Source organism: Lepus europaeus, chromosome 11, assembly GCF_033115175.1.
Source record: "Lepus europaeus isolate LE1 chromosome 11, mLepTim1.pri, whole genome shotgun sequence".
NCBI lineage: Eukaryota > Metazoa > Chordata > Mammalia > Lagomorpha > Leporidae > Lepus > Lepus europaeus.
In genome coordinates, this window is record NC_084837.1 from 104443571 (window position 1) to 104577216 (window position 133646).

Here is a 133646-nt window from a genome sequence, read left to right on the forward strand (position 1 = left end):
TCTGTCAGCCCTCTTGGGGCACTGGGTTCCTGTCTCTTGGGGAGCACAGTAGGGCTGGGGCTCAAACGCAGGCCTCGTTGTCCCGCTGTACCGCTGCAGACCAGGGCTATGCAGCCAGGGTGGCAGCAGGGCCGTCGGCCATCCCTGAAGCCCAGGGCAGGACCTTCAGCGAGCGGCTCTCCCCGGTCTGGTGGCCCAGGCTGCCCTGGCTCTGTGCTCACACGGCCTCACAGGCCGCTTGTCCTTGGATCCCAGACTCACCCAGATACTCCAAGATGACCTCATCCCCAGACCCATAGTCATGCCTGCGACCCTTACTCCCAACAGGCCTGGAAGGAGCCAGATCTGCATGGAGGCTGCCATTCAGCCCCTCACCCCCAGCAGGCCCCGCCCCCGCCGTCCCCCACCAAGCTGGGCCCAGCCCCAGCTCAGAGCACCTGAAGCTCGCCCCGCCCCTCCCCCACGGCCCCTCCCCTGCTCCCCGCATCTGAGATCATGGGCAACCTTCCCTCCCGCCCAGTCCCCAGGCGCCACCCTCCTGGTCCCGGACACCTGCTCCATCTTGTCTCCCCTGAGGCAGAGAGCTTTCCAGAACTCCCTCCTCCATCCACCCACTCTGACCCGAGCCACCGTGGGAGGTTCACCGGCCTCGCAGCCACTTCCATGACTCCACCCTCTGCTCACCTGTTGCTCTGCTGTGAGTCCAACCTGGCCAGGGCGCAGTCTCACCCCCGGTTTCTGGACACCACCCCCTACCCCCACACATGCCCTGGGCACCTGCACCTGGCGCCCTGGGCTGGGTGGGGTCAGGCCCATCACCTCCCTGCTTCCCAGTCAACCCCCTCTGTCCACTTTGGTGTCCCCGCCTCAGGGCCACTGCAGCCCCCCTGTGGTCCCCACCGCCTCACAGCCCAGCCGGATTCGTCCATTACGCGTGACCCTGTCCTAGCCTGAAGGATTTCTTCAGGCTTGGGTGGGCATTGAGTATAGCAGCGAAGACACCACTAGGGACCCCGCCTCCACGTCAGACCTGGAGCTCCCGGGGTGGCAGTGCATGGGCGGGGCACGCAGGTGTGGTTTGGGGCTCTCACCTGAGGGTTCCCTCAACAGAGCCCCCCCCCCCCCCCACCTGCTGCACGGCCCCTGGAAGAGCCAGGCCACTCCAGGCTTCTGAGGGGCCTGGGGTCCACACATGGCTGGAGGTTTCAGGAAGGGTGGGGCCAGACCCCGGCACTTTTGCAGGTGGGGTGCAGGTGGACAGTGGTGGTTAAGGTCAGGCTTTGCTTGCTGAGTGGCCCTGGGCAAGGACGTTTGTGGAGCCCACAGTTTCCTCTGAGTGAATGCTCAGTGTGTGCGCGCATAAAAGCTTGCTGGGTGCACCTGCTACATCGTCATGAGGACTGGGGCCTCCCAGCCCAGGCTCCCATTGCTCCTCTCTCTGAGCCTCCTGCTCCGATGCCCATGCAGGTGGCCCGAGACCCGAGGGCTCAGTGATAGCAAAAATGAATGCCCCTGGCGTCAGTCATCTCACAATGACAGCTGGAGGACCTCAAGCTACCAGAGGTGGAGCGGGGAGGCCAGGGCCCGGCAGCCACGGCAGTCTGAGGAGGCCAGGGCCCCGGGTAGCCACAGCGGAGTGGGGAGGCAAGAACCCTGGGCAGCCACGGCAGCCCCCCGACAGGGGGCTGGAACCTGTGCCCCAAGGAGCACATGGTAAGTGCTGCAGGTGGCTCCCCTCCCCCACTGTGTCCAGGTGCTGCCCCTCTCCCTGAAGACTTGGGGGGCAGTGCCTGCCCATCTCCTCCAGGCCCCCAGTGGCTCCGGCAATGCCAGGCTTCCAGAGGAACTCTTACTCCTGGCCCTTGCAGCTGACACGCCAATTCCATTCCTAGGCAGAAGCAAAGGGCTGTTTTTTTGTTTTTGTTTTTTTTGTAAGATTTATGTATTTATTTGAAAGGCAGACTTACAGAGAAGGAGAGAGGGAGCGACAGAGATCATCTAGCCATTGGTTCACCCCATAATGGCTGAAGCCAGGAGCCAGCAGCTTCCCCTGGGTCTCCCACATGGATGGCAGGGACCCAAGCCCTGGGGCCATCTTCTACTGCTTTCCCAGGTGCACTGGCAGGGAGCGGGATTGGAAGTGGGGCAGCTGGAACTCGAACTGGCATCCGTATTGCATGCCAGCATCAAAGGCAGTGGCTTTACCTGCTGTGCCACAGCGCCAGCTCCCACAGGCAGGAACATCTCAAAGGTTCCTTGTGTGTCACTGCTGTGTCCATGTCCACCTGTCAGAAGGCAGCGTCCCAGACAAGGGCTGCTGCTCCCGCCGGGGGTTGGAAGGGAGCTGACGGTGCTGCTGCTGCTAGCCGGGGCGGCACGCGGTGGGAGCAAGCTACACACCTGGTGGTAGCCCCCGAGGCCAGCGCTTGGACGCTGCTCTCTCTGCCTTTCACATGAATAAATGAATAAATACATATTTTAAAGATGTTTAATAAAAAGCGCACAGCTCTACCGGAACAGCACGGGCTGGGCTCCCATCCCGAATGACAGAGGCTCCTCAGGATTCAGTTAGTTGCTGAAGGTCACCTGGCGATTAAAGGGTGAAGCTCAGGCCCCTGCCACCCATTGTGGGAGACCCGGATGAAGCTCCAGGCTCCCGGCTTCGGCCTCGCTCATTGTGGCCATTGGGAAGTAAACCAGCAGATGGGAGATCTCTCTCTGTTTCTGCTTCTCTCTCTCTGTCTTTCAAACAAGTAAATACATCTTTAAAAATGAAAATGTGTGTAATGAAAAAAATGAGACATGGATTTCAAAATACTTTCTTTTTTAAAGATTTATTCATTTGAGGGGCCAGCGCCGTGGTGCAGGTTAATCCTCCACCTGCAGTGCCGGTATCCCATATGGGCGCTGGTTCTAGTCCCGGCTGCTCCTCTTCTGATCCAGCTCTCTGCTGTGGCCTGGGAAAGCAGTAGAAGATGGCAAAGTCCTTGGGCCCCTGCACCCACATGGGAGACCAGGAAGAAGCTCCTGGCTCCTGGCTTTGGATCGGCGCAGCTCCGGCCATTTGGGCCAATTGGGGAGTGAACCAGTGGATGGAAGACCTCTCTCTCTCTCCCCCTCTGTCTGTAACTCCACCTCTCAAATAAATAAATAAATAGATAAATAGATAAATAAAATCTTAAAAAAGATTTGCTCATTTGAAAGGCAGAGTTGCAGAGAAATAGAGAGAGAGAGAGAGAGAGAGAGAGAGAGAGAGAAAATCTTCCATCCGCTGGTTCACTCCCCAAATGTCTGCAGCGGCCAGAGCTGAGCTGATCCAAAGCCAGGAGCTTGGAGATGTTCCAGGTCTCCCACACAGGTCCAGGGAACCAAGGACTTGGGCCCTCTTCCACTGCTTTCCCAGGCCATAGCAGAGAGCTGGATCGAAAGTGGAGCAGCCAGAATTCAAACTAGAGCCCATTATGGGATGCTGGCTCTGCAGGCGGCAGCTTTACCCGCTATGCCATAGCACCGACCCCTCAAAATATTTTTGCACCAAAATAAACTCACCCCTCCATCATGCGTCTATGGGTTTGTTTGAATCCCCATTGTTCTGTGACTCTTGAGATTTCTTTCTAGGGGTCAGTGCTCTGGCGCAGCAGGTTGAAGCTGCGGCCTGCAGCGCCAGCATCCGATATGGGCGCCTGTTTGAGTCCCAGCTGCTCCTCTTCCCATCCAGCTCCCTGCTATGGCCTGGGAAAGCAGTGGAGGATGGCCCAAGTCCTTGGGGCCCTGAACCCATGTGTGGGAGACCCGGAAGACGCTCCTGGCTTCGGATTGGCACAGCTCTGGCCATTGTGGCCATTTGGGGAGTAAAACGGTAGACGGATCTGTGTGTGTGTCTCTCTCTTCTGTGTGTGTCTCTACCTCTCTCTGTAACGCTTTCAAATAAAATAAACCTTAAAGAAAAAAAAGCTTTCTTTCTAGAAGTAGCACAGCTGCTTTTTGCTTTCGTCAGTGGCCAAGGGCAGTCCCTCGGCTGAGCCTGAAGGCAGAGGTGTGAGCGGTGCCACCCCCAGACCCCCACCTCCCACCCCCCGGAAAGGCAAGCGAAACCTTGAACAGGAAGAATGCTGCTGCCACTTTCACCAGCGCCACTGCTGTCACCACTCAGCCCTTCCCTGAGCTGGAGACGGTGCCAGGGCCTCACACCAGGCCGGTCACCCTGGCCAGCCCAGCTTCTCTGTAGCCGAGGCCTCCCAGTGCCTGCTGCCCCCAAAGGCCTCCAAAGTGGACTCCAACGTTGCATCACCCTGTGCGCTGAGGCAGGTGCAAAGTGGGCAGAGAACCAGTGTCCCCTCCAAGCACACGCGCGGGTGGAGGTGCTGGGGGCGGCCACGCTCGCTCGGCTCTGTGGGGGCCCCTGCTCCGCCAGGTGCTTCCCCATCTCCGCCAGGGCTGAGGCCTGCCTCCCACCCACACCGCCTCCCCCGGCTGCATTCCTGGGTGAGTCAACTGAGATTTTCTCTGGGGCATCTTTCCCAGGCCCCCTCCCCCCGTGCTGCCCCATGAGGATGGTGGAGAGGAGATGCCCGGACATCTGTGACGTCACGGTGACTGCATGGACAGCAGTGACGTCACGGCGACCTCGGAGCGTTTGCTCAGCGCACTCAGTGAGCCATAGCAAGTGCTTCCATGGACAGCACCCTTTCCCCCCTAGGCCTGTATGATTTCACTTTAAATAAGTAACCATGAATGTATTTAATTCGAGAGACACGTGCTCCATCGCTGCGGGCACCGTGTGAGTTCCCAGGTGCGACTGCACACGCTGCCAACACTGGGTCTGTGCCTTTTGCTGCTCACGGGCGCTCCCTGGGCCGCTGAGTCACCGGCAGAGCGGGTGTTAACTCCAGCAGGCTCCACCAGCTGTGCATGCGAGTTCTGGACTGACTCCCAATCCTCACCACAACCCCCTTCCACCTGTGATGTGCAGGGCGCTGTCCCGTGCCCTCACTGGGTGACCCTGGAGCCACCCCCCAACTTCTTAGGCTATGAGGCTCTGCCGGTGACCCGAGGGTCCCAAAGCCCACTAGGAGTTTGTCTCTCCCTGGCGAGGGTCAGCAGGGGCCCATGGCCCTGGGTCCAGCGTGGGCAGTGCCAGAGGTCTGTCCCAGACGACTCTCACCTTGGCCTGGCCAGCTCGGCTCCACCTCCCTGCCTGCCTCCCGTCTGTGGGAGCCTCCCATAGCCCTCCAGGGGATGCCGCTTCTGGGCTGGTTCTGTTCGCAACCAAGAATGCGCCTGATGCAAGGAAACTGCTGTGCTTACATTTTTCAGATGAGGAAATGGTGCACAGAGAGGTCAGGCGTGGTGCCCAAGGTCACACAGCAGCACTCAGCCCAAGTTCACGTCTCATGTGGGGCTTTGCATCTGTCTGTCTGGTGAATGCTGTCTCGGCGTTCCTAACGACTAGAAGCCGGAGTGACTCGTGCAGGGTCGCCCTGGGCATCAGGCCCCAGGACCCCTCCAGCCTGGGCCAGTGAGGCGCTCCACGCTCACGGAGAGTGGAACAGGAGCTGCTTCTCTGTTTCTTCCTTCTCTGAGCCGTGTGTTACCACAGCAGCAGGGGACAGAGCTGCTGTCACACGCGCACTCCCAGCAGGTGCCAGCGGCCCGAAGGGGAAGGGGCCGGGGTGGGGGTGTGGCTGGGGAAAGGTGGCCCCGAATGAAATGAGGAGTCAAGAACTGCAGACAGAGGCAGAGTGGACGGCCAGGGGCGAGGCAGAGGCTGGAGCCAGATGGAGACGGAGAGGCAGGTGGGCGCCAGCCAAGCAGGCCCCGTGTTTGGTCCTGAGCTGGAGGGACGCTTTTACACCCACGAGGTGGTCTGATGACAGTGCTGGGAGGTTCCCTGTGGCTGTGGGCAGGGGGCAGAGATCACTGAGGGGCTGTGGGGAGCCAGGCAGGGGCCTGGACAGCTGCTGTCACGCGCTGGGGTGAAGACACAGCCGACGGAGGCTGGGACGCTCGGGCAGCCTCAGCAGAGAACGCCCCCAGGAGCCAGGCCTGTCTGGGCCGCCCACAGCGCCACCACAGAAGTTTCAGGAGAAGCCGGCTGCACAGCTCAAAGCCCAGCTCGTGTCAGGGACAATGAAAGGGCCGCTCCGCAGGGGACAGCTGCTGTGCCTGTGAAACCTGCAGCCCGGGGTCAGGGCGAGAAGCTGGAGAACCCCCAGCCCCAGGCTGCGCAGGGCGAGGGCAGCAGTGCCCTGGGCTTACAGCTCTCTTGGCCATTCTACCCCCAGCCCTGGAAGGTTCAGGGTGGAGAAGGAGCCTGGCCCTGCCGCCACAGCACCGGCATGGGAGGGGGCAGCGGACTCTGACCAGGCCACCCAGAGCGCCTGACCGGCCTCGTCTCTGCCTGACAGCAGCCTCCAGATGTGGAGCCCCTGGGGGCCCCTTGCCTCAGGGAGGCGGGGTCCTGGCAGCAGGGCCAACGTAAACCACCAGTCACGTTCCCCAGCCTGGAACCTCCCCTGCCCGGCAGTGCCGGCCCACACCGGCTGGGGATACTCTGAATGTCACCTCAGCTGGGGGACCAGAGGACGCACCCTTGGATCCCACTGCGGCCGAGCCCTTGCCTCGCGGGCGTGAAAGGGCGCCCTCAGCCACACAGCAGGCGGTCCCCGCTTCTCAGGGGAGGTGTGGAGTCCTTCCAGGGTCTCCCACTCTCAACCAGGCCTGCCTGGCCAGAGACCCCATCCCACCCTGGGTGCTGGACAAATGCCAGGCCCTTCCACTGGGCCTCTGGGGAGGGCAGCTCTGGGCTCCTCTCCCCGCCAGCTCCCATACTGCCCGTCCCACCAATCACACTCGCTCTTCTTCCGAGCCTCCACATCTCAAGGGAAGCTTCACTTCCCACAGACCCCGCCCCCTTATCCAGTGGCAGCTCCGTTTGTGCGTGGGACCTCTCGGTTGGGGCCAGGCCAGCACCTCCGGGCCCTCCTTGGCGTCCACTACCTCACATCCCCACCCCAGCCCCCACCCCCAGCCAGGACTTGAGCACCAGATACTGTGGTCCCCAAGCCAGTCCCTCCCTCTGCAGAAGCCCCTGGATGACCGCTGCCAGTGTGCACTGAACCCCGGGGGAGCGCATCCCATTACCTCGGCTAATCCTCTTCCAGGGGACTGACTGCGACCCACCCTGCCCCACACCCCCTGCAGGCAGGACCCTGGCCCTCCTCAGAGTTCTTCAACTTGGCTGGGTCACTTCCAGGGCTTCGCCAGGTTGGCCACGAGCCTGAGAGGTCGTCTCTTCCTAGTCCCCTCCCCACTCAAGTCTCCCCTGGGCTCCAAGTCACCTCCACTCCCTGGGCTCCGTCCTCAGCCCCCCAACTTCTGGCCATGTCACGTGTGGGACAGACACTCACTTCCTCTCCTGCCCACACAGCCAGCTGCTGGACATCTGCCCCAGGGGTTCTTGGGAGACTCCAACCTGAACGTGTCCACATCACACCCTTTTTTTTCCCCCCAAGTTCATTTATTTGAGAGAAAGAGTTCCCATCCACTGGTTCACACCTCAAATGCCTGCAGTGGCTGGGGCTGGGCCAGGCTGAGAGGGAGCGGGACACTCGATCTGGGGGTGGCTGGAGCCAGACGGTGGCACTGAGCCATCCCTGCTGCCCCCCAGTGCATCAGCAGGCAGCTGGTCAGGGGCTCCTCGATGTGACACCCATGCGTCTCTCCCCTCCCCCGCTGCCAGCACCCGTCAGCTCTGCCTGGTTCCTCTTCTCCCAGTGCTGAGGGCAGGGTCCTGGGAGCACAGGCAGCGAGGCTGGGAGACGAATGACCTGAACGCCGGTCTGCCTCCTGCGTGCCCCCCAGTGCAGGCGCTGTCCACAGCAGCCCGGATGCAGCACTGGGCAGGGGCCCCGCCCCGAGGGCTTGCGTGCTAGCAGGGAAACAGACAGGAAGTTAAACACCAAACACAGCACGCGAGGGCCATGGCAGAAGGCGAGGCCGCGGTCAAATAGAACTTAACACACCTGCAGGCAGATACACACCCGGTTCTGGTGAAGGAACACCAGGGACTTTGTTTATTAACCCCTCAAATCACACGCCTTGCTGCTTCCAGGGGAGCGGGCTCAGAGCTGCTGGGCAGCCTCTGTTTTCTCAACGTCTGAACTACGTGAAGGCATTTCCTTTCCTGGAGGGGAGAACTGAACTAGGAAAGACGTTCAGGTGTCTTTGGGAAGGGCCGCCCCTGCTGGTGCTCGAGGAGCGGTGGGCACAGGCTAACCACGCCACAGTGAGATGGGCACCCGGGGCGGCCGTGCGCCCTCCACCCTGGCTGCTGCCGCACCTGCACCAGGCCCGTTCCTGATCTTTATCTTCACGGGCTGTTCACGCTGCTTCCCGTCGGGAAAGCCACAGACGGTCACACCTGGGAACCCCCTTGGAGGCAAGATGGAGCCGGCAACCTGGCTTTTTCCCTGGCTCCTTTTCTAGGGGCGCTGGCTCTGTGGCAGGAGACGTGGTCGGGAAAGAGGGCTGGCTCCACAGGTGACAAAACTGGGACTCGGGAAGACGGGCCGCTGGGGGCACAGCCCCGCAGGGCAGGGGGTCAGCCGGAGGCGGGAGACGGGTTACTGTCCTTTAGATTTCCCAAGTGTCACCAACGCAGACTTTGTTCTCCATGGAGTCAGGCTGACAGCCAAACTGCCCCCACCCCAACAGTCCGTTCTGCCAACAACCCTCACGGGGCAACCGTCGGAAGCGGAGCCCAGAGCTTAGCCATCGCCAGTTACTTGGAAGGTGCGCGATGGAAGAGTGGGATTTCAGTTAGTGTCAGTGAGCACTGAGAACCCAGCATCTTCCCCGCCTTGGGAATCCTCAGTGCGAGCCGTGCAGGGCCCAGGACTCCCCGAGCACGTTCAAAGCCAGCTCTATTCCCACCAGCGACGTCCGTCAGCAGCAAAACTGAGGCCTGCCTCCAGAGGCCAGGGAGGACCTCCTCTTTTTCAGAAAGGTGCTGGGGCAGGCACTGTGGTGCAGCGGGGCGGCTGCCCCTAGGGATGTGTGCACCCCAGCCTGGAGCACCTGGGGCTGTCTCACCCCTGCCTCTCCTCCAGCTTCCTGCTAATGTGCCCAGGAGGCAGCAGGTGGCGGCGCGAGGACTGGAGTGCCTGCCGCCCACATGGGAAACCTGGCTGGAGGTCCTGGCTTCAGGTTTAGGTTTGGCCCCGCTGCGGCTGTGTGGGCATCTGGGGAGTGAATTTTCTCTCTGCCTCTCCTTGTCTCTGTCACTCTGCCTTTCAAATAGATGAATAAATAAAATCTTAAAAATTGAAAAAAAAAAAAAAAGGCTTAATGGCTTTGCTAGTTGCAGGCAAGTAGCTAATGTTCCAAATTACCAACACAGGCTGGGCTCTATGCCATTTTCAGAGGCAGCGTGAGGGGTGCTGCCCGGTGCTCACTTTTGGAATTTCAGGGCCAGCCCATGGTTTTGGCACCACCAGTTTCTGGCAGGCTGAGAGGCCATCGGAAGTTAGGCTCTCCCAGGAAACCCGGCTCCTGTGCCGGCCTGCGCAAGGCACTGGAGCCCATCACCACTCTACTGGAAAGCAATGACACGGGTCCAGCTTAGCGACCTGCCTCAGTCAGGCCTTCCGCTTCCCCAGCAGGTGCGAGGAGGGACTGAGGGCCGTGGCAGCCGCCTCAGCACTTACACCATGTGACACGGTCACTGGCTGCCTTGGAACACAAAACGTGTTGTTCCCAAGTTCATGAGAAGTTACCTGGCGAGCTCTGAGGCTGTCTCCTTCCTATAAAAACGATGAGAATGTTGGGAGGAGTCACTTTAGGCACGGGGAACAGCCTGGGGCCCAGGTCAGCAGGTTCAAGAGTGCCCCCGGCGGGAAAGTTTACAGGGCAGCTCAACACCACACCTGAGAGCCGGCTGTGACAGCGCAGGAGGAGCAAGCTTAGCTCTAAATTGGCCACTGGAAGAAGGGTCTACCACATGTCACCCGAGCCCTGGGAGGGCATCACCCGGGGGGGGGGGCCCACCACAGAGCTGGTGCCTGCTCTCAGCCGGGTGTTTCCCCTGTCCAGATCCTGACTGTGACCCCCCAACTCTGGCTCCACGCTCGACCCCGGCACAGATGCCCGTGGGTTTCCCACGGATGCAACTCAGCACTCAGGACACAGCAACTGGGCTTTCTGCTCCTGTGAGGAGAGTGTATTTCAAACTTGGAGAGCGTCCCAGTTCTGGGATGTTCCACAGGTTGTCAGCTGTAGCCTTCTGCAGACTCGGGGCCCTCCTCATGACCCAGGGACCTCTCTGGCACATGAATGGGGTGCTCTCCCTACCCACAGAAGCGAGGTGGGCCTCTGATCTGGACTGTGTCCTGCCCCTCCACACCTGTGACAAGTGGGACGGTGAAGGTGGGGAGCACGCTCTGCAGGAGGGCTTCAGGTGTGACGCACCTGCAGAGACAGTGGAGGGGCGGCTCTCATAAGACCCTGCCCTTACCTGCCACCCCGACACCCCCAAATCTGAAGGGCCAGCCCTCTTCGTCCCGAGGCGCCTCACCCCCAGGAAATGCTAAGGACCTCACACCTGGAGCTCAGCTTCAGCTAAGGCTGAAGACTCCAGCCAGGGACCGCGCTTGGTCCTGGTGGTGGGGCTCAGAGAAGCAAGTGGCCTGCCGGAGGCAGTTCCTGGAGCGTGGTAGGGGAGGCGAAGGTGCGAGTGGCTTGGGCCAACGCCCACCGAGGAAGGCAAGGCCCTCCCATCCGCAGAGGCCACGTGTACCAGAGATGGGCACGGCCACAGGTCAGAGCAGAGCCCAGCTGTGGAAGTGTGAACCCCCTTCCAATTGCACGCCACACAGAAAGGCTCAGGTCCCAACCTCTGACTTCTAAGGCTCAAAACGGTTCTGGTTCTGGACTGATTTGGCTTTGCTCACTCCAGGGGCTCCAGTTCGCCCGCTCCTCCACCCTCAGACAAACTGGGACAGGTTGGGGACTTTGATGTTGAGATCGCCGATGTTGATGTTCCGCGGGATCTCGGGCAGGTTGATGTTCTTCACGGCAGACACGGCCCGCGCAGGGGCTGCTGAGAGGCCACCCTGGGGACAAGCAGACAGCTCTCAGGGCCTTCCGCTCCCCGCCTCAACAACCAAGCAGAGCCAGGGGAGGAGGCCTGGGGACGTCCCAGCCGAGCACACCCAAGTGTCACTCTCCTCCGTGTCCTCCGAAGGCAGCCACCACCACCATCTGGGAGGTTTGATGGGGTCTGGACTTAGGGGCACGAAGCCCGGGCCTGAACTAAACCACAGGTTCCCTGGAGGCGGGACTGCGTCTTGGGCAGTTTCATGGGCCGGCCGCCAACAGAGCCTGGTGCGCAGTGGGTGCTGACTTCCCGCGTGTGAAAACTCCCCGACAGGTTTATCCCAGACAGATGAAGCACTGCGCGCCCTCCTGGTTCTGAGGCGAACAAAACCCTCTCCTAAGGAGGCTGGAGACCCCTCCAGACAAGGGCAAAGTCACAGGGAAAAGGAACAACCATCACGGCCCTTGGACAACCGCTCGCCAGCCGCCAGCCGACAGTGTGGGGTGGCAAATGGCTGACCAGGAGCTGGGAGCACGGGAAGCGGTGTAGAGGGCGTGGAGGGGCTGGTGACTGGCAGGCACCGGCGCTTTGTGAGGAGAGTGCGCGGTCGGCGGCGCCAACCTCCAGGCTCCCTCCCAGTGCGGGGAGAAGGGGAGGCGCTGCTGGAGACTCAAGGCCACTTTCCCATCGGCTGCTTTCAGGGAGCCAGCTGCAGCTGCCCCAGCCAGAGGCCCCCGTGTCTCCCAGCCCCCAGTCCCCTTGCTGCGGACTCGCTCACTCCTCCCGGAAACTTCCCAGCCTGCGTTTCTGAAGAGACGCAGCGCCGCGGGAGCCGGGGTGGAAAAGCTTCCTCCGTGGGACCGCCGTCCCCAGGCAAGAGCTCGCCCTCGCGGTTTCCTAAGATGCCCAGGCTCTCTCCAGACACTCAGAGCATGTGGAGGTGGGGACAGGGGCGCGTGTGACCTCCGCTCCCAGCAAGGCTGGAGTGGGGGGCAGCTTCACTGTGAGCACCGCGTCGGGGTGCAAGCCCAGACCAAACTCAACTGTTAAGGCTAACTGGGAAAAAGGGCACTGCAACGCAGAGGTCTGGCAGACACACGAGAAAGGGCTGCTGGGAGATCAGGTTCACAAGGCACACAAACTAGGACAACGCTGGAATTGGAGAAGGGGATTCTGGGTCCCTCTGGGTGCCTTTCTCTGCCGTCTGGTTTTCCCAATCACACTTCTTGCTCCAAAGTCTGAGATTTCAAACCTGCTTATCTGCTGAGCTGCCAATCCATGGGTTTCGTGAACTCCAGGAAGAGGGGGCATTCCCTAACACCCCACAGCACCACCGGCACGCGCCCCTCCCCTCTCCACCCTGCCGGGCTGAGCGCAGCTGCCGACTCACCTCGGATTTCTCCAGCCTGTTCTGAGCTTCGATCTGGGCCACGATCTCATTCATGTTGGTCTCCAGCACCATGCCCCCCATCACCACCTCCTGGAGGATGTAGTGCACCTGGGGAGAGCAGAGACGAGCAGGGTCAGAGCTCTGTGGGGCTCAGCGTGCTGCCCAGGCGGGGCGGGTGTCCTGCTGTTGCAGCCCAGCAGTCAGACACAAGGCCAGGTCCTCAGTCACAACTCAGATGCCTCCGCTCTTGGCGCCGCCCCCTCTCCAGTGAGACCAGGAGGGGCTTCTCCCACGTCAGCGCACACAGCAGCACCAACCTCTTCTAGCAGCCACAGAGGTGCTGGCTGGGGGCACAGGCTGTGCAGTCGGACAGGTGGTGTCTAAATTCTGGCGTCTTTTCAGCCGGTCGGCTTCCTTGCAGGGGTGTGGAGAAAGCTGGATGAGGGACTGTGTGGAGCACCCTGCCTACCCGATGCATCACACACACTGGGTTCTGCTTAAGGAGCGATGGTTTCCATGACTAATATTACCATCCACACTGACTGGCATTAAGTATGTCAGCTACACCCGAACAATACCAGCTCTCTACCCATTAGATGCCAGGAGCACCCTCCAGGTGTGATGACCAAACATGGCCCCAGACACTGCCCATTGTCGAGTCTAGAGCCAAGCGCCAGTCTCCTTGTGAGAACAAAGATGCATCAGCACATCTTTGTATTTTTTAAAAAAAGATTTATTATTTATTTATTTATTTATTCATTCATTCAAGAGGCAGAGTGACATGGAGGGTGGGGGCAGAGGAAGAGGACTGGGCCATGCTGAAACCAGCAGCCAAGAGCTCCATCTGGGTTCCCCACGTGCACTGGCAGGGAGCCGGATCAGAAGCGCAGACCAATGAGTGACTTAACCTGCTGCACCGTGACGCCCACTCCTCATGTTCAGACAATCTACACAGTGTTGCACCAGACTGTCTGAAAATTCCTCCCTAGGGACTCCACAGTTTATACTCCGTCCAGAAACAGACCTCTGACGACACTAGGGCAGTTCCTCAGAACACTGAAGAAATGATTACCATATTATGTGGCAAGTCCATTGAACTTTCAATGCTAAAGAATTGAAAACAGGGACTCAAGGAGATACTTGTATGAAGGTACTTCACAAAGTTCATGGAAAATGGGATTAACGTTTAATTTTGGTGCAATTTTTTTTTTATATTCTTGCAACAAAGGGTCCTCAAGAAATTCATGAAAGGGGTTGTCAGGGGGCCGGCGCACTATGGTTTAGGGGTAAAGCCACTGCCTGAAATGCCGGCATCCTGTATAGGCATTGGTTCAAGTACCGGCTGCTCCACTTCTGACCTAACTCTCTGCTATGGTCTGGGAAAGCAGTGCAAGATGGGCCCCTGCACCCACATGGGAGACCTGGAAGAAGCTTGAGGCTCCTGGCTTCAGATCGGCCCAGCCCCAGCAGTTCAGGCCATTTGCGGAGTGAACCAGTAGATGAAAAGACCCCTCTCCCTCTCTCTGTCTCTCTTTCTCTGTCTCCACCTCTCTGTAACTCTGCCTTTCAAACAAATCTTTTAAAAGGGGGGAGTGGCATTGTGGTATAGTGGGTAAAGCCAACACCTGCAATGCCAGCATCCCATATGGGCACTGGTTTGTGTCCCAGCTACTCCACTTCTAATCCAGCTCCTGGCTAATGGCCTGGGAAAAGCAGTGGAAGATGGCCCAAATGTTTCGGCCTCTGCACCCACGTGGAAGACCCAGATGAAGCTCCTGGCTCCGGCCTGACCCAGTACTGGCTGTTGAAGACATCTGGAGGGTGAACCAGTGGCTGGAAGATCTCTCCCTGGGTCTCTCCCTTTCTCTGTAACTCTTTCAAAATAAATAAGTAAATCTTTTAGGGGCCGGCACTGTGACGCAGTGGGTTAATGCCCTGGCCTGAAGCGCTGGCATCCTATATGGGCGCTGGTTTGAGACCCGGCTGCTCCACTTCCCATCCAGCTCTCTGCTATGGCCTGGGAAAGCAGTAGAAGAAGGCCCAAGTCCTTGGGCCCCTGCACCTGTGTGGGAGACCCAGAAGAAGCTCCTGGCTTCGGATTGGCGAAGCTCCAGCTGTTGCAGCCAACTGGGAAGTGAACCTTCGGGTGGAAGACCCCCCCCCCCCCCCCGCCTCTCCTCTCTCCGTGTAACTCTTTCAAATAAATGAATAAATCTTTTAAAAATAAGAATATTTTTAAAATAAGAAAAAATAAGTAAATCTTTTAAAAGCTCATGGAGATGCATATTATGAAAAAACTGGGCATGAATTTCAATTTATTTGCACTAAAATAGACTTTTTTTTATTTTTAAATTTATTTGAAAGGCCGAGAGTAGTGAGTGAGACAACGCAAGCTCCCAGCTGCCAGTGACTCACCAGACACCCGTGACAGCAGGGCTGGGCCAGGCCAAAACCAGGAACCAGGAACTCAAACTGGGCCTCCTACATGGGTGGGAGGGACCCGGACGCTTGAGCCAGCACCTGCTGCCTCCCAGGGTGCGCATTAGCAGGAAGCTGGAGTTGGGAACAGAGCTGGGACTCAAATCCAGACACTCTGATCTGGGAAGTGTGTGTCTCAAGCAGGACCTGCCTAAACCATGTGCCAAATGCCTCTCATCGCCTCTTTCAATTCCAGTTTCCCACAAACTTTATGCAGTGTCCTTGTCTTGCACTTCTATGTTCAAAGCGAAGATAATCTCAACAGATGAGAGGTGGCAGCAACCCAAGGGTTCATCAACAGATGAGCGGAAAAACAAAAGGTGGTCTTGACATACAGAAGAATATTATACAGCCTTAAAAAGGAAGGAGAGGCCGGCACCATGGCTCACTAGGCTAATTCTCTGCCTGTGGCGCCGGCACCCCAGGTTCTAGTCCCGGTCAGGGCGCCAGATTCTGTCCCGGTTGCCCCTCTTCCAGGCCAGTTCTCTGCTGTGGCCCGGGAGTGCAGTGCACTGTCCATTCTGCCTGTCAAAAAAAAAAAAAAAAAGGAAAGAGAGATCCAGGGAGAGATCTTCCAGCCACTGGTTCACCCTCCAGATGGCTTCAACAGCCAGTACTGGGTCAGGCCGGAGCCAGGCGCTTCATCCGGGTCTCCCACGTGGGTGCACGAACCAATGCTGTAACAGGAGTGCACCCTGAGGAGATTATGCTAAGTGAAGTAAACCGGACACAAAGGATGGGGTCGGGAAGTACTGGAGTGGTCACATTTCCAGGACAGAAAGAAGAATGGCAGGGAAGAGACGAAGCCATCTGCTGTGCACACCGCTTCAGTCTGCAGGATGCACAGCTCTGGAGGCGGGCGGTGGTCATGGACGCGCGACCACGTGAACGTACTTAAACTACCGCACCGCAAGCTTCAAAGTGGCAAGGATGCCAAACTTGATGTATGTGCACCTTACTAAATTTCCTAAGAAAGGAAAGAAACGAAGAAAGAACTAGGCCTCGCCAGCGCCGTGGCTCAACAGGCTAATTCTCCACCTTGCGGCGCCGGCACACCGGGTTCTAGTCCCGGTTGGGGCGCCGGATTCTGTCCCAGTTGCCCCTCTTCCAGGCCAGCTCTCTGCTGTGGCCAGGGAGGGCAGTGGAGGATGGCCCAAGTGCTTGGGCCCTGCACCCCATGGGAGACCAGGAGAAGCACTTGGCTCCTGCCTTCAGATCAGCGCGGTGCGCTGGCCGCTGCGCGCCAGCCGCAGCGGCCATTGGGGGGTGAACCAACGGCAAAAGGAAGACCTTTCTCTCTGTCTCTCTCTCTCTCTCACTATCCACTCTGCCTGTAAAAAACAAAAAGAACTAGGCCTCGATATCAGTACTTCTGTTCATTTTGCTAACCAAGCATTCTTGTGTGCGAAGTAGCCTGGGCACAGTCGTAGCCCCGCCCCCGCTCCAGCATCCTGCAAATAGCCAGTCCCTAAAAAACGCATCTATTTAGGGACAAGCATGAAAGATAGATCTGCACAGCGTCTATATAAAGGTACAACAAGAAAAAAATCATGAAAGAAACAAGAAAACAAAACGGCAGACTAAGACCACACCCTGGAAAATGCTGCCAGAGAGCAGTTAAAGCCACGATAAAGTATTCTGCAAAAGTGACAAAGAGAAAGCCTAGTGAATGAAATGGCCATCCGTAGGAAGCTCAAAGCAGAAACGCAAGGGCTTACGGCAGAGGTAGGGACACAAGACGAGAAGGTAGATCCAACAGAGCTCAGTGAAGTGGAAGGAAAAAACTGGCCCAGACATGAAGGTAAGACTGAAGGTGCAGCAAGAAGAGACAGCAGGGGACAGTGACAGATGGGAAAACATAAATGCAATGACAGAGCTGGGTTGTGCCTCCGTGGTTACACCCGGTTGCGACACTGGCATCACATACAAGTCTTGGCTCCTCTGCTTCCCATCCAGCTCCCTGCTAATGCACCTGGGAAGGCTGCAGAAGATGGGCCAAATGTTTGGGTCCTTGGCACCCACGTGGGAGACCTGGAGCGAGTTCCTGGCTCCTGGCTTTGGCCCCGTCCAGACTTGGCTGTTGCAGCCATTTGGAGAGTGAACCAGCGGATGGGTGATCTCTGCCTCTCCCGCTCTCTGTCGCTCTGCCTCTCAAATAAATACATAAAGATTTTTAAAAAGAAAAAAAGTAAATTAAAAACAGCTAAAAGGCACAGAAAGGAAATAGAAAAGACAGCAAAGGAGACAAATGGAAAAAATACCTAAAATTTCTTCCTAAAGATGACATGAAGACCGAACTCAAGATGTGTCTGAGCTCCCAGAGGGCTGGGATCTACACACTCGAGAGCACGGTGTATCCCAGGGAAAACAGACCCCCGCCAGTGCCCTGAAACACGGTTTTCTTTTTAAAAGGATTTATTTATTTATTTGAAAGGCAAAACTGGCAGGGGTGGGGTGGGGAGACTTCCATCTGTCGGTTCACTCCTCAAATAGCTGCAATGGCCAGGGCTGGGTCAAGCTGAAGCCAGGAGTTCTAACTCCATCGAGGTCTCCCACGTGGGTGGCAGAGGCCCAAATACTTGGGCTATCTTTTGCAGATTTCTCAGACACATTATCAGGGAGCCACAGTGGAAGTGGAGCAGCTGGGACTTGAACCGGCACTCGTATGGGATGCTGGTGCGACAGGCCACAGCTTAGGCCACTGTACTGTGGCTCCAGGACACACCTCTTAGGTATCAATTCTGGATATCTGCACCCAGGTACAAAGATCAAATCACAGAAAGGGGAACAAAACTGAAAAAATTTTCCACATTACTATTTAATACTAGCAAAAAGAAGAAGCAATCTTCCTAACATTTTCAAGGGGACGAGGTGACTCAGAGATGTGATCCTGCGTCATCCGTCGAGAGGAACAGCCTGGACAGGTTGTTCCCCTGAGTGCTGAGGGGTCTACCAAAGGAAACACTGGGCTCAGGGGGAGGGGTGACTGGAAAACTGGCGGAAAGAGAAGACTGAATCTATCTGAGGGCAGGAGTAAGACTAAAATGGGATGAGGATGACAACACTAACCTGACACGCATGCCTCTCAGCTAGCACAAATTAGGACAAGAAAAGGGAAAAAGGGAGGGAGACAAATAGCACGGATTTCTTGGCCCTCAACAACTGACAGCCCTCAGATAGCATCTGAAATAGACAATGAAAGTAATAACGACAGTTACTATGACTTTCTTAAAAAGATTTATTTATTTGTTTGAAATACAGAGTTAGAGAGAGAGAGAGAGAGAAAGTCTTCTGTATGCTGGTTCACTCCCTAAGTGGCTGAAACGGCTGGAGCTGGGCCAATCCGAAGCCAGGAAGCCAAGAGCTTCTTCTGGGTCTCCCACATGGGTGCAGGGCCCAGGCACTTGGGGCATCTTCCACTGCTTTCCCAGGCGCATTAGCAGAGAGGTGAATCGGAAGTGGAGCAGCCGGGACGCCAACAGGTGCCCATATGGGATGCCGGCCCTACAAGTGGAGGCTTTACCTGCTACACCACAGCGCCAGCCCCAGTTACTATGACTTTTACAAAAAGATTTATTTATTTATTTGAAAGGTGGAGTGATAGAGATCTATCTGCTGGTTCACTTATCAAATGGCTACAACAGCTGTGACTGGGCCAGTCCAAAGCCAGGACTCCCATATGGGTGGCAGGAACTTAAGTACTTGGGTCATCTTCTGCTGCCCCCCAGGCGCATTAGCAGGAAGCTGGATCACAAGCAGAGCACCTGGGACCTGAATGAGCACTTTGATATGGGATTTGGATACCACATTCATCCCTTCTTATAACTTTTATTGTGACTTTCTCATTCTAATGTTCAAGTCTATCATCATTTGCTATGAACAAACTTGTGATTAGGGGACAAGATCTTTTCTGCTGATTAATGCTCCATGCCACTATTCTATAAAACTTACCCACAGTTGTTTTGCTTCTCTAAAGAGGGAGAACTCAGACTCCCAGGGAACAGTAAGTACAGAATCCTTCTAGAGTTCCAGAATCCCTCTGCCTCCAGCTTTCTTGCCTGAATCTTTTTTTAAAAAAAGATTTATTTATTTGAAAGTCAGAGTTACTCAGAGAGAGAGGGAGAGGGAGAGAGAGAGAGGTTTTCCATCCACTCGTTCACTCTCCAACTGGCTGCAATGGACAGAGCTGCACTGATCTGAAGCCAGGATTCAGGAGTTTCTTCTGGGTCTCCTGAGTGCGTGCAGAGGTCCAAGGACTTGAGCCATCTTCCACTGCTTTCCCAGGCTATAGCAGAGAGCTGGATGGGAAGTGGAGCACCCAGGATTCGAACCGGCGTCTATATGAGATGTTGGCCCTGTAGGCGGCAGCTTTACCCACTACGCCACAGCGCCAGACCTCATCTTGCCTGAATCTAATTAAACTTTGTTTGTTGTTTTAAGGAACTCGCCTTTCCAAAGCATTCACTTTAGTTTGCATAGGACAATTCTCTCTTCTCACTTCTAGTATAGCCATCATTGAATCAAATTACATAATTCTAACATAACCAGTAGACAGACTTAACCACTTCCAGAAATTCAGGCGGTGAGAGTGCAGAGTGGAGCACAGAGCTGCCCATGGAGACAAGGGGACTTCAGAAAGCTGGAGGTTGCCAAGCATGGGTGTTGGCGACGCGTGGCCAAAAATTCATACTGAGCTCACACACCTGCACAGATACAGTCAGAGGACAAAGGAGGGCTCTGTTAAGTGACAGGAGGTGATGGACAGACGAATTGTGAGTCTGCCAGCAGAAAACTAGGCATACTTGAGACAACACTGAGAGGCGAGGCACCAACCAACAAAGGGCGCTTTGGGCGGACAGGAAAGGACTTCTGAGACCTGAGTCAGGAAGATGGCATTCAAGACCACAGGAACAGGAGAGAACAAAGAGGCAAAGGTCTTCGCGAGCCCTAAAACTGCCTGACACGGTGTATCCTGAACAAATATGAACTATCAAGTCATAATACTGCTGCTTCCTGCTAACTCAGCAAGCTCCCAAAATAATGACACCAGCAAAACTCACTCAGAAGTGGTTAACTGAGCTTCAACAAAGTGCTGCTGATTTGTTAGTTCTTGCAGAATTCAGTAGTAATCTGACCTAGAAATAACCACAACCAGGAAGTTCCATCTGAACTTAAAGATAATTCCATAAACCAACAGGATTTCCTGGTATAAGGAGCAGGCAATGGAGAAGATATTTTGGGTGGTGAACGTGAAATCTTAAGAAAAATGTGGAGTAGAAACTCATGTTTTCCAAGATTAACATATACACATTTATGACCACATTTTATTTTCTTTTTTAAAAAAGATGTATTTATTTACTTGAGAGTCAGAGTGAGAGAGAGACAGAGAGAGAGACAGAGGGGGAGAAAGAAAGACCTTCTGTCTGCTGGTTTATTCCCTAGATGGCCACAACAGCCAAGACTGGACCAGGCCCAAGTCAGGAACCAGGAGCTTCCTCCGTGTCTCCCACGTGGGAGGCAGGGGCCCAAGCATTTGAGCCCTCTTCTACTGCTTTTCCCAAGTCATTATTAGGAAACTGAATTGGAAGTGGGAGCAGCCAGGACACAAACCAGTGCCCATATGGGATGCTGGCACTGTAGGAGGCAGTTTTACCTGCTCTGCCACAGTGCCAGCCCCCATGGCCACAATTTAGTGAGTTAGAAGTTGATGGTCGTAGTTATGTCCCATTTGAATTTTTTTTTGAAAGCCCTCAAAGGAGTCCAGAGCAGGAATGATGGGGAGTCAGCACGTTGACCCCTCTGGAGGCAGTCTAACTGTCAGCAACTCCAAGCTTCCTCCCAGCGCGCCTGGGAGCCTAGGTCCCGCTAGCTGCTCTTCCTAGGGAGCTGTTAGCACTCCTGGACGCCTTTGTCCCGCTAGCGGCTCTTTCCTGGGAGCTGTCAGACCACCGTCCCTCTCCTGAAGGCTCCCGCGGGCATCTGCTCTGTCCCCTGTTGTTTCCTCTCAGTGACAGCTTCCCCACAGTCCCTACAGCCAGCAGTGTCCTGGGGGGACAGGGCCTTCGGGGCTCTGTATTCATCAGTTCTTCTGCGCCTCGGTTTGCTAACAGATAAAACAGGAAGCACACACCTGCAGTGCTGAGGGTCCAACGCTGGGACTCCTCACACCAGAGCTGTCTGCCTACAGGCCTGGCCAGCAGCCCCTCAGTGAAAATGCACAGGAGCGGGAAGCAAGACGGACGCCATCAGAAGAGAGTGGAGCGGCTGACCTGCCGGGATTTCCGACGGCCAGCCAGCACTTCTCCACATGAGAGCCAGGGCTCCTCGTGTGCCCTGTCTGTGGTCCGCGCCGTCACTTCCGCCTCTTGTTCTTCCGGCAGCTCCTGACAGGCAGTTCTGCACCAGGTGGGCGTTCCTCCAGGACTTGACGGGCTGAAGAGCCAAGGCGTGGGCCAGATGAACTGGGAAAAGGCCCAGGCCCTCCCCTCAGGGACATTGCTGCACGTGGCAAGGGTGTCTACGAGGCTCTTCAGTCAGTGCAGTCACTCTGCCTCTGCCTCAACCACAATCCCTTGGGGCTGGTTCTACGTCTTAATCTTCCCTGGGTCCCCAGTGCTGAGCACGTACTGAGGAAGAGTTACTTCATAAATGCTGGCTGATCAGCAAGAAGAGGCTGGTCGTGCTCACACGCCCTGGCTGTGGGGGGCTCAGGCATTCTGGGCTGGCACGGGCTGCCATCCCGGCATTATGAAACAAGCGCTACCGTGTGGGACACAGAGCTAACGTCAACAGATAAGAACTGATGGAAGACTGATGGAGTCCAGACAGAAAAATCAAAGTGTCACTTCAAGGACACAGGTGTGTCTCAGGAACCTCGCTCTGACCTGTTGGCGGTAGACACAAGTCAGTTTCAATAACCCTCCCGAGGCTAGGAGCTCTGGGATCTTCAAGATCCCTTAAGCAAGAGTTCCATTCTTGCTTACATTTCTCACTGAAGCCAAAGAACATTTGGATCTAACTCCATTCAACAGAGACCACTGGGGACCGAGCAGTGGCGTAGCAGGTAAAGCCGCCACCTGCAGTGCCGGCATCCCATATGGGCACCAGTTCGAGTCCTGGCTGCTCCACTTCCGACCCAGCTCTCTGCTATGGCCTGGGAAAGCAGTAGAAGATGGTCTAAGTCCTTGGGCCCCTGCACCCATGTGGGAGACCTGAAGGAAGCTCCTGGCTCCTGGCTTTGGATTGGCCCAGCTCCGACCATTGCAGCCATTTGGGGAGTGAACCAGTGGATGGAAGACCTCTCTCTCTCTCTCTCTCTCTGCCTCTCCTCTCTCTGTGTAACTCTGACTTTCAAATAAATAAATTAATTAAAAATAAAAAAAAAGACCACCATAAAACAAGCTGATCTGGAGGCTGAAGATAGTAAACAAGAAGGCAGAGGCAAGGCCTTTAAATTGTTCCTCTCTAGTGAAAACATTTAGTCTCCAAACCTTTAACTGATCACGCCCCACAAGTTTAAGTATTACACGTACAACGCATTTTCCCATTAATACAGTAAGTAAGGTTCCCAGGTTAGCAGCTCACACAGGCAGACTTAATCCATCACGCTACCCAGAGCACCCTGCAGCTACACACAGGGTAACACTGCTCCTGTAATAAAATGCGGCTCTCGACTCCAGCCAGCAGAACTCTCGGCAGAGAAGGTAGGTAAAGCCTGAGACACTAGCGGCGCATGAATGTACTTAGCACTCCAAACCTAATCACAGCCACAGGAATCCCTGGCTCCCATCGGCCCCTCCCCGGTGTACTGTACCAGACAACAAAGGCCTCGTACATCACAAGAGACGGACTCACACTCCACCTGTCTGTCTGTACTCCGACACATTCATCTTTCTTAAAAATAACTGCTACCACACAGAAGACAAACAAACACAAAGCACAAGGTCACAGTGCTTGTACGGGAACACTATGATGCCAATAATGAAATACTCTAGCTTTTGTGGTTTTTCCCAATTTATTTATTTATTTTTTCAATTAATTTATTTTCATTTTATTTGAAAGGCAGAGAGACTGTGAGAGATCTTCTATCTGCTGCTTCATTCATCAAATGCCTACAACAGCCAGGCTTGGGCCAGGTCGAAACCGGGGCCCACTGATGTGCACACCCTGGAAGGGAGCAGGTGGTGCCTTAAGTACTTGGGTCCTCGCCACCCCTACGGGAGACCTGAATTGAGGAAGTGAAGATAAAACATGGACCCTGTTCTCAGAGGGCTTAGAATCAAGGAAGGGAGATAAAACATGAAACATAATTCAGTGTAATAAAAGGAAGACTATGATAAGTACCATGACCCAAGAACAAAATGCTGTTAGTTCAGAGGACAGCAGGTCTGAACTCACTAGGATGTGAGGAGAAGGCAGGCAGGCAGTAGGAATGGCAGATCGCCCAGTAACACATTAATTATCCTCCATGCTCTACTAATTCATCATCATCTTTTTTTAAAATAAGAGGATCACTCATTGGCTTCTTGTTTTATGCTCTTTGAGTACATATAGTTGACTGTGGCAAAGATACCCCATCTACCTGAAAGGCAGAGGAACAAAAAGAGAGAGACATGAGGAGGGGGAGAAGAGACAGAGAGAGAAAGAGCACACTAACTTCCATTCACTGGTTCACTCCCTATATGCCAGCGACAGCCAGGGCTGGGCAGGCAGAAGCCAGGAGCCAGGAGCTCCATCCAGGTCCCCTATGTGGATGGCAGAGATCCAGTTCTTCAGGCATCTTCTCCTGCCTCCCAGGATGCACCAGCAGGAAGCTATATCAGAATTGGAGTAGCCAGGACTCAAACTGGGATCAGAGTATCCCAAGTGTTGGCTTAACCCACTGAACTACAGTGCCTGCTCTGTTCCTTCCCTTTTAAAAACCAATTTTTGGGAGGCCGGTGCTGTGGCGTAGTAGGTAAAGTGCTGCCTGCAGTGCCGGCATCCCATATGGGCACCAGCTCGAGTCCTGGCTGCTCCACTTCCAATCTAGCTCTCTGCTATGGCCTGGGAAAGCAGTACAAGATGGGCTAAGTCTTTGGGCCCCTGGACCCACGTGGGAGACCCAGAGGAAGCCCCTGGCTTCTGGCTTTGGATTGGCGCAGCTCTAGCCATTGTGGCCAATGGAGGAGTGAACCAGTGGATGCAAGACCTCTCTCTCTCTCTCTCTCTGCCTCTCCTTCTCTGTGTAACTCTTTCAAATAAATAAATAAATATTAAAAAAATTTAAAAAACACAATTTTTGGGCCGGCACTGTGGCGTAGTGGGCTAAGCCTCTGTCTGTAGCACTGGAATCCCCTATGAGCACTAGTTCGTGTCCTGTGCCCCTCTTCTGATCCAGCTCTCTGCTATGGCCTGGGAAAGCAGTAGAAGATGGCCCAAGTCCTTGGGCCCCTGTACCCACCTGGGAGACCAAGAAGAAGCACCTGGTTCCTGGCTTCGGATCGGCACAGCTCCGGCCATTGCACCCATCTGGGGAGTGAACCAGTGGATGGAAGACCTTTCTGTAACTCTGCGTCTCATCAAATAAATAAAATCTTTAAAAAAATTTTTTTTATGAGTCAGAATTCTCTTGTGAATCAATTTCCAAATAAATTCCAGCGAGATTTTTCTCTCTGGCCTACTGTTTCATCTTCCTTATCTCCTACCTGTTTGCAGGATGGGTCCCCAATGCCAAGCACTGTGCTGGGCACAGGACCCGAGCCAGACCGTGTCCTCTTGAGTCTGACCTGCTCCCTGGCTGCTTCTCTGTTGACCAACAGGACCCAGGTGCATCTTTTCTCATGTGTAGGATGATGAAAGAGGCACAGCTCTGTGTCGAGTGCAGGCTACCACAGAGGCCAGTGTCTGCATTCCGGCTCTGCACTTCCAAGCTGTGTGAACAAATAAGAACTAGCACACTTGGCTGCCAGGCCTATTCTAAGGCCAAAAAAAAAAAAAAAAAAAAAAAAAAAAAAAAAGAGGCAGGAAATGAGGAAATGAACAGGAGTAAGTAACAGATGGATGGTAACTTGGTAATTAAAATCAAGTCATCTGAACCTCTATCCAGTGCTGGAATTTATCCACTGTCTTGAGACAGTACAGATCCCTCACCACTGTGGAGAGAGTTCTCTGCTGAGCTGCCCAGTCTCCAGCTGAGCAGTAGTAAAAGAAGCACAACTTATCAGATCAAAAAAAAAAAAAAAAAAAAAATTCCAACTGCCATGCCTGAATCCACAAACTTCTAAGATGGTCTCCATCTCCACAGTTCTGGTCCCTTTTTTTTTTTTTTTTTTTTAAGATTTATTTATTATATTTGAAAGTCAGAGTTACACAGAGAGAGGAGAGGCAGGGAGAGAGAGCGAGAGCGAGAGCAAGAGTGAGAGAGAGAGAGAGAGAGAGGTCTTCCATCTGCTGGTTCACTCCCCAATTGGCCTCAACAGCCAGAGCTTGGCTGATCCAAAGCCAGGAGCCAGGAGCTTCTTCTAGGTCTCCCATGCAGGTGCAGGGGCCCAAGTCATCCTCCACTGCCTTCCCAGGCCACAGTAGAGAGCTGGATTGGAAGTGGAGCAGCTGGGATTTGAAAAGGTGCCAATATGGGATGCCGGCACTGCAGGCAGCAGCCTAACCCGCTAAGCCACAGCGCCGGTACCCCAGTTCCTTCTAAGCCACTGCCCATGGACAACTCGTGGCTTTGCTCATTCACTGCCCTTTATATACTAGGTGACAAAGTTACAAAACTCTCACATCCCTGAAGCCAAGTTATCCGAAGAGTTCCGTGTCACCGGAGCGTAAGTTCAAAGCGGGAAAATGGCGAGAGGCGAGCTCTGGGAGAGCTCATAGCAGTCTTCCTACCTGGGGTCAACAGACCTCAGCTTCCTCCTTCTGGTAATGGCTCCAACTTTTTTCTACACTCATGAAAATTCACTTGCATAACACAACCCCTTCAATCACTCAGTGTCACCTAACATTCAGCAGGGTTTCAAGGTAGGGGCTGGGAGAATTGCTGCCACTTAGGGCAGGGAGCCAGGCAAGGCAGTGACTAAATGTGGTAAAACTGGAGGCAGAGAGAGCAGAAGGAAAAAAGTAAAAGACAAATTCACCATTCACTCACGAATTCCAGTCCTCAAAATAACCATGTATGGTGGGTAATAATGTATTTCATCAAATTCAAGACTTCACTGATAGTAAAAAAACCAATTATTTTCTCTAAAGAAAATTGTTGCCAATGAAATTATTACATGTTACTGATTACAAGACAAATCTTGATATCTGAGATGTTAAAATCTTAAGTGTTGGGGCCGGCATGTGGCTTACTAGGTTAATCCTCCACCTGCGGCACTGGCATCCCATATGGGCGCCAGGTTCTAGTCCTGGTTGCTTCTCTTCCAGTTTAGCTCTCTGCTGTGGCCCAGGAAGGCAGTGGAGGATGGCCCAAGTGCCTGGGCTCCTGCACCCGCATGGGAGACCAGGAGGGGGCACCTGGCTCCTGGCTTAAGATCGGCATAGCTCCAGCCATTGCGGCCATTTGGGGAGTGAACCAATGGAGGGAGGGCCTTTCTCTCTGTCTCCCTCTCAATGTCTGTAACTCTACCTGTCAAATAAATAAATAAAAATATTTTTAAAAAATCTTAAGTGTTCCCCCAAAGTGGGTCTAAGAATTGATGGAATAGGACCACCCTGTTTTACAACTGAATAAACCTGGGGTACAGAGGTCTTTCAGGGCACTACGTCACACAGCTGCAAAGTAGGACGGCTCGGGGAGGCCCCTCCACGCAGAACCAGCCCCAGGCCAGGATACCAGGCTCCTCCCAAGTCCACCCAGGTGCTATCTCCAGGCAGCAAAGTCAAGTGAGTGAGTCTGCCCCAGAGACTAGCAAGGATGCACAGGTCACAACTTTCAAAGTCAAGGTCTAGTTAGGAACCAGTTTTTAAAATAGACCTACAGGGGCCGGCACTGTGGCGTCACGGGTAAAGCTGCTACCTGCAGCACCAGCATCCCATATGGGTGCTGGTTCAAGTCCCGGCTGCTCCACTTCCAATCCAGCTCTCTGCTGTGGCCTGGGAAAGCAGTAGAAGATGGCCCAAGTCCTTGGGCCCCTGCACCTGCGTGGGAGTATTATAATTCTCCAGGCAGTTTGTCCTCTTGCTCATAATCTAATGTTTCAATCCCACTTGTTCCCAATGGGTGGTAAACTTTGCAATGGTGTCAGTGTGTGACACTCGGTTGATGAGCACAATAGCCCAGAGTGCTCTTTTTTTTTTTTTTTTTTAAGATTTATTTATTTATTTGAAAGTCAGAGTTACACAGAGAGAGAAGGAGGAGCAGAGAGAGAGAGAGGTCTTCCATCCACTGGTTCACTCCTCAATTGACTGCAACAGCTGGACCTGTACCAATCTGAAGCCAGGAGCCAGGAGCTCACAGAAGGCTTCATCAAGGGTAAAATATGAGTTGGGGGGCTGGTGTTGAGCCACCACCTGCAACACCCATGTTGGAGCACCAGTTAGAGACCTGGCTGCTTTGCTTCCAATGCAGCTCCCTGCTGATGCACCTGGGAAGGCAGTGGAAGGTGACCCAAGTATTGGGTCCCTGCCAGCCATGTGGAAGACCCAGCTGGAACTCCTAATTCCTGGCTCCAGCCTGGACCAGCCCTGGCCACTGCGGTCATCTGGGGAGTGAATCAGGGGACAGAAAATTTCTTTCTCTGTCTTTCAAATAAATAAATCTTAAACAAAAGAAAAGAAAATGTGACCAGGTGTTGGGAGTTTGCAGAGTCTGCTGGAGACGGTGAGGGCATTTAGAGGCAGGGAACTGACATGAGCAACAACAGAGATGGGACCTGGTGAGACGCATATAGGAGGCAGAGGAAGACAAGATGATGTACCTCAGGGCTCTGCGTCCCAGAGCAGAGGAAGCCTGGGGCTCCCTGATGGCCAGAGGGAAGAAGTAGATAGAAGGGGAGGTGGAAGGGATGCTTTCTACAAAAGAGAAAATGGGGAGAAGGAGGTGGGGCAAGACTGGAGATTGTACTGTTGTCACCCAGACCTGACGTTACAGGTGCCTGGATTCAGGTGATGGGAAGAAAATGAAAGGAAGGGAGGACATTCCTGAGTTCATGCCTTGTCGCTGAGAACGAGGAAGGAAGAGCAGAGGATGGGTGCGGGCAGGCGGGGAAGGGGTGCACAGGGAGGGGCTGCCTAGTGGCTTGGTGGATCCTGAGTCTGAGGTGGAGGCAGGTGATCCAGACAGGAAGGTGGAAACACAAGCCTGTAACTCGGGTCAGAAAGGGCACAGGTTTGCTACTCAGCAGTATCAAAGTGGACGAGGACAAAGGCATGGAGAGAGCAGCCAGCAGAGTGCCAGGGCCAGAGCTGGGGGCAATATGCCCACTGCCCCACTCGCTCTGAGGAGCTGGGAAGGGGATGTCCCACTTCTTCTCTGAGGCTCTAAGCAACACAAACATGACACCTGTAGGGTACCTCCAGGTAAATCCAAAAGGGACACACTTATGTAATGACTGGTAAAACCCAGGAAATGTCAGCTCCAGGCTTTGACAGGACCATTTGCTCTTAAACCCAGGGCATGGGGAGTGGAAATGGGCTGGGCATCCCTCCACCACGAGCTGCTTGCTGGTGTGGGCCTGGCTGAGTTCAGTAACAGGTTTGACAACTTGTTCTGTACAGAATGTGAACCTCGATTCCTGGAGTCATAAGCAGATAAGGTCACAAAGATTTAACTTGTAACTGTTTCCACCAGGCATGAAGATTATCTACTCCTAGACCCCAAAATGTGTTGTCCCAGGGCACACCCGGGGCCAATTGCCTTTGTTGTGTAACTCTCCCAGCCGCCCCACCTGCACTCAGGAGTGACGTACAGTACCAAGGCCAAGGTGAAGGGCCAATCTGTAGACAACCTATCAGTCCATCTAGCTCTGGGATGAGACTTTGCCTTACAGTAGCAGAGAGCTATTTAACTGTCTCTGTAGGCAAGAAAGCTCAAGTAGTGCGAGGCCTGCCTGTGCTCCTCGGGCCACGGGCCCCACAGGGACCTGCTTCCTCGCCCCAACAACCTGTCCTCCCCTCTTCTGCTGCACCTTGCTCATCTGCAGATCAGCCCTGCTGGCTCACCTGCTAGCCCTCAAACCTATCAACCATTCTCCTGCCCCAAGCTCTGCACACTTTCTGGTGCATCCGCCTGGCATATTCTTCCTCACAGATCACAGATCTCTTACTTTGCTCAATTTCTGCTCAAATGCTATTTATCAGACACCTTCCCTGACAACTCTATAACAATGCAACCCTTACTGTGCTGTATGGTCTTCCCTACACTTATCACCATCTAACATACATTTTATTTGTCTCCCCTACTTCATGTGGGGCTTACAAACAGGCATGTTTTGTTAACTATTTCCCAGCAGGCAGAACAGTGCAAGGATATATGGATTCAACAGGGACTGAGCAGCTCGTCTGTGCCGCCTGCTGTGAGACAGTGGAGACAGTGATGAACACGACAGGCGGAGCCCAATCTTCACAACGCTGTTGGAAGAGGGGGGAGAGAACGGACGAACAGACCGACGAAATTCTAGGTGTAGGTGCTGCCCTACGTTTAATCCGCACAGCTACCACATAAGCTCCATGCTAACACACGTCAGTTCCCAAGGCAAAAGTCTTACGGTCCCTGAGTGGTGGAGCCAGAACTCAAGCCCAGCCACACAGGCTCTGGAATCCTTGCTTTTAACCATGCAAATAAGCAAAACCACCCATCTGTGGCGACAGACGTAGCCCAGGGTGCTGGGGGAACAAGACAAGTAAACCTCTCTCTGTCTGAGGGTGGGCAGGAGCAGGAAGGCTTTCTGAGGACCGCCCTCCCTGGAGGTGAGGTCAGAACCGCGGGCCCAGGATGCAGGCGGCTAGAGATTCTATTTGGGACACACTGAGTGCAGGTGTGAAGACCCTCTAGCAGCCAGACAGATGAACTCAGGGCCGTGTGAAGAGTCCTTCAGGAGATGCTATCTAAAGCAAAGAGAAGAGGGAGCAGTTAAATGCTAAGAAGTCAAAAGGCCAGAAAGAATGCTCAGAAGGGTAGAAAAATAGCAGGTGAATGCGTCTCATGGAAACTGAGGGCACAGAATGTCTTAAAAATGAGAAGTGTTGGGGGATGGCGCTGTGGCGTAGTAGGCTAAGCCTCCACCTGTGGCACTGGCAGCCCATCTAGGTGCTGGTTCGTGTCCTGGATGCTCCTCTTCCAATCCAGCTCCCTGCTATGGCCTGGGAAAGCAACAGAAGATGGCCTGCATCCGCATGGGAGACCCAGAAGAAGCTTCTCGCTCCTGGCTTCAGATGGACTGACTCAACTCTGGCCATTGTGGCCATTTGGGGAGCCAGCGGATGGAAGACCTTCTCTGTATCTGTGGATTTACCTCTTAAATAAATAAATAAATAAATAAAATCTTTTTTAAAAATGAGGAAGTATCAAAAGTGCTTGGAAAAAGCATCCACTGAACTCAGGAACACAGCAGCCCAGGCTCGTACAACCACGTTGCCTCTACTTCAAATCTCCTCCATTAATCCCACACACATACCCCGAACCTGGCTGGCCCTACAGGCATTTAGTAGGAGGGGCTGGAGACACTAAACACCAGTAATGCCCACAATGCCAACCGTGTCTCCTCTGGGAGACCCTCCGTCTAGCTGGAGTTGATGCACAGTTCCAAGCCCTTGTGGTCTCATCCCCAACATACACGTTCCCCCTGGGGTGGGGTGGGAGCTTTATTCCTACTGTTCTGTCTCTAAGAATTTTGGTTTTTGAAATAGAAATCGACAGATACTCTAAGTGTTTACATATATAATAATATTCATGCTTTAAAATTCTCAAATTCTGTGGCTTAGTGAAATATAGGTTTCAGTTTCAGGTACTTTGGCCCAAGTCTTGGTTTCCTGTTTCCCAGGAATGCCATCACCGACCTGACAAACGACACCCAGCACAATGCCTAGCACTTGGCGGCCGCCCAAACAGCATTAAATTCCCCTCCTGTGACTCCCTCTCCCTCAATGACTTCTGGACTCTGGAATTTATACAGCCCTCATCGCTCCTCTCTCTCGGCACTGATCTTCTCCCTCACCCAGCCCGAGTGTCCCCTACCCATCTGACCAAGGCCAATCATATCTGCGGTGTTCAGCCAGCCTTGCAGATGTCATTACACACCTCACCCAGCTTGTGGCAGCACCCGAGGCTGCCTGCCACGCTCCCCTATCTAGGACCCCAGACCGTCAGCCAAAGCCGCACAAGGATACCTGGCCATCTTCTGCTGAGTCCCATTTGTCTTTCTCTACTTCTGAGTCATACCACTGAATAAAAGAGCTTGTGATTAATACTGTGCTCCTCTATGTACACAACTGACAAGCGTGCCAGCCTAATGAAGTACAGTGTGCAGGTACACTGTATACACATATTTGACTACGGCAGTACTTGGGTGCAAGATGACAGCTCCGCCACACAGCACGAGGCCTGCCGAGAAGCACCTCTCCTGAACAAGTCACTTTTCCCAAACTCATCGGGCTCATCTTTCTGGCTGGACAATGAGCTTCCTGAGAGGGGAGAATCTGTCTAAAAGACAAATTTCATCTTTATCACCTTCGTATCTCCATATTTAGCATGGAGTCCTCACAGTGAATGCTTGTCTGATAATCAGAGAAAAAAAGGCAAAAACACTCTGAACACACTATAGTATTTCACCAAGATCCGAGAGCCAAGGTCAGGGGGCTGGTGCTGTGGTACAGTAGGTTAATCCTCTGCCTGCAGCGCCTGCATCCCATATGGCTTCCAGTTCGAGTCCTGGCTGCTCCACCTCCCATCCAGCTCTCTGCTGTGGCCTGGGAAAGCAGTGGAGGATGGCTCAAGTCCTTGGGCCCTTGCAACCACATGAGAGACCCAGAAGAAGATCCGGGCTCCTGGTTTCAGATCGGCACAGCTCTGGCAGTTGCGGTCATTTTGGGAGTGAACCAGCGGACAGAAGACCTTTCTCTCTGTCTCTCTCTCTCTCACTGTCTATAACTCTACCTTTCAAATAAAATAAATAAAATCTTTAAAAAAAAAAAAAAAAAGAGCCAAGGTCAGGACAGATGACTTGCAGGAAGTCTCTGTGAGTAGGGAGGTGTGAGGCCAGCAGGGTAGGGTGTTAAACCACAGAGCATGCATCCTAAGTCAGAATACCAGTTTCAGTCCCAACCCAGCTGCTCTACTTCTGATTCAACTCCCTGCTAATGTACCTGGGAAAGGAGTGGTGGAAGATGGCCTAAGTGCTTGGGCCCCTGTACCCATGTGGGACACTCAGATGGAATTCTAGCCTGCTAGCTTCAGCCTGGCCGTTGTGGACATTTAGGGAATGAACCAGCAGATGGAAGATCTTAATCTCTCTTACTCTCTCTCCCTATCTCTCTTTGTAACTTACCTTTCAAATAATAATTATATATGAAGGAGGCACTTGCTTCCCAGATACGGAAACAACTTATTCTGTTAGAAGATTTTTTTTTTTTTCCGGACAGAGTTAGACAGTGAGAGAGAGAGACAGAGAGAAAGGTCTTCTATCCGTTAGTTCACCCCCGAAATGGCCGAAGCCAGGAGCCAGATGCTTCCTCCTGGTCTCCCATGCGGGTACAGGGCCCAAGCACTTGGGCCATCCTCCACTGCCTTCCCGGGCCACAGCAGAGAGCTGGACGGGAAGAGGAGCAACTGGGACAGAATCTGGCACCCCAAATGGGAATAGAACCTGGGGTACCGGTGCCGCAGGCGGAGGATTAGCCTTGTGAGCCGCGGCGCCAGCCTAGATTTTTTTTTAAAGACATAGTTTATTTATTTCTTTGAAAGGCAGAGTGACAGAGAGAGAGAGAGAAAGGGGGGGGGGGAGACAAAGAGAAAGAGCTCTCCCATCTGGTGGTTCACTCCTGGAGCTGGATCAAAGCTGGATCGGAGCTGGATCAGAAGCGCAGCGGCTGGGAGTTGAACTGGTGCTCCAGTGTGGGATGCCAGCATCTCAGGTGGCAGCTGAACTTGGCTATGCCACAACATTAGGAGATTTTAAAATTTTAATTTCTTAAGTCACCTTAAATTCATTTGGGAAGTATGTCCAAGGTGGGGTGGGCAAGTGACACAGTGGTTAACTCCTGCTTAGGATGCCCGTATCCCTATTGGAGTGCCTCGTTCGAGTCCTGGGTATTCCACTTCTAATCCAGGTTCCTGTCAATGCGTACCCTGGGAAGCAGCAGATAATGGCTCAGGTACCTGGGCCCCTGCCACCTACATGAGAGACCTGGCTTTGGCTGGCCCGGCTCTTACTGTTGCAGACATTTGGGGACTTAACCTATAGATGGAAGATCTCTCTCCATCAGTCTCTCTCAGCCTTTCAAATAAAATGAACATAAAAAAACAAAAATGAATGTCCAGTGTTCTGTTAGAGAAACTATAAAGCTGCTGCACAGCATGCCTTTTCCTAAACTCGGTTTCTTTCTTAGAAGAGTGTTCCTCTTTTTCTCTAATACTAGAATTCCTAGGTTCCCTCCTATAAAGTGAGACTGGATAAAATATCAGCTCTAAGAGAATATTCTCTAAGAATCTTCTAAGAATATCTAAGAGAATAAATGAAAAAAAAAAAAAAGTGGTAGCCATAGTATTATTCAAAACTATTTCAGGTTCTTTCCCTTGGATACCCTGTAGGACAGTACTTCCCTAGATCCTGGGTGACGTGGACATGTGACTTACTTTGACCAATGAAGTAAGTGTTGGTGGGGTGTGTCACTTTAAGAGTCAACACTGGAGTGCCCAGTAGAAACACAAGCTGAGGAAGATTTCCATCACCTTGGACCCCTAAGCGACTTCAGTGAATAAAGACACCACAATGACCACGTGGCATGAATGAGAAATGGAACTTGTCAGTATGTGACTGGGTTTTGGAGTAACATATTACTGAGCCCACACTGCTTGATACAAACATCAAGGCTGGCAAAGGATTTTTAACTAGGAATATCCAGAAATTTTCCCTCTTACCTCACAGAAGCCTATCCTCTTCCGCAATGTAAGAGTTAACAGCAACAACACTACAGACTTCAATCTCAATGCCAACCTCTGAGGGCAGCTACAAGCCAACAACCAAAGCAATATGCAATTTGTTTATCTGAGACACAGGCAAGTAATGCCACTGGTAATAAGCTCTGCTCTTGATCACAATCTAGATAACCACTAGTTGTTATGGAAATGAATAGATATCAAACAGGTAGTTCTAAAGGTCAAATTTTGCTGTTTTGTGTACATTATGATCCTCCCGCTCTTAACTAGTAACAAACAATGACTAAACAAAAATTGAAGAGGGTCTCTGAATCTCAAGTAGCAAGCAAGCAATGAGACTACATCAAGGCAGTTTAAGTTCAAGTAAGGGGAGCAGGCCTCAGCCTACGCATTAGGGCCGAGCACTCCACATGTGAGTGCCTGGGTTCAACACCCACCGGCGGCTCCTCACTCCAGCCTCCTGCTAAGGCAGACCCTGGGAGGCAGAGCCGATAGCTCACCTAATGGGGTTTCTGCCATCCACACAGGAGACCTGGATTGAGTTTCTGGCTCCCAGCTTTGGTCCCAGCCTAGGGGAGGCCTACAACTGCAGACTTCTGGAGAGTGAACCATTGCATGGAAGCTCTCCCTCTCTTTCTCTGTCCCTCAAGTAAATAATAAGTAAAAATACGTTTAAAGATTTTTCAAACAAAAGTTCATGTAATAAAAGTGGGAGATATTATAGAGATATTACATGTAGTTATGAGAAATCACGAATGTTGGTTTTTAAAGATAAACTACAGAGGTTTTAGACATTTAAAAAACTTACTATTGCTAGTCTCTATCAATCATCCTGAAGGAGTAGGGTGTTGGCCTCTGAAAACTACTCTGCAGCCAATACCAAGGAAAGAAGACAGCAGATGGACAGTACCTGGCGTCTCTGAGGACACTTAAAAAAAAAAAAAGATTTTTTTCTTATTTGAAAGGCAGAGGGGTTGGTGCCGTGGCTCACTTGGTTAATCCTCCACCTGTGGCGCCTGCATCCCATATGGGTGCTGGGTTCTAGTCCCGGCTGCTCCTCTTCCAGTCTAGCTCTCTGCTGTGGCCCAGGAAGGCAGTGGAGGATGGCCCAAGTGCTTGGGCACCTGCACCCATGTGGGAGACCAGGAAGAAACACCTGGCTCCTGGCTTCGGATCAGCGTAGCTCCGGCCATAGTGGCCATTTGGGAGGTGAACCAACGGAAGGAAGACCTTTCTGTCTCTCTCTCTCTCTCTCACTGTCTAACTCTCTGTCAAATAAATAAAAATTATATATATATATATAATATATATTGTGGTCACAATGGCCAGGGTTGGGCCAGGCTGAAGCCAGGAGCCAGAAGCGTCTTCTGGGTCTCCCAAGTGGGTGCAGGGGCCCAAGCACTTGGCCATCTTCAATGCTTTCCCAAGCACATTAGCAGAGAGCAGGATTAGAAGTGGAGCAGCTGGGACTTGAACCGGCTCCCATTTGGGATGCTGGCGTCTTAGGCAGCAACTTACCCACTATGCCACAGCCGGCCCCTGATGACACTACTGAACTGCTGTCTCCATCATCTTCTCACTCCGCCCTGCAGGTGGTCTTTGCATATGTGAGAAAATGAATTTCCTCGCTGCTTAAGCAAAAAATAAAAATCTGGACACAAGATTCCTATCAGGCATCAGCAGAAGACCGGGGACACATGGACACAAGCCAGGCTGGTCTTGGCTCTTTGCTTCTCACTTAGATCCATCCAGACAGAGCCACAGAGGTGGCCAGGGGATGGTCAGAGATGCTAACCAGCACGTTTTACAAGAACACAAACTCAAACAGAATGTCTTCTTCTAGGTCAAAACTGCTCCTCCTTCATCGAGAAAAACACACAACACGAACCCCTCACTCCTCCCTGCGTTTCTGGACACCTGCTTCAAGGTCATCAGGTTGCGGAGGGCATTAGTGAGCTTTGTTATCACAAACTGTTCCCCAGAGGGACACCTGAGAAACATTCCATCGGGGTGCTCATAATTTGAATTCTGAACCTTCAGCATTTCTCCATTTCGGCAGCCTATACTTAGCAGACTGCAAATTCCACACGTCAGTTCTCCAGGTCAGACCTGCCCAGAAGCACAGGTTCCAGCTCTCCTGAGAGCCCAGTGCAGGTTGAAATCTACAGAGAGGCTGCGTAAATTGCTGCAATCGAGTCACCGAATTGACTCTGATGACCAAAAATTTAAAGCCTAACTGAATTTCAAATCCAGCTTTGCTGCTGAGACACTGGTGTGTCAGCAGGTTAGATCACCCACATTGTTGGGAGAGAATTCAATTCACCATAATTAACACCAACACCTAACTCACTCATGATGTTCAGTTAAGTTTGGGAATTTCTGAAAGCAAAGAGGAACCAACTAGCCCTGGCAAGATAAGCTCTACATGGCTGAGACCGTGTCATCAGACCTTGCTCAAGCCTCTAACAGTTAAAATCACGAACTATCTTATCGGGCTGTGTTTGGGAAACTCCTCAGTGACACTCACCTGAAGACCATCCCCCCACTTTGGCACAGTGCTAGTGCTGGGAAGGGACCCAAGGACAAACACAAAGATAGGGAAAACATAAAACTGGGGTTGAGTGCTTGAGGCAGGGGACACCAGCATCCCGTATTAGTGCGCCTCGTGAGCCCTGGCTACTTTACTTCCAAAACAGCTTCCTGCTAATGTGCACCTTGAGAGGCAGCAGACGATGGCGCCAGTAACTGGGTTCCTGCCACACATGTGGGGGTCCCAGGTGGGGTTTTCAGTTCCTGGCTTTGGCATGGCCTATCCCTGGCTGGTGCACACACTTGGGGAGTGAACGAGTGGATGGGAAATCTCTGTCTCTGCCTGCTTCTCTGCTTTTCAAATCAAATGAAAGTAAATTAAAAATGTAAACAAAAAAGAATAATGAGGTGCTATATTCATTACAAAATAGTGCTCTATGGACACTTAGGCCTTTTTTTCTTCTGTAACAAGGAATGTGGCAATAAACCTCCCACAGAGCCTTTAACTACTGGGTTCATTTCCCTTTGGGTTTAGGATAAATCCCTCAAAAGATTTACTGGGTCACAGGGTTTATGCATTTCAATCTGGGGGCAGGTGTGCCTGGGTTTGAGGTCTTGCTCCAATCTTGAAGCCAGTTTTCTGCTAATGCACATACTAGGAAGAGGCAGGTGAAGCTCAACTACTCCAGTCCCTGTCTTTCCCATAGGAGGTCTGGATGAAGCTCTGGGCTCCTGGCTTCAGCCTAGACCAGACTGGGCTATTGTGGACATCTGGGAGAGTGAACCAGTAGGCAGAAGATCTCTCTGTGTCTGTCTGATTCTATCCAATAAAATGAAAATAAAACAATTTTAAAACATCAAAATGGCCCACAGTCACAAAAGACTAGGTGGTAAGGATCAGCCTTGTTTTATTTTTTTGTTTCCTGTTTGTTTTTTAAAGAATAAATTTACACTTTATTTTTTCCATATGATAATTTTTCTTCACCCTTAAAGATTATGCCCTTGGGGCCAGCTTTGTGCCACAGTGGTTAAAGCCACTGCCTGCAGTGGCAGCATCCTGTATAGGTGTTAGTTCAAGTCCTGGCTGTTCCACTTCTGATCCAGCTCCCTACTAATGCACCTGGGAAAGTGGCGGAGGATGACCCAAGTGCTTGGGCCCCTGCACCTACATGGGACACCTGGAAGAAGCTCTTGGCTCCTGGCTTCGGCCTGGCCCAGCCCTGGCTGTGGCAGCCCTTTGAGAAGCAAACCAGTGGATGAAAGATCTCTCTTTTTCTGTAACTCTGCCTTTCAAATAAATACAATAAATTTTTTTTCTTTCTTTTTTTTTTTTAATTTTTTTTTTTTTTTATTTTTGACAGGCAGAGTGGACAGTGAGAGAGAGAGACAGAGAGAAAGGTCTTCCTTTTGCCGTTGGTTCACCCTCCAATGGCCGCCGTGGTAGCGCGCTGCGGCCGGCGCACCGCGCTGTTCCGATGGCAGGAGCCAGGTGCTTCTCCTGGTCTCCCATGGGGTGCAGAGCCCAAACACTTGGGCCATCCTCCACTGCACTCCCTGGCCACAGCAGAGAGCTGGCCTGGAAGAGGGGCAACCGGGACAGGATCGGTGCCCCAACCGGGACTAGAACCCGGTGTGCCGGCGCCGCAAGGCGGAGGATTAGCCTGTTGAGCCACGGCGCCGGCCAATAAATTTTTTTTTCTAAAGAAGATGCTCCTTACATGGGCTTTGTGGAGGTTACCGGGCTGCACCAGCAGGTCTAAATTGGGGTGGTAGGGCCCAGTCTTTGTGGGTTTCCCAAGATGGATTTCTAACCATCTTGCTGTGAATGGCACAACTCACACAATAATGTGCTTCACAGACAGCTGGGGAAGCACACAAGCACCGAAAACACTCGCTTCAGAGAGGGTGAGGCCTCCACTGTGTTGCGAATGATGAACTTCTTAATGGCCTTGTCCTGCAGCGAGCACCGTCAGTGCAGCACACAAGCCGCACGTGGCCGCAGCCCTTTTTAGCACAGCCATTATTTCTTCTTTTTTGGAACCAAAGACCCGAAAGAGCGAGGATCAGCTCTGAATGGCGCGATAGGAACTAAGCCTGATGGACAGGCAGGATTCAGTATGTGAAAAAATCTGAGAAAACCTCTTGGGCAAAGCGCTGAGTGGCTGAGTAGAAGGTACAATGCAGGCCCAGCGCTGTGGCGCAGCAGGTTCACACCCTGGCCTAAAGCAACGACATCCCATATGGGCGCCGGTTCAAGACCCGGCAGCTCCACTTCCAATCCAGCTCTCTGCTGTGGCCTGGGAAAGCAGAAGATGGTCCAAATCCTTGGGCTCCTGCACCTGCATGGGAGACCCAGAAGAAGCTCCTGGCTTAGGATCGGCGCAGTTCTGGCTGTTGCAGCCAACTGGGGAGTGAACCATTGGATGGAAGACCTCTCTCTCTCTCTGCTTCTCCTCTCTCTGTGTAACTCTGACTTGCAAACAAAATAAATCTTTTTTTTTTTTTAAAAAAAGATACAAGGCAAGAAGTGACAGTGACTAAATAAAAAAAATAGCATGGCCTCAGCTACTGCATGCATGTGGAGAGTGAGCCCGTGGATGGTGTCCACGAGCACTAGTTCGTTTTCTCTCATGTGCTCTCTCAAATTAGAGAAAAAGAACAAAGTGTGCCAAGTGTTAACAACTGGTGAATCGAAGAACAAGAAATAGAAGGGCTCTACAGGAAAACACAATAGTTGTAACGACTGACTGCATGTTGTGGGCACAGAAGGAGAGGAAAGGTGAGTATCCGTGACACAGAATGGTAGCAACAGACTGGAAAAAAGGAGATTTGGGGAGAAATTGTTCTTAAGAGACACCTGCTACAGCTGGCCCTGAAGAAATAGCAAGAAATTTAGGTGTTAGAAAGATATTCAAAAGAAATATCTTCAGGCAATGGGAAATAGTGGAATAGGACTCAGGCCATTCTGAAATACCAGAAGAGGCCACTGGGACTAGAATTACCAGTTCAGGAACTACCTACATAGATCATAGGTTTAAATATGATAAATGGATGCTACTTATGACAGAAATATACAATGGAGAAGGAGGGAGACATGAGAGAACACTGACAATTTACTGCCACAGAGTAGGAAGAGGGTAAGAGAAAAATCTGAGTTCTATAAGACAGAAACAAGGGGGGAAAGGGATTAGAGTGATTAAGAGCATCAAGTTCTACAAAAATGTCAAAGGTGATGACCAGGGAATGGACACAAGACTTGGAAATCATCAAAGATTCTGGGTTGGAGAGAAACACAAGTATTAGGGCTCCAGGAAGGGAACAGATTATGTAGAACTGAAAAATTTGGTGTGAATCTCTTAGTCAACAAGTTTACCCTGAATGAATGATGGAAATACAACTGCAGTTGGAAGGGGCAGTAGAAGCACAGGAAGAGGTGCATTCTGGGAGGGACGGGGCAGTCTGGAGATTTTCAGAGGCAGAGGGACACACCAGGCACTTCAGAAACTAGCTGAAGAAGCAAGATTATCGTGTGTGTTAGGGAGAGACAAGAAGACACAGCTCTAGAAACAGAATGGGACAAACCTTCTTGTTAGGAGGAAAAGGAGAGGCGGTAAAGAAGAGACAAGCAGTGATAAAAACAGGGTATTAACAAAAACAATTTAGAATGCTGAAAAAGTAGCTGTGAGGTTAGAAATAATTTGCCAGGGCTGGTGCTGTGGTGCAGTTGGTAAAGCCGCTACCTGCAGTGCCAGCATCCCATATGGGCGCCAGTTCGAGTCCTGGCTGCTCTACTTCCAATCCAGATCTTTGCTTTGGCCTGGGAAAGCACTAAAAGATGATCCAAGTCCTTGGAACCCTGCCACCTTCATGGGAGACCCGGAAGAAGCTCCTGGCTCCTGATCGGCCCAGCTCCAGCTGTTGCGGCCATCTGGGGAGTGAAGCAGTGGATGGAAGACCTCTCTCTTTCTCTCTCTGCCTCTGCCTCTCTGTAACTCTGCCTTTCAAATAAATAAATCTAAAAAAAAGACAAAAGAAAAAGAAACAATTTGCCAAGGCAGGCATTTGGCACAACAAATGTCCCTTGGGACACCTGCATCCCATACTATGGTCCAGGCATGGGTTTAAGTCTCAGCTCCACTTCCAATTCCAGCTTCCTGCTAATGTGCATCCTGAGAGGCACTAGACAATGGCTCCAATACTTGGGTCTTTGTCACCCACACGGGAGACCTGGATTGGGTTCTGGGCTCCTGGTTTTGGCCTGGCTGAGCCTTGGTTGTGGGCATTTTGAAGACTGAACCAGCAGATGGATGATCTCACTCTCTCTTCTCTCTGCCTTTCAAATAAACAATATTTAAAAAGGGGGAGGGGGCCAGGCATTGTGGGATGTCTGCATCCCATATCAGACGGTCAGTTTGAGCCTTGGCTACTCTGTTTGCAATTCTAGCTTCCTGCTAATGCTTCCTGGGAGGTAGCAGATGATGGCTCAAGTGCTTGGTCCCCTGCTCCCAACCTGGGAGATGCGGATGCAGTTCTGAGGTCCTGGCTTTGCCTTGGCCCAGCCCTGGCTGTCACTGGCATCTGGGGAGAACCAGCAGATGGAAGATTGATCTCTCTCTCCCTGATGCCCTGCCTTTCAAGAAGACAAAAATGAATGAATAAACATCAAAAGAAAGAAAGACCTTGCCAGGCAGCAGGAATTCAGTCATATCTGGTCTTCTACTACTAGATGTGCCTACTAGTCCAGGCACATCTGCTCAAGGTGATGGGCAGCTACCCGGGAATGTCCATGGCAGCTCTCAAACGTCCTGTGGGTTTCCTAAACGACAGGTGTTTCCAAGCTCAAGGTGGGGCTATTCTTCCATTTAGGGAGGAAGGGGCTGGGGCTGGTGTGTGGCAGAGGGCTGGGCCACTGCCATGATGCCATTATCCCATGTGGGTGCTGGTGCGGGTGCCAGCTGCTTCACTTCAACCCAGCTCCCTGCTAATACACCTGGGAAAGCAATGGAACAGGGCTCAAGTGTTTGAGCCCCTGCCACCCACATGTGAGACCTGGAGGAAACTCCTGGCTCCCGGATTCAGCCTGGCCCAGCCTGGGCTATTGCAGCCATCTGGGTAGTAAACCAGCAAATGGAAGGTCTTGCTAACTCTGCCTTTCAAATAAAATAAATAAATCTTTTTTTTTTTTTTTTATGGAGTTGAAGGTGACCTTTCTGTTGTCTGCTAACAGGTCTTTTGCCCATCTAAAAAGACCAGTTTTTACTACCAATGGCAGATATACCAGATTTACAACCACTCCATGTGAGGGCAAAGGTGAGCTTCCTTCTGGCTGCCTGCCAGAGGCGTCCTCTGGAAGCCAGCAGGGTGGGCTCCGACTCCTCAGACCACTGCCTCTCACATCCCTCAGAAACGTGAGAAGTCACTCCTGATGCCACGTGGACGGCTGAGACAGTGAGTGACTGGAAAGGGAATGTGCAGGACAGCAGAATACTTTATGGCACTTATTTGAAGATGAATCACACAAGAAAGAGCAATCTGTTTATGGCTCCCTACTTCCCCTGCAAAGCCACGTCTCACGTTGTGGTGGGATTACTTCACTGCCTTCGCAGGTGTTCACAAAAAACATCAGAACCAGGAGGTAAAACTCGAGTACCTCAGGAGATGGAGAAAAAAGCCTCAGATAACTTCTAACATGCTTTCATGGTTAAAAATTCCGAGATACTAGGAAAAGGGAAGAAACCCGTTCAACCTGATAAGAATATTTACAAAAAAAGTATAGCAAATGCTCTCATGTGCTTCACAGAACAGGGTGAAAGATGCCGCTGGGACCAGGAACAAGACAGATACCACTGTTACCTCTACTGAACATGGAACTGGAGGTATGAGTCAGCAGGGTCAGGGGAAACAGATAAGCCAATCACTGACGGGAAAAACAATGGGTACAGTGGCTACAGATAAAATCAGAATTATTAACAGTTTAACACAATCTTTGGTTTCAACGTCAACAAACAGAAATGTAATGACTTCCACAGTGATAGCAGTACTAAACAAAAAGATGAATTTAAAATATCATCAAGGCCGGCGCCGTGGCTTAACAGGCTAATCCTCCACCTTGCGGCGTTGGCACACCAGGTTCCAGTCTCGGTTGGGGCGCTGGATTCTATCCCGGTTGCCCCTCTTCCAGGCCAGCTCTCTGCTGTGGCCCGGGAAGGCAGTGGAGGATGGCCCAAGTGCCTGGGCCCTGCACCCGCAAGGGAGACCAGGAGAAGCACCTGGCTCCTGGCTTCAGATCGGCGAGATGCGCCGTCCGCAGCAGCCATTGGAGGGTGAACCAACGGCAAAAAGGAAGACCTTTCTCTCTGTCTCTCTCTCTCACTATCCACTCTGCCTGTCAAAAAATAAATAAATAAATAAAAAATAATAAAATAAAATATCATCAGTGGGGGGGGGGGGTGTTTGGCACAGGGTAGGACCTGGACTGAATTCCTAACTGCTGGTTTCAGTTCCAACCTAAGCCCCAGCTACTGTAGGCATTTGAGGAGCGAATCAGTAGATGGGAGAAGAAAGTGGCTGGATCTCCTCTTTAACAGTTACACACGACAGGACAGAGAACAGAAACAGGCACACACAGATACAGGCTCTTGAGCTGTGACCCAAGTTACATGGAAGAGCAGCAGGGAAAGGAAGTGGTGCTAGAAGCACTAGAACCCTCGCTGTCTGTGCTGACGGAAAGTGAAAGCAGTCCCTACCAGACAAAAATGACAATCCAGGCGAGGTAGAGACTAAAAACTTTTAGTGGATATAGAGAACACTTCTATCACTTCAGGGAAGGAAAGATCATACACACACACAAACACACACACACATACACACATGAATGACTTGCTTTTTATTTATTTGAAAGGCAGAGTTACAAGAGAGAGGAGGAGAGACAGAGATCTTCCATCCACTGGTTCACTCCCGAAATGGCCGAAATGGCCAAAATGGCTGAAGTGGTTGCAATGGCCAGGGCTGGGCCAGGCCAAAGCCAGGAGCCAGGAGCCAGGAGCTTCTTCTGGGTCTCCCACGTGGGTACGGGTGCCCAAGCACTTGAGCCATCTTCTACTGCTATCCCAGGTGCAGTAGAAGAGAGCTGGATCAGAAGTGGAGCATCTGGGTCTTGAATTGTCGCCCATATGGGATGGGATGCCAGCATTGCAGGCGGAGGCTTAATTGGCTATGCCACAATGCCAGCCCCAGGAAAGATTTTTTGAACAAGACCTGTTTTTGTTTTTTTTGTTTGTTTGTTTGTTTGTTTTGTTTTGTTTTGTTTTTAAGGATTTATTTATTTATTTGAAAGGCAGAGTTGCAGAGAGAGAGAGGTCTTCCATTCCCTGGTTCACTCCCCAAATGGCTGCAATGGCAGGAGCTGGACCGATCCAAAGCCAGCAGCCTGGAGCTTCTTCCAGGTCTCCCACACGGGTGCAGGGGCCCAAGCACTTGGGCCATCTTCTACTGCTATCCCAGGCCATAGCGAAGAGCTGGATGAGAAGTGGAGCAGTTGGGATTCAAACTGGCATCCATGTGGGATGCCAGCAGTACAGGCGGTGGCTTTACACGCTATGCTACAGCTCCGGCCCCAAGAGACTCATTTTTCTGAGTAACCAAAAGAATGACAGCCAGAGCACAGTGAAGTACACTGCACATACTCAGTGCACTCTCGACTGAGATCTAAATTCTGCGTCAGTCAGGACACATCTGGTCAACCTGCAGTAGTCAGTTCAGCATCTCAACAACTTTCCCTCTCATGCTGCACATGTCCACTGTGGGGCCGCTAGGGAGCCTCTGTATCCACACTCCCACAACTGCCACAGCAGAAGAAAAGACAATCTGTGTACTGGCTATTAAACTTCTACTTAAAAGGATCTGTCACTCATACTTTGTTGGCTAAGGCAAGTCACAGGACTATACCTAATTTCAAGAGGAGGTGGAAGTATAATTCTACCATGTGTCCTGAGGAGAAAACACGGGAACTGCTTGGTTAACAGTACTACTAAGCACCACACTGAGCACATGGATTCCTGGGGAAGATATGGAGCAATGGAAACATTCACCCCTACAGTGAGAGTAAAAACTGACACAATCACTCTGGAGACGGCTGTCGATATCTAATACAGTGGCTGGCACGGTGGCCTGGTCAGGACCCACATCAGGCCTGGGGTCTCAGGTCTCTGTGTGCTGGTGCTGTTGGTCACTGGTGCCTGTGTGCTTCCACTTCTGCTTCCCACAGGCCCCATCTATGACCCAACAACTCCTCTATAAAAGTGTTCCAAGGGACAGGGACAATATCCACAATAGCATTTTCAAGAATACCTATGGCAACATGTTTCATAACAGCCCCAAACTCAAAGTGAAGCCAATCCATAGAACTGATACATAAATGGTGGCATATTACGTAATGGAATCATATGCAGCAATACATTTAAATCACCTGGGGTGATGCCCCACCAGGCAAGAGAAGAAGACACCGAGCAGCGTTAAGTGAGGATTCTGCAAGTCAACTTGGAGCACATTCTGGACTGCCCTGACGATGAGCCAGCTTGGCCTGGAAACATTCCCCCTTCTTGCAGTGGGAGGAGCTCACGCACACTCAACTTCCCACGGGACCTACAACTGCCTCCTCCCAGCCATCAGTCCACAGGGTCCCCCTCCCATCCCAGCGTGCAGGATTTAGGCAGCTGGCGTTCCCAGACAACTTCTGTACACTGCTGGCACCCACAAGCACACGGGCTGGTGTCCCAGAACTTTGTGTCTCTCTCAGCCTACCAGAGAGCACTGGGGGAGGAGGCAGGGAGGAGTCACAAGAGCCTTAATACACCCTCCAAGGGGACAATGGGAAGATCTGAGCAATGTGTGCCTCTTCTTCTTTTTTAAAGATTTATTTTTTTATTTGAAAGACACAGTTACAGAGAGAGGTAGAGACAGAGAGAGAGGTCTTCCATCTGCTGTTCACTCCCCAGATGGCCCCAATGGCCGGAGATGTGCCGATCCGAAGCCAGGAGCCAGGAACTTCTTCTAGGTCTCCCACATGGGTACAGGGGCCCAAGGACTTGGGTCATCTTCCACTGCTATCCCAGGCCATAGCAGTGAGCTGGATCGGAAGAGGAGCAGCTGGGACTAGAACCAGTGCCCATATAGGATGCTGGTGCTGCAGGCCAGGGCTTTAACCCACTGTGCCACAGTGCTGGCCCCGCATCTTCTTCTCTTGCTTAAAAATGCCTGCTCTCCCAGTAAAATCCGACCCTTAATCTATGTGCCACGTTGAGAGTTACAGAGGTCCAGTTTGCACACCAGAGGTAACTCCAAAAGTAACAGCTTGTAAATAATAATAATAATAATAATAATAATAATAATAAAAGCCATTTAGCTCTCCCCAAAGCTTTTGACACGCCATCCAGACTGAGGAAGACCCAGAAACTTCACAGCCCTATGAGGCATGGCACAGCCACTTGGGTAAGCACGCGGGGGCCCGGGCTAATGCTGGTAGCCAGCATTGCTACAGGATCAACTTCGGTAAATACCATCCTGGTTACTTTGGGAAAGCTGGTGTGAGATGTTACCACTCAGAGAGGAACCAGAGCTTCTGCCCAGCTGTCAGCCGTGATAAGCTGTAACCCCATGCAGTGAGCAGACACCAAAACCCACGGGAGCTGCTCCCTCATGAGGCAGGGCACGTGGGCTCCTGCAACCTTCTGCAGAAAGGAAAGCTCCCAGAGCAGCCTGTCTTTGTGAAGCCAGCTCCTTCGGCAGGAGGGCTGAGAAGATTAAGGGCATGGCGGGTGGGTGGTGAGAGCCTGTGTCTTTGGAGGGCTGAAGCCTCACGGTTCATTAAATGTTAGAAAATCCTTCCCCCGCCAAAAAAAAAATTTTTTTTTAAAATAACAACCATTCAGACAGCGCTGTGGCCTGGCAGGTTAAGCCACTGCCTGCAGGGACAGCATCCCTTATGGGTGCTGGTTCAAGTCCTGGCTGCTCCATTTCCCATCCAGCTCTCTGCTAATGCACCTGGGAAAGCAATGAAGACGGTCCAAGTGCTTGGGCCCCTGCATCCACGGGGGAGACCTGGATGAAGCTCCTGGCTCTTGGCTTTGGTCTGACCCAACCCTCGCCATTGCAGTCATTTGGAGAGTGAACCAGTGGATGGAAGACTTCTCTTTCTCTCTCTGCCTCTGCCTCTCCCACTCTGTAAATCCACCTTTCAAATAAATAAATACATATTTTTTTAAAATAACAACCATAAGGCCTACGGAAGACACACCTCCACTCCCTTAATATTCTAAGTCTCTTTATATTTACCTGTTTTTCTCACCAGTACAGAGGGAACTACGTTTCAATCATGGCTCTCTTGGACAGAAATCCCAGGAGAAAGGCACCTTTAATAACTGACAAACACAAACTAACTCTCAAGTGCCTGCTAAGAGATTTCAGAAGTTTCCAAGTGAGAGTGACCGCCTCAGAAGCACCCGTGAACCCTGGGAGCCTTGGGAGGCTGTCAGGGAGTCCGAGTGTCTAAAGAAGGCTCGGCCTCTAAGATTCCCCAGGCTGCCAATGCAGTCACACAGCCAAGCCAGAGGTTGAGAGAGAAAACCACCCTCTATTCCTACAGCCAAACTCAAGAACACACTCACTGCATTAGCATGCAACGTGGGATCTGCACCCTTCGACACAGCAACTGAGACTGAGGGTCCCGCTGGAAAACAAGAAAGCCCTCTGGATGGCTGTGCCAGCAACAACAGATCTAAAAGCTCCTGACTCATCACAATGGAGACACAGAGCAGTAAAGGGCCATGGCTTAGCAACTGCAGCAGCTCCCTAAAACTCCCATTTCCCTGCAAGGGCCATGGACCACAGCAACCACAGTCATGTGAGAAAACCAGGACCAAGCGAATCCAAGACGCATTAGTCCTCATCTGTGGCAGCACTGGGGACAGTATGTGTGCCCAGCCAGATAAGATACATGTGGCCATCCTTGGGGACAGTATGTGTGCCCAGCCAGAGAAGACACATGTGGCCATCCTTGGGGACAGTATGTGTGCCCAGCCAGAGAAGACACATGTGGCCATCCTTGGGGACAGTATGTGTGCCCAGCCAGAGAAGACACATGTGGCCATCCTTGGGGACAGTATGTGTGCCCAGCCAGAGAAGACACATGTGGCCATCCTTGGGGACAGTATGTGTGCCCAGCCAGAGAAGACACATGTGGGCATCCTTGGGGACAGTATGTGTGCCCAGCCAGAGAAGACACATGTGGCCATCCTTGGGGACAGTATGTGTGCCCAGCCAGAGAAGACACATGTGGCCATCCTTGGGGACAGTATGTGTGCCCAGCCAGAGAAGACACATGTGGGCATCCTTGGGGACAGTATGTGTGCCCAGCCAGAGAAGACACATGTGGCCATCCTTGGGGACAGTATGTGTGCCCAGCCAGAGAAGACACATGTGGCCATCCTTGGGGACAGTATGTGTGCCCAGCCAGAGAAGACACATGTGGCCATCCTTGGGGACAGTATGTGTGCCCAGCCAGATAAGATACATGTGGCCATCCTTAGCCCCTTGCTGCGTTAATCTCACACGTGGGGACACGGGTCATGCCACAGTTACGCCAGCAAAACAGATCTGAGGACACCAGCTCAGGACCGTTCCAATTCCTCTCTGATGGTCTGCTTTCCTACAGTGCATCGCGTGGCCTCATGCAACCTTACAGATGTCTTAGTACCGCTATTACTCTTTTGCAAGGACACATCTACTAATTAAATCAAAGTCCCCAGGTCATGATTATGCCAAAGCTTCATTATCAATGCCTGTGAAACTCATTCTATAATCAACATAAAACTATTTATATCTCACCTTTGGCCAAGTAGGCACTTACTCTACTGTCATCATTGCCCAATTACAAGAAGTCTGTCTGTGAACAGACCCAGACCCAGGAATAATCTCTATGTTAAAACTATTAATAGATCTGAGCCATCTCTGTCGCAACTATTAAACTTAATGATTAAACAAAATAGATTTGAGGACTGTCTCTCAAAACGCCACAGAAAGAATATGAGGGTGTAGAGGGGGCCAGAGATGCCCTGGACTCTTGGTCTGCAGGAATCTTGGTTTGGAATGACACATACCTTATCCATATGGAAGATCAAATCCAATTCACACACATTTTCAAAACATTTATCCAGGGTCTCCACAAAAACCTATGAAACAGGAAGACATGGATAAAGAAGAGAGAAATGGGAACATATTCATGGCTTCATGTCATATTTGAAAGTGAAGGTCAAAGTCACGACACTAATTACCTTAGGGTAAATCTCAAAAAAGAGAGGGGAGAAAAAACAAAATCAAAACACAAACCCTACCCCAGCATTAGCGGATCACTGTACTTATCCCAACACAGAGGGCGTGATCTAGGACAGAAAGCCTTGGTCTTAGTACAGCAACCCAGTCAGCAGGGATGTGTGGTTTCCTGCCCCCGCTTCATAAGGCACCAATTTACACACAACAACAAATCAAAATACCAACTCCATAAACACTATGACTTTTCCTCAAGCCTCAATGTACACGTCTAAAAACTTTATACTTGAAAATTACATTAGTTTTATCTTGTTAATTTCAGTTAACATATCTTCACACAAATACACTTAATTTACACATTTACAACTTTTTTTAAATTTTTTTTTTTTTTTATTTTTTGACAGGCAGAGAGGATAGTGAGAGAGAGAGAGACAGAGAGAAAGGTCTTCCTTTGCCGTTGGTTCACCCTCCAATGGCCGCCGTGGCTGGCGCGCTGCGGCCGGTGCACCGCGCTGATCCGAAGGCAGGAGCCAGGTGCTTCTCCTGGTCTCCCATGGGGTGCAGGGCCCAAGCACTTGGGCCATCCTCCACTGCACTCCCTGGCCACAGCAGAGAGCTGGCCTGGAAGAGGGGCAACCGGGACAGAATCTGGTGCCCCAACCAGGACTAGAACCCGGTGTGCCGGCGCTGCAAGGCGGAGGATTAGCCTATTGAGCCAAGGCGCCGGCCCTACAACTTTTTTTTTAAAAAAAGATTTATTTATTTATTTGAAAAACACAGTTCTAGACAGAGAGAGGGAAGAGACAGAGAGAGAAATCTTCCATCCGCTGGTTCACTCCCCAAATGGCTGCAACAGCCAGAGCTGAGCCGATCTGAAAAGTCAGGAGCCAGGAGCTTCCTCTGGGTCTCTCACGTGGGTGCAGGGATCCACTTCTGCTGCCTTCTCAGTCACATTAGCAGGGAGCTGGATCAGAAGAGGAGCAGCCAGGAACTGAATTGGTGCTCATATGGGGATGCTGGCACTGCAGGAGGCGCCTTAATCTGCTACGCCACAGCACTGGCCCCAATTTTCATGATTTTTTTTTTTTTTTTTTTTGACAGGCAGAGTGGACAGTGAGAGACAGAGAGAAAGGTCTTCCTTTGCCGTTGGTTCACCCTTCAATGGCTGCTGCAGCTGGCACGCTGTGGCCGGCGCACCACGCTGATCGGAAGCCAGGAGCCAGGTGCTTCTTCTCCTGGTCTCCCATGGGGTGCAGGGCCCAAGCACTTGGGCCATCCTCCACTGCCTTCCCGGGGCACAGCAGAGAGCTGGACAGGAAGAGGAGCAACCAGGATAGAATCCGGTGCCCCAACCGGGACTAGAACCCGGGATGCCGGCACCGCAGGCGGAGATTAGCCTATTGGGCCATGGCGCCGGCTGCACCGGCCCCAATTTTAACTTTTTAATAATGTAACAGAAAAGTGCACAAATGATAAGGGTTCAGTTGGATGACTTTTCAGGCTGAACACATAACTCCCATCCAGGTATCGCCCTGTTTTGTTTTCTCCCTCAGAGAATGGCCTCCTATCCACAATCCTGTCAGGACCAGCATCAGTTGTTCAGGACTGCATGAAAACAGTCTGACCAGAGGCCTGCAAGTGGCCTGGAACGAGGACACCCTCTCCTGCCGTACCAGAGGGGGGAACACAGGTAAGCTGCCCTGCGGCAGCTGCCAGGACACCACTGGCTATGGGCACCATCACACACTACTGGAGCCGGCCCAGCTCTGCCGCATGTAAACAAATGGCTGTTCCACCCAGCGCTGGAGCAGGTGCCTTCCTTGGTGATTCTGGTATTAGAACACAAGGGGCGGAAGGCAGAGTCCTCCGCTGGGACTGACCGTGACAAGCTCAGTGTTCCACTTTGGAACCATTCGGCGTTATGTAGTAATACTCCATGACCTAGCAATTGTGCACCTAGACCCATACACACACACACACACGCCAAAAACTAACCCAAGCATTGCTGACAGTATTATTCCTAATTCTTTCCCTGCAAGACAACAGAGTTAAATACGGGCCTGTCTGCCATCGCTGTGCTGGGTCCGTGGTGAACCCCTATAACGCAGCAGCGGAAGTCCTTCATTTCTGGGAAATTTTACCAAATTATTTTGCTGAGAACTTCCTCCCTTCCACACCCCTAATCAATCTTTCTGGAGCTGCTTCTATCGGGGCACTGAATCGCATTCTACTTTCTGTTTCTCTCCCATTTTTCCACCTCTGCTCACTCGTTCCACTGAACTTGATCTTTCAGTCCTTTAATTGAGGCAAGTGTGTGTTGCCATTTCCTCTCAGGTTTTTCATTTCTGAGACCATTTTGTTCTCTGAGTGTTCTTTGTTTGGTGTCCATTTACTTAATCCTTATTTCTCTGTGGTTTAAGGACTGGTTTTGTTGTTTCTGTTGTTATTGTTGTTTTAACATGTTCTGTTTATCTCTTCTAAGTTGCTTCTTACTGTTTGCCACTTTGTTCCACGTTAGGGATCCTCCTCGGTTACCTGACAACCCTTGTTTTTTCGTTCATTTTCCATACTAATAAAAGGCTGAGCAGAGAGTGCTACAGTCATGGCTACTTGTTAGGGATTCCCCAGATTTCTAAACTTTCTTTCCCCTGGGCTTGGTCAGACCCCCTAGGGAAATCTTAGACTGTCCTGCCTGGAGAGGAAAGGCCTAGCTGCCAGAAATTTGGGAGCTGAGTGGGGGGAAAAGGTGGGAAAGTCAGTATTTGATATCAAATCAGAATGCATACATTCATCAATCCTGACTCACACAATTAGTTGTACTTGTGTTCCCCAAACCAGAGACAGAGTCTTTTATCCTCTACAGAGAATACCTCTGGTCCTGGGGCCAGTGCTGTGGCACCAGCATCCCATATAGGTGCTGGTTCTAGTCCTGGTTGCTCCTTTTCCAATCCAGCTCTCTGCTATGGCCCGGGAAAGAAGAAGAAGATGGCCCAAGTGCTTGGGCCCCTGCTCCCATGTGGGAGACTCAGAAGAAGCTCCTGGCTCCTGGCTTCGGATCAGCTCAGCTCTGGCCGTTGCAGCCATTTGGGGAATGAACTAGCGGATGGAAGATCTTTCTCTCTGTCTCTCCCTTTCACTGTAACTCTACTTCTCAAATAAATAAATAGATAAAATCTTTAAAAAAAATACTTTTAGCCTTGTGTTAGGGGAAGGGCAACTGCCCAAAGAACTGAAACTGGGGAAAGGACTTCTGGATCTAACTGGGTCTCAGACAGCTTTCTCTGCCCACTCCACACCCACACCCCAGTGGGACTCCACACTGCCAGTTCTGTGCATTTTGAGGGTTCTGTGGTGTGGATCAGGTTGACTGTCAGAATTCCCCACTGCTGGCCTGGGATGTGGCTTCCTCAGGCTTGCCAAGTCTACTACCAGGCATTCACATTCTTTGCTGCTTTCAAAACATTTGTGGATATTATCTCCTTTCCTGTTCTGTCCTCTGTGTGTATATGCTTTCTTTTTACTTCATTGTCTATAGTTTTTTTTTTTTTTAAAGATTTATTTTATTTATTTGAAAGAGGTATCTCTCACTGCTGGTTCACTCCCCAGATGGTTACAATGGCAGGGGCTGGGCCAGGCCAAAGCCAGGAGCCAGGAGCGTCATACAGGCCTCCCACATGGGTACAGGCGCCCAAGCACTTGGGCCATCCTCTGCTGCTTTCCCAGATGCATTAACAGGGAGCTGGATGGGAAGCGTAGAGCCAGGCCTTGAACTGACCCCCATATAGGGTGTCAGTGTTGCAGAAAACAGCTTAACCCCTTACATCACAATGCTGGCCCCCATTTTCTATAGTTATAAGGGAAGAAAATGAATTAAGAAGTGTGGAAGTCTCCAATATGATTTTTTAAAAAGATTTATTTATTTCTTTGAAAGGCAGACTTACAGAGAGAGAGGGAGAGACACAGGGAGAAAGAGACCTTCCTTCCACTGGTTAATTCCCCAATGGCCACAATGACAGGCCAGGCAGGGCGGAAGCTGGGAGCCAGAGCTTCTTCCTAGTCTCCTGCCTGGGTGCAGGGCCCCAAGCACTTGGGCCATCTTCTGCTGCTTTCCCAGGCACATTAGCAGTGAGCTGGATGGAAAGTGGAGCAGCTGAGACTTGAACCAGCACTCACATGGGAAGCCGCTATCACAGGCAGTGGGCTTAAGCTACTGCACCACAAAGCTGGATCTTCCAATAAGATTTTTTTAAATGAAACTTGATGAAGTCTGAAGTTATAAGGGTAAGCTTGGGATGCCACATTCCACATGGGAGTGCCTGGTTTGAATTCTGGCTACTCTGCTTCCAATCCAGTCTCCTGCTAATGTGTACCCTGGGAGGCAACAGGTGATGGCTCAAATACTTGGGTCACTGCCACTCACGTTAAGACCGGGATTGAGTTAACTAGCTTTGGCCTGGGTTAATCCTGGCTGTTGTAATCATTTGAGGAGGGAACCAGAAGATGGAAGAGCTCTCTCTATGTGTCTCTTTGTCCTTCAAACAGAATGAAAATAAATGAAAAAAAATTTAAGTTCTTACAGAAGATAAAACATAAGAGCATATTTTTAAAAGATTTATTTATTTGAAAGAGTTATATATAAAGAGGGAGACACAGAGAGATCTTCACCTACTGATTCATTTGTCAAATGCCAAAAACAGCCAGGGCTGGGCCAGGCCAAAGCCAGGAGCAAGGAATTCCATCCAGGTCTCCAAAGTGGGTAGCAGAGGCTCAAGTATTTGTGCCATCTTCTGTTGCTTTTCCAAGCCTATTAGCAGAGAACAGAATGGAAGTGGAGCAGCTGGGACTCAAACCGGTGCTCATATGGGATGCTGGCATTTTAGGGTGGCAGCTTAACCCACTATGCCACAATGCTTGCTCCATGAGAGAATATTATGCAAAGAAAATTTGGGAAAACAGCGATAGTGGTGTGGTGTAGAAGGTTAAGCCTCCACCTGTGATGCCAGCATCCTCCTATATGGGTGCCAGTTTGAGTCCCGGATGCTCCACTTTTGATCCAGCTCCCTGCTAATGCCTGGTAAACAGAAGAAGATGGCCCAAGTGCTTGGGACCCTGCACCCACGTGGAAGACCCAGAAGAAGCTCTTGGCTCCTGGCTTCAGCCTGGCTCAGACCCAGATACTGTGCTTATTTGGGGAGTGAACCAGAGGATGAAAGATTGATATCCCTGTTCCTTTCTCTTTCTCCTTCTTTCTCTGTATCTCTGCCCTTCAAATAAATAAAAATAAATCTTAAAAAAACAGCAATAATACACAAGTTAAAAGGAATTCAATTTTTTATAAAGGTGATATTTTAAGTAATTTGGGAATAGATGCATAGTACTGATTTTCAATAAATATCATCACTATAAACAGTGCTAAGACAGTATTGGACAAACTGCTATCCTTGGTGGGGGGGTGGAATAAAGTTACCTATCTCAATGCAGACATTAAGATATATTATAGATACTAATGAGATAAATGTAGGAAACAAACTGAAACATTGGCAGACTCCCTGCATGCTACTCAGGTCTCCTGAAGGAGCAACTGAGTCAGGGCAATGAAGCTCTGGGGCTGCTGGAACTGTTGAAATTGGGAACCCTGGACCCCGAACTGTGATGCTCAGAGCACAGGGGGAGGCTGTCACACTCTGAAGCAGGGACCAGCATTGTGGTGGAGCAGGTTAAAGCACCGTTTGCAGCACCAGCATCCCACACTGGGGTGCTGGTTCCAGTCTCGGCTACCCCACTTCTCATCTACGTTCCCAAGAATGTCCCTGGGAATGCAGCAAGAGACAGCCCAAATACTTGGGTTCCTGCCACCCACATGGCAGACCAGAATGGAGTTCCTGGGTCCTAGCTTCAGCCTGGCCCAGAGCTGGCTGCTGCAGCCATTTAGGGAGTAAACCAGCAGATGGAAGATCTCTGTCTCTCCTTCTCTATCATTCTTTCAAATAAATAATTAAATCTAAAACAAACAAATAACTCTGCAGTAGCACTGACCCAAGGGGTTATTTCATTAGAGAGAACTAATGAAATGAGGCCTGGCTTCTCAGATAGGCCAGGGATGCAGGACAAGACAGACTAGTCCAAGATAGGTCTGGAAAATGAGCAGCCAGATACAGCAGTTTCTCCTAGAGCCTGAAGACATTTATCATTCAAGGTCATGACCAAAGTCAAGAGAAAGAAAAGGAAAGTCAGATAATGAAGGGATAAAATGCAGGAGGTGGAAAAAGCAGCAAAGAGAATACGAATGGACAAACAGCCTGAGCTGATGACACCGCAGACTCCGATAGGAAAATAACAAGCTTGCGTCGTCCTAAGGCAAGACACGGTTCCAAAAATAAATCCCTTAAGAAACAAATCTGAGGAACATAATTACAAAGAAAATTCCTCCGAAAATGGTGGGAGCAGATACACACGGAGAGTCATCAAGAAGCGGAAGTCACGTACAACACTGTCTTGTGAAAGGCAGCATCAGGGTACGGAGTGGAAGAGGCAGGAGAACCGATCTAGACGGAGCAAAAGAAAACTACAGTCTTATCTCGCTCCTGCTCAGGATCAGGACGTGGGCACCGGGGCAGAAGCAGCAGCTGTGCAAGGCGCAGAGGCTGAGACGGGAAGAAAAGCGTCAAGAACCTGAAAGGTTGTGCAGACACCAAAGCCGATTTCAGCCCAGCTCCCTTCAGAGGCAGACACAGCACTGGATCAGAAGCAGCTTTAAAGAGGAGGTTGGAGAGGGCAAAGAAACAACCAGGACGTGGGAGGAGGGGAAGAAAGCTGAGAAACAAAAACAAGAAACCACTACAGTTACTGGAGATTCTGCTCTCAAGGCTGCCACCCTGTTGGCATCGGGAATGCAGGTCACTCCTGAGACGCCACAGCAGCTCCAGGGTCAGCCCCGCAAGCCACAGCGTTGGCAGAGATGAAGTAGCTGAACCTAGCTATTACGACCCCGCAATTGTGCCTCCAATGTAATTTGCTGAACAAGAGAGAAAAAGGAGAATGCTTTGGCAAGGAAGGAACGATGGGGACTAATCCCAGTCTGCTGAAATATGAAGTAAGATGCACTTTGAACACAAGGACCAGAATGTCACATACAGGAAACTAGTGGGCAGTAAGGGGAAGATGGAGCTGGATGTTACAGGATGCTGAAGTACCAGGACGAGTGGAAAGTCAGAAGCTCAAAAGAATAAATGAATAAATTGAGAGAAATGCTATTTTTAATTCACTGCTCATTCTAAATCCAATAGGAACATCTGCGACCTTTACAAACTACTCAGAAACATATGCAGATGTACACATGGTTATAAATATTAGAGCACATACTGAACAAGAACTGCTCTGCAAGAGAATTGCTGGTCTTACAAGGTATGTAGCTATGTTAAACCAGTAACCAAAATGATGCAAAACAAGTGCAGAAATAAAAATATATCTTTGGGGCTAGTGTTGTGGAGTGGCGAGTAAAGCCACTGCCTACAACACTGGCATTCCATATGGGCAGTGGCTCAAGACCCAGCTGCTCCATTTCTGATCCTGCTCCCCGTTAATGCGCCTGACAAAGCAACGGAGGATGGCCCAAGTGCTTGAGCCCCTGCACCCATGAGGAGACCTGGATGAAGCCCCTGGCTCCTGGCTTCAACCTGGCCCAGCTGGCCATGGCAGCCACTTGGGGAGTGAACCAACAGATGGACCTCTGTCTCTCCTTCTCTCTGTGTAACTCTGACTTTCAAGTGAATACATCAATTTTTCTTATACAAGGAAGAAAATCATAACCCAGTGAAGAAACTGAAGTGTTAAAACAAGACCCTACAATGAGTTAGGTGTTCATTCAGCCAACGGATAATGAGTGATTATTACCCACTGGGCACAGAGCTTTCTGCCAGTTTGTATTCTGGGTGTGAACAAGAAAGCAAGTAAGATCCTTCTTATTGTCCTAGGTGCTCTGAAAGAGGTAAACAGGACTATAGGACAGGGGTTACTACAAAGACAGTGCCCAGCAAGTCTCTAAGAATGAACGAGGCCGGCACTGTGGCACAGCAGGTAAAGCCGCCACCTGCCACACCAGCATCCCATATGGTGCCAGTTCAAGTTCCAGCTGCTCCACTTCTGTGATCCAGCTCCCTGCTAACGTTCTAGGAAAAGCAGTGGAAGATGGGCCAAGTGCTCGAGCCCCTAGACCCACGTGGGACCCAGAAGAAGCTCCTGGCTCCCAGGCTGCTGCGACAACTTGGGTAGTGAACCAGTAGATAGAAGATTTTAAATCTGTCTCTCCCTCTCTCTCTGTAACACTCAAATAAATAAATAATTCTTTTATTTTGTTTGAAAAACAGAATGAACATGGAGCTGGACATCGATGATGAAAAGAAGTCACTCTCAGAGCTGAAGAGTGAAGGAGCCCAGATCAGGGCACTGGGCAGGCAGAACAAGTGCAGAGGCCCGGGGGCAAAGACGCACTTGTGTTTGAAGAACGACAAGGAGGAGGAGCAAGGTGCAGGGAAGAGTGTGTGGTGACACCAGGTGGAGCCAGAGGAGCCAGATCATGTGGGCCTTGTAGGCTACAACTGGGGAGTTTGCATTTCACTCTAAACTTACTAGACACAAAAGTTTCTTCAATGGGGATGGGGGTAGGGGGTAAAAATGGATTATTTACACTTAATAGCTTAAAAAATTAGGTTGGAAAAAATTCATTTTAAAGTAAACTGAAAATACACTGAGAATTACCTTTTCATTGATTTTAAGGTAAATCATTATTTTATATGCGAACCAGGCAGACAATGCCATCAATTACACTCCTAAGAAGACACGCACTGCAACATACATCCTGACTTAAAGTCATGCAAGTGTGATGACATGTGTGTCACAGAGTAGATAAAGCTGGACCCAGTCTACACTGGACAAGTGGCTTGATTATGTTACAGAAGGCTGACATGGCCAAGAACACTGTCAACTCACATGTAAAAAGTAGTCATTATATAAGCAAAAATTCAGACATTTGTGAGGTACCTCTGTCTCTGAGCAGAAATTAAACCTGACACATTTCAGTGCTGGAGCTAAGAGGAAACATACACTTACCTGGTTTAGAGGCATTATAAATTAACACAGCATTTCTGAACGCAGTCACGTACCACATAATGCTGTTTCCGTGAACAATGTACCACACACACATCGGTAATCCCGAAGGATTAGTTCTCAGAAAATATGTATTACGAAGAAAGTACGCTTGTATTTTTTTGGCACCAACATAAACTCAGTGTTTTAACTCCATTTTCCACAAACTTCTGAAGTCCCTCTGTATGCGCCACGTTTATCCTGTTCCTTGACCACATCTACTTCTGTGCTGGATTTGATCTCCTCTTACTTCGCTTGCCACGACCCTAATCAAGTAAAAATGCTTCTCATTCCAACTGAAGAGTATTTCTCAGGAATCTAGACAGTCACCTTTCTCACCATCTGCAGACGCAATTCAGTTTTTTTTTTTTTTTTTAATCATCCCTGCAATAGATTTACATTCCAGGGATAAATACTGCTTAAACACAATGAATATTTTTTCTAGAATGCAGTAATCCTGATAAAGAATTTGGGGCTAGAGAAGATATCTAGTATCTCTATAGATTAAAAAAATCCTAACATAACGAGGAGCTAAAACACAAACCAAACCAGAAAACTGAAGACCAATAAAGCTTTTTAAGAATTATCTTTTAGGGGCCAGCTGTGGCGTAGTAGGTTAAGCCTCCACCTGCAGCACCTGCATCCCATATGGGCGCAGGTTCAAGTCCCAGCTGCTCCACTTCTGATCCAGCTCCCTGCCAATGTGTCTGGGAAAGCAGCAGAGGATGGCTCAAGTCCTTGGGCCCTTACACCCCTGTGGGAGACCCAGAAGCTGGCTCCTGGCTTCGGATCAGCCCAGCTCTGGCCGTTGCAGCCATTGGGGAATGAACCAGCAGATGAAAGACCTCTCTCTCTCTCTGCCTCTGCCTCTCTGTAACTCTGCCTTTCAGATAAACAAATCTTTAAAATGGGAGAATTAAAAAAAAGGCCAGGTCTCCCGACCTCTTGGTTCAATAGACTTCTGGCTAAGATTTTTATTTAGTAATTTTGTACTAATATTAATATGCAATATTTGAGTAACATTTTCCTTTTTAGATTTGGATTGGGGGATAATAATTAATTTACTCTGTAAATATACTTAAGTAGCATGATTTTCTGACCCAAATCTAAAAAACAATGGAATGTAACAGTTACAAAGAGGTTTTATTAAACATTTTTAAAAATCTATTTTGAGCCACTAAGGAATTGGTTCTTTTTTTTCCCCCAACAGTTCCTATTTCATCCAAATACTGAATTATTTTAATGCCTTTGTGTTGACCTCATTTGGGCATTTATTTATTTATTTTAACAGAGAGAGAATAAGTGTGTGTGTGTTTCCTTTTGCTGGCTCATTCCCCAAATGCCTGCATCAGCTAGAGCTGGTTCTGAGGCTGCGCTGGGCCAGGTCTCCCCATAGGTCGCAGGAACCCAGCTACTGTCCCATCACTACTGTTTTCCAGGATCTGCATTAGCTGGAGCAAGGAGCCGAAGCTCAAGTATTCTGATACGGGCACAGGCATCTTAACCAATATCTTAGCCATCTGCCTTGGGCCAAACGCCTGTCCCCTGTTTATACTTTTGCATATGAAAAAGCAAACGTGATAGATGAATCTTTAATCATCTTAAATAATTTTCCAAATGTGAATGGGTATAAATACACACATAAGTTAAAAGTTGCTATGTCCAAGTAAAATATCACTTCCCAAAAGAGTCTAGCTTATCTGAAACAAAAATATACACTCAACATTCCCATTTATTTGTCCCCAAACATATTAAATGTAGCTTCTTTAATTTTAATAAGACAGTAAGTAGTTGTAAGCATTTAAACTTTCCATTTTGTCGGTGTTTTCTTTTCCATAATTGTTAAGCAGGTTTTCAACCTAAGCTTCTACTGAAGTGCTTTCTACCCACAGGGCTTACTGAAGCCGTGTCGAACGAAGCAGCCCACCTGGAATCTCAGGAATAAACGATGCCATTAGACTAAATCAGTGGTTCCTGAGCTAGGGTCCCTACACATCTCAGTGTCCGTGAAGATAATGAAAACAGCCTAGAAGTAACTTGTAATTTTCAAAAAATTTAACAAAAATCATGTTTCCCCATGTCAAGATTACACAGACTAACTAAAGCAACAAGCTTCTTTGGGCAAGAAATATAAGTGAAAATAAAAACTGTAAATTTTTAAATGTCATTTGGTTTTATAGTTGCAAAAAAAAATTCAAAACAAGAAAACCAAGGGTAGTGCAAGGATCGGGTAGAAACCAGTAAAAGCAAAAGTGCTCAGCCTGGGGCTGACACTGTGGCGGAGTGGGTTAACGCCCTGGCCTGAAGTGCTGGCATCCCATATGGGTGCTGGTTCGAGACCCGGCTGCTCCACTTCCGATCCAGCTCTCTGCTATGGCCTGGGAAAGCAGTAGAAGTGACCCCTGCACCCACATGGGAGACCAGAGGAAGCTCCTGGCTTTGGATCGGTGCAGCTCCGGCGGTTGTGGCCAATTGGGGAGTGAACCAGCAGATGGAAGACCTCCCTCTCTGCCTCTCCTACTCTCTCTATGTAATCTGACTTTCAAATAAATAAATCTTTAAAAAAAAAAAAATGCTCAGCCTGAGGGTGGCTCAGGAGCTGTCCCACAGCACCACCTGGTGGACACCTGGCAATGATGCCCAACACCAACAAGAAGATAGCTTGGCTATTCAAACTTTATAAAGAGCGGACTACACATACCTGGATGAGGTCCAAGATCCCAAGTTCACTCTCTGACGAATCCACACAAAATACAAAGTAGAGGGTAGCATAGTGTCGGTAAATCAGTTTGTAGTCAGAGCCACCAATCAAACTGTGGAAGACAGGAGACATTTAAGCACCTGCATTCTAATTAAACACATCAGCCTGTGCCCAGGAGGTAACAGAGGGCCCAGTGGAAAGGTGAAGGAAGGTCAAGCGCTAGAAGCAGGCCACTGCTGCCAGGTTTGGAGGAAGATCCTAAAGCCACTTTACCTCCCCTCACCTCCTGCCTGTCTCCCCAGGGACCAGAAAACAAAATGAGCAATGCTGGAAGCAAAATAATCCAACTGCTTCCCAGGGAGAACTGGGTCTCTTCATGAGCAATTCACGCTAAGACTGGTTCAAGAACACCAGGTACCCCCTGACACCTGAGTAGGGGGAAGCTCACCTCCCACCCTCCAGGAAGTTACAGATGTTGTCATCCCGCTTGAGGACGAGGTGGAAAGTCTCCCGCACAATCTGCTGCTGGATTTCTTCTGGCTGCGGCACAAAACAAGAGCACGTGAGTGGGCAATGCTGAAAACTACATCCTGCGGAGGGGGGTGGCGCCAGGGAGAGGAGTGCTTCCAAGCCGGGAACAATCCGAACCATTCATATTCATTTCCAGGAAAGATGAGAAAATGGGGCCCGGCCACTGTGGTGGAAGCTGCATCCCACCGCTCCACTTCTGATCTAGCTCAATGCTAATGCACCTGGGAAAACAGCAGAGGGCAGTCCAAGTGCTTGGGCCTCTGCCACCCACACGGGAGACCTGGATGGAGCTCCTGGGTCCTGGCTTCCACCTGGCCCAGCCCTGGCTGTTGTGGTCATTTGGGGAGTGAACCAGTGCATGGAAGAGCTCTTGCGTTCTGTTTCAAATAAGTAAACCTCAAAAAAAAAATTTTAAAAAGAATAAATACAGAATGAAAAATGGAAAAATAGACAAGGCTCTGCTATAAAAGAATTAAGATAGGATATATTTACCTAGACATCTCAGTCATAACTGATCTATAGATGGATGAGTTGATATTCAAACAAGGAGTGGAGACTGATAAACTCTAAAAGTTAAAGAATAACTACAAAGCTTGATCCTGAAATATTTTTGTTTTCATCTGAAAAGTATCCATGCCAGCTAAATAACAAATCTCAAAAGGTCTAATAATAAAGAAGGTCAAGACGTAACCACAAACATGTTTCAAAACACTGAATTTGGGGCCGGCATTATGGCAGCATAGTGGGTAAAACCACAACATGTGTGCTGGCATCCTATGTGGGCGGCAATTCAAGTCACGGCTGCTCTACTTCCCATCTAGCTCATTCAGGGAGTGAACCAGAGGACAGAAGACCTCTCTCCTTCTCTCTGGCTCTGCCTTTCAAATAAATAAGTAAATAAATCTTAAAAAAAAAAAAAACCTGAATTTGCTACCTTTACAGATACTATATATAAGACGCTGTGTGGCTCACCAACAAAGTAGTATTAAGAAAGACAAAGTTCCAATTATTGAACACAGTTATAAACAAAATTTCTTTTTTTTTTTTTTTTGACAGGCAGAGTGGACAGTGAGAAAGAGAGACAGAGAAAAAGGTCTTCCTTTGCCATTGGTCCACCCTCCAATGGCCGCCGCGCTGATCTGAAACCAGGAGCCAGGTGCTTCTCCTGGTCTCCCATGGGGTGCAGGGCCCAAGCACTTGGGCCATCCTCCACTGCACTCCCAGGCCATAGCAGTGCACCAGCCGCGAAACAACAGCAAAAGGAAGACCTTTCTCCCTGTCTCTCTCTCACTGTCCACTCTGCCTGTCAAAAAAAGACAAAAGAAAAAGAAAATCTCTCTGACTCTCCCACCCTCTCTGTAACTCCGCCTTTCAAAAAATAATAAATATTAAAAAAATAAATGACCAATGAAAACTATTTTTAGCAATTTTTTAAAAAACATTTATTTATTTGAAAGGCAGAGTTACGGAGAGAGGAAGATACAGAGAGATCTTCCATCTGCTGGTTCATTCTCCAAATGGCTGCAAAGGCTAGGGCTGGGCCAGGTTGAAACCTGGAGCCTGGAACTTCGTCCAGGTCTCTGAACTGGGAGCAGGGGCCCAAGGATTTGGGTTATCATCTGCTTTCCCAGGTATATTAGCAGGGACCTGTATTGGAAATGGAGCAGCCAGGACTCAAACTGGTGTCCACACAGATGCCAGCCTTGCAGGCAGCAGTTTAACTGCTGGGCCACAACATTGGCCCCAAATGAAAACTTAGTATAAACTCAAGTAAATCAATCACTACTTTCCTGGTTGCAATTTAAAGAACACACAAGAGTTCACAGATGCCAGGATATTGTCAATGGTTAACGCTGTGTGCACTGAAACACAAAAAGTGCTGAGATAAGAACCTTTTAAATGTAGGTAAAGCCACTGCCTACAGTGTCAGCATCCCATATGGGCACCGGTTCGAGTCCCGGCTGCTCCACTCCCGATCCAGCTCTCTGCTATGGCTTGGGAAAGCAGTGGAAGATGACCCAAGTCCTTGGACCCCTGCACCCACATGGGAGACCTGGAGGAAGCTCCTCGCTCCTGGTTTAGGATCGGCACAGCTCCAGTCATTGCGGCCAACTGGGGAGTGAACCAGCAGATGAAAGGCCTCTCTCTCTGTCTCTCCTTTTCTCTCTGTGTAACTCTGACTTTCAAATAAATAATAAATAAATCTTTTTTAAAAATTGGCAGGAACATCTTCTGAACTACAAGCCTTTTCTCTAACTCTAAAGGGGAAGTGGTAGCAGGGGCAATAATGTCAAATGGTCAGACTACCTAATTTCTAGTTCAACAAAAAGGTTAACTACCAGTTGCTTACATGTTCCAGTTATTTTATCAACTCCTTTTATCTTTAATCCTCTGCAATTTTCACTCATGAGTTTCTTATAAAAATCCTATGATCGCCAAAGATGTACAAATAGCCAACAAGCACATAGACAAGATATCCATGGAACTAGAAATCAAAACCACAGTAAGACACACTGTACCAGGGCAGCACTGTGGTGTAGTGATGCCAGTATCCCATATGGGCACCAATTCGAGTCCTGGCTGCTCCACTTCCGATCCACCTCCCAAAAGCAGAAGATAGCCCAAGTGCTTGAGCCCCTGCCACCCAAGTGGGAGACCTGGAAGAATCCCTGGCTTTGGCCTGGACCAGCCCTGGCTGTTGCAGTCATCAGGGGAGCAAACCAGCAGATGGAAGATCTCTCTCTGTCTCTCCCTACCTCTTTCAAATAAATAAATACATCTTTTAAAAAAAAAAAAAGATACACTGCACTCACTAAAATGCCTTTACTCAAAAAGATAGACAACAAATGTTTTTTATGAGGTGGAGAAATTGAACGCTTATACAAAGCTGATGGAAATGAAACATCGGTGTAGTCACGTGGAAAACAGTCTGGCAGTTCCTCAAAATGTTCACCATAGAATTAGCATATGGCCCAGCAACGCTACTCCTGGGTACACACCCAGGAGGAATGAGAGAAATTCTGTTCACACAAAAACCTCACTGTCCACAGCAGCATTATCTCCAGAGCCAAAGTAGGAAACACCAACTGATGAATGGACACCAAAACGTGGGGGACCCAGGGCAGGAGTCTGGCCTGGAAGCTAAGCTGCCAGGTCAGACAGCTGAGTCCCAGGTTCAAGGCCCAACTCCGCTCCTGCTCCAGCTTCCTGCAGATGCAGGTCGGGCAGGGGTGGCCGCAGTGGTGGCCCAAGTGACTGGGTCCACTCACGTGGGAGACCTGAAGCTGAGTTCCTGGATCTGGGCTGCTCTGCCAGCCAGGGGCTGTCTGGGGCATCTGGACAGTGAACCAGCTCCTTCTCTGTCTCTGCCTCTTAAATAAAAAAAGAAAGAAAATATTCAAAGTTTCCTTCCAGGGCCAGCACTGTGGCAGAGCAGGTTAAGCCGCCACCTGCGACACCAGCATCCTGTGAGCGCCGGTTCAAATCCCTACTGGCACCTGGGGGAAGCAGAACCAGGTGCTTCAGCCCCTGCCCCCAGGTGGGAGACCAGAGTGGAGCCCCTGGCTTCAGCCCGGCCCGGCTATGGCTGTGGTGATGGTTTGGGGAATACACCAGACGATGGAAGGTCTCTGTCTTTCCCTCTAAGTCTTCCAAATAAATAAATGTTTTTAAAATGTGATATATACATACAAGGGAATATTATTAGGCAACAAAAAGTAATGAAGAACTGATACATGCTATAACATGGAAGAATAAAAGAAGATAGACACAAAAGACCACATATTGTCTGATTCCACTTAAATGGACTGTCCAGGATAGGCAAATTTAGGCAGAAGGGAGCTAAGTGGTTGCCTAGGCCTGCCGTATTCGCTGCTAATGGGCAGGGGTTCTCAACAAAATTGTGGTGAACACTACAAACCACTTGGAGCTACAGTGTATTTTTTTTGTAAAAAGTATTTATTTGAGAGGCAGAGAGACGGAAAGAGATAACTCAACTCTCCAAATGTCCACGGCACCCAGGCTGAAACCAATCCAGCCCCAGGGGGTGGCAGGGACTCGGCAACCTGAGCCATCACCTGCCGCCTCCTCGGTCCGCACCAGCCAGAAGCTGGAAGGAGGCGCAGAGCCCAGACCGGAAGTCTGGCATCCACCACAGGAGGTGGGCAGCCCAGGCAGCACCACGGGTCCCCGCGTGCACATTTCAAATAAGTGAACTGTGCGGTAGGTGAGGGATCTCAGTAACTGTCAGAAAAACACTGGGGTGGCGGGCGGGCGGCGGATCCACAGACACAAACGCAAATACAGGTTTAATAGGCTGAATGCTTTTCATTGTTAGCTCGATGTCGCCTAAAAAAATCTCGCTTTAGAAATCCTACGAAAAGGGTAGGGTTGTTTTCCATCTGTACTTGACAGAGACTGGAATACAGGTCCGGGAGAGGTTTATTAGCTTGCCAAAAGCAGGAAAAGTGAGCTGTGTTTGTGTTTTCCTCGTGAAATGTTCTCTGTTTTGTGGAAAATCCAAATTCACACGATCACTGATTGAGTTGTCCCGCGGCAACAACCGTCATCTCCCGCCAACCTGCCGCGTTAAAGCTGACTTTCTTCAACCCTGCGGTACAGAGAAGCGCCCGGGCGGTCCCAAGCCAACACTGAAGCCAAGATCATTGCAAGAAAAGGACTTCCCCAGTCCTTCCGGCTAAGACAAGAATTCAAAGCAGATCAATGTTTTTCCCTCCTCATGCAACTGCGGTCAACAACCAGAAAGTAGAAACAAAGGGGCTCCAGCACTCCAGCACACTCCCCACCGCGGCTCCAACCCGGGAAGCGCCGGGGTCCCGACAGGGTACAGAGGACTACAGGGCGGTGGGGCGGCGGCCTGCGGGCCGGACATCGGCCCCTGCCCAGGGGACGCAAGGAGCTGAAGAGCGAGAGGGTCATGCGGGGCGCAGGAACCCGAGGTGGTCAGCAAGCGGCGCGCAGAGGGGCCAAAGGGGGAGGGAAGAGGGCGCAGACGCCAGGAAGGGGCGTGGCGAAGCCGGGCCGCACTCACGATACGCTGGTAGAAGCGGACCAGCCGTGGCTTTCCGTGGTTGTTGAAAACCAGAATCGCCTGAATCATCTTTGCGGACCATGCAACCCCCTCAGCACCTGCTGTTCCCACAAAGCACCTCTTCCCGTCATAACACGGGCACTTCCGGTTGGTACGCGGCTAAGAGCCTCGCCCGGAAACCAGGCTCCGGCGCCCCGCAGTCCGAGCACTAAAGGGTCCGGGGCCCCTGAGGCCTGCAGAGGGCGGAGGGCTCGCCGGGGGCGGGGCAGATGTGGACAGCAAGCAGCGAGACCAGACTGGACGCGAACCCGGATCCTGAGCCCCTCGTCCACACGGACCGCCGGGGCGAAAAGCCGAGCACGTCGGAAAAGCAGATCCGGAGGCAGAAACGGCCCCGTCCGCGTCGAACCCGCAGTCCTTTCCCGGGACGTTCCGCTGAGTGTAGACGCCGGCTCGCGTGGCCACTCCTCGGCTAAGGAACGGTTCGTTCGTGCTTCCGTCTCAGTGTCGCGCAATGCTGCTCCGAATTAGGGCCGTCTCCAGGTGCAGGAGGGCTGCCGGCCGGGGTAGCTGGTGAATGGGCGGATGCTGGGGTCTTCAATGCAATTCCAGGGGAAGGTACTGCGGTCCCAAGTTGGGAAAGTTCTTGCTTTTTTTTCTGTTCGTGAGCTGGTGTGTGTGAGGTGCAGCCCGTCCGTACACAGCGAATGGAGCTGCAGATCCGTCTCCAGGGCTGTTAACACCTTTAAAATATGTAAATGAGGCCCGGGGATTCCAGCTCTAGATTTTGTAATAAAATGGCTGAGGGTGTGTGAAAAGGTGCCTCAAGATCCCCCCACCACCACCACCCAGGTCGACGCTGTGGTGTAGCAGGTAAAGCCACTGCCTACAGTGCAGGCATCCCATAAGGGCGCCAGTTCCAGTCCCGGCTGCTCCACTTCTGATCTGGCTCTCTGCTAATGGGCTGGGAAAAGCAGCAGAGGATGGTTCTTGCCACCCCCATGGGAGACCCAGAAGAAGGTCCAGGCTCCTGGTTTTAGCCTAGTCCAGCCCTGGCCGTTGTGGCCATCTGTGGAGTGAACCAGCAGATGGAAGATCTCTGTCTCTCCCTTTCTCTCTGGAACTCTGCCTTTCAAATAAATTAATAAATAAATCTTTTTAAAAAAGTTTTAGGATAACTGGTTAGCACTTTGGAAATAGGCAAATTAGTTACATCATTTCATACCTACCCTTAAGTTATAGGCAGAGTTTAGTATAAAACCAAATAATAATGAAAATGGAAAACAAACATCTGAAAAGAGAATATATTTATTGTAGGAGCAATAAAAAAATCACAAACAGAACATATATATATGTATATATACAATTAGAGAGATTCTAATTTTTGTAAGACAAATTTTTAAATGTAGAAAATAGTTGTGGGGCTGACGCTGTGGTGTAGCAGGTAAAGCCACCACCTGCAGTGTTGGCATCCAATATGAGCATGAGTTCGAGTCCTGGCTGTTCCACTTCCCATCCAGCTCTCTGCTATGGCCTGCGAAAGCAGTAGAAGATGGCCCAAGTCCTTGGGCCCCTGTACCCTTGTGGGAGACCCAGAAGAAGCTCCTGGCTCCTGGCTTCGGATAGGCCCAGCTACTGCCATTGTAGCCATTTGGGGAGTGGATAGAAGACTTCCCTCTCTTTCTCTGACTCTCTTCTCCGATTCTGCCTTTTTTTTTTTTTTAAGATTTTATTTATTTATTTGAGAGGTAGCATTACAGACAGAGAAGGAAAGACAGAGAGAGGTCTTCCATCTGCTGGTTCATTCCAAAAATGACCACAAAGGCCAGAGCTGGGCCAATCTGAAGCCAGGAGCAAGGAGCTTCTTCCGGGTCTCCCACGTGGGTGCAGGGGCCTAAGGACTTGAGCCATCTTCCACTGCTTTCCCAGGCCATAGCAGAGAGCTGGATGGGAAGTGGAACAGCCGGGACTTGAACCAGCATCTATATGGGATGCCAGCACTGCAGGTAGTGGCTTTATCCGCTACGCCACAGCACCGGCCCCTGAAGTGTTATTATTTTTAAAAATTGTTTATTTATTTGAGAAGCAGAGAGAGAGCTCTCGCCATGGCTTGGTTCACTCCCCAAATGCGGGCGCTGGGCTGGGGTCAGAGCTGGCAGTGGGATCTCACATGAGTGGCAGGTCCACTGCCACCCGGGGTCTGCAGCAGCAGGAAGCTGGAGCCGAGAACAAAACCCAGGTGCTGACACGGATGTGGGGGTCCAGACTATGAGGCTAAGCATCCACTCCTAAAGCAGTAATTTTTACCTTAGCAAATACCATTTTAAAAATGTTTTCATACCCAATTCTGGCAAGGGTAGCTTGAAAATGGTTCTCTAACTACACTGCCGGTAATAACCCTTGGGGGAAGCAATCTGCCGAAAGAACAAGTACTTTACAGAAGACTCCAAAGCAATAAGCCAGAAATACAGTGTTTGTGTGGGAGGGGAAAGTTGGGGGAACTATACATTTTGGCATTTTTTGAAACGTTAAGTATATTAGCTAAATAGGGATCAACTTAAATATCCAACATTGAACCGTGCTAGAACTTTTCCATGACAGTCAGTCTTTAAAATGATGGCTATAAAGACTATGTAGCAGTATGGGAAGAGATTATGTAACATTAACTATAAAAGTAGTATCAAGTTTTATGTATAGGCACAGCATTACAATCATGTACAGAAATATTAATCAAAATATTAAAAATTATGAACATAACAGTGAAATTATGGGTTCTTTTCCCCTTTAAATATATTTTTAGGTCTTTTTAAAGGATTTACTTATTTATTTGAAAGAGTTACAGAGAGAGAGGGAGAGACAGAGAGAGCCTCTGTCCACTGGTTCACTCCCCAAAGAGCTGCAGTGGCCAGCGTTGGGCTGATCTGAAGCCAGGAGTCAGGAGCTTCTTCCAGGTCTCCCCCTGGGTGTAGGGGCCCAAGCATTTGAGTCATCTACTGCCTTCCCAGGCCATAGCAGAGAGCTAGATCAGGAGAGGAGCAGCCGGGACCTGAACTGGCGCCCATATGGGATGCCAGGGTTGCACATGGCAGCTTTACCCGCTGTGCCACAACACTGGCCCCCTAAATGTGGTTTCCAAATGCATTATTTATGGAGATGAGTTCAATCCCTCAAATATGTTTGCTGTACAAATGGGAGCTCGAAGGATTACTTGGGTTCCTTAAGAGACCTGAATGATGTGTCCCGTTCCATCATTAGGCTCGGCGGTGGGAACCCTGGAGGAAGAATTCAGATCCAGGTGGAGAGGAACAAAGGGGCCTCCCAACCACAGAGCTCCAGCCACACAGAGGAGGTGGGGATGTGGACGTGGCCTCCCTGGGACCAGGGCAGGCTCTCCAAAACCAGTGTCTCACGGCAGCTGTCCCACGAGATGCTCCTCACAGGGAGTTCTGTGGTCAAATATGGCGCACACGTAGCCATGTCCATCTTGAAGAGTTTTGGTGCAGATTAGGCTATTGAAACTCCCAGGGTACCTGAGTTCCATTCCTGGCTCTGGCTCTTGACTCCAGCTTCCTATTAATGCAGACCTCTAGAGGCATTTGATGGCTCAAATGATTAGGTTCTTGTCACCCCCACAGGAGACCTAGGTAGAGTTCCTGGCCCCTGGCTTTGGCCTGGTTCAGCCTCAGCTGTTACAGGCATTTGGGGAAGTGAGCCAGTGGTTGGGAGCTATGTCTCTATCTGTCTCTCTGTTGATCTGTCTCTGAAATAACCAATTAATTTTTTAAAAGCTCCAAGAAATCCCAAAGAAGTGTTTGAGTTTTAACTTAACATTGTGCCAACAAACTGGATCATAAAAGCACTACCACCACCACCTTTTGTTTCTAGCATTGATTAACCCCCTGCAGAAACTCCTTCTAGCCACTCTGGAATACAGCCCAGAGCTGATAAGGAGGGAGCAGGCAGAGGAAGGAGGGTGTGACTGCGGCAGTGTCACGAGCTCTGTGAGTTGTGAGCAGGAACTTGAACTCTTCATCCAGGGCGTGATGGGGGCCAAGTTGTTTTCAGAAAGCTTCCCTGGGGGGGGGGGCACTGGAAGCAGGGTGCAGCCCCTGCGCTTTCCTCAGCTCCCCACTGTGTCTACAGGTGCTCCGGCCCACTGGCCAGCCCCACCCTAACACCCAGCCATTCCTCGCCAACGCAGAAGCCACAGTACAACCAGGAGTGTGGGCCTCCCATGTGCTGGGGAGTTGGGGACAGCTGTGCTCTCATGGGGACTCCTGTGCGGGGTGCCAGGGTGAGCCCTATGAGCCCAGGCAACCGCTGGGCCACAGCAGCTTCTCATCTCCCCCCTCTCCATCCTACTCAGATGAAACAGGTGCCTCAGTCTCCCTGCCTGCCCAGCCTGGAGCCCTGTTCCTGTCCCCTTCTCCAGGGTGTGGATCTCTGCTCTGTCACTTGTGGGCTACAGCCAGGTCTCTGCTCAGAACCTCCACACACTTGTGACCTGGGCGTCACTCCCAACCCTTCCTCTCTCCTCAGTTCCTTGGGGTCCTGCCCCCCACCCCCCAAAATGCCCCTCAAGCCATTTTCTTCTTTCCATCAGCCCCCTGCAGGCTCACCTGGTCAACGCCAGCGGTCTCCCCAGTGAGCTCTCCGTGGCCACGTGATCAGAGCAGACTGGGTCGCCCTCCCTGGGCTTACTAGCTTCCCAGATGTTAGCGTGAAGTCTCTGAATCCCTGCTCTGCCTGGAGATGGCATAAAACCCGACCTCCAGCCTCGGCTCCCACACGCCTGCCCCACCCCCACCGCCGATCTCCCCCACAGTAGCCTTTGTCTTCCTGAATCCTATCCAAGACCCCCAGCCCTTTCTCTTGCTTCTCTGTTGACACACGGGGCCTCCTTTTCTGGAACAGTGCCCTACATATGGGCCTGCGTCCCCTTTAGCCACAGTGCATTGGGCAGCAGGACCCCCCTCACTGGGGCCTCCATGCCCGGTCAGTAGCCCCAGTCATCCTCCTGCTCACTCACCTCCCTCAACACCCCCATAGCTGAGGCCCTGGCATGAGCTGCCTAGGAGCCAGCCCCATCCAGATGCTGGACCCCAGTGAGGCGGCTCCGCCATCTCTGGCCGCTGTATCAAAGACCCTACTGCAGACGAGGGAAGCAGAGCACCGTGCACGGGGCATAAACTTGGCCTCTGGCTGCTCTGGATTTCCATCCTGGTTCTGCTCCCGTGAGCAAGTTGCTGAGCCTCTTCCCAGCTCCTTTTTCTCCTTTTGTCGTATGCACAAGGAAGCAGACTGCTCCAGAGAGTTAAGAATGTGGGTCTTGAAAGCTGACTGCCTGGGTTTAAATTCCTCTCTCCTGGCCGGCACCTTGGCTCAATAGGTTAATCCTCTACCTGCGGGTCTAGTCCCGGTCAGGGCACCGGATTCTGTCCCGGTTGCTCCTCTTCCAGCCCAGCTCTCTGATGTGGCCCAGGAGTGCAGTGGAGGATGGCCCAAGTGCTTGGGCCCTGCACCCCATGGGAGACCAGGAGAAGCACCTGACTCCTGGCTTCAGATCAGCATGGTGTGCCAGCTGCAGCGCACCGGCCACAGCAGCCATTGGGGGGTGAACCAACGACAAAAGGAAGACCTTTCTCTCTCTCTCTCTCTCTCTCTCACTGTCCACTCTGCCTGTCAAAAAATAAATAAAAATTTTTAAAAATTCCTCTCTCCTCCACAGAGCGCCCAGGGAGCCCAGCTGCAGCCCTATATAAAAAACATGACAAGCGTACAGACTTCAGGGGATGGCTGTGACAAGTAAGACCTCGCGAGTGCTTAGCACCAAGTACCAGCACCGGGAGCACTCAGCAGTCAGTGTGTTTAGTGATTACTGTGACCAGCACAGGAGGGGGCCTCGATAATTCCTAGGTCACCTCCATCTCCCCTTTCCCAAGTCACATGGGATCCACCTGCGTAGACGTCAACCCCAGATCCCTTCCCAGCGTGGGCATGTTCATGACCAATGCTCGGGCCCAGGGGCGTGGCTCAGCTGGGAGGTTTCTGACCCAAGGCCGTGTGCAGAAATTGTTTTCTGAGGATTTACTCATCATATAAAGTTCTCAAGGTACAAAACAACCACAAAAGTGTTCTCCAAATGTGGCCTTGGCAGAGTGAACCTGAGCGAGGCAGACCAGCCAGCCATGCCTGTGAACACCATCGGCCTCCCTGCCAACAGCATCCTCCAGGAACGTAGCCAGGGAGGCCCCGGAGACAGTCGGGGGAGGGAGAAAGAACCAGCACCCAAGGGCGAGGTGATCAGGGCAGCAGAGGCCACGGCACGGAGCACCAGGGAGGGGGAAGGAGTGGAAGGAAAGTAGGAGGCAACAAAGATGGAGCAGGGAACCCCCTGACTTCTCTGAGCCACTCTGCACATGGACATGGGATGCTCCCCAAGTCTGCACCAAGCCCGAGTCCAGCTCCTCCGGGCAGCTCAAGGGGAAGTTGCCCTCCGCCTGCCCCTGAAGCAAGGCTGCCATCCAGGAAGGCTTGTCCTGCACATGGGCAGGGAAGGACCCGCCGCGAGCCACAGCGAGGGCCCCACAGCCAATGTCACGGCCTCGGATTTGGTTTCAGCAGAGCCTGTTCAAGCAATAAGGCAAGGCAGCCGTCGGGAGGAACCAGGTAAGGCTCGGTGGGCTTCAGCTCCAGGTGGCAGTAGTGGATGGAAGACATTCCCACTTGTGTTGTAGAAGGTGCTGGTGGGCTCAGGAGGTGTCCATGTCCCGGTAACTCAGTCATCCTGGGAGAAATCCAAACGGTAAAGAGATGTGAACAGAGCATATGCGAGGACTTCAAATGGTTTGGAGAAAAATGGAATTAAAAGGGAAGTCTAGGCCGGCGCCATGGCTCAACAGGCTAATCCTCCGCCTAGCGGCGCCTGTACACCAAGTTCTAGTCCCAGTCGGGGCACCGGATTCTGTCCCGGTTGCCCCTCTTCCAGGCCAGCTCTCTGCTGTGGCCTGGGAGTGCAGTGGAGGATGGCCCAAGTTCTTGGACCCTGCACCCCATGGGAGACCAGGAGAAGCACCTGGCTCCTGCCATCGGATCAGCGGCGGCGGCCATTGGAGGGTGAACCAATGGCAAAGGAAGACCTTTCTCTCTGTCTCTCTCTCTCTCTCACTGTCCACTCTGCATGTCAAAAATTTAAAAAAAAAAAAAAAAAGGGTAAGTCTAGGGGCGTAGCAGGTAAAGCCACCACCTGCAGTGTCAGCATCCCATATGGGCACCAGTTCAAGTCCCAGCTGCTCCACTTCCGATCCAGCTCTACTATGGCCTGGGAAAGCAGTAGAAGATGGCCCAATTCCCTGGGCCCCTGCAACTGCATGGGAGGCCCAGAAGAAGCTCCTGGCTTTGGATCAGCACATCTCCAGCCATTGAAACTCACACATAGTGTTTCAATAATATGCATTTCCATGAACTTTTTGAAGACCCTCATATACACGGATTTTAAATTGCTGGCACACCAATGAACGTATTTCAATCCCATTTTCCATGGATATTTGAAGCGCCTCATGCAACGGCACCAAGACCAGGCACACGGCTTGCCCTTGACCTACCCACTCCTCGTCCGCAGCTCCATCTCCCTGCTCGCGGACCTGCACCGCGGCCGCTTCCGAGGACTTCCGGGCCATGATGTTGTCTGTCCAGGAGGCACCTGTCTTGCTGTCGCCAGCGAAGTTACACTTGGTCACCGTACCAGCCTCAAGTTTGGCTAATGACTCTGAGAGAAGAACAGACGTTGATGTAGCCTCTCTGCTGATGGCAGACACACAGGGACTGGGGGGGCTAGGCCCAGACTGGTGGAGCCCCTAAAGCCCTGGGTGGGAACCCCCCAAAGGAGCTAGATGGAAGTGGCCACTCACAGGAGCCATGGGATTGGGTGGCATACCCAGGCTGCACGGCCCCAGGGCACTTGCCCAGGGTTTAATCCCAGGGGGCGGGTTGTGCCCCTACAGAGGCCAGACCCAGCCTGCTAGGATGAGCGCTCACGAGCTCTGGGCAGGAGGTGCAGGGGCAGCACAGAGGAGGCTGGAGGCCCTTGGGGGCCACCCAGCAATGTGGGGTCAGCTCACCCAGGAAGGGACCATCTCCCCGAGTCTTCAGCCGTACCCCGGCCCCCAGCTCCAGCTCCATGGCCTCCATCTCTGACTCAGGCATCCAGAACGCCACAGTCCCGTCAGGGGCCAGGCTCTCCGTCAACGCCAGCAGCTGGGGCTTGTTCACCAGTGCCATCAGCTCCTCGGGCGTGAGCCTGTCGCTGTCCCCCTTGGCTTCCACCTCTGCGGGCACACAGGGTTGGCATTGCCGTGTCAGCAGCACCTGTGGGGGCCTGTGCACAGCCAGGGGAGGCTGGGTGATCTGCACGCTCAATCACTCAGCACCCACATTCCGGCTCTCCAAGCTGTCCTCCTCCCTGGAGAATTTCTCAAACCAATCAAATCGCATCGCATCGCTTCCCTACTGACAGCCACTCAAGGAAGGGCTTCCTCGAAGCTTCCATGGGAGCTCAGCTCCTTCAGGCCCCTGCCCCTCACATCACACACATCTGGTGGCCCGGATGGGACACCTGGGCTCACGTCTGGGCACATTGCCCCCCCCCCCCCCCCCAGGGAAACACAGGCTGGCTTCTGCTGATCTAGAAAGATCCGGCATGGGTGTTCCCACTTCTGGGGCTCCCCTGACTGAGCCTCCCACGCGCCAGCCCGGGTCTCCTCCACCAGCCTGGGACACCTCAAGTGCAGGACTGAGTGTCGTTCATCCCCGCCCGTGCCCAGCAAGGCCCAGGGCCCAGCGGCAACTCACTGCGATGTTCCAGGAATCAATGAGCAACCAACGGCATGAATGAATGAATGAATGAATGAAATGCCCGATTCCCCTTCAACCTCAAAGTCTTCTCACACAGCGGCAATCAGCAAAGATGCCCTCCCTTCTATAGGGAAAGCTGGACGAGGCCCCAGATCTTTGGTGAGCTGGAGAGGGTCTGGATGCAGAAATGTTAGATGCTGAAACCCAGTCCCCGACGCAATGGTCTTCCCAAGGGGGACTTCAGGAGCAGGTCACCAAGGCAGAGTCTCAGGGATGGGACTGGCACGCTCATAAAATCAGTGACACAGAGGCCAGTGCTGTGGCATCATGGGTTAAGCTGCCGTCTGCAGCGCCGGCATCCCATATGGGCACCAGTTCGCTGCTCTACTTCCGATCAAGCTCCCTGCTAACGCACCTGGGAAAGCAGTGGAACACGCCCCAAGTTCTTAGGCCTCTGCACACAAGTGGGAGACCCAGAAAAAAACCCTGGCTCCTGGCTTTGGTCTGGCCCAGCCCCGGCTCTTGTGGCCATTTGAGGAGTGAACCAGCAGATGGAAGATCTTTCTCTCCCTGTCTCTCTCTCTCTATCTCTTCCGCTCTCTCTGTAAACTCTGCCTTTCAAATAAAATAAATCTCTTTTTAAAAAAAAATCGGGTAAGGGAGCTGCTTTGCCTTTCAGCCATGGCAAAGAGACAGCAAGAAGGCACCACCTCTGAAGCAGACACTGAATCTGCCAGCACTTTGACCTTGAACTTCTCAGCCTCCACAACTGTGAGAGGCAAACCTGTGCTGTTTATAAATGACCAGCTAGCAGCACCGACAGACTAAGGCAGGGCCCAGGAGCCTAACAAGGACTTTGGTGATGAGACAGCGGCTGCTGGGGGCCTGGGCTGGGCTCTGCATGGAGGCGCTTGGAGCTCACAGCCAAGGTTGCCAACAGTTCTACCAGGCTGCAGGCAACGGCGGGAGTTGGGAGGGCCAGCCTGGATTACGGTGGGGCAGTGGGAGTCTCTCAGTGAATTTGGGGGGCAGCAAGGAGCAGTGGGGGCAGGGGCCCTGTGGCAGACACCAGCTTCGAAGCTGGGACCAAGAGGCACAGGGACAAAGGCAGGTTCCGCTGTGGAGGACTGGGGTAGGGGGGAAAGACACCTACTGTAGGACGACATGAGGAAGCCAGTGGTCACCTTCCTGGTGTCACTGAAGTTGGGCTCGATTTCCTTTCCCTTGGGGTCAAACTTACGGCGATGGATGCGACTGGGCCGGACGTACAGCACGTAGTAGCGCTCCTGCAGCCAGGCAGAGAGAGAGAGGGAGAGAGAGAGAGTGAGGGGCTGCTTCACCCTCTCCCTACCCCAACACATCCTGCAGGCCCTGACCATAGCCCGCACCCACCTCATCCTCTACCCTGGAATCCCACCTTAGCCCCCAAAGACGTGCAGGTTGGGAATATGCTCCCCCCCCCCCCCACTCAACTATTCCTTCATTCACCTGCTCACTGGACCTCAATGTCTCCACATGGCCAAAGACAGGTGTGTACAGTACCCCTGAACCCAGGCACCAAGGATTGCAAACACTGGTGGCATCACATGGGTGCCCCCAAAGTTTCAGATTTTGTACTTTTGGACCAGGGATGCTCAGTCTGTCTCATGAAGTAGGACTGGTTGCTGGGGAAAGGGTAGCCTCTTTGCAACTCGCGACAGGTGCAGCACCTAGGGCAAGTCACTCCTAGCCCCACCCCTACCCGAGTCTCAGTGTCCCCATGGGGATGACACAACCTCTAGGTCAGGAACGGGATTACATGCAAGCACAGTGCAAAGCCTGGACTGTGCCAGTGACGCTGCTCACTGGCTGCTCCAATCCAAGCAGCTGAGACCATTTCCTGGGAGGAGGAGGAAGGCCAGGTCTTGAAGGGTGGGATTCGCCTATGGAGTGGAGGAGGAAGTGCAAAGCCTGGGACAGCACAGGCCAAGGCCACATGCAGGCTTGGGCAGTGCAGTGCGTTTGGAGGCTCCAGGGCAGCTTGGGCTGGGAGAGCTGGTGGGACCGGTTTGAGTGGGGCCTGGTGCTGGCATCTGGAGTTGGGAGTTATCTGGTAGACAAGAGGGGATCCTGGAAGGCTTCTGGGCAGCAGTGGGAGCCTCGGAGATGCCAGCGGGCCAGGGCTAAGCTTTGGGAGCAGCCAGGGGCAGGGGGGCAGGTGTGAGGCTTTGCTGGCAGAGGCTGAAGGTTCACCAGAGGCGAGTGGAGGTGAGAGCAGGGAGGGGAGGGGAAGACAGGGAAGGGGCTTGGCAATGCCCACCCAGGCTGGGAGGAAGAGGGGACAGTGGGGTGGCCGTTGGGTGCCTGGGAGGAACCAGCAACCCAGAGCACGCAAGGTGGGTGAGAGCACAGCCTGTACCAGGGCAGCCCAGGATGGTTGTTGTCCCCCTTGCTGAGCTGCGTGCCAAGGAGGCGAGGGTACAAGCAGCCTCGCCTGGCACGGGGGTCAACAGTGAGCTGGAGCTGAGGCCACTCCCGCCGGCGTGGGAGACCAGCAGGCAGCCCCTGGGGAGGGCCTGCAGGAGAGCCCAGGTTCAGAAAGGGAAACAGACAGCACATCAGAGTGCGGTGTTTGGAAGGGGAGTGGACAGCAGGTCTCACACTCAGAAGAGACAAGGCAAACACGCAGGGGACTTCTACAAGTTCCAGGAAAACACAGAACTCCAGGACAAGTGCGCTGGGTGCAAAGAAGTGCTGAAATCCATACGTGGGTTTTCCATTATCCGCATTTTCCACGGCCGTTTATGAATGGGTTTCAGGGGCTTTTTACACCAAACTAACGTCATTTAATCCCATGTTGCATGCACTTTCCCAAGCCCGTGTACGGACACCTGTCCCATGTCCATCAAAAATAGATAACTAGCAAAAGGCGCGGTCAGGTCCGTGTTAGGAGGCTGAGAAGGCAAAGGGGCAGGCAGGGGCATGGGAGTGATGGCTCAGGGGGTGTCTGCGAAGCAGCCTTCACACACACGTGGGTCAGGGCCTGGTCTGCTGCCTTCCCACCTGGGCCCAGGCCTTTCTGGCTGGAATCTAGGCTCCTGCACCCATCTGCCGCTCAGCCCAGCCCAGCCCTGCGGTTCCCTATCCAGCCGGTGGCCCAGCTTGGGCTTCCGTTCCTACCCACTCTGGGAGTCCACCAGGAAGGAGCAGAGCCCAGCACAAGGAGACGCCCAGGGAGTGAAGACGGAGAAGCCACTGGGGACACAGCCTCACCTTGCTGCCATGGGCATCCAAGATGCAGTGCCGAGACACATCCAGCAGCTCTCCCTCCAAGAGGACGCCGCTGCCCCTGGCAAAGAGAGGAAAGATGGGACGCTGGCTATGGCAGTGCCCAGGAAAGAGCTGCCGCTGAGTCCGCCGGCCCAGGTCAGGGCCTGCACCAGACACGGCAGGCCACGAGGGCCCCGTCCCTCCAAGGGTCTCAAAGGCTGGGGTGGTGCCCAGAGCACAGCAGGAACCTTGCTAGACAGCCCTGAGACCCAGCTCTGGGGCCCCTGCAGGGCCGCTGGGAGTTATAACTACCGCCTCAGTGTTCCTCATCTACAAAATGGGGAGAACACAGCCGCCTCTCTCTGCTCGTCCAGTGAGAAGCTGAGAATGTACATTTAGATGTGCTTACTACACAGAAAGGGTTTTATCTTTATGTTTCACCAGATGTGGGGGAAGACATCTAAGCTGCTGTATGCGCTCTCCCGTTTCCACCTGTGTGAAACCACTTCCTGTCCTTATAGCCACACGGTCACCAGCCCACGGAAGACGAACAGGAGTGGGAAGAGGAAAGGGGGCTCTCTCCTCCCTGCCGCAGCCACCCTGTGAGGGGTGGCTATCAGGCAGGGCGCTGCCTATCCCTGGAGCCCTTTGTTAGTGGATTAATTAAGAACTTAATCCAATTGTGGCCTCTGAAGATGGGGCCCTGGGCAGGTGGTTTCCCAAGGGGGAACCACGCGGCTACAGGGGGAGGGGATGCTGTGTCCCCCTCTGCACCCTTCAACCGTCACACACCAGATTCACGGGGGCCCTGATCTTGGGCTACCTGCAAAACCCAGAGCCCAGATAACCCTTCTCTCTTAAGTAGCTTCTCTCTGTTACAGTAGCAAAAGGCTGCCTGACACACACACACACACACACACACCCCGGAAATTCTATTTTTTTCCCAAGAACATCAGCTGACAAAGCCTGTGTACACTCGAGGTGTGCAATGGTTCAGTGCTGTCTACCACATTGTGTGTGATGACAGTGAAATGCACGATTGGCTCCCTAGAACTTGCTCATCTTGCAGCTGCCCTGGGTACCCTGTAGCTCCCCACTCCCCCCAGCCCCAGTCCCCGGGAACCCCCACTGCGCTCTCTGCTTCTCAGTTCCACTGCTCCAGATGCCCCCCGGAAGCGGGATCATCAGGATTTCGGTCTTTTCTGCGTCTCACTTATTTCACTTAGCACGACTCCTCCCTGCTCCTAACTGCCCAGGGGCGGTCCTTTCCCAGCTTCCCGGCTCCCTGGCTCTCCAGCAGGCCCTGCCCTCGCCCGGCCGCTGTGCAAAGGCCCGGGGGTGCCCAGCAGCCGGCGGGGGACCCGCAGCCAGCGCCGCCCCGGGAGCCCCGCGTGGGGGTCGGGATCCTCTGCCCAGGGCCGCTCAGGCCGGCAGCCGCAGCCCCGAGCTCCCGGCCCGGCTCCCGCCGGCGGGGCCTACCCCTGGTGGGCGCCGGGCTCCCAGGCGCCCGGCAGCCGCGCGCTGCGCACCGCCTTGTTCCGCAGGGCGCTGTCGTGGTAGATGCGGCTCATCGTGCCCTCCGCGAGCCGGCGCTCGGAAGCACCCGGAGGCCGCCGAGACCCGCACCGCCTGGCCGGCCAGCTGGTCCCCGAACGGCGCCGCCCGGCCCCGGGCGTTCCCGGGCGGATTTAAAGGGGCCGAGCCGCATTCCTGCTCGCCAGACCGTGCTCAGCGGGGTGGGCCTAGCGCGGGGGTGGGGAAGACCCGGGCAGGGGATGCCGGGGAGGCGGGGCTGTGAGCTTCTCTTTTCTCTCCCTCCTTCCTGGTGCCAAGAGGGAGACCCCTGCCCCAGCCCATGCACGAGGGAGAAAATGAGCCCCCAAGGGTCGCTCTTGGTGTCAGCTCTGAGTAGTGGACAGGACGGCCCTCAGCGTGGTCAGCACAGAAGCTTCTCGCTCCTTGGGCCCTGTCCGCGACCTCACCATGGCTAAGGGAGGAATCCCCCAGCCGCGGGAGCCTGGGCAGGTCCTGCACCCTCTCTGAACCGCGGCTTGGTCCTCTGTGTAATGGGGTCAGTGTCACAGATTAATGGGCACACACTCTCCTGAACTTGGCCTTGCCTTCGGGCAGGAACCCTCCTGCAACTCTGCTACAGCCCCCCCACCCCCCACCCCCACCGTTGGCCCACCCGTGTCACTTCCTGCAGGTAAGGTTTCCAAGTCTGGGGGCAGGGCTCTTTTGTACCAGGCCTTGGGGCAGGTGGGCTCTCTGGGGTGGAGGTGGGGACGTTCAGAAGGGGAGGTGGCCAGAGATCAGGGAGGCACCTGCCTCAGCACACCTCCACCTGCCTGCGCCCTGGGCACTCCCCCCATTAGTATTTGTTTATGTTTTATTTTTTTAAAGATTAATTTATTTGAAAGTCAGAATTACACAGAGAGAGGAGAGGGAGAGAGAGAAGTCTTCCATCTGATGGTTCACTCCCCAAATGGCTGCAATTGCCAGAGCTGGGCCGATCCAAAGCCAGGAGCCTGGAGCTTCCTCCGGGTCTCCCAAGCAGGTGCAGGGGCCCAAGGACTTGGGCCATCTTCTACTGCTTTCCCAGGCCATAGCAGAGAGCTGGGTCGGAAGTGGAGCAGCCAGGACTCAAACTGGTGCCCATATGGGATGCCGGCACTGCAGGCAGCAGCTTTACCAGCTATGCCACAGTGCCAGCCCCTGTTTATGTTTTATTTGACCACTGCGTTAGCATAAAGGTGCCTGCCTCTACCGATATTATACATTACAGCATTTTTTTTAGCTTACACATTTTTTTTTCTTGCTCATCTTCAAAGACATTAAAACAGTCTCTAAAAGCACCATGGGCCCAGCCATTGTGTTTAAGGGAGTGGCCAGCCCCGGCCCCTGTCTGGCCTCTATGGCTGCTCAGGCTGTGTCTGTACTGGTGCCCTCCATGGTAGGACTAGCCATGTGTGGCTACTTAAATTTTAATTAAGCCCAAATAAGATTTAAAATTCAGTTCCTCCATCTCCTTGGCCACATTTGCAGTGCTCAATAGCGATGGGCAGTTAGTGCAAACACAGAACTTTTTCATCATTACAGAAAGTTCTATTGCTCTAAACTTTTCCTTTCTTAACATCTTTGTTAAGGCACCCAAAGATCTGGCATCCAGGCATCTCAGATTACCACAAACAGCCAGCCCTGCTTGCTCTGATGTCATCATCACTAAACAGCCTTTTAAAACTTTTTAAAATTTATTTTCTAAATTTGAGAGGCTAGCATAGTGACACAGTGGGTTAAGCCACCTCTTCCAACGCCAGCATCCCATATCAGAGTATCGATTCAAGTCCCGGCTGTTCTGCTTCGGGTCCAGGTCCCTGCTGATGCACCTGGGAAAGCAGGGGAGGATGGACCATGTGCTTGGGCTCCTGCACCTACCTGGGGGACCTGGATGGAGTTCCCAGTCCTGCCCAAACTGTTAGGGCATGGTGGTGGTGGGGGGTCAATCAATAAATGAGGATGATGACTTTGCCTTGTCTCTGTCTCTCAAATAAAATGAAAATAAATAAATAAGATTTTGTAAAAAAAGAAGGAACAAGGTATGAAACACAAAGAACAAGAAGCTAGTATGTAGAAAATTCTTCCAGCCATGAGACAGGTAAAACTGTAGGAGAAGGATTTGGTTCTCATTAACACAAGTCAAAATCGAAGTTCTCTTAGGAATGGTCTTGCTGAAGCTGTGCATGTAATTACAAACACACTGACCTTCCCCCCCCCCCTCTTTTGATGGGCATTGGGAAGACACAGATCTCAGGATTTCTGTGCCAGGCACAAATGCATAGCAGCAAGGCAAAAGGGAGCATGCATGTGCGTGCAGAGTTGCAGGTTGCCTGCATCAGCTCACATGTTTGCATAGCTGACATGTCTCGTCCTGACAAAGTCGGGTGGTTTCCCGGAGAAATAGCACCCGACGTTGCCACCAGTGCAGGGAAGTAGCCTCCAGAAAACACGCACACACACCGCACACCGCAGAGCCAAAGACACAAACAAAGGAAGCACTCAGGGGAGAAAGCTGACATCAGATGAGATACCAGAGTGAGGACGGAGCCCATCCATCACATGACATCAATAAATGCAAATGGGGGGAGCTCGCTTAGAAAGAAAATCCATGATCTGTCTTGGGCTTAGACGTCTCTTAATGCCTCATCCGAGCTTCCCAGCTCCATGTACCACACCCCCCCGCCTCTGCCGCCGCCTCAGCCCTGACCGCACCTGGCCCTGCCTTGCTACCGTGGCTGCCCTGGCTTCACACACACCATGCCTCGCACCTCACCCCATAGCCATACACATCGCTTGCCCCTAAGCCAGCGGGTCCCTAGAATGGTCCCAGAAAGGAGCGTCTCAGAGTGGGGTTGTGAAATCCGATCATGACTGTTCTGATGGCAACAGGGACACTGAGTTGGGAGGCTGGCCATGGCCCTCGGCGTGAAGTCCCACCAGAATCACCTGTGCTGAACAGGGTGGGTGCAAGTGGAAGGCGGGATTGGGCAGAAAATGGGGTGTCTGTGACATTTGGCTGGTTTGGGAGTAATGATAATTTTAGGAAATGTAGAATAGGCTAGCTTTTACTGTTACAAAGGGCCTTCAAGGGGCCAGGGCTGTGGCACAGTGGATTAAAGCCCTGGCCTGAAGCTCCGGCATCTCATATGGGTGCTGGTTCGAGTCCTGGCTGCTCCACTTTCAATCCAGTTCTCTGCTATGGCCTGGGATAGCAGTAAAAGATGGCCCAAGTCCTTGGGTCCCTGCACCCACGTGGGAGACCCAGAAGAAGCTCCTGGATCCTGGCTTTGGATTGGCACAGCTCCGGCCGTTGCGTCCATCTGGGGAGTGAATCAGTGGATGGAAGACCTCTCTCTCTGTCTCTACCTCTCTCTATAACTCTGTCTTTCAAATAAATAAAATAAATCTTTTTTAAAAAAAAAAAAAAAGGTCTTCAAAAAGTTTATGGAAATGTATACATGAAAAACTAGGCATTGGTTTCAAAGGGCTTTTTGCATCCAAAAAGACATCTTTAAAAAACAAGAATTTTTTTTTTATTTGAAAAGCAGAGGGACAGGGAAAGGGGACAGATCTTTCATCTGCTGGTTCACACCCCAAATTGTCCTAACAACCAAGGCTGGGCCAGGCCAAAGCCAGGAGCCAGGAACTCCATCCTGGTCTCCCACATGGGTGCAGGGGCCCAGGTACTTGGCCATCCTCTGCTGCCTTCCCAGGTGCAGGGAGCTGGGTCAGACACAGAGCAGCCGGGGCTTGCACCAGCACTCTGATACCGGAAGCAGTTTAATCCCACTTTTAATCCCACTTTCCATGAATGTTTTGAAGTACCCCGATAGCATGGAAATCTTGCAAGAAAGCAAATGCCTGGCTCAGGCAGCTAACAGCCGCCTTAACACAGGTAAAAGCCACAGGAGCTTTCCAACAGGTTGTAAGGCGCTGCTCATCTCCTGCTGCTTCCGGGCCAGCTGCTAAAAATCAGGGTGAGCCTGAGTGCAGGGGTGAGAGAGCTGCCAGTGCAGGCTGAGTGTGTAGCCTTGGTACATTTGTCAAACTCATGGCGCCACGCGGGTGGGGCTTTGGGTGGATGAGCCTGAAAACCTTGAACCTTGAACCTTGAACCTTGAACCTTGGGGTGGAGATTCCAAAACTTCCTTGCCATGGCTAAGAAAGTGCTTACAAGGCTCAGGAAGAGAGCATGAGGATACTCCAAACAGTCCATGGGGTGCAGCATTGTGGCCCATAGGACTAAGCGGATCCTTGGGACAACCACATCCCATAGAGAGTGCCCGGATGGAGCCCCAGCTCTGCTTCCAACCCTGTTAATGTACTTGGGAGGCAGCAGATGATAGTTCAAGTGCTTGGGCCCCTACCGCCCCAGTGGGAGATCCTGATGGAGTTCTTGGCTCCTGGCTGTAGCCTAGTGCAGCCCTGGCTATTACAGACATTTGGGGAGTGAACCAGTGAATGGAAGATCTCTCTGTGTCTCTCTGTCTCTGACTCTGCCACTCTGCCTTTTAAATACAATAATTGATTGATTTATAAGATGTTTTAAAAACCCGTGGAAATGGAAGTAAAAGTTTGGTTTATTTTGGTACAATAACTTTTGCGATCCATGCATAGCTTTTTCATAATACACATTTTTACAATTTACTTTCATTTTTGTGGCCGGTGCTATGGCGTAGTGGGCTAAGCCTCCTCCTGAGGCGCCAGCATCCCATATGGGTGCTGGTTGGTGTCCCAGTTGCTCTTCTTCCAATCCAGCTCTCTGCTATGGCCTGGGAAAGCAGTAGAAGATGGCCCAAGTCCCTAGACCCCTGCACCTACATGGAAGACCTGGAAGGAACTCTTGGCTCCTGGCTTCGGATCAGCCCAGCTCTGGCCATTGCAGCCATTTGGGAAGTGAACCAGCTGATGGAAGACCTCTCTCTATGTCTCCCCCTCTCTCTGTCTGTAACTCTACCTCTCAAATACATAAAATAAATAATAAAATAAATTATTTTCACTTTCTAAAATGCAGTTACAAACACTTTTTTAAAATTTCATTTCTTTTTTATTATTATTATTGTTTGAAAGAAAGCGATAGAGACACTGGTACATTTTCCAAACGCCAGCAATGCCTGGGGCTGGGCCAGGCCGAAGCCAGGTTCCTGGGGCTCAGTCCAAATCTCTCACGTGACAGGGACTCCAGTACTTGAGGCATCACCTGCTGCCTTCTAGGGTGTGCATTAGCAGGAAGCTGGGGCTAGAAATGAAATCGAGGCTCAAACCCAGAGATGGCAGTGTGGTAAGCCAGCATCCCACGTGGCAGCTTAACCACTGCACTGTACGCCTGCCCCTATTTTCATTATATTTGAAAGGCAGACAGAAGCAGAGAGATCTCCCATCCACTGGGTCACTTCCCAAAATGCCTGCAAGAGTTGGGGCTCGGCCAGGCTGAAGCCAGGAACCCAGGACTCCATCTGGGTCTTCCCCTGGGTGGCAGCACCCCAAGCGCTTGGGCAATTGCCACTGCCTCCCAGGGGGCCCAGCTATGGATTTCAAAATTTTTTGCACTGAAATTAACATCCTTTAAAAAAAAAAAAAAGAGAAATTCATTTATTTATTTTAAAGAGACAGAGAACGAGAGAGATTTTTCCATCCACTGTGTTCACTGTCCAAATGGCTGCAATAGCTGGCGCTGGGCCAGGCAGGAGCAGGGAGCCCAAAACTCCACCTGGGTCTCCCACGTGGTTGGCAGAGGCCTGGACATTTGGGCCGTCTTTAGCTGCTTTACCAGGCGGATTAGCAGGAAGCTGGATCAGAAGCAGAGCAGCAGGGACTGGAGCTGATGGCTCCAGTATGGGATACCAGCATCACAAGCAGTGGCTTAAGCTGCTGCATCAGCACTGGCCCCCAAACTTCTCTTTTAATTGCATTTCTCACTAACTTTTTGAAGTACCATAGTAGATACCACGATGGAACTAGACTCACAAGTAAAAGAGGACGATGGGATCTGAACGGCAGGAGCCTGCTGGGCCCACCTACCTGCCAGGCAAGGTAGATCTCATCACTAGAAGGCAGAGCAAGGCCAGACTAGGCAATCTGGGTGCCTTCGCTGTTCTGTCTTGCTAGGTTGGGCCAAGATAGATGGGTAGCGCAAGAGAGTGATGTGTAACTCATATATATATATATATATATATATATATATATATATATATATGACAGGCAGAGTTAGACAGTGAGAGAAAGAGACAGAGAGAAAGGTCTTCCTCCCGTTGGTTCACCCCCCAAATGGCCACTACAGCCGGCATGCTACACTGATCTGAAGCCAGGAGGAGCCAGGTGCTTCCTCCTGGTCTCCCATGCAGGTACAGGGCCCAAGGACTTGGGCCATCCTCCACTGCACTCCCGGGCCACAGCAGAGAGCTGGGTTGGAAGAGGAGCAACCAGGACAGAATTTGGTGCCCCAACCGGGACTAGAACCTGGGGTACCAGCGCTGCAGGTGGAGGATTAGCCTAGTGAGCTGCGGCGCCAGCCATAACTTATATTTAAGAGAAAAATCTTATCTTCTCTTGCACCACTGAGATGTATATTCTTTTAAAAAAGATTTATTTATTTGTTTGAAAGTCAAAGCTACAGAGAAAGGAAGAGACAGAGAAAGAGAGAGCTTCCATCCACTGGTTCGCTCTTCAAATGGCCACAATGGCTGGGGCTGGGCCAGGCCAAAGCCAGGAGCCAGGAGTTGTATCTGGGTCTCCCACATGGGTGGCAGGAGCCCAGGCACTTGGGCCACCTTCTACTGCTTTTCCCAGGCCATTACCATAGAGCTGGAATGGAAGTGAGGCAGCCCAGACTCAAACTGGCACCCATATGAGATGCTGGAGTCGCAGGTAGCAGCTTTACACGCTAAGCCACAACGCGGGCTCCTGCAGAGTTTTGTGAAAATCTTATAGGAGGGCCAGGTGTTTGCCCTAGTTGATTAAGCCACTGGTTTGGCTGCCTGCCCATAGACCACATGTGAGTATCTGGGTTCAAATCCTGGCTCCAGCTCTGGCTGCTGATTCCAGTCTCCTGCTAATGTGGACCCCAGGCGGCAGCAGTGATGGCTCAAGTATTTGGGTTCCTGCCACCCATGTGGGAGACCTAGGTCATATCCCTGATTCCTGGTTGTGATTCCAGTGTTGCAGGCATTTGGGTAGTGAACCAGAGGATGAGATCTCTCTCTCTCTCTCTCTCTCTCTCTCTCTCTCTCTCTGTCTCTGTCTCTGTCTCTCTCTCTCTCTCTGCCTCTCAAATAATTAAATAGAAATAATTAAAAGTAAGTCCTTACAGGGAAGCCCATCCTTCTGAATCCTCAGATACAAGATCCAGGAGAAGGAGGGAATTCCTCCTGACCAGCCAGCAGGTTTTTGCTGTCAATTCGGCTGGATGATGGATGCGCTTTGTCTGACTACAGCATTCAAAAGGGGTTCACTCTGTGTCTTGCGTTGAGACTTCGTGGTGGTGGTAAGGACATGATCTTACGCCACTCCCAAGAAGAGTAGGAGAAGGCCCGGCTGGCTGTCCCGGGGCCTGGAAGTTGCATGAGAATGGCAGAAGTGGTCACCCCCATTGGGAGTGTCCTTTAGCTGAAAGTGGTGCCGGAGCTGTCACGGCCAATCTGTTTGAAGACCTTACTGTGGCAAATGTCTGATGGACTGCTTCAACAAACCTAATAGTGTGTAAGTTACCGAAAGGCTTGACCCACAAAACAAGACAAAAACCTAGAGTCGATGGATGTGTGGCTACACACTCTGTTGAACTATTAAACTTACTGTTAAGTGAAAATCGCAAAGCACAGGACATTGTACAAAGTAGTCATCCCTTCATCAGGAACTGTCCTGGGTGCTGTTCTGGGTGCTGGAGACACACAGGCGAACAAAACAGCAGATCCAAGCAGCCACGAAGCTGACGTCTGGTAGACAAGAGGGACGATGAACAAACAAACAAGCCCGAAAGGAGAGAATCTCAGATAAGATCTCAACTAGTGGTAGATGCTATGACGGCCACTCAACCAAAGCTTGTGACAGTGAGAGTTTGGGTGCGGGGAGCTGCTTTAGAACGAGTGGCTGGGGAGGAGTCTTTGGCCTACCAGTGAAGCTGCTGTGTCCCACGTCAGAGTGCCTGGGTTCAATACCCACCTCTGGCTCCCGACTCCGGCTTCCTGCTAATGCGGACCCGGGGAGGCAACAGATAATGGTTCAAGTAGCTGTGTTCCGCCACCCATGTAGGAGACCGGGATTGGGTTTCTAACTGTGGCCCTGGCTTGGCCCAGTCCCAGGCATGGCAGGCATTTTGGGGAGTGAACTATTGGATGGTATGTGCTCTCCTCCCTCTCTCCCTTACTATGTCTGCCTCTCAAATAAATAAATAATTAGCAACTCAATCTATAGAAGAAAGAACAGGTGGTGAGGGCAGATTCTCAAGGCGGTGCCGTTGGAGTTGAGACAGGAGACACCAGCAGGGCAAAGTCCCAAAGACAGGAAGGCGCTAACAGCTTGGGGGGCACCTGGTGGCCGTTCAGGGACCCAGGGTTGGGGGAGGGAGGGACAGATGGGGTCTGAGTGACAGACAAGGCTCAGAATTCCTATTTGGTTCTAGAAACACGTCTTCAGAGTGTAAAGGGCTGGTCCAAGTGTACGTAGCGCGTCTCTTCTTGTACGTGTGCTTGTTGTTGTATGTAATGGTTCCATCAGGGGAAACAGGACACTGGTGACAGTGGCTGCCTTGGGCAACGGGGGCTCCAGGCCAGGGAGGAGACTTTTGTTGCCCAGTGTGGTGCTTTATGCTCTTTGGCATTTTCACCATGTACATGAATTCTTTTCCAATTAAAAACTAGTTAGTTTTTTAAACTGTGGAAGCATTTTAATATTCAATCTCTGTTGCAATCAGAGAAATGCAAATTAGAACATCAGGGAAATAAGGTTTTTTTTTTTTAATTGGGGATTTAAAAAACTCAAAAAACCCACATTGGTGAGATATAAAACGGACTTCTTTATTGCTTGTGTATTTTGTTTGCTGGAATGTGCACTGGTAAACCTTTTCTGAGGATCATTTGTTTGATATCAAAGACCTTAACCACTCCACATCCATGAGTTTCCCTTTTTTTAATATTTATTTATTTATTTGAAAGGTAGAGTTACAGACAGAAAGGGAGAGAGACATAGAGAGGTCTCCCATCCCCTGGTTCACTCCCCACATGGCTGCAACGGCTAGGGCTGGGCCAGGCTGAAGCCAGGCGCTTCTTCTGGGTCTCCCACGGGGGTGCAGGGGCCCAAGTACTTAGGCCATCTTGCACTGCTTTCCCAGGTGCATTAGCTGGATCAAAAGTGGAGCAGCTGGGACTTTAACCGGAGCCCGTATGGGATGCTGGCATCTTAAACTGCTGTGCCACATCTCAGGCCACCACACATTCGTGAGTTTCCCCCAAGGAGAAAAGCCGGGACAGGGACAAGGATAGAGCTACAAGGATATTTGTCCCGATCTGTTGACAGCAGGGAAATTGAGAGGCAGCAGTGGTGACTCCAGCATTTGGGTCCCCAATACCCCTGTGGGACACCTGGATTGAATTCTTAATTCTTGAATTCAGCCTGGCTCCCTGCTGGCCACAATGAGACATCTCTCTGTCTCTGTCTCTGTCTCTCTCCTTTCAAAACAACAAATAAATGAAGTTTAGGAAATAAACATGGGGCTGGGGTTCTGATGCTGCAGGTTAAGCTGCCGCCTGCAATGCTGGCATCGTATATGAGCTCTGTTTCAAGTCCTGGCTGGTCTGTTTCCAGTCCAGCTCCCTGCTTATGTGCCTGGGATAGCATGAGAAGATGGTGCAAGTACTCGGGCCCCTGCTGCCCATGTGGGAGACCCAGAGGGAGTTCCAGGCTCCTGGCTTTGGCCTGGCCCAGTCTTGGCCAATTTGGGGAGTGAATCAGCAGATGGAAAATATTCCTCTCTGTCTCTGTCTCTCTGTCTCTCTGTCTCTGTCTCTGTCTCTCTCTCTCTCTCTCTCTCTCTGTCACTCTACCTTTCAAATAAATAAACTAAAGAAAAAGAGCAAAAATCTCACATGTGCAAGAATATTGCAAGTTGGAACAAAAAAAGAATAAATAAATTAGTAGGGAAGCTATAGGAAGAATTTAAATGCTAACAATAGTCATTTCATTTACATAAATTCTCAAATATCCACACCATGCAGTTGTATGATTCTATTTTAAAGGTTATTAAAGAATATTTAATGGTGTGCAAAAACATTATCAACTTACTGTTAGATGAAAAAGAAATGTTTCCCTATCCTGGTGTTGGCACGTGCACACACACGCACACACACACACACGCACACTGAAGCCTGCAAAGACATTAACCATAGCTAATAAATCATGGGTGACTTAGCAGTCTGTTTGCTTCCAGCACATTTTTAAAATGATTTTTACTTTTTGGGGCTGCTTATGCACGCAATAAGATAGATTGTCACTCTTGGTTAAGGACAAGCTATCATTTACTCCGTGCCTGGGTGCTCTCATCTCATTGTCTTTCATTTGCTTACGTGTGCATTTGTGTGTGTGTGTGTGTGTTTGTTTATTTCTAACCAACCCTCCTTAACCCACTCCCCAACAAGAGCATTGCCAATCGCTACCCAGGGCTCCTAGCCTCTCTGGGCCCCAGCCTCCCCCAGTGAAAAGTAACCACCGGTCTGAACAGTGTGTTTCTCATTCCTTTGCTTTTCTGTTTTCCATTTTCTCAGTTGAAGCTGGGGTCAGCTTGCCGTCTTAGCCAGCTTCAAACGCACAGCTCCAGGGTACCCAGTACGTACACCTTTGCTGGGTGGTCATCTGACGTCTGACCACAGAACACATTCCAGCTTGCAAAACAGAAACTTTGCCGGATGCGCAACCATCCTCACCCCCTCCCTTCCCCACTGCCGGCCCTGGCAGCCCCTGTCCTACTTTCCGGTTCTATAACTCTGTGGCTATTCTAGGTCCTTCATGGAAGTGGAGTCCTACAGTATCTGTCCATTTGTGACTACCTTGCTTCACTTATCAGAACGTCCTTAGGTGTAGCAGGAGTCCGAATGTCCTTTTTCAGGGCTGACTAATATTCCATTGCGGGTACACCTGTTCACCCTCTCCTGTGTGTCTCTTCATCTACCAGTGGGTATTCGGGTGTCTGCTACCTTTTGGCTATTGGAAATACGGCTTCTAGGGCGCAGGGGTACTAGTACCTCTGTGAACCCCTGCTTTCCATGATTTTAAATGAATACTGACCAGTGTAATTACTGACTCATATGATATTCTATTTTTGCTTTGCTTTTAAAACTTTTGATTTTCATTTTATTTCAAAACCAGAGAGAGAGAGAGAGAACCTTCTATCTGCCGATTCACTCCCCAAACTCCTACAGCAGAAAGGGGTTGGCCAGGCATGTGATAAGCTGCATCCATCCAGGTCTCCCACATGGGTGCAAAAACCCAAGTACTTGCTCCCACCCAGGGTATTGTATACATTAGCAGGAAGCTGGGTCAGAAGCAGAGTAGCCGGGACTTGAACCAGGTGCTCTCGTACAAGATACGGAGTCCCAAGCAGTAATTCAACCGCTGTGCGACATACCAGCCCTGTGGTTTCCGTTTTGAAGAACCCGCATGCTGTTTTCCATGCTGGCTGTGCCGTTTTACCACCCACAGTGCACAGAGTTTCAAGGCCGTCACATCTAGACTTGAGTTCTGACAGCCACAGACCTGTCGCGGGGCACTGGTGTCTCCCAGAGCAGGCTGCAGCTCCAGGTGCGAGGCAGAAGCCTTGCAGGGGTGGCACAGCAGGGCCAGGCAGAGAAAGGATTCCAGGGCCTGTGTCTGTCACCACAGCCCAGCCACTCCTCAGGTACCTGGGGGTAAGTGCAAGGTTTGTGTGCTGAGGATCGTGCCATGAGTTGGCTGTGTCTTCGCGATCCAGAGCTCCTTGTGCTTGTATTCCCCCCAGTTCATCTGTCCACACGAAGGACACCTCTGAAAGGGTGCTATCTTTGTCAGATCCTTGTTTGTTTTTTTTTTCTTAAATTATTTATTTATTTGAAAGTCAGAGTTACAGAGAGGCAGAGGTGAGAGAGAGTCTTCCATCCACTGGTTCACTCCCTAGATGACCACAACAGCCAGAGCTGCACCAATCCTGCACCCACATGGGAGACCTGGAAGAAGTCCCAGGGTCCTGACTTCAGATCGGGCTCAGTTCTGGCCATCGCGGCCATCTGGGGAATGAACCAGCAGATGCAAGACCTCTCTCTCTCTCTCTCTCTCCTCCCTCCCTCACTCTCTCTCTCTCTCTCTCCCTCTGCCTCTGAAATGCTGCCTGACTTCAGGCTGACCCAGCCTTGCCTGTCGTGGACACATGGGGAGAGAACCAATGGATGGAAGATCTCTGTCTCTGTCTCTCTCTGTCTCCCTGCCTTTCAAATAAATAAAAATAAATGTTTTAAAAAGAGTCACAAAGGGGAACATGCCCCTTTCAATACTGGACTGTTTCCTAGAACTGCAATAATTAAAACAGCAGGGTACTACATGTCCAGATCAGTGGGCCAGAATAAAAAGCTAAGAAATGCTCGCAAGCAGATTATTTAAATGGTTTTTTTTAAAAGGATCTGACAGAGGCCGGTGCTGTGGTGTAGTGGATAAAGCTGCTGCCTGCAGTGCCGGCATCCCATATGGGCGCCGGTTCAAGTCCCGGCTGCTCCTCTTCCAATCCAGCTCTCTGCTATGGCCTGGGAAAGCAGTAAAGATGGCCCAAGTCCTTGGGCCCCTGCACCCATGTGGGAGACCGGGAAGAAGCTCCTGGCTCCTGGCTTCAGATCCGTGCAGCCCCGGCTGTTGCGGCCAATTGGGGAGTGAACCAGTGGATGGAAGACCTCTCTCTCTACCTCTCTACCTCTCTACCTCTCTCTGTAACTCTGTCTTTCAAATAAATAAAATAAATCTTTAAAAAAAAACCCATTCTTCAACTGCAATACATGTAAGTTACTTCCACACTTTCATTTTTGTCAGAGTAGGTTTTAAAAATGCAGTTCAACTATGTCTGCATGCAAAGAAAAAAGTGTAGCTGTGAAGTTGTTTTGGGTCTTCACGCGTTCCGTTCTCTGGCTGGTGCTGGGGGATCAGTTACTTTCGAACTTGCCTGGAGCAGGTATTTGGCCTAGCTCTTAAAACATGAAGATGTTCACGTCACACATCAGTGCATCTGGGTCAGTGCCCAGCTCTGGCTACCGACTCCAGCTTCCTGCTACTGCAGAGCCAAAGAGGCACTAGTGAGGCTCACACAGTTGGGTCCCTGCTCCTCGCACGGAAGACCAGGATTGAGTTCCTGGATTCAACCTGGCCTAGCCCCGGCTGTTGTGGGCATTTTAAGAGTGAACTACCAGGTCGGAACTCTGCCTGTCTCTGTTTCTTGAAATACAGGTGATAGATACAGACAGACAGACAGACAAATGGATGATGATAGATAATCAATGATCGATAGAGATGATGATAGATAGATAATCAATGATCGATAGAGATCTATTGCTAGCCAATAACTGTGCACGCAAGGCTCGGCGTCTCCAGCAGAAGTGGCCGCTCTGTGCTCCTGGGCGGGGCGCCGTTGAATTGCTGGGGAAGGCGTGTAGCTCCCTAGATCCAGGGCTGGCTGGAAGGTTATCTGTCTGCAGCCAGGGATTCTGCTCAAGCCCCTTCTGGATTCAGGGTGACCCTCCCCCCACCCCGGATGCTCCATAGCCTGCGGCAGATGCAGAGGACCCCACTCACCCCGGGGCTCTGCAGAGGTTCAGGAAGGTGGACGCCAGGGCCTCCCTCCAAGTGGCCCAACTGCCCACTGAGCTGATGTGCCGATGCCTCCAAGAGATGCAGGGCTCTTTCTCCCCTAGGGGCTCCAGGCAGGGGGAGAGGCAGAGCCCCTCCCCCTCAGCAACAGTGTTATTGAATCCCTTACTCCAAGTCGAGCGGCATCTCTGCCCTATTTGCTCTCTTCCACAGTTCTCATCTCCCCACTGCCCACCCCTGCCCCCCCGGGGCCTGAGACAGGCAGGCGGGCCTCCACACCCCTCTTTCTGGAGCCAGAGTGCTGTCTTCTCCACTTAGGCCGAACCAGGGGGTTGTGTGTGCCTCGGATCAAAAGGGGAGGATTCCTATTTCCTCTTACGACAAACACCGGCTTTGCAAGGCTAATGTCTATGTTGAATGTCAGAAGCTGGATATTAATTCTTTCGGTCTCCATCCTCTCTCTGATTTTGCATTTCACTGGAACGGGTGCCTGGTTGTAAGCTGCATTTGTTATTTTTGGTTTCCTAAGAAAGAAAACAAGCTGCCCATTTAAGTACAAACAATGCTTTTTCATACGTAGAAGTGTGGCTTACTCTTATTGGGAAAGCTCCTTATGGCCTGATTTAGACATATATTTTTATCATAGATCACTCTTGTCCATATGTAAAAGGGAAACGCTCAGTGAAGTAGACGAAGACATTCCTGAAACTTCTTTACAGGAGACATGACAGTGGTGTGGACACTGCGGCTTCTCAACACCTTTCCTGCTCAGAGGTGGAAACACTGTGACTTTTTAGACCAAACTGATGCCTGACTATTGTTGGTACAGGATCCTCAGTGTTGTTGTTGTTGACAGGCAGAGTTAGACAGTGAGGGAGAGACAGAGACAAATGGCCGCTACAGCCAGCATGCTGCGCCGATCCGAAGCCAGGAGCCAGGTGCCTCCTCCTGGTCTCCCATGCGAGTACAGGGCCCAAGCACTTGGGCCATCCTCCACTGCCCTCCCGGGCCACAGCAGAGAGCTGGACTGGAAGAGAAGCAACCGGGACTAGAACCCGGTGCCCATATGGGATGCCGGTGCCGCAGGTAGAGGATTAACCAAGTGAGCCACGGCGCTGGCCCCCCTAGGTTTTATTTATTTATTTATTTTTTCATTTTTGTTTTATTTATGAGGGAGAGAAAGAGAGATCTTTCATCCTCTGGTTCACTCCCCAAATGAAAGGGTTGGTGCTGATCCAAGGTGAAGCCAGGAGCCTGAAACTACATCCGTTGTGGGTGGTAGGGACCCAAGGACTTGAGCCATTTTCTGCCTCTCTCTCTCTGCCTCTCCTTCTCTCTGTGTGTAACTCTGACTTTCCAATAAAATAAATAAATCTTTTAAAAAAAAAAAAAACTATGCGCAGTTACTGGATCAGATGCGAGGGAGGTGGACAGCCAGCATGACAGCACAGGGAAGCAAGGTGCCTTAGGCCATCTGCGCTGCTGAAACCAAATTCCACAGATTGGGCAGTTTGTGCAGGAAAGGAACTTATTTCTCCCAGGTCCAGAGGCTCCAAAATCTAAGAGCAGGTGCTGGAAGGTTCGTTGCCTGGCGAGGGCTGGGTCTCTGCCTCCAACGATGGCACCTTCAACGCCGTGTCCCTCCAGGGAGGCTAAACACTGTGTCCTCCCATGGCCAAAAGTGGGGGCACCAGAAGGGGAGGAGTCCCTCAGTCCAACCGTTTTATACGGCCCCTGATCCCAGGCACAAGGCCTCCGCTGTCCCGATGCAGGCACCTCCCAGCGGCCCCGTGGTTTCTCTGTCCTGTTAGGTTGGCCATCAAGGTCCCGGTGTAGCACAACGAGCGCCCTCAGGAGAGCAGACATCATAAAGATGAAGGCAAGTGAGGCTGGACTGAGGGAGCATAAACCATGAGCGAGAGAAGATTGATCTAGAAGAGTAGCTTGGGGGCCGTGAGTCAGCGACGGGAGAGCCAGCCCCCTTGGGGGTGGTTAGTTAAGGGGGCAGAACCTGCCCTTCCTCCGCTCTGACTGTGAGATTCAGGAAGTAGCCGGTGGTGACCGTTTGCGTCTTAGTTAGGACTGTTCAGTCGTTAATAACAAAGATGACTAATCACAGCTTACACACAGAGATGTTTAATTAAAGCGCATGGCGAGAGGCCTAGAGGTGGGTGTCTTTGGGTCTGGTGCTTCTGACTCTGTGAAGCTCCCCCGAAAACAGCGCTTCACCGTCCTTAATGAAGGGCCACCTTGTGGTCCCACAATGGCCGCTGTCCTCCCCAGACAGCACGTGTCAAAGGAGAGGTAAGGAGAAAGCCAGAGAACCATTGACATTTCCCTTATAAAAACGTCCCTTGGGGCCAGTGCTGGGGGGGGTAAAGCCGCCACTTGCAATGCCAGCATCCCATATGGGCGTTGGTTTGCATCTTGGCTGCTCTGATCCAGCTCTCTGCTATGGCCTGGGGAAGCAGTAGAAAATGGCCCAAGTCCTTGGTCCCCTGCACCTGCGTGGGAGACCCAGAAGAAGCTCCTGGCTCCTGGCTTCGGATCGGCACAGCTCTGGCCATTGCGACCAATTGGAGAGTGAACCAGCAGATGGAAGCTCTCTCTCTCTCTCTCTGCCTCTCCTTCTCTCTCTGTGTAACTCTTTCAAGTAAATTAATAAATCTTAAAAAAAAAAAAACAAAAAATGTCTCTTTTATAATAAAGCAATCGTTTTCCCAGAACTCCCTAAGCAGACTTCCACTTCTAGCTCTGTGGCCGGAACTTTGTCACACACCGGCCCTAGCTGCAAGGGAAGTGGAACAGAGATGGGCTGAAGGGACAAAAAGCGTTCAGTGCCGTCACAATCTGTCCTTTGCACCGGCTGGCTGAGCACACAGCTACCAAAGGCAAGGAGAGTCCTCCTAGGAAGCAAGAAGCAAGGACCCTTACCTCTGACATTGCAGGGCCTCTGAGAAAGGTAACCGGACATTCAAATACAGACACACTCACCCCAGAACCAGAGACCTCACTCAGCAAGCAGAGGATGCAACACGACTTTACATGAATAACGTGGGATACCCTCAGGTAGATAAAAGCTTGCAAAATAATGAATTGAAGCCGTTGGCTAATAGATAATTAAATGTTAAAAGAAAGGAAGAAAGAAAAAAGCCCTCAGCCAGACACAGAAAGACAAATGCCACATGTTCTCTCTTATATGTGGAAGCTAAAATTAAAACAGAAAAAATTCAAAAAACAAAAGAAAAAAAAGAAGAAGAAGAAGAAGAAATGCCTGTGTGTATCGGTGTTACAGCAAATATAGTTTTCTCAAACTGTTCTTTTTAAAGATTTATTTATTTATTTCAATATCACAGCTAGAGAGAAAGGGAGGCAGAGGCAGAGAGAGAGATTGTCCACCTGCTGATTCAATCCCCAAATAGCCACAACTGTTTGTGGCCACTATTTGTGGCTGGGTCAAGCTGAAGCCAGGAGCCAAGAGCCAGGATCTTCATCAGGTCTCCCATGTGGGTGCAGGGGCCCAAGCCCTTGGGCCATCTTCTGCTGCTTTCCCAGGTGCACTAGTAAGAAACTGTATCAGAAGTGGAGCAACCAGCACATGAAAACAGCACCCACTTGGGATGCTGGCACTGCAGGCAGCGGCTTAACCTACTGCGCCACAGTGCCACACCTGTCAAACTTTGTTTTATATATATATTTTTTTGACAGGCAGAGTGGACAGTGAGAGAGAGAGAGAGAGAGAGAGAGAGAGAGAGAGAAAGGTCTTCCTTTTCTGTTGGTTCACCCCCCAATGGCTGCTGCGGCCAGCGCACCATGCTGATCCAAAGCCAGGAGCCAGGTGCTTCTCCTGGTCTCCCATGGGTTGCAGGGCCCAAGCACTTGGGCCATCCTCCACTGCCTTCCCGGGCCACAGCAGAGAGCTGGACAGGAAGAGGAGCAACCAGGACAGAATCTGGCGCCCCGACCGGAACTAGAACCTGGTATGCCAGCGCCGCAGGGTGGAGGATTAGCCTAGTGAGCCGCGGTGCTGGCCTGTTTTATATCTTTTTCAAACTGATAGTTCAGAATGATGTACTACTACAATTGTACTGATTTGTGATTATTTTAGCATTTACTGTATATGAGTGAAGTGGAAATCATTTCATTTTTTAAAGATTTATTTATTTATTTGAAAGGCAGAAGTAGAGAGAAAGAGAGAGGTCTTCCATCCGCTGGTTCACTCCCCAGGTGGCCACAATGGCTGGAGCTGCACCAATCTGAGGCCTCATTATTGTCTATGGGCCTTGCCTATATTCCTGCTTAACCAGGGTCTTTTTATTTGTTGAACTCTGTATTTAGTAGAGCAGTAACCCTTGGACTATAATGTAAATTAAAGATATGTCATCTCAAGAAGGAAAGAAAGAAAGAGAAAGAGGAGAAAGAAAGAAGGTGGGAGAGGATGAGGGAGGGAGGAAGGGAGGTGTCATTATATTCTTAGAATTGTATCTAGGAACCACATTGAATTTGCTCTCTTTGTATTAATATCACATTAACATGAGAATTGATGAGCATTGTGTCATAGTAATTAGCATGCGTTTGCTGTGACCTGAGAATCTAATGTATTAATAAATTCCTTTAAAAAGAAAAAAAAAAAAACACCTCGGAGTAGAATAGACACAGTTGAAATGCAAGCCACCGGGCAGAAAGATAGACCAAGCAAGAAGGAAGAAAAAGAAAGATCCATCAGAAAAATGAGAGATAACAAATACTGGGGAGAATGTGGAGAAAGGGGAATTCTCGGACAGCGCTGGTGAGAATGTGAATTAATACAGCCGTCATGGAACTCAGGGAGGAGGTTCCTGCAAAAAATTCAAACTACAGTTTCCACAACCTCCCCGCTGGGTCTGCGCTGAATGGAGAGGAGACACCTGCCCTCTCCTGTTCGTCACATTAGCTGAGTCAGGGAGACCACCCAGGTGCCAGCAGTGAGTGAATGGGCACACACGGGGGGGGGGGGGGGGCCACTATCTACCCTTAAAAATGAAGGAAATTCTGAGCCTGGATGGCATTATGTTGATAACCTGGACATACACAAATAGGAGCAGGCGTTTAGCCTTAGCGGTTAAGTCCCCCCGATTCCCACATCAGAGAACCTGGGTGCAGTTCTCAGCTCCAGCTCCGGACTCCAGCTTCCCGCTAATACAGACCTTGGGAGGCAGCAGTGACAGCCGGGTTCCTGCCACCCACGGGGGCCACCAGGGTGGAGTTTCCAGCTGCAGACTTCAACCCTGGCTCAGTCTCAGCCATTGTGGCCATTTGGGAAGGGACCAGAGGAGGAGAGTGCTCTCTCTCTCTCTCTCTCTATCAAAATAAGGAAAAATTTAAAAGAAAAGAGAGACAAAAGCCACATGATCTCATTTACATGTGGATTCTAAAAAAGTCAAACTCACAGAAGCAGACAGCAGCAGACTGGTGGTTGGCAGAGCTGGTGGGGACTGGGGTACAGTGGGTTGGAAAGATGTTGGCCAAAGAACACACAAGGTGTCGGGCAGGAGGAATCAAACCAAGAGATCCATTGCACAACACAGACGGTGACTGTGGTTGATAACAATGCATTGCATACCTGAAGACTGCAAGGAGATTTTCAGTCTTCACAACACAAATACATAAGTATGTGAGGTAATGCATATGTTAATTAGCTTGATTTAGCGATTTGGCAATGAATGCATATTTCAAAACATGGTGCTGCGCACTATAAATATATACAATTTTATTGTCAATTAAAAAGGAAAAGTAGGAGGAAAAAACCTTGCTGATCTATACTGGAGACAGCATGGAGGCTTTTCACACTGACGATAAAAGAGAAATTTTTAAGAAAGAAAAAAAGAGAGAGATCTTCAGGATAATCTAAAAATGAACACAAATTTTTATCAGCTTTTTTTGTTTGTTTGCAACACTGGATGTAAGAAGACAATGTCAGGGCTGGCATTGTGGTGCAGTGGATTGAGTTGCTGTCTGCGATGCTGGCATCCCCTGTGAGCGCGGTTCGAGTCCCAGCTGCTCCGCTTCCAATCCAGCTCCCTGCTAATGTGCCTGGGAGGCAGCAGATAATGGCTCAAGTACTTGGGCCCCTGCTACCCATGTGGGAGACCAAGAAGGAGTTCCAGGATCCCCAGCTAGGCCTGGCCCAGACCTGGTTGTTGGAGGCATTTGGGAAGTGAAACCGGGGGTGGAAGATCTCTTTCTGTCCTCTGTCTTCCATATAAATAAACTCATTAATTAAAAACGGGGCCAGCATTGTAGCATAGTAAGCTAAGCTGTTACCTGCAGCACTGGCATCCCATATGGGAACTGGAAAACCTTTCTCTCTCTCTTCCTCTCTCTTTTTTTTAAAGATTTTATTTATTTATTTATTTGAGAGGTAGAGTTACAGACAATGGGAGGGCAAGACAGAGAGAGAGGTCTTCCATCTGCTGGTTCACTCCCCAAATGGCTGCAACGACCAGAGCTGCACCGATCCAAAGCCAGGAGCCAGGAGTATCTTCCAGGTCTCCCATATAGGTGCATGGGTGCACACACTTGGGCCATCTTCTACTGCTTTCCCAGGCCATAGCAGAGAGCTGGATTGGAAGAGGAGCAGCCAGGACTCAAACCGGCGCCCATATGGGATGCCAGCGCCACAGGAGGAGGATTAATCTGCTTCGCCACAGCTCCAGCCCCAAGACTTTTCTTTCTGTCTCTGCCTCTCTCTGTAACTCTATCTCTCAAATAAATTATTTAAATCTTAAAAAAAGTACACTGTTACTGTGTAGCCCATGCACTATATTTCATTTTGTCTCACATGCATTTTCTCACACATGCATTTATGTATTATTTTTAATTGAATGAACCCATGAATCCACCACACACCCAACCAATAATGTCTATGAGCTCGTTGCCTTTCCCATCCCCCAGCCCCCAGCCCCCCACCCCCCAATTAAAGGTGACCACCTTTGGAATTTTGTGTTCTCTTTTTTCCCCTCCTTAAAAACTGTTTTGTCACCCCTATGGGTGCCTGAACAATGTATCTTTTTCTTTCACTTGGTTTAGAACCTTACAAAAAGCATTATACTCTGAGGTTTAAAAATATTGCATTGATGTTGCTTTCAGAGATTTATTTATTTGAAAGGCAGAGTGACAGAAAGAGAGAGAGCAAGGGCTAGAGCGAGTGAGCAAGAGAGAGCAAGCGAGGGGAGGGGCTCACTCCCCAAATGCCTGCAACAGCTGGGGGTAGGCTAGGCCAAAGGCAGGAGTCAGAAGCTCCATTGGGTTGCAGGAGCCCAAGTACTTGAGCCGTCAGCTTCTGCCTGCCAGGTGCATTAGCAGGAAGTTCAGTCAGAAAGGCAGGGCAACCGGGACTGGAACCGGCACCCTGATACGGGATGTGGGTGTCCCAAGAGGCAGCTTAATCTGCTGAGCCACCCCGTGTGCACTTTTTCATTCATTACGATACTGGCCAAATGTGTGCCTGTTGTTTGCTTGTCCTATAGTTCATTCATTTTTTAAAAGATGTGTAATATTCCATTGTTCTAACATACCAAAGTTTGGACATTCTCCTTCCAACTTGGGAGGATTCAGAAGGTGAGTGGTGTGTGTGTGTGCGTGTGTGTAATAACCATGAAAGAGTTTAATCTTTTTTTCTCCTACAGTGGAAAGTCAACAGATGATAACCAAAACTGAAACATCAAGAATTAGCAGAAAGAGAGAGAGAGAGAGAGAGACACAGAGAGAGGTATCTTCCATCTGCTGGCTCACTCCGCAAATGGCTTCCACAGCCAGAGCTGGGCCGGTCCGAAGCCAGGAGCCAGGAGCCAGGAGCTTCTTCTGGGTCTCCCAGGTGGGTGGCAGGGACCCAGAAACCTGGGCCATCCTCTGCTGCTTTCCAGGTGCATTAGCAGGGTGCTGGGTCAGAAGTGGAGGAGCCAGGACTTGAACCAGCACCCATAAGGGATGCCGGCCCCGCTATGGCACAGCGCTGGCCCATGATTTGACTCTTATACTAAGTGCGTGTATAATATTAATAGAAGGAGGCGGGGGGGGGGGCGGGTAGGGTGGTTAAGCTGCCGCTTGGGAAGCTCACATCCCATATAATAGAGTTTGGTCCAAGTCCCAGCTTCTCTGCTTCATCCTGGCTTCCTGCTAGCGCAGACCCTGGGCCCCTGCCACCCATGTGGGAGACTGGGACGGAGTTTGTGACTCCTGGATTGGCCCTGGCCCAGCCCTGGCTGTTGCAGTCATCTGGGGAGTGAACCAGCAATGAAAGATCTCTCTCTCAAATAAAATGAAAAGAAATAAGTAAGCACTTTTTAACAGTGAAAAATTAAGGTTAACCAATAGAACAACAGATGAGGCTAGTGCTGTGGCACAGTAGGCAAAGCCTCTGCCGGTGGTGCCAGCATCCCATATAGGTGCCAGTTCGAGTCCCGGCTGCTCCATTTCTGATCCAGCTCTCTGCTATGACCTGGGAAAGCAATAGAAGATGGCCCAAGTCCTTGGGCCCCTGCACCCACATGGGAGACCTGGAGGAAGCTCCTGGTTCCTGACTTCTAATTGGCCCAGCTCTGGCCATTGCAGCCATTTGGAAAGTAAACCAGCAGACGGAAGACCTCTCTCTGTGTCTCCCTCTGTCTGTCTGTAACTCTACCTCTCAAACAAACTTTTAAAAAATCTAAAAAAAAAAGAACCACAGATACCTTGCAAAGCATTAGTGAAAAAAAAAAAAATGGAACAAGGTGGGGTGAGTTCAACAAATGTTAGGAGGGGACACAAGAAAAGCAATTCCTCTTAAAAAGTAGCAAAAACAAAACCCAATTAGTGAAAAAAAGGAGGTGCATCTGGTTTCTGTATGACATATCGCTCGCTACAGAGTGGGGGTGGCTTAAGCAGCACGGATGTGTGACCTCACGGCTCTTTCTGGGAGTCAGGCCAGGAGGGTGTGTGCGGCTGTGTGCTCTCGGGAGCCCCGGAAGAAAACCCCTTGTCCCACCTTCTCCAGGGCCCTGCCAGTTGTGCTGGTCCCACCAGCAGAATGTAGCCTGACCGTACTATTTCGAGGTCAACCCTAATTTCCTCTTTGCCTGGAAAAGGGACATGTTCTCAGATTGTGGGGATCAGGGTGTGGACGTCCCAAGGGAGGACGTTATTCTGCCTCCCACAAAAAAGTGTTGCTAATGAAAAACAAGAACAGAAAAACAAGGGCAGGTGCAGAAGGGGGGTGGGGGTGGGGAAGCGGAGAGGAGGAAGTGACTTCACACCCAGTGCAGGTGAGTTCCCTAGAATTAAACCAACAGGCTGACACAGACCAGGAGGCCGAAGGAGATGTGGAAAACTCACACCCATGCAAAGGACAGGGCGATCGGAGAGTGTCGCAAGGAGAACCGTTTTCAAGTTTGCGAGAGGCGGGAGAGACTGAATCAAGGGTGCAAAGGAGCAATCCCTCCATGGCAGAACTGGACGCAAAAAGACTTTTGAAGAGAAGGAATTTAGACAGCTCACGTTGTGCATCCATCGCATTCTCCATTCTCGCTCCAATATGAGGACCTAACAAAAGATGCCCCCAGGCGCTCTAGGCCTGAGAAGGTTAGCACAGAGAGAGACCCACCCCCCACAGCCTGCAGCCAGCGGGGCTCTGCTCCGGGCTGAGGCTCAGCCGTGTCAGTTCTGTCTAGGACTCAACTGGGACAAACATCCGCGCTAGAGACACTGCTCTTTATCTTTGTTTCTTTTTGCTTTAGATTTATTTATTTATTTGATAGGCAGAGTGACATGTGGGGGTGGGGTGGGGAGAGAGAGAGAGAGAGAGAGGGAAAGAGAAAGAGAGAGAGATCTTCCATCCTCTGGTTCACTCCCCAGATGGCTGCAGCAGCCAGGGCCGGACCAGACTGGAGCCAGGAACCAGGAACTCTATCGGGGTCTCCCACATAGGTGGCAGGGGCCCTAGCACTTAGGCCACCTTCCACTGCCTTCCCAGGTGCGTTAGTAAGAAGTGGCATCAAAGTGGAGCAGCCAGGGGCCAACGTTCTGTGTGCAGAGGTTAAGCCTCTACCTACGACATGGGCATCCCATCTGGGCACTGGTTCGAGTCCCGGCTGCTCTGCTTCCAATCCAGCTCCCTGCTAACGCACCTGGGAAAGCAGTAGAAGATGACCCAAGTGCTTGGGTTCCTGCCACCCACATGGAAGATCCTGATGAAGCTCCTGGCTCCTGGCTTTGACCTGGCACAGCGTTGACCACTGTGGCTATCTGGAGAGTGAACCACACACACACACACACACACAATTTCTGTCTCTCCCTCTCTCTCTAACTCTGCCTTTCAAATAAATTAATTAATTAAAAAAAAAAAAAGTGGAGCAGCCAGGACTTGAACTGTTACTGTGATACAGGATGTTTATGTCACCAGTGGCGGCTGAATCTGCTGCATCCCAAGGCCAGCTCCTGGAAGTTTGTTTTTTAAATAGTAGGAGAGACAAATAGATAGTATCAGAGATATATGGATTAATAGTAATCAGAATTATCTTTAAAAAAATCTAAGGAAAGAAATGAAAGAAGGAAGGAAGGAAAGAAGGAAGGGAGGGAGAGAGGGAGGGAGGGAGGAAGGGAGGGAGGGAGGGAGGAATGGAAGCATCAATTCTTAGAATTATATCTCTGAACTACACTGAATCTGTTCTCTTTGTATTAATATCACATTAACATGAGAATTGGTGAGAATTTTGTTGTAGCAATTATCATGTATTTGCTCTGGCCCTGAGAATTTAATGTATTTAATGTATTAATAAATTTCTTTCTTTTTTTTTTTTTTTTTTGACAGGCAGAATGGACAGTGAGAGAGAGAGAGATAGAGAGAAAGGTCTTCCTTTACCATTGGTTCACCCCACAACGGCCACTACAGCCGGCGCACTGCACTGATCCGAAGCCAGGAGACAAGTGCTTATCCTGGTCTCCCATGGGGTGCAGGGCCCAAGGACTTGGGCCATCCTCCACTGCACTCCCTGGCCATAGCAGAGAGCTGGCCTGGAAGAGGGGCAACCGGGACAGAATCCGGCACCCCAACCGGGACTAGAACCCAGGGTGCCAGCGCCGCAGGCAGAGGATTAGCCTGTTGAGCCATGGCGCCGGCCTAATAAATTTCTTTAAAAATAAAAGGAAATAAAAAGAAGAATTAAAAAATCTAAGGGAAAAGTAAGAGGCAATATATGTAGAGAGGCACTATGAGGGAGTATTGTCTTCTTAGAGGGGAGATACAGAAAGTAATTTTTTAAAAGATAAGATCAAATAAAAAGAAAGAAGAATTAACCAAATAAGTTAGTGGGAACATTTCCAATTAGAAAAATAATTACAACAGTACATCAAAAAGTTCGCAGAAACGGATTCAAAAGATAAGTTTATTTTAATGTAAAAATAAATTTGAAATCCATGTATACAAAAGGTCCTCAAAAAGCTCATAGAAAATAGAAAAAAATAGAAATAGAAAAAAAAATCATGGATTTCAAAAGTTTTTGCACCAAAATAAGCTGTTTATAATGTTTATGCATTTTTAAATTTTAAATATTTAAAATGAAATTAAAATTTTTAAAAAATTATTTATTTGTGAGGGAGAGAGAGAGAGGGAGAGATCCCGTCTGCTAGTTTACTCTCTAAATGTCCACAATAGCTAGGGCTGGGCTTGGCCAAAGCCAGGAGCTGAGAACCCAGGCCAGGTCTCCCACATGGGAGGCAGGAACCTGCTTTTGTGAGCCGTCACCACTGCCGCCCAGGAAGCTGGAGTGAGGAGCCGGAACCAAGCGTCAAACCCGGGTACTCTTATGCGGGCCACAGGCACGTTAACTCGCTCAAACACCTGCCCCAAACTTACCTGGTAAGTCCATTTCCACAGACGTTCTGAAGTGCCATCCTATAATAATCGTAAACGGCCTAAATTCCTCCTCTAAAAGATAACAAGGGAAATACTGGACTTTTAAAATCCAGCCCATATGAAATCTACTCAGAACATAAGTAACACACGCATTGAAAGTGAAAGGACAGAGGGCCGGAACTGTGGCGTAGTGAGCTAAGCCTCTGCCTGAGGCGCTGGCATTCCATATGGGCGCTGGTTTGAGTCCTGCCTGCTCCACTTATGATCCACCTCCCTGCTATGGCCTGGGAAAGCAGTATAGGATGGCCTAAGTCCTTGGGCCCCTGACCCTTGTGGGAGACCCAGAAGAAGCTCCTGGCTCCTGGCTTCAGATCAGATCGGCCCAGCTCTGGCCATTGCGGCCATTTGGAGAGTGAGCCAGCTGATGGAAGACCTGTCTGTGTCTCCCTCTCTCTGTCTATATCTCTTCCTCTCAAATAAATAAATTAATTTTTTTTAAATTTTTGTTATTTTTGACAGGCAGAGTGGACAGTGAGAGAGAGAGAGACAGAGAGAAAGGTCTTCCTTTGCCATTGGTTCACCCTCCAATGGCCGCCGTGGCCAGCGCGCTGCAGCCGGCACATCGCACTGATCCAAAGCCAGGAGCCAGGTGCTTCTCCTGGTCTCCCATGGGGTGCAGGGCCCAAGCACTTGGGCCATCCTCCACTGCCTTCCCGGGCCACAGCAGAGAGCTGGCCTGGAAGAGGGGCAACTGGGACAGAATCTGGTGCCCCGACTGGGACTAGAACCCAGTGTGCTGGCGCCGCAGGCAGAGGATTAGCCTAGTGAGCCGCAGGGCAGGCCCTCAAATAAATAAATTCTAAAAGAAAAGAAGAAGTAAAAGGATGGAAAAGACTTATCAGACCAACATAAACTACAAGAACAGATATGCGCTCATATTAATAACAGGTAAGTCTTTCAAACAAAGAGCAGTCTTAAGATGCAAAGGGGACAAGCAGTGCTGCAGCTCACTAGGCTAATCCTCTGCCTGCGGCACTGGTACTCCAGGTTCTAGTCCCAGTTGGGGCGCCGGTTCTGTCCCAGTTGCTCCTCTTCCTGTCCAGCTCTCTGCTATGGACCGGGAGGGCAGTGGAGGATGGCCCAATTGCTTGGGCCCTATATCCGCATGGGAGACCAGGAGAAGCACCTGGCTCCTGGTTTCGGACCAGCACGGTGCGCCGGCCGCGGGGGCCATTGGAGGGTGAACCAACGGCAAAAGGAAGACCTTTCTCTCTCTCTCTCTCTCACTCCCCATTCTGCCTGTCAAAAAAAAAAAAAAAGAGAGAGAGAGAGAGAGAGAGAGAGAGATACCTGCAAGGCCATGTCCATAGTAGCAGTATTCATAATAGGCAAAATTTGGAATCCACCAAGATGTCCATCATCAGATAAATCGAAAGAAAATGTGTTCATATATATACAATGGAGTATTATTCAGCTATAAAAGAGGATGAAATTCTACCATTTGCAGCAAAATGGATGTAACTGGAGGACACAATTTTGAGTGAAATAAACCAGACACAGAAAGACAAATACTGCGTGTTCTCCCTTATATATGGGAGCTACAATTTACAAGCATAGAAAACAAAAAAGGAAAAGAAAGGAACGTATGGAACAGTATTGCTGCAACTATGGTTTTGTAAAACTTTTTTTTTTGTTGACAGGCAGAGTGGACGGTGAGAGAGGGAGACAGAGAGAAAGGTCTTCCTTTTCCATTGGTTCACCCCTCAATGGCCGCTCTTTTGCCAAACCAGTGGTTAAGAATGTTATGCTACTAGGGCAGGTAAAGCTGCCACCTGTAGCACTGGCATCCCATATGGTCACTGGTTTGAGACCCGGCTGCTCCACTTCTGATCCAGCTACCTGCTAATGTGGCTGGGAGTGCAGTGGAAGATGGACTGAGTCCTTGGGCCCCTGCACTCATGTTAGAGACCCAGAAGAAGCTCCTGGCTCCTGGTTTTGGCCTGGTCCAGCCCCTGCCGTTGTGGCCATTCGGGGAGTGAACCAGTGGATGATAAATCTCTCTCTGTAAGGGATTAACGTCCTGACATGAAGTGCTAGCATCCCATATGGGTGCCGGTTCGAGACCCAGCTGCTCCACTTCAAATCCAGCTCTCTGCTATGGCCTGGGAAAGCAGTAGAAGATGGCCCAAGTTCTTGGGCCCCTGCACCTGTACGGGAAAGCCAAAGGAAACTCCTGGCTCCTAATAGTTGCAGCCAATTGAGGAGGGAACCATCGGATGGAAGAACTCTCTCTCTGTAACTCTGCCTTTCAAATAAATAAATCGTAAAAAAAGAAAGAATGATATACTACTATAGTTTTAGTAGTTATATAAACTATAGTTTTTTATTTTTTTATTATTTTTTTTTGACAAGCAGAGTTAGCCAGAGAGAGAGACAGAGAGAAAGGTCTTCCTTTTCCGTTGGTTCACCCCCAAAATGACCGCTACGGCCAGTGCGCTGTGGCAGGCGCGCTGTGCTGATCGAAGCCAGGAGCCAGGTGCTTCCTCCTAGTCTCCCATGCGAGTGCAGGGCCCAATCACTTGGGCCATCCTCCACTGCTTTCCCGGGCCACAGCAGAGAGCTGGACTGGAAGCGGGACAGAACCGGTGCCCCAACCGGGACTAGAACCCGGGATGCTGGTGCCGCAGGCGGAGGATTAGCCAAGTGAGCTGCAGCGCCAGCCTATAAACTATAGTTTTAATGATCTGTGATTAAAATTTACTGTAAAAAAGTGTATTTTGTAAGAACAAGAGAAAAAAAGGCTGAGTGTTTCCATAACTATGAAAAAAATTAATCAGTGGTTGAAAAATCTTTCCACAGGGAAACCCCAGGCCCAAAGATTTTTTTTTTCCAGAGGCCCAAAAATTTTTACGGAATCTACCAAATTTTCAATAAACAAATTTACCCCTTTAATCCAAGCTTTCACTTTCAATCTTTCAGGTAAAGATAATGCTGATGCTAAAACTAGACAAAGATGTAAGAAAGGGTAATTACATGATTATAGATGTCAAATGCCTAAACAAGCTATGTTCAACCAAAGCCAAAGCTTATGAAAAACACAGTACACAACGACCGACCCAGATTCATCACAGGTATAGAGCAAGGATCAGAAAACCTAGTGGCAAGACAGTAAGACACAGAAGCAGAGATGAGTCATAGAAATAAAACATAAATGGAAAAATAAGGCACCAGGCTGGCGCCGCGGCTCACTAGGCTAATCCTCCGCCTTGCGGCGCCGGCACACCGAGTTCTAGTCCCGGTCGGGATGCCGGATTCTGTCCCGGTTGCCCCTCTTCCAGGCTGCTGTGGCCCGGGAGGGCAGTGGAGGATGGCCCAAGTGCTTGGGCCCTGCACCCGCATGGGAGACCAGGAGAAGCACCTGGCTCCTGGCTTCAGATCAGTGCAGCGCGCCAGCCACAGCGGCCATTGGAGGGTGAACCAACGGCAAAGGAAGACCTTTCTCTCTGTCTCTCTCTCTCTCTCTGTCCACTCCGCCTGTCAAAAAATAAATAAATAAATAAATAAATAAGAAGAAAAATAAGGCCCCAAAGACTACAGAGAGTGAGCTTCCTTTACATAAAGTTGAAAACATCGGGCCAGCACTGTGGCATAGTGGGTAAAGTCGTCGCCTGCAGTGCCAGCATCCCATATGGCCACCAGTTCAACTCCCAGCTGCTGCACTTCCAATCAAGCTCTCTGCTATGGCCTGGGAAAGCAGTGGAAGATGGCCCAAGTCTTTGGACCCCTGCACCCATGTGGGAGACCCAGAGGAAGCTCCTGGCTCCTGGCTTTGGGTTGGTGCAGCCATCTGGGGAGTGAACCAGTGGATGGAAGACCTCTCTCTCTCTCTCTCTCTCTCTCTCTCTCTCTCTCTCCCCTTCCCTCCTTCCCCCTGCCTCTCTGTAATTCTGCCTTTCAAATAAATAAATATATCTTTTTATAAAAGTTGAAAATACTCAAACAAAAATATATAATTGTTAGGTACAGTAATCCTCTTTTATCCACAGGGGATACATTCCAACCTCCCCAGTGAACTCTATAGCCTACTTTTTCCCTATACATATACCTATAGGCGTGCAAAGGTCCAGTTCAGGGACTGGTGTTGTGGAGGGGTGGGTGAGGCTGCTGTTTGGAACACCAATATCCCCCGTCAGGACACCGGTTCAAATCCCAGCTGCTTTGCTTCTGACCAAGATCCCTGCTAATGCACCTGAGAAGATAAAAGTGACCCCAGCGCTTGGGCCCCTGCAGCCCATGTAGGAGACCCAGAGGGAGCTCCTGGCTCCTGACTTTGGCCCGGTCCAGACCAGGCTGTCGCAGCCATTTGGAAGTGAACGAGCTGATGGAAGATCGATCTCTCTCTCTCTCCCTCTCTCTTTCTCTCTCTGTCTTTCAAGTAACTAAAACAAATCTTTAAAGAAATGGTATCAGTTAGGCATGCTAAGACAACAGCTAACAATAGCAGAATCGTTACAATAAGAATGTAATGTGATAAAAACTATGGGAACGTGGTTGCTATCTTACAATACCTCCTGCATTGTCCTGGCCTCTGTTCCGGAGACGTGTGAGATGAATGAAGGGAAGTGGACTCCGAACACGCTGTCACACGCGGGCTGAACACAGCACCGACCCTGTGACAGAGAAGGCTGTTGGGTGACCGACCGGAGGGAGCTTCCGCAGCCGGGATGCCCCCAGACAAAGGATGACTCACGCCCCAGGCAGGACAGAGCCAACACAAGACTTCATTATGCAGGGTGGGCGCGATTGAAAAGTCAGGAACTGCTGATTTTGGGAATTTCCCACTCAATGCTATCAGAACGTGGTTGGCCCCGGGTAACCAAAAGGGCAAAAGTGAGGCTGCAGGTGCAGGGGTGGGGGTGGGGGGAGGGGTGCGGGGGGGGGGGAGTACTGTGCATAGAGCATGCAGTGCAACAACTCTAGGGCAACGATGAGCGTAGGACTGGGGTGACGCTTATCTTGGGGGAAGCCTGGAAGCGACCCATCAGGACAGGGCACACAAGAGGGGGCGTCGTAAGGTGTGCAGGGAAATGGAATTAAAAGACAGATTTATTTTTGGTGCAAAGCATCTTAAAGAGCATTATATTTTTTATTTGCATGTATTCCTTTTTAGAACTTATTTGAAAGGCAACAAGGCAGAGAGCTTCCAGCGTCCGCTCATGCCTCAGAGCCTGCAGCAGCCAGGGCTGGGCCAGGCTGAAGTCAAAGCTCGGCACTCAGTCGGGATCCCCCATGTGAGCAGCGACGGCTTTGAGGTACACATTGCCAGGAAGCTTGAATTGACAGTGGACCTGGGACTGGGGCCCTGGCACCCAGAGTGGTCTAACCACAGCACCAATGCCTGCCACATGACATAAAAAATTATTTTTTAAAATTTATCTTATCTGTTTGAAACACAGTGTCACAGAGAGAGAGAGAGAGAGAGGTCTTCCATTCTGCTGGTTCACTTTCCAAATGACAACAGCCAGAGCTAAGCTGATCTGAAGCCAGGAGCCAGGAGCTTCCTCGGCTCTCCCATGTGGGTTCAAGGACCCAAGGAATTGGGCCATCTTCTACTGCTTTCCCAGGACACAGCAAAGATCTGGATTGGAAGAGGAGAAGCTGGGACTTGAACCGGAGCCCATATGAGATGCCAGCTCTGCAGGCTAGAGCTTTAACCTGCTGTGCCACAGCGCTGGCCCCCATAAAAATTGTTGAAATCCACGAGTTTAAGGAATCTTCAAAACACTTAGGGAAAATGCATGTTATGAAGAACTATGCGGGGATTTCTTTTTCTTATGATTTATGTATTTATTTGAATGTCAGAGTTATAGAAAGAGAGGGAGAGACAGAGAAAGAGATCCTCCACCTGCTGGTTCACTCCCCAAATGGCCACAGCAACCAGGGCTGGACCACGCCAAAGCCAGGAGCCAGGAGCTTCCTCTGGGCCTCCCACATGGGTGGCAGGAGTTCAAACACTTGAGCCATCTTCTGTTGCTTTTCCCAGGCACATTAGAAGGCAGCTGGATTGGAAGTGGAGCAGCCGAGTCTCAAACTGGCTCCCACATGGGATGCTGGCATTGCACCACAACACTGGCCTCCTGCGTTTTTAAAGAAGGTTTGTTTTGGGGCCGGCTCTGTGTGCAGTGGGTTAACACCCTGGCCTAAAGCACCAGCATCCCATATGGGTGCCAGTTCAAGACCTGGCTGCTCCACTTCCTATCCAGCACTCTGCTATGGCCTGGGAAAGCAGTAGAAGATGGCCCAAGTCCTTGGGCCCGTGCACCTGCATGGGAGACCCGGAAGAAGCCCCTGGATCGGTGCAGCTCCAGCGGTTGCGACCAACTGAGGAGTGAACCAACGGATGGAAGACCTCTCTCTCTCTCTCTCTCTGCCTCTCCTCTCTCTGTGTAACTCTGACTTTCAAATAAATAAATAAATCTTTAAAAAAAAAAAAAAAAAAAGCTTCTAAGAGCTGCAAACTGAGAGCCGGCGTGCTCAATGGGTGGGCACAATGGGTGGGGATGGTGGTTGAGCAGGTCTATCTCACGCCACCATCCTCAGGGGGTGGGGATCATCCACAGCCGTCCACCTTTCTCAGAAGTGTCCGCATTTCTGCCAGCCGAGGAAAAGCTCCAGGAAGGTTCTTTCTGCACTTTCTTTCAAAGTGACCTTATGCCGAGGGTGCACACTCCAGGAAGGGGTGTTTCTGTCCCTCCCCAGGGAGTCTCTCCTGCTCTCTACCCAACCCACCCTCTACCCAGAGACCTCAGGGCATGGGGAAGCCTCCAAACAATGTCAGCACAATGAATGCCACCTTTACCTTCTCTTTTTAAAACTTTGTTTGAGGGGCCGGCGCTGTGGCATAGGGGTAAAGCCGCTACCTGCAGTGCCGGCATCCCATATGGGTGTCGGTTCAAGTCCTGGCTGCTCTACTTTCGATCCAGCTCTCTACTATGGCCTGGGAAAGCAATAGAAGATATCCCAAATTCTTGGGCTCCTGCACCTGTGTGGGAGACCAGGAAGAAGCTCCTGGCTCCTGGCTTTGGATCAGCACAGCTCTAGCCGTTGTGGCCAACTGGGGAGAGCACCAATGGATGGAAGATGTCTCTCTTTCTCTCTCTCTCTCTCTCTCTCTCTCTCTCTCTCTGTCTCTCCTTCTCTCTCTGTGTAACTCTGACTTTCAAATAAATAAATAAATTTCAAAAAAAAAACTTTATTTGAAAGGCAGGGAGGGAGAGAGAGACAGGAAGCCAGAAAGAGACAAACAGACAGGGAGAATGCTCCCATCCACTGATTTACCTCCCAAATGCCCACAGCTGTGCAGGACTAGGCCGGGCCAACGTGGGAGCTGGGAACCGCATCCACATGTCCTGAGCAGGTGACAGGAGATCAATGACCTGAGCCACCCTGCCGCCTCCCAGGGCTGCATTGCAGGAAGCTGGGAACCGCATCCACATGTCCTGAGCAGGTGACAGGAGATCAATGACCTGAGCCAGCCCTGCCGCCTCCCGGGTCTGCATTGCAGGAAGCTGGAATCAGCAGCCGGAGTCAGGTTCGGCAGCCAGGCACGCTACTGTGGGACACGGGAGTCACTGTTAGACCGAACTCCCACCCATCTAGGAGCTTTGGAGTAAGATACGACTCCTGTGGGCAGAGGCACATGGGCAACCTGGAAGTGCAGGAAAGGGCTGGCGACTGTGACACTCGATGTAGAAACCTCACGGTGCGCACCAGCTGTCAGCTACAGAATCTTCGGGGAAACCGGCAACCCGCACCAAGGAACGAGGGTCGGAATAGCATAGATGGAGTTACAGCCGATTTCTGGCTCGTGTGATGAGTATTCACTGAGCGTCTACTGCATGTCATGCACTATACTGGATGTGCAGAGATGCCTCAGTGGAAAAGCAGCCATTGTACCAGTGCTTCCAGCTAAGTCCATCTGACAAGGACGTTTAAAAGTATAAATATGGGGCCAGCATCGTGGCGCAGTGGGTTAAGCCCCCGCCTATGACGTCAGTATGCAAATGAGTGCCAGTGCAAGTCCCGGCTGTTCCACCTCCAATCCTGCTCCCTGCTAATGCACCTGGGAAGGCAGCAGAAGATGGCTGTAGTGCTTGAGCCCCTGCATCCAGGTGGGAGACCTGGCTTGAGTTTCTGTCTCCTGGCTTTAGCCTGGCCAAGGACCGGGCATTGCAGCCATTTGGGGAGTGAACCAGCAAATGGAAGATTTTCTCTCTGTGTGTGTGTATGTATGTGTGTGTGTGTGTGTGTGTGTGAAAGAGAGAGAGAGAGAGAGAGGGAGGGAGGGAGAGACTCTACCTCTCAAATAAATAAATATTTTCTTAAAAAATGTAAGCACTAGCAAGGAAGAGCAAAAGCTGTCATTGTTTGTGTCACTCTAAGAAAGACAACTGAAAATCTAAATTTCACACTATGACTAGATATAGGGTGAAGTATTTTTGGAAAAATGAATACTGTTCTGTAGCCACCACCAACCACTATAAATGCAACAGAAAAGGGGGGAAATGATACCAGAGCTAATAACGTGAGTTTGGCAGTGCCCCTGAATACAAGGTGGAGATATAGAAATAACTTCTAGAGATGATCCCTTACAACTCTTCAGTGTTGTCATGGTATAAAACCATATACAGGGGCTGGCGCCACAGCTCACTGGGCTAATCCTCTACCTGCGGTGCCGGCACACCGGGTTCTAGTCCCGGTTGGAGTGCCGGTTCTGTCTCGGTTGCTCCTCTTCCAGGCCAGCTCTCTGCTGTGGCCTGGGAATGCAGTGGAGGATGGCCCAAGTGCTTGGGCCCTGCACCCCATGGGAGACCAGGAGAAGCACCTGGCTCCTGGCTTTGGATTGGCACAGGTGCCAGCCGTAGCAGCCACTTGGGGGTGAACCAATGGAAAAAGGAAGACCTTTCTCTCTGTATCTTTCTCTCTCACTGTCTAACTCTGCATGTAAAAAAAAAAATATATATATATACAGGGACAGGTGCTGTGGCATAGCGGGTAAAGCCACCGCCTGCAGTGCCAGCATCCCATACGGCCACCAGTTCAACTCCCAGCTGCTGCACTTCCAATCAAGCTCTCTGCTATGGCCTGGGAAAGCAGTGAAAGATGGCCCAAGTGCTTGGACTCCTGTACCCACATGGGAGACCCAGAAGAAGCTCCTGGCTCCTGGCTTCAGATCAGTGCAGCTCCAGCCGTTGCAGCCATCTGGGGAGTGAACCAGTGGATGGAAGACCTCTCTCTCTCTCTCTCTCTCTCTCTCTCTGCCTCTGGCTCTCTGTAACTCTGCCTTTCAAATAAATTAATAAATCTTTTTAAAAATATGCAGATGGCCATTGTTTCTCACTTTGAGTTCAGTGTCCAAGAAATTGCATCACATATCCAACACTTGGTTATAAAATATTCTTTGTGTTAGATGGTTTTGCCCAACTGTAGGCTAATGTAAATGTTTGAACATGTTTTGGGTAAGCTGGGCTGGGGCCCGTGCTGTAGCGTAGCAGGTGAAGCCACTGTCTGAGGCGCCAGTGTTCCATATGGATGCCAGTTTCAGTTCCGGCTGCTCCACTTCAATCCAGCTCTCTGCTGTGGCCTGGGAAAACAGTGGAAGATGGTCCAAGTGCTTGGGCCCTTGCACCCATGTGGGAGACCTGAAGGAAGCTCCTGGCTCCTGGCTTCAGCCTGGTCCAACCCTGGCCTTTGCAGCCATTTGGGGACTGAAGCAGTGGATGGAAGACCTCTCTGTCTCTGTTTCTCCTTCTCCCTCCTTATCACTCTGCCTTTCAAATAATCTTTTTTTTTTTTTTTTTAAGGTAGTCTGTGCTAAGTGAGGATGTTCCAGAGGTTAGGTGTATCAAACGCCGTTTTGACATGATATTTTCAACTTACTAGCAATGCATCAGGATATAGTCTACTGTGAAAAGACCTCGGCACTGGGACAGGGAAGAGATGGGCAGTGAGGTGGGAGGAGTGGGTGAACGGAGTTTGGGCACTGGGAGGAAGGCGAGGGAGGGCCGAGGTAGTTTCAAGGAGGGGAGGCAGAAGCCACGCAGGGAGACTGTGCACGCAGATTATCCCGGTCATCAGATCACCTGGTGCATCCCAGATGGGGCCAGCCAGGGTTCTGTCTGCGGGAGAATGGGGGCTGCAGGTCTGGGAAGGCACATAGCCACCCTGAGTGGGAGAGGCTGGGACGGAGCGGTCGTGTGGGTGCATGGTTTCCAGCTTAGAGAGACACAGACACCAATGTGTATCAGTGCACACTTACTGTCTCAAGTTGCGTCCATGGGGGGGGGGGGGGGGGGCTGGAAGAAACAACCCCCAGGGAGAAACCTGGGGGTAGGGCAATACCCGGAGAGCCGCTCCTGGCGCCCAGCCAGAGCCAGCCTGCCAGGGTCACGGAAAAGTCCCTGGAAACCACACATCACCAAAACCAAAAAAAGGAGGAGACTGGCAATCTGCAGAGTCCTGGAACTGTTAAGGACACAGAGCTTGTGCTTGAAAAAACAAAAGGTTCACACATAGCACAGGCGCAGAAGCAAACACACACACACGCTTGCACATACACAGGTTCTGCTTGAAGGGGAGAATGTATTGCTGTGCACACATCATATTAGAGAGAGAGAGAGATTTTCCAAAATCAACTCTCCACCATAAATACTAGAAAAAGAAAAGCCAATTAAACACAAAGGGGAGAGAGAGAAGGACGAGAAGAAATCAATACGATAGAAAACAGACAAACCTTAGAGGAAAATCGATGAAGCCAAAAGCTAGTTCTCTGAAGGGATCAATAAGATTGATAAGCCTGTAGATAGACTGATCAAGAAAACAGAAAGGAAGCTGCCAATCACCAACAGGTGTTGATTTGCCCTTGGATTAAGCATTCATATGATTATAGATGTAAATTTACAAAACAAGGTAAACTTAAACACACCAGCCTCTACTTCATTCTCTCTGCCTTTTTTCCTCTCCTCCAGGAAACAATGTTACTTATTCTCTGTGGTTTAGCTTCCATTGTTTGGCCAAAGAATTTGTACAGGGAATGGACTTCGTGTGAATACGAAGGAACTTCAAAAAGTTCATGGAAAATTGAATTAAAAGAGAATGTTTATATAGGTGCAAATATTTTAAATCCACGCACTTCAAAAGTTCGTGGGAATTGTATATTCTGAAAAAAAAAAAAACCATGAAATTTCAAAAATGTTTGGGCCAAAATAAATGTATCTTTTAAACTCCACTTTTCCACAAAACCTTTTGAAGCACCCTTGTATAATTTGCTTCTGATAGAATCAATACGTTGGAATTAAAACCTCATGGTGTGTTCAGAAACATGAGCTCAATGGAGCAATGAATGTGGCCCCAGTCAATATCTTTCTTTTTTCTTTTTTTAAGATGTATTTATTTATTTGAAAGTCAGAGTTACACAGAGAGAGAAGGAGAGGCAGAGAGAGAGGTCTCCATCCGCTGTTCACTCCACAATTGGCCGCAATGGTCAGAGACACGCCAGTCCAAAGCCAGGAGCCAGGAGCTTCCTCCAGGTCTCCCACACGGGTACAGGGGCCCAAGGCCTTGGGCCATCTTCTGCTGCTTTCCCAGGCCACAGCAGAGAGCTGGATCGGAAGTGGAGCAGCCAGGACTCAAACCAGCGCCCATGTGGGATGCCGGCAATGCAGATGGCAGCTCTACCCACTGCACCACAGCACCACAGCGCCGGCCCGGTCAGTGCATTTCTGCAGAGACGTTGGGAGGACTGGCCCGACTCAGCAGAAGGAGAGGTCTCTTTGTCGACTGCAGGGACAGAGCCTTGGGCCCACCCAAATTGGGTTTCCATGCCAAATCTGTCCAGCTTCTTTTTCAAGATACTATGTTGCATTCCCTTTCTATTTTGGCCACTGTGGTTCCCGGCCTCAGTATTATCAAACAAACAAGTGCCTCCTGTTGTCAGCGTCTGATTCTGTGACCCCTTTGCATTTGTGAAGCCATGAGCCTTAACTAGACAGACCTTTATGCAAACCGTAGTTGTTGGGACAGGCATTGTGCTGCAGTGGGTCAAGCCAACGTCAGAGTGTGTCTGGTTCAAGTCCCAGCTCTTCCACTCCCCAATTCCTGCTAATGCATCCTGGGAGGCATACGTGTCTGGGTCCCTGCCACCCATGCAGGAGACCCAGATGGAGTTCTGCGCTCCTGGCTGTGGCCTGCCCAGCCCTGGCTGTTGCAAGCATTTGAAGAATCCACCTGTGGATGGACGTTCTCCCTCTGTCTGCCTGTCTCTGCATGTCTCTCTTTGTGTTGCTTCAAATAGATGCAAATTAAATAAACATTTATAAAGTAATTTTTAAAAAACTAGAGTCATTTGTTTTATCTTGACATCTTGATACCGACACTGATTATATACCTTGTGAATGCACGGTGAAATTTATAGTGGTAGCCTCCTCAGTAGCCCCATGGTGAGTATATCTACCTGGTATATACCCTGGTATATCTACCTGGCGATAGGCATTTGGAATGATTTCTGATTCTGCTGTGGGTGTAAACTCACTTGCATGGCTCAAACCAGTGGTTTATTTTCAATTTGAAAGTGACAGTGTTCTAACAACTTATATTAGGTAGAAACTTTTGACTACTAGTCTTTGCATGTGTGTTTAGTAGCTGATGTGAAAAGAGATATCTTTACTCATTTCCTTTAAGAGATAGGTGGAAGGGCCGGTGCTGTGGCGCAACAGGTTAAAGCCATGACCTGTGGTGCTGGCATCCCACATGGCCACAAGTTCAAGCCCCAGCTGCTCCACTTCCAATCCAGCTTCCTGCTAATGCACCAGGGAAAGCAGTAGAAGATGGCCCAAGTCCTTGGGCCCCTGTACCCACGTAGGAAACCCGGAAGAAGCTCCTGGCTCTTGGCTTCAGTCTGACCAAGACCCGGTCTTGGGGGAGTGAACCAATGGAAGGAAGATCTCTCTGTCTCTCCTCTCTCCGAAACTCTGCCTTTGTAATAAATAAATAAATAGAGATAGAGAGATAGGTGGAGAATACAAGGGGAGTTCCTGTGCAGGAGTCGTGAACAAGAGTTGAGACCAGCTTCTGTGTGGTTTCCTGTGCAAAGCTCAGGGAGATACCATAAGGAGTCTTCAGTTGCAGAGGTCTTCAGGCCCGCGCCATGGCTCAACAGGCTAATCCTCCACCTTGCGGCGCCGGCACACCAGGTTCTAGTCCCGGTCGGGGTGCCGGATTTGGTCCCAGTTGCCCCTCTTCCAGGCCAGCTCTCTGCTGTGGCCAGGGAGTGCAGTGGAGGATGGCCCAAGTGCTTGGGCTCTGCACCCCATGGGAGACCAGGAGAAGCACCTGGCTCCTGCCTTCGGATCAGCGTGGTGCGCTGGCCGTGGCGGCCATTGGAGGGTGAACCAACGGCAAAAGGAAGACCTTTCTCTCTGTCTCTCTCTCACTGTCCACTCTGCCTGTCAACAACAACAACAAAAAAAAATTGCAGAGGCCTTCAACGGCTAATAACTTTAAACTTTACATTGCTCTTTTCTCTCCTTGTGAACGATTAGGGCTTTTATGTTGATTTCTTTTTTTACAAAATGCAGTTATTTATTTGAAAGACAAAGTTACAGAGAGAGAGAGAGAGAGAGAGAGAGAGGCAGAGAGAAAAAGAGACAGATCTTCCATCTACTGGTGCACTCCCCACATGGCCACAAAAGAAGCCAGGAGCCTGGAGTTCCTAACACGTGGGTGGTGGGGGCCCAGGTGCTTGGGTTGTCTGCTGCTGCTTCCACAGGTGCATTAGCAGGGAGTGGGATCGAAAGTGGAGCAGCGGGGACTCGAACCGGCGCTCATAGGAATCTTTGTGTTGCAAGTGGTGACTTGTCCCGCTGCACCAAAGCTGTACCGCTATTTCTTTTTAGATCTGATCTATATATGTGTGTATACAATTGTTAATGAAAAATTCAGTATAGGAGAAGTGGCCACCAAAGGCAGAAGGTGCCAAAAGATTGAAGAAAGAGGGCAAATCCAGGAACATAGAGAGTGATTTATTTATTAAGAACTCACTGACAGGGGCCGGCGCTGTGGCACAGCGGGTTAAAGCCCTGGCCTGAAGCACCGGCATCCCATATGGGCATCGGTTCCAGTCCTGGCTGCTCCTCTTCCAATCCAGCTCTCTGCTATGGCCTGGGAAAGCAGTAGAAGATGGCCCAAGTCCTTGGGCTCCTGCACGCACGTGGGAAACCGAGAAGAAGCTCCCAGCTCCTGGCTTTGGATGGGCACAGCTCTGGCCATTGCAGGAGCGAACCAGCAGAAGGAGTGAACCAACAGAAGGAAGACATCTCTCTCTGTCTCCCCCTCTCTCTGTAACTCTGTCAGTCAAATAAATAAAATAAATCTTTAAAAAAACAAAAACTTATGCGTAAGAACTTACTGACAGTAGCACATCTCGGGAGGCAGCAGGACAAGAGGATCCCTGTGCCACCAGGCACGACAAAAAGGTGGTTTTTGTTTTGAAACTTATTAATTTATTTGAGAGGCAGAGTTACAGACAGAGAGAGGTCCCCCATCCACCAGTTCACTTCTCAAATGGCCACAATGGCGGAAGCCATGCTGATCAAGAGCCAGGAGCTTCTTCTAGGCCTCCCACATGGGTGCCAGGGCCCAAACACTTGGGCCATCCTCCACTGCCCTCCCAGGCCATCAGCAGGGAGCTGGACCGGAAGTGGAGCAGCTGGGACCTGAACCAGCATCCATATGGGATGCCTGCAGGGCAGGCAGAGGCTTAGCCCACTATGCCACAGAGGAAGAGGGTTTTTTATGCTAAACTAGATGCAGTTGGCCTCTGGCCAACCAGAATTTACCTGGACCATCTCAAAAAAGTCAACATGTATTTAATTAGAGATTTATTTATTTATTTGAAAGTCAGAGTTACACAGAGAGAGAGGTCTTCTATCCTCTGGTTCACTCCCTAACTGGCCACAACGGCCAGAGCTGCGTCAATCCAAAGCCAGGAGCCAGGAGCTTCTTCCAGGTCTCCTACGCAGGGGCCCGAGGACTTGGGCCATCTCCCACTGCCTTCCCAGGCGCATTGGCAGAGAGCTGAATCAGAAGAGGAGCAGCTGGGACTTGAACCGACGCCCATTTGGGATACCGGCACTGCAGGTGGCGGCTTTACCCGCTAAGCCACAGCCTTGGCCCTAGAAATGTCACCATTTCTAAGAGATGTTCTAGGTGCCAAGGAGCAGCAGATTAGGTCTTTGCGACGACCTCTACAGCCAAGAGGCTCCTAAAACATGACACGTCAGACTTTGCGAAAGAAATGGCTGATGGCAGGCATCTTTCTTTAGGATTTATTTATTTATTTGCATGCATTTCATAAATATAACTTTAGGAGCATGGTGATTCTTCCCATTGTACCCGCCCTTCCACCCACACTCCCTCCCCTCCTCCTCCCTCTCTTATTCCCAGTCTTATTTTTTACTAAGCTCTATTTTCAATGAACTTTATACACAGCAGATTAACTCTATTCTAGGTAAAGAGTTCAACACTTTGCACAAGAAAGAAAAAGAAAAAGAAAAAAACTGCTTATGGCAAACATTTTAAATGGATCATTCAGAAAACAGGAAAAAATGAAAGCCAACTGAGGTTATTTCCATGAGACACATACATACACATTTAAGGCATCTTGGGAAAGTTCTCGGAAAAAAACTATGCTTCCAAGCATGACTCTTGGAATCTTTTGCACCACAATAAACTTACCTTTTAATTCCATTTTCTATGATGTTTGAAGTGCTCTTATAATACCTGTATATGAGAGAGACTGTTATTGCAAAATATTTTAAGTGTTTGTGTGATTTAGAGCTTTAAAAACCTTCATTTTAAGACAAACTTAAATCTCACATTAGAGAAATTAGAAGCTCAAACCTGTATCACATTGATTATCTTACTAGCAGTTAATAACATTTTGGGCTTGAGAAAGAACCAATGTATTTCATAATGAGACAAAAGGCAGAGTTCAAGTTCAGGTGCAGGTGGTACCAGAGCAGTGGATCCTTTCTCCTCTTCCTTGAGACTCCAACCTGATTTAGAGTGCATAGTTCTGGGTAATTCTCACTGCTAGCCTCCTGAAACACAATAGTTCTTATTTTAAAAACAAAAGGAATTTTAACATACCCCTAGGGATACATAGGAGAGAATATTTATTAGGAGATAGGGCTTTATATGGGTAATAAGAGTTGGAATATAGAGAAATACATATTTCTGAGGTATACACAAAATTATCTTTTTGGATTTTAGGTTTTTTGCTTAGCAATCCCTTTTTTGAAAATTATTGTATTTATTAGAAAGGTAGAGTTACAGAGAGAGGGAGATAGTGAGAGAGAGATCTTCTACCCCTGGCTTACTTCCCAGATGGCCACGAAGGCCAGGGCTAGGCCAAGCCAAAGCCAGGGGCCAGGAACTTCATCCGGGTCTCTCACATGGATGCAGGGGTCCAAGCACTTGAGTCATCCTCCGCTGCTTTCCCAGGTGCATTAGCAGGGAGCTGGATGGGAAGTGGAGCAGCCAGAGCCCATATGAGATGCCAGCATTGCAGATGGAGGCTCTGCCAGCTATGCCACAACACTGGCCCTTTGGATCCATTTTTTTTAAAAGGTAAATGTGCACACTTAATTTCCTTACAAAATTATCTTTCAATACAGCAGTATTCTGTTGAACTCCAGTTATTCACAAATATTTGGACAAGTGGACGTATTTCAGTAACATTTTATCCCATCAACCCTCAAAGCATTGATTATAAAAACTACATGAATATTAAAATATATGAATACTGGGGCTGGCGCTGTGGCATAGTGAGTTAACGCCCTGGCCTGAAGCGCCAGCATCCCATATGGGCGCCGGTTCTAGTCCTGGATGCTCCTCTTCCAATCCAGCTCTCTACTATGGCCTGGGAAAGCAGTAGAAGCTGGCCCAAGTCCCTGGGCCTCTGCACCCATGTGGGAGACCCAGAAGAAGCTCCAGGCTCCTGGCTTTGGATGGGCACAGCTCCGGCCGTTGCGGCCATCTGGGGAGCGAACCATCAGACGGAAGACCTCTCTCTCTCTCTCTCTCTCTCTCTCTCTCTGCCTCTCCTCTCTGTGTAACTCTGACTTTCAAATAAATAAATAAATCTAAAAAAAAAGAATACTATCTCCAATAATAATTAGAGAAATGCTACACTCTAAAAGTGTTACCCAGAAAGTTTAAAGAAAGAATTCTATAGGTTCGCAAATTTTTAAGATAAATTTACCATAGTATTTGAATCTCACAGGGACTGAGGTATTCAAAGCACAACTGGATCACAGCACAATGTTCAGTTTTCAAATTAAAGCAATTTTTCTTTACTTTCTTGATTTGAGAGGCAGAGAGACAGACAAATAGGCAGGCAGAGCTCTCCCATCTGCTGGTTCTGTCTCCAAAGGCCCACGGCAGCCAGGACAGGGCCAGACAGAAGCCACAGTGCAGAACTTCATTCAGGACTCTCGCATCGGTGGCAGGGACCAACTGCTTGCCGGGAGGAAGGGGGCACATTGGCAGAGACCTGGAATCGGGCGTGGAGACAGGACTGCAACCCAGGCACGTCCAAGCTGCCACCCAACAAGCGCCTACTCCAATTGTTATTTTATTTCATAAAACAACTTAACACAACTGAAGTTTAAGGCCATGCTTGCATCTGCCAGATTTTGCCTCCATTTGTCACTAAAAGATGCAGTTTTTTTTTCCTTGAAGCAAAAATTACCTAACGCTAAGAACAGCCATCCTTCCGTGTACCGTTCAGCTGTGTTAAGAATGTCTAACTTGCATACACTCACCTGCCAACTGGAACTCTATACCCATTAAACACTAATGAAATGACCTCACCCAAATAATTAGCATCCAGAGCCAAAAAGTTTCTGAACTTACTAACGGAGATTCTTTTTAATTTCAATGGGCAACACTAAGCAAACAGCCGAAGTATTACTAAATTTCCCCACTTCATAATGTCACACATTCCATTCCCAAATTTGGAATGATGTGTCTTTAAAAAAAAAAAAAAAAAAGAGAACATATACCCAACACCCGGGGATTTTCGCGGGGAAGAATAAAAACCAGTGGCAGTTCCTCTTCCCGCGATTTTGTCGGCTAGGATCTAAGGGTCTCTTGCTTCCACTCTGCTGTTTAAGACTTTAGCTCTAGAGGAACTGTGCGCGCTACCACACTTTGCCAGTTTTTTTTTTTTTTTTAAGATTTATTTATTTACTTGAAAGTCAGAGTTAGAGAAAGAAGGAGAGGCAGAGAGAGAGAGAGAGAGAATCTTCCATCCGTTGGTTCACTCCCCAATTGGCTGCAATGGCCGGAGCTGTGCTGATCTGAAGCCAGGAGCCAGGTGCTTCTTCAAGGTCTCCCATGCAGGTGCAGGGGCCCAAAGACTTGGGCCATCTTCTACTGCTTTCCCAGACGATAGCAGAGAGCTGGATAGGAAGTGGAGCAGCCGGGACCCGAACCGGCGCCCATATGAGATGCAGGCACTGCACGTGGCTGCTTTAGCCCCCACACCACCGTGCCGGCCCCATTTTCCAGTTTTTGTCGTGCTCAAATCCACGTATAGAATGTACTGGCCTTTGCACGTTAGTGGACGGTGCACGGGGGTGAAACACATTCACGGTGCTGAGGCGCCGTCACCACAACGCTCTCCTTCTTGCACACTAACTCCCCGATCGCCCCTCCCTCGAGCCCTGGAGGCCACCGTTCTACTCTGCTGCTCTGAATGTAACCACTTTCAACACCCAATACAGGGCGGGTGCTGTAGTGCAGTGGTTAAGCCACTGCTTGTGACGCCGCCTCCCTTACGGGCGTTGGATTGAGTCCCAGCTGCTCCACTTCCCATCCAGCTCCCTGTTAATGCGCCTGGGAAAGCAGCAGCAGATGGCCCAAGTACTTGAGTCCTTGGTACCCACCTGGAAGACCCAGACGGAGCTCCAGGCTTGGCCCAGCGGGGAGTGAGCCAGCAGATGGAAGATGTTCTCTGGTTTACCGTGGCTTCCTAACAGGTGAGAGGCGGCTTCCATCATGATGGGCGATGCTGAGCCGTTCTTCGTGTGCCTGTCTTTCCTTGTGTATCTTTGGAGAAACACGCTATGATATTTTCACCCTCGCCTCTTATTTATCACTTGCTTTCAAGACGGTTCTTGGTGTGCAGATTGATTTTTTTTCACAAGTTGAATTTTTTTTTTTTTTTGACAGGCAGAGTGGACAGTGAGAGAGAGAGAGACAGAGAGAAAGGTCTTCCTTTGCCGTTGGTTCACCCTCCAATGGCCGCTGCAGCCAGCGCACCGCACTGATCCGATGGCAGGAGCCAGGTGCTTCTCCTGGTCTCCCATGGGGTGCAGGGCCCAAGCACTTGGGCCATCCTCCACTGCACTCCCTGGCCACAGCAGAGAGCTGGGCTGGAAGAGGGGCAACCGGGACAGAATCCGGCATCCCGACCGGGACTAGAACTTGGTGTGCCGGCGCCGCAAGGCAGAAGATTAGCCTATTGAGCCACGGCGCCAGCACAAATTGAATTTTTTATGCTTTAATACAGTCATAGAATTGACCGGTTCTCTCTGAAGGCTGCTGGCACTCAGAGGCTGATATGGAAAAGCCCAGTCCTCTCTCTCTGCACTCAGCCTCCGATTTTAACTTCTTTAATTTCCTCCCTGGCATTTTCTTGTTTCCAAGAGCAGCCATGAACAATTAGGCCTTTTTTTTTTTTTTTTTAGGAGTTATTTATTTATTTATTTATGGACTGGAAAGGCAAAGCAACAGAGAGGGAGAGACAGAGAAAGAGAGAGATTTTCTACCAGCTGACTCACTCCACACACGCACACAACAGCCAGCTATAGGCCAAGCCAAAGCCAGGAGCCAGGAACTCCATTCTAGTCTCCCAAGAGGTTGGGCCATCTCCTGTTACATTCCAGGCACATTAGCAGGAACTGGATCTGAAGCGGAGAGGTTGGGACTAGCCTGAAATGGCACTCTGATACGGGATTCCGCTGTCACCAGCAGTAGCTTAATTTATACCACGATGCTGTTTCCCTTGATTTTTAATATTCAGGACACTGGGACCGGTGCTGTGGCATAGAAAGTTAAGCTGCCATCCACAGTGCCAACATCCCATGTGGGCGCTGGTTTGAGACCCGACTGCTCCACTTTCGATCCAGCTCTTTGCTATGGCCTGGGAAAGCAGTAGAAGATGGCCCAAGTCCTTAGGCTCCTATACCTGCGTAGGAGACCCAGAAGAAGCTCCTGGCTCCTGGCTCCTGGCTTTGGATCGGCTCAGCTCTGACCGCTGCAGCCATTTGGGGAGTGAACCAGCGGATGAAGACCTCTCTCTCTGTGTCTCTCCCTCTCCCTGTAACTCTGCCTCTGAAATAAATAAATAAAATCTTTTAAAAAATTTATTAGAAAATAAAGTAGGATTTGCCTCTGCCAGGTTGACTTTACTTCTGTAGCTTTTGTCTTCTTTTCATTTCTGTATCCCTGTGTTTCTTCTGTCTTTTGTATGAAGTAGATATTTTCTAGTGAACCATTTCAATCCCCTCAATGCTTATACCCATTAGAGGGGGTTGTGTGCATTATTGCAACCCAATAAGCATTCAGAGTTGAGTCATGTAAAGTTCTCTAATTTCAAATTCTTTCTGGAAATAACTTTTATTTTCCTAGACTTGATCAGCGCTTATTTGATTTCATGTATTTGGTCTTCTGTCGCCTGGTACTGATCCATAAGCACATTCTCTACCAGAATTCTAAAATACTCTCCATAATATCAAACAGCCAGGTTATGGTCCATTTTTTTTTAACACATTGGCGACATGCTTCCTGGAGCCGTCATCATTCATTGGTTTCAGAAACATTACTGAGTAGCTCCCGCGTGACAAGGCTGCTTAGGTACCGGGATACGGCATAGACAGGAATAGATGATAAATGCTATGAGGAAGAATCAAGGCAGTAAGTAGATAGTGCTGGGAGAGAGGGATTTCATAGGGTGATCAGGAAAGGCCTTTCTAAAGGGGGGATTTGGGCAGGGACCCAAATTTAAATAATGGAACGAATCATTTGGCATTGGGTAGAAGAATGTTCCTTCCAGACAGAAGTCAATAAGGACTCAGAACATTGGGTCATGAATTAAAAATGAGATAATGGGCAGGCATTTGGCTTGGCGGTTAAGGTGCCAGTCGGCTGCCCACACCCAGCATCAGGGTGCCTGGGTTCAGTTCCCAGCTCCACTGATGCAGGCTGAGGGGGCAGCAGCTGGCTCACTCACATGGGAGACGGGGACTATGTTCCAGCTCCCAGCTTCAGCGCCAGCCCAGGGTCACTGCGAGCCTTTGAAGAGTGACTCAGAAGTGGGGTGTGCACTCTCTATCTCGCAAATAAATAAATGCAATTTTCAGTGGCATGATTCAGTGGGAACACGGCTTCCCAGCAGTTTCCAGAGTCAGTGGGAAATCCGAGTAACCAGGGTTAGAGTTTTGCCTGACAAGGTGCAAGGGAGCAGTCGTGATGACTCCACAGCGGCAGCGAAACTGTCAGAGGGTCGCTGGGTGGGAGGGGCCATGGAGAGCATGATGGGCGGGTGGGACAGTCCCGCAAGGCAGAGGCATTGATGGCAGGGAAAAGTGAGCTGAAATAAGAAAGGAGGTGACCAGAGAGCTCTGTGAATGAGCTTTTGTTTATTTACCTATTTACTTTTTTTTTACTTTTTTTTTTTTTTTTTTTTTTTTTTTGACAGGCAGAGTAGACAGTGAGAGAGAGAGACAGAGAGAAAGGTCTTCCTTTTTGCCGTTGGTTCACCCTCCAATGGCCGCCACGGTTGGCGCGCTGCTGCCGGCGCACTGCGCTGATCCGATGGCAGGAGCCAGGTGCTTCTCCTGGTCTCCCATGGGGTGCAAGGCCCAAGCACTTGGGCCATCCTCCACTGCACTCCCGGGCCACAGCAGAGAGCTGGCCTGGAAGAGGGGCAACCGGGACAGGATCGGTGCCCCGACCGGGACTAGAACCCGGTGTGCCGGCGCCGCAAGGTGGAGGATTAGCCTACTGAGCCGCGGCACCGGCCAATTTACCTATTTACTTTTTACTGGAGAGACAGAGAGAGCTTCCATCCACTAGTTCATTCTCAAAGCATCCACAAACACCCAAGGCTGGATCAGGTGGAAACTGGAAGCTGGGCGTCCCATCCGGCTCTCCCAAGTGAGTGTCAGGGACCCAGGCACCCTTGAGCCGTCACCTGCTGCCTCCCATGGAGCACATTAGGTAAGCCAACTGGAATGGGCAGCACTCAAACCCGGGCACACTGATGTGGGCGTGCAGGAAGTCCAACCAGGGTCCTAAATGCCAGGCTAAATGATCCCCCCAGAACTGAGCTTTGAAGAGTAGCCGGGATTCGTGGGTCTTTACAGGGATTCACCCTGCAGGCGGGGCTCGAGATGCAAACCCATCCCTAGCAGGCTGATGTTTAAGTTGATCATTTTGTGTGGCCCAGTGGACTGAGCTATAAATATCCCAATGGCCCTAGGCAGAAACGAGAGTGCAGGGGAAGGGAGTGTTCCCACGGAGGGGTGGCGATGCCAGGAGCCCCCTGATGAGAGACCCTCAGTGGCAGAAGGCATGCTGGGAGTTCCCGGGTAAAAGCTGTCCCCGCAGAAAATGCAGAAGCTTAGCATTATTAAGGAGGGCTGGCAGAATCTCTAATAGAAGATTTTAAAAAATGCATAAAGGCAAAATTTTAAATCAATGGATTTGGCCATTTACAGAGGAGTTCAACAGAGTGCCCCATGAATAAAATGGACAGACTACTGACCGTCTGCGTGGACTCTGCAAAGTCGAGAAGAGAGTTGGAGCCAGACGCTTCGAGAACCCCTGCAGGTCAGCAAGAAAGAGACAGGAAACCCACCGACTCGCCGGGCGAAGGATTCCACAGAGATCTCAGTGAGGGAAAGTGTGGCTGGCAGTGAGAGCGATGCCAACCGAAGCAGCACTTCCCGAAAAGCAGGCAGGCGGGGTCAGGGCCCTCAGGTCCTGCTGGGGGTGAACAGGAAGTGGAGCAGCTGCCCGGAGGGTGACCTGGGATGAATGCACACTCAGAGCAGGGAGTCAGCCTTGCTGTTGGGAGACCCGTCTTAGCACCAGAGACCCTGCCTCTGTTCCCAGCTCTTGGCTCCAGCATGCCTGTTTATGCAGACCCCGGGAGCCAGCGGGGATGGTGCAGGTGATGGTTCCTGCCACCCAGGTGAGAGACCCGGATTGAGGCTGCCAGCTTCGGCCCCAGCCCAGGCTTGGCCTTCACAGGCACTTGGGGAGTGAGTAAGCAAATGGGAGCTCTCTCTCTGCATCTATCTGCTCCCCTCTCTCTGTCCTTCAAATAATTAAATTTAAAAAAAAATTTTTTAAAGATTTCTTTTATTTACTTGAAATGCAGGGTTACAGGGCTGGCGCCGTGGCTCACTTGGTTAATCCTCCGCCTGCAGCGCCGGCATCCCATATGGGTGCCGGGTTCTGGTCCTGGTTGCTCCTCTTCCAGTCCAGCTCTCTGTTCTGCTGTGGCCCGGGAAGGCGGTGGAGGATGGCCCAAGTGCTTGGGCCCTGCACCCACATGGGAGACCAGGAGGAAGCACCAGGCTCCTGGCTTCGGGTCGGCATAGCTCCGGCTGTAGTGGCCATTTTGGGGGTGAAGGAAGACCTTTCTTTCTGTCTCTCTCTCACTGTCTATCTGTCAAATAAATAAATAGAAAGAAAGAAAGAAAGAAAGAAAGAAAGAAAGAAAGAAAGAAAGAAAGAAATGCAAGGTTACAGAAAGAGAGAGATCTTCCATCCCCTGGTTCACTCCCCAAATGGCTGCAATGGCTAGGGTTCAGCCAGACAGAAGCCAGGAGTCAGGAGCTTCCTTGGGTCTCCCACATGAGTGCAGGGGCCTGAGCATTTGGGCCATCCTCCGTGCTTTCCTATGCACATTAGCAGGGAGCTGGATCGGAAGTGGAGCAGCCGGGACATGAACTGGCACCCATCTGGGATGCTAGCGCTGCGGGTGACAGCATAACTTGCTGTGCCACGGCACCAGCCCCAATAAAAATTTTTAAAAAAGAAAGAACACAGATTCCCTAAGTCAGCAATGCTTCTGCTGAGGATATGGCCTCCCTCCCCACCTCCCAAAGCTGTCTTGCCAAGGCTCCCAGGTTTACAACCATCATGTCATCCTGGACGCAGGTCAGGGGCTGGGCGGTCAGTGGAGTGGACGAGGAGGATGTAGGAGACGTTCTTAGTGGAAGGCAGTGCAGCAACACAGGAAAAACCAGCCAGCCCACGAGGGGTGAACATTCCATGACGTATAGGGCTATACCACTACATTTTTAATTTTAATGATAATTTTAAAAGCATCGACCCAAAACAGGACTTGGTATGTTTTCAAGAATTGACATATCCATAAAGGTTTTTGTTTTTGTTTTGAGAGGCTGAGAGAGTGCTCATCCACGGGTCTTCTCTCCAAATGCTCGCAACACCCAGGCCTGGGCTACGCTGAAGCAGGAAGCTGGGAAGATGGGTGCTGGGGAGCAAGGACTTGAGTCATCGTGCTGTCTGCCAGGGCCAGGAAGCCGAGTCAGGAGCTGGGCCTGGGCCGCAAACCCAGTGTGAGACAGGCAACTCAACTGATGTCTCAGCTGCTAGCCCAAACACCTGCCCAAACATTCTTTTTAATATTTTTATTTATTTGTTTGAAAGGCTACAATGGAGACACATGCACACTCACGCAGAGAGAGAGGGAATTTTCCGTCCTCTGGTCCACTCCCCAAATGACCACAATGGCCAGGACTGGACCAGGCTGAAGCCAGGATCCTGGAATTCTCCCCTGTGGGTGGCAGGAGTCCAAATATTGGGCCATCTTCTGCTGCTTTCCCAGGCGCGTTATTAGCCGGCAGCTGGATCAGAAACCAAGCAGCCTGGACCGGAATCAGAGCTCCAAGGTGGGACGCGGGTGTCTCGGGCAGTGGCTTCACCCGCGGGGCGCCGTGTCAGCCCCACGATCCAAGCAAGGCTGCCTTTTCCCACGTGGTGTCTTCCCAGGCTGCTGATTCTCAGCTGGAAGCTGGGCTGGGCTGGCAGGTCCCAAACCGCAAGGTGACAGCTCCAAGCCCCGGGGGGGAGGCACGATGGTGTGGCTGTGGGGGCCTTGGTTCATTGAGGGTTGTTTTTGACAAACGTGGAATAACTTCCAAGATCGTCTGGTAAGGGAGAAACGCAGGCCACAAAGCCGGGGGTGGGGGGTGGGGGTGGGGGGGCGGGGCGGGGGTGGGCAGACGCCGTGTTCCAGGAGTGCGCAGGCGCTCTCGCAGAGAGAGTGGTGGCTCAGAGGAAGGAGAGATGCCTGGGAAATCACCTGGGAGGGGTCTTGATGATTCATTGGTACTATGCAAGTTTGCATTCTGCATACATGTTTTTTTTTAAGTTCTTTTAAAATTATTTGATAGGCAGGGGCAAAGTAAGAGCGGAAAGGGGGGGGGGGGGGCCTCCCTTCCATTGGTTCACTCTCCAAGTGTGCGAGATAGCCTAGGCCGAGGCTGAAGCTGAGAGCTGGGAACTCAATCCAGGTCCCCCACGTGAGTGGCAGGGACGCAGTCACACGGGCTGTCACCGCCACCTGCCGGGGTCTGCGTTACCAGGCAGCTGGAGTCGGGAGCCAGAAGCAGCTACTGAGTAGGTACTCTGATGTGGGATGCAGGCGTCTTAACGGTTAGGCAAAATGTCCGACTCTCCATACATATATTTTTTTAAAGATGTATTTATTTGAAAGAGTGACACAGAGAGAGAAGGAGAGAGAGAGAGAGAAAGAGAGAGAGAGAGAGAGAGAGAGGTCTTCCATCTGCTCGTTCTCTCCTCGGTTGGCTGAAATGACCGGAGCTGTGCTGATCCTAAGCCAGGAGCTGGGAGCTTCTTCCGGGTCTCCCATATGGGTGCAGGAGCCCAAGGACTTGGGCCATCTTCTGCTGCTTTCCCAGGCCATAGCAAAGAGCTGGATCAGAAGTGGAGCAGCCGGGTCTCGAACCGGCGCCCATATGGGATGCCAGCCCTGCAGGAGGTGGCTTTACCTGCTATGCCACAGCGCTGGCCCTGATATACATATATTTTTAATGTGTGTGTGTGTGTGTGTTTAGGTTGGCAGAATAAATTATGGTCATTTATATAACATGAAATACAATAAAAATATTAAAAATGTGTCTACAGATTTCCATCTCTGGTTCTGTCTCCCACAGCACTCCTATGGAAAAGCTGAACACGTAGAAGCTATGTATGTGAAATCATCTGAGAGCTAACGAGAAGTAAAGCGTTCCTGGAGCAGAGGGCGGGCTGGGTGGGGTCAGGGTCGGGGCCGTCTCTCTGCGGGGGTGTTTGCCAGTTCTTCAGGGAGACTGGCGGGCTGAGAGGCGCTCTCAGCAGGGTCGAGGGGCTAGGAGGGTGAACATTAGAGCAAATACAAATTCATGAAGCAGATTTCCAGACCAGGGGACAGGGAGAATGATAACAGTGTCAAATCCATGGAATTCAGCCAACACTATGGCACAGCAGGCTAAGCCTCCTCTTGTGATGCCAGTATCCCACATGGGCACTGGTTCAAGTCCCGGCTGCTCCAATTCCCATCCAGTTCCCTGATAATTTGCCTGGGAAAACAGTGGAAGATGGTCCAAGTCTTTGGGCCCCTGCACCCACATGGGAGACCAGGAAGAAGCTCCTGGCTTTGGATCTGCCCAGCTCCAGCTGTTGTGGCCATTTGAGAAGTGAACCAGCAGGTGGAAGATCTTTTTCCCTGTCTCTCCCTCTGTCTGTAACTCTGCCTCTCAAATAAAACTATGGAGAAAAATACACCACAGAAACCCACAAAAAGAAGGTTGTAGTTTCTTTAAATAGACATTAAGGTAGGAAGCATTGCTGAGGATAAACAGGCATATTTCATAATAATACAAGAGAGCAATCCACAAGATATTATAGGGGCCTGGTGCTGTGGTGTAGTAGGTAAAGTCGCTGTCTGTGGTGCTGGCATCCCATAGTGGTGTGGTTTGAGACCCAACTGCTCCACTTCCAATCCAGCTCTCTGCTATGGCCTAGGAAAGCAGCAGAAGATGGCCCAAGTGCTTGGGCCCCTACACCCGTGTGGGAGACTTGGAAGAAGCTCCTGGCTCTTGGCTTTGAATCGGCCCAGCTCCAGCTATTGCGGCCATTTGAGGGGTGAACCAGCAGAAGGAAGACCTCTCTCTCTCTCTGTCTCTCCTTCTCTCTGTCTATATCTCTACCTTTCAAATAAATAAGTAAAATCTTGAGAGAGAGAGAGAGGATATTACAGGCCTAAATTTGTATACACCCAATAATATGATCCTAAAACGTATAAAGCAAAAACTGACAAGACTAAAAGAAAAAGCGAGAATCCATAATCACTATGGCAAGTTGATGGCACTCATTTTTGTAACTGAGAGAGATTAAAACTCAACAACTGTTCAGAAGATTAGATTATTAGCGAAGCTGGCTTAATTGACGTGTATGGGACACCCAACAACCACAGCGTCCACATTGCTTTCAGCCTTCAAACGGGACGTTTACTGGTAGGCTGGGCCATAACACAAGTCTCAGCATATTCCAAAGTATTAAGATCACAGAACATACAGTCCAACTGCCATGGAATTAAACTGGAAATCAATTACAAAAGAAAATCCCCAAATGTGTGGAAATGTAGCTACTGCTTCGTACTTCTAAGCAATTCAAGAGTCAAAGAAGAAATCTTTGGAGTTGAAGAATCATAAAAATGCAAGTATGAAGTATGAACACCCTGGCCAAGCCCGTGAGGCCAGCTTCCCACTCTGTCTGTTTATCACGGTGGGCTTTTGTTGGGATGTGCAGTGAGCAGAAATAGATTC

At 50.6% G+C, this 133646-nt stretch overlaps 2 protein-coding genes across 2 annotated transcripts; both read right to left on the bottom strand.

Moving 5' to 3' along the window:
• Nucleotides 1–7527: 7527 nt before the first annotated feature.
• On the bottom strand, nucleotides 7528–66462 carry AP3S2 (adaptor related protein complex 3 subunit sigma 2). The gene is made up of 6 exons (XM_062206249.1): nucleotides 66321–66462; nucleotides 61188–61279; nucleotides 60740–60851; nucleotides 48726–48797; nucleotides 12486–12593; nucleotides 7528–11111 (listed from the first exon to the last, which is right to left on the bottom strand). Exons 1-6 carry the CDS (start codon nucleotides 66387–66389, stop codon nucleotides 10983–10985), a joined length of 582 nt encoding a protein of 193 aa, XP_062062233.1. The 5' UTR covers nucleotides 66390–66462; the 3' UTR covers nucleotides 7528–10982.
• Nucleotides 66463–72403: 5941 nt separating this feature from the next.
• Nucleotides 72404–80069, bottom strand: ARPIN (actin related protein 2/3 complex inhibitor). The gene is made up of 6 exons (XM_062206248.1): nucleotides 79902–80069; nucleotides 78426–78501; nucleotides 76327–76459; nucleotides 74441–74647; nucleotides 73925–74088; nucleotides 72404–73107 (listed from the first exon to the last, which is right to left on the bottom strand). The coding sequence occupies exons 1-6, from the start codon at nucleotides 79991–79993 to the stop codon at nucleotides 73099–73101; spliced, it is 681 nt and encodes a 226-aa protein (XP_062062232.1). The 5' UTR covers nucleotides 79994–80069; the 3' UTR covers nucleotides 72404–73098.
• Nucleotides 80070–133646: the final 53577 nt, after the last annotated feature.

Bases quoted from the DNA above. Each gene is read 5' to 3' on its own strand.
- AP3S2 (XM_062206249.1), bottom strand. From the start codon at position 66,389: ATGATTCAGGCGATTCTGGTTTTCAACAACCACGGAAAGCCACGGCTG. The intron at 60,852-61,187 runs GTGAGCTTCCCC...TGTCTTCCACAG, and splicing joins AACTTCCTGGAGGGTGGGAG to TTTGATTGGTGGCTCTGACT. The intron at 11,112-12,485 runs GTGAGTCGGCAG...GCTTGTCCCCAG, and splicing joins ACAGGCTGGAGAAATCCGAG to GGTGGCCTCTCAGCAGCCCC.
- ARPIN (XM_062206248.1), bottom strand. From the start codon at position 79,993: ATGAGCCGCATCTACCACGACAGCGCCCTGCGGAACAAGGCGGTGCGC. The intron at 74,648-76,326 runs GTAGGTGTCTTT...GTGTGCCCGCAG, and splicing joins CTTCCTCATGTCGTCCTACA to AGGTGGAAGCCAAGGGGGAC. The intron at 74,089-74,440 runs GTGAGCTGACCC...TTCTTCTCTCAG, and splicing joins GGGAGATGGTCCCTTCCTGG to AGTCATTAGCCAAACTTGAG.